General features: G+C 40.0%; 3 protein-coding genes across 3 annotated transcripts; all 3 read right to left on the bottom strand.

Annotated features, from left to right (window-relative positions):
* Nucleotides 1-26,541: 26,541 nt before the first annotated feature.
* Nucleotides 26,542-47,287, bottom strand: RBM46 (RNA binding motif protein 46). The gene is made up of 4 exons (XM_044430836.1): nucleotides 47,137-47,287; nucleotides 46,098-46,565; nucleotides 40,746-41,528; nucleotides 26,542-26,741 (listed from the first exon to the last, which is right to left on the bottom strand). Exons 1-4 carry the CDS (start codon nucleotides 47,285-47,287, stop codon nucleotides 26,542-26,544), a joined length of 1,602 nt encoding a protein of 533 aa, XP_044286771.1.
* A 14,432-nt stretch (nucleotides 47,288-61,719) lies between these two features.
* LRAT (lecithin retinol acyltransferase) lies at nucleotides 61,720-66,424 on the bottom strand. Its single transcript, XM_044430831.1, has 2 exons — nucleotides 65,684-66,424; nucleotides 61,720-62,467 (listed from the first exon to the last, which is right to left on the bottom strand). The coding sequence occupies exons 1-2, from the start codon at nucleotides 66,230-66,232 to the stop codon at nucleotides 62,315-62,317; spliced, it is 702 nt and encodes a 233-aa protein (XP_044286766.1). The 5' UTR covers nucleotides 66,233-66,424; the 3' UTR covers nucleotides 61,720-62,314.
* Nucleotides 66,425-75,960: 9,536 nt separating this feature from the next.
* LOC123023753 lies at nucleotides 75,961-137,172 on the bottom strand. The gene is made up of 20 exons (XM_044430748.1): nucleotides 137,132-137,172; nucleotides 132,641-132,741; nucleotides 131,491-131,560; nucleotides 130,632-130,762; nucleotides 128,816-128,901; nucleotides 127,389-127,488; nucleotides 125,092-125,135; nucleotides 123,169-123,246; nucleotides 118,440-118,636; nucleotides 115,201-115,265; nucleotides 112,661-112,767; nucleotides 111,343-111,454; nucleotides 109,710-109,809; nucleotides 103,386-103,425; nucleotides 100,483-100,534; nucleotides 98,011-98,122; nucleotides 94,702-94,785; nucleotides 90,983-91,106; nucleotides 77,696-77,786; nucleotides 75,961-76,815 (listed from the first exon to the last, which is right to left on the bottom strand). Exons 2-20 carry the CDS (start codon nucleotides 132,674-132,676, stop codon nucleotides 76,741-76,743), a joined length of 1,704 nt encoding a protein of 567 aa, XP_044286683.1. The 5' UTR covers nucleotides 132,677-132,741; nucleotides 137,132-137,172; the 3' UTR covers nucleotides 75,961-76,740.
* Between the last annotated feature and the right edge of the window lie 7,007 nt (nucleotides 137,173-144,179).

The raw sequence follows: 144,179 nt of genomic DNA, 5'->3' as shown, positions 1-144,179 counted from the left end.
AACCTATGCCCACTGACTTGAAAGTGCTCCCCACTGAACTCTGTGGGTCTTACTTCTGAGTATGCGATTACACTGGAGGTCTTTTGTGGTCTAGGGATGAAAGGAGAGGCCATTTTATTCAGCTGTTACGTTAGTCCCCCAAGAGTGCAGATGGAGATGCGTCCTTGCATTTGCAGTGCAGAGGCAGGATTAGAGGATGCCCACTGGGGCTGGAGCCCCAAATCTCTGGGAGGCCATGTGCTCTACCACCCTTGCTGAAATCCAGGGACAAGATGCAATATTATCACTGTTGCTTTCGATCCCACTGGTCTAGCTGGCTTATTGCCCACCTTTGCTATATCTCTTGTTCCCCCTACCATGAATCTTTCTAAGGGGGATCTTCATCCTGTCCATGCATCCCTTTTTACAAATGGAATGTCCTTAGAACACAGGGTTTCTTAAAGGCAGGCAGGCAGGCAGGCAAAGAAAGAGAGAGAGAGTGAGAGAATAAGAGAGAGAGAGAGTTTAAAACATACATAATTTAGCATATGCCATTCAGTCCTGTTGGCCCAATCTCTGGATCTTTTCGGTTTTCAGTTGTACCCCTTGTTGTACTATAAGGCACGTGGGAAAATTAGTATCCTGTGGAAATAGGGATAGCTGTGAATGTTTTGCATCTGTGTACACCAGAGTGCTTATGTCTGCATGTCCAAACACGCAAAAACCCTTTCTGATCAGAAAGGTCCTTTCCTACATGAGGTGTGTGGGGGGGGGGGGGGTGACTATATGCATAGGCTTTACAACATTACCATCCAATCATGTCATTGCCTCTGTGTTAAAAACTTTTAGAATCATGAAGACTTTGCCACCCTCATTTTAGTGTAATTTATTTCTTTCTCCCCTATCTTGCTTTTTTTCTCCCTTAAAATCTGACACATTTTAGAGTGTATTTTTAGGGCAGAAAAATGCCACCTTAATTTTAGCTGCCCATTTTAATGTACATAAAAATAAACAAAATGAAAAGAGATCAAAGTGAACTGATAAAGTCCCCGTGTCAATCAACCTTTACTGTATAACCAAAATATTCCCTTGCAGTGCGCATCTCTTTACACAGTACGCATGCCAATCATGCCGGTGTTCCTTCAGCATAGCTGTCAACTGCACTGACATACACTCCTTTCATTTATAATTCAAAAAGCTTGAGTATATAAAGTTGCTCATCACTTTATCCATGACAACTGATTCTTAGACAAGGTAATTGCATGAGCCAGAACTGGATGAAACAAATCAGAACCATTTAAAAACCTTAATGAAAATGGTTTGTTTTTTTTTTAATCGATATTGTCATTGGGAATCAAAGCACAGAATACAGCAATGAGAGGAAACTGTCATTACAGGTTTTTTCCTATTCCTTATAGGCTTCATTTCTGCAATTTCAAATATTTGGACATGTCATTTCTAGTTCTGATATTGTCACCTAGAAGATGAATACAGTTAAATTACATAGTTAGCCTGTCTATGCTTTAAAAAAGAGGAAAAACTGGTGGGTTGGGGAATGCAAGTATAAGAACAGTGCCAGTTATCCTGACCATACAACTTTCTAATCCATATCAATTAGTTTTTCTGTTTGCAGTCAACCAGGAAAATTTTACCTCTATGACCTCTATGTTTTACCTCTAACATTTAATACATGCCACATCTATTCTCACTTATATGTCCATTGTACCCAACAGAGTTTGGTGAATGATCAGTATTTTCAAACATCATTTAAACTATTTCCGTGGTTTTGTTGAGCAGTGCAATAGAGAAGGACCAGAAAATCTAGGTGCACCTAGAAGGTACAGGAGGAACATCTGCTTTCAGCAATATCTGCAGATACACCCCTGTGATTTAAGCAACTCACACTACTTCCTTGCCCACCCCTCACCAACCGTGCATTTGATCTATCATCTGCATAGGAGCCCATGCATACATACTTCCCTCAGATAGTAAGCTTAGCTGGAGCACCCCAACCCACATGGACCAGGAAGTAAGGTCACTTCGCTAACACTCACTGCATCATCGTCAGTGCCACCCAGGCTGACAAGGAGACTTTGCTGAATCTCCTTCAAACAAAACTCACAAAACTTCCACAGAACTACTGAACGCTGTGGAAGACTCCTGAAAAAATCACGAAGCCCAGCAAGCTACAGTTGCCTTTGCTCTGAGCAACTCCTTATATACTAAAGTTAAAAGAATTTGTTGGGAAGAATTATACATGCGTTTATGTTAAATATTATTGTGCCGTTGAGCTTGATACACTGAAGAAGGTGTGTAAATGCATACTGTGTTTTGACGAGGAGGGTGTATGAGCAACCAGCATGGGCTACAAAGAGCCAATGTTCCTTCTCCATCGCACTGTGTTACTTGAGCTGTTTCTGTGCATTTGATTTCTTCATGACAAAATGCCATAATAGAATACTTGCCACTCTGTAAAATGGAAATGCAGCTGAAGATGGGGTGCCAGGGGCTGCATTATAGACATGAAAAAGGAAAGTCTGTTCAAGACAGAACTAGGGAATATGCGACTGTGTGGAAATTGCTGTACTACAGTCCCCATTATCCCTGATCTTGGCTCATGGCAGTGGAAGCTGATGAAAGATGTAATCTAACAACATTTGGAGAACCACATCTTCCTCAACCTTGGTTTCACTAGAGGAAGAACATCTCCCATCTGGTCAATGTATGTTTCATGACTGAGTTAACCACTGGTCTTGAAACATATATTAAAAATTATTTTCCTTCCTGGCTCTTTGAATTCCTCTTTGATGGAACAGAAATTGATGGTAGATCTGGAAATGTATGTCAAAAATACTTTCCTTCCTGTCTCTTTGAATTTGAGGGAACAGAAATAACATCCCCAAAAGAGGCAAGACAAAAATGGTCCAAAGATATGGACCAAGTTCAAATTCAACTTTCACTTCTGTGTGTCTCCCCTCCAACACAGACTCAGCCAGCTAAACGATTCTTATATGTAGGACATCCCCTGGCCCTGCAGTATCATCACAACAAAGACAACACAGATACAGGCCAAAGTTAAGAGGAGCTCAGATTACATTTTCGGCTGTCCACACCCCACACAAAATTCACCAAGTCACTTATGGAGCAGTTAACTTTAGCTGTGACTCAAGGATCTCTGCAGTGAAAAGGTTAGCTGTGAAACCGAGCAGGACCGAACACTGCACTCTGCCTGGTTGGCACAATTCCCCTATTATTTTAGATGCCAATTGAAAATGTTCCTCTTCTGCATCCATTTTGGTGGGCGGATTGATTGGTTTTAATGGTTTATATGGTTTTTGTGTGTTAGCCTGCTGCTGCCACACTATGATCTTAGCACTAGGCAATTTTATCTTATTTATTTATGTATGATTCTATCCCTTTTTACTTTTGAAGGTTTTAAATGGTTTAATATAATGAGTGTTTATGTTTGATGCCCCCTTTTTATCCTATCATTTCTTTTTCATCATTTGTTCTCTTTTATTTATTAATCCTACTGTTTATTGTTTGTTTTTATATTTTATCATGTGCTACTCTATCATGTCTTTTATCATGTGCATTGCATTATTTTAACTGTTGCATAACATATTGCAAGCCACCTGGATAGCCTAAAAGCTAAGTGGGTGGCATACAAGTCAAATAAATAAATAATAAATAAATGTCTGAAGAGCTCCAAAGAAGAATGAAGGCTTTCAAAAACCTCTGGAGAACACCAAACAGCTCCAGGGACCAACAAAGAGCTAAAGGAACTTTGGAAATGTAAAGGGATCACAAAAAGGAAAGCAAGATGCCAGAACACTTCTGCTGACTGCAGATCATATTCAGGATTATGACAAGATTAGAAAGAAGGAGTAGGACACTTTGCAAAATTGAGGCAAAAGTGCATGGACTGGATGGTGGAAGTCTGGTGACCCAATCCAACTCAGAGCACTGAGGTTCTCCTTCCATGGCCGTTTCCTATGTCTAAACTTCAGAAATTATCTCAGGCTATTCATGTTTGAACATCTGCCAGCTAACTGCTGTAGCCCTTAGCTTAGCTAATAGCCAAGCTAGGGTCTAGATGATGGCCTCAGGAAATATCTGTTTTTCCTTACAATATCTTTGTTTGTTTGTTTGTTTGTTTGTTTGTTATATGATCCAGTGTGGTAGAGTTGGTTCTTTCCTTCCATCCATACTCCTTGATTGAAGGAAGGGTAGAAATGTTACATGACAGCATGACCTCAGAATGATTTGATGTATACCTTTGGAATGGGTTAGGCTGATTCTGCTAAACCTGTTCCTTAGCTGCCTCATTAACCTGAAGGTAGATATCCACTGGTAGGTCTCAAGATCAGAACTGATAAAGGATTTTATAACCAAAGAATTGCAATAGCAGACAATTCTGTATGAAGAAGGAGGAGGAGGTAGAAGAGGAGGAGAATAAGGAGAAGGAGAAGGAGAGGAAGAGGAACTGATCTTGGAGGCACTTCAGGTCATTGTCTCAACCATTAAAATATTTTTCAGTCAATGTGAAAATGTTATACAGAGCTCCTCAAGAAAACTAAAGTGTTGTTTCTTCAGCTCATTATATTTTAACATCTTTGACATATCAGTACCGCATGACTTCTTAAAGATTTTGTGTCAGCCGTTTCTTCTTAATCTCAGTCCACTTTGAGAATTGCAGCAATGTCAGTAACTTTTGCTTTGCCTTTGGGAAAACATTGCTGTTTAGAAACCCATGGTAAATAATCAGAAAATAAGGAGTCATTCCTCAAGGGAAATAGTTGGAGATACTGAACTTTTATCACTTGCCTTCAATATTTTTGCTTCAGTAGCAAAACAAGTTAGCAGCTCACATCCTCTTTTAACTAATATGCTAGAAAAGTTGCATTTTTAAGTCTGCAAAAGTTAACTAGAAAAAAGTATTTGTTTCTTCAATAAAGGAGTATGTGCTTCAGATGAAAAGGGTTATTATTTCCAAAGCAGATTTAATATATTGAAATAATAAAAATAATTTGAAACTAATACATCATCATCATCATTATTAAAACAAGATAAGTTTATTTTCAAGCATGTATCTATTAAATGAGCTAGGATTGTTCATACCTAAGGTGTGTTCCTATGCATGTTTAGAGAGAGAAATGTCCTGCAACTCCCAGCATGCCCCCGGCTGTCTAAACATGCATAGAACTGCACTCTTAAAACATTATGGGTATGGAAGAACCCAACTAAGGTTCTGAAGGATCTTAAAGAACACTGTATTAGACCGATAGAAGTTCTACTGTTATCAGTGGGTGATGTCTTAAAAGAACTTTGTTTCTGTTATCTGTTTTTCAAACATCTATTTGTAATTCAGTGGAGCTTTAAAGCTGATTGCACCACAGTTATTTATCTGCACCATTTAAATTTAAGAAGTGTTGGAACATATAATTTTTATTTGCACAGGCCCAAATTCAGTCATCACCATTCAGATCTCAGCTAGCAAGGCAAAGAAAGACCTCAGCTTGAGGCCTTAGAGAGACCTCAAAGCTAAACTAAATTTTATCAGTCTACCCTAATCGACAACAGTCTAGTTCAGCTGGGGTTATATGCACGTGTTATTCTACTTCGAATCCTTACACTGAATATATGAAAGGGGGACAGCAGTTGTACACATATATAGGTTCCCTTTCACATGAATGTAAGGTGCAGATGGTATACATACAGAGGAGAGAGCCCACATACGGCTCTAGTGTATGGTGCTTTTGCATGATTCCCTAAGGCCACGCTCTGAGTGCCCCTCGCTCTGAGTATGTGTCTTTGTTTTAATTTCCCCAGGTCTTTTAAAACAATTTTAACTGCTATTTGTTTTATTTTAGTGCTGTGTTGAAAATTCTAGTTTAAAAATACCATTTTGTTCTAGCTATTTGGATATGTGTCTCTTTCAATATAAATATTTCAAATTATTGTTACTGCTTTTTAAAAAATGAAACATTCCTTTAGCACTGCTTTTGTTGTATTTGTTTTTATCAAGGACAACTCCTAGAATGAATAAATTAATGCACCCACCACAATCAAATCAGATGCCCAAGAAGGAGAGCTATGAGAACTATCTTGGGTGTTAAAGAAAAGCACAGAAATTTGGAAGAGTTTCCAGTGGTTTAAGAACATAAGAAGCCTGCTGGATTAATCCAAGGTCTGGTTCAGCACTTTGTTCGCAGAAAGAGCAATCAGCTGCCCATGACAGGGCATAAGTACAACAGCACCTCCTGCCCAAATTTTCCAGCTACCAGTGGACATCAGGATATTGCCTTTGATACTGCGGAAGCACAATCCCATCAGAAGTAGTAGCCATTGATAGCCTTCTCCTCCATGATTTTGTCCAGTCCCCTTGGGAAGCCATCCAAATTGGCAACCATAGCAGAAGTCCTACAAATCCTGAGGCTTTGGTATGTACATATGGAGCTCTAATGCAGACCTGGAGCTTCGCACAAACATGGATCTGTGCAGTGCCACTCCATTCAAACAATCAGAAAATGTTCCTTCAGGCCTTCCAGATTTGCAGTAGAAAGACATACCATAAATAAATACAGAGCATACTCTGGGAAAGCAGTGGTGCACTCAGGAAATGCTGGAATACATACTTAATGGTAACTGTACATACTTAATGGTAATTGGTAATTGCTGCTCACTCCCACTCTGCTAAGTTGGTAATGCATATGACTGACTTCTCCCCACCCCACCCTGGAATGTCCCCCTTCTTAGCACTGGCTCCAAGTCAGTCAAGCAACCTCAGAGCTGCAACCACTGTGGAAAGAACTGCACAGGCTCCGGCAGAGAGAATTTCCAAATTTAGACTCTGAATATTCCTATGGCCTGCCAGACAGTGTCCAGAAGCCACAGGATTTTGCTCTAATTCATAACAACCCTGCAGCTATTCAAAAAAATATTGCCAAGGGTTAATGGTTTGACTCACAGCCACCTTGTCAAGCTAATGTTCCAAGTTCAACATTCTCCAAGTTGCACTATGCAATTAGTTTCCAAGAGTTAATAGACATGGTTTGCATCTGACAGCTATATAGCATGAGTGGTATGCACTTTCACCCAATTTTTATTATTTCCTCATCCCACTTCAGTCCATCCCCCACCCCAGAAAAAGCTGTTCTTGGCAGATTTGGGATCCTCTGGAAAAGAGAACTGGAGTAGGTGGAGGAGAAGTAAAATTCAGGTACCCCAATTTAGAACCTTCTGCTAAGGCAGAATCTTAGCCATCAGTTTTTATTGCATACAACCATAAGTTCCAACAATTTTCCTGAAAGTTGCCAATAACTTTTGCAAACTTGTTGTTTGTTTTTGAGTACAGTTGCAAACAAAAATACTGAATAAAGACTGAATAAACCAAACAAATCAATTTCTCCTGTGCATGACTTACAGCAACCTTTTTAAGGACCTTATGGCACCGTTTAGCTCTAATCTTTTTAGCAGCCACTGCACATAAAGCTACTATAAAGTTCTGTCTACAAGTAGTACACACTCAACCAAAGTTCTAGCAGACAGTCTTCCAAATAAAGCTGCATGAACTCATTCCCTGGGACCAGTAGAATATATAATGAAACAGTCCTCAGATTGTAGGGGCCTGCCTATACTAAGGCAGACATTATCTTAAGATCACAGAGTCTCCACCCTTGGAGCTTGGAGGCTGCACCGAAGCTCAGAAGGATGAGTCAGAGATTCAGTGTCCCCACACAGAGCCAGTGTGGTAAGAACTGCCACAGCTGGTCTCCAAGTCAGGGGGAAAGGGGTGTTCTGGGGGCAGGGAGGGAAAGAGACTAGGAGACACATTCTTCTGAGCCTTTTCCAGCCTCGTCCCCTCATCCTCTGAAGCACCCTCTGATAGACAGACAAAAGAGCCCATCTAGCAAGAAATGCAGGGTAGGCAGAGAGGAAGGAAAATCTCCTGATCCTCCCAGAATAACTGGAAGTCTCCAAGTTCAGAGGCTTCCAGTCTTCAAGGATGCAATCAATAGAATTTGCTCTAACATGTTGAAATATGGAAATATTTGCATGCCCCCTATTTAAATATGAAGAAGGCATAGTATGGCAGTATCATTCCATAACCTTCTTCCTTAGCCCAGAGTGAGTAAAGGAATTAAAATCATTAGAGAGAAATTGCTCACCCTTATTTTGTAGAATCTACTACACTCTGGTTATTGGATTGTTTCCACATCTTTCTTAGACTATGGCAGAATTACCATCAGCTACAGCCCTTTGCGTTTACTTGGCATATCAGGTAAGGAAGTGAAGCAAAATAAGCAAGCAACAAAATCTTTTAAAGTCTGTTATTATCCATGAATGGAACTGCATCATTTCCCTTATTGACCAAAATGATGTATTTTTAGCAAAAGCACTTTAGTCTCCACCATCCTACATTCAAGCTGTTCTCATTGTTTCTTATACATCTTATGAAGGAAAGTTGAAAAGAGACAAAAATCAATATTTAACAGATGCAAGAGGTTTCTAAGGAAGGCTTGACAAATAAGTGACAAATATTTTATACAATGTCAGAATGTTGTGGGATAACTGTTTCAGAGAACTTCCAAACAGCACATGGAGCTACGCGATTAGTAAAATCTTTGTATGGCTAACCTAATTCCTGAGCAAAGGATTTCAAATCAGGCAAGATGATTACTGAGCAATCCAGAGCCCAGAGCCCAGATGGGTCAGGCACTTCCCTTTGCCAGCAGGCAGGGCTTCTGCCCAAGAAACTCCCGAGATGCCAAAAGAAAATGGCACAGCCTGAGGTCTGGCACTAGCAGCCAGCCCCAAACTGGGGTGTTCCAGCAGCAGGTTGTAGGTGAGCTGGGATCCTCTGAATCCAACTAATTCATTCCCTGAAGAGCCCTCCAGATTGGTTCTCTCACCTACAGCAGTCTCAAACTGGCCTAGGCATTTTCCCTCCTGCTGTAAACAGAGGGAGAGAGCCATGAATTGTTAAAAGATCTGCCAGAGGAGGCAAAGCAAGATTAGATCACATGCCAGCACGCTGTGAGATGACCAGCCTTCAGACATGGAAGATGATAGACCATTTCACTGCGCCACCCATAGCAAGCTTCTGCCCGCTATGTACAAAACTCACAAGCAGAGCTTTATTTCAAACTAAACCATAGGAAAAACCACTTTGCGAAAGCCATTAACTGATCAGTTAAGACCAGCTTCGGTTGCTCTTAAATTCCTTCAATATACGAACAACAGTTTGTTTTAAATCAATTATTAAATTTATTATATTTATTGTCCAAATGTTTTTTGAAAGGCGTCCATTATCTGTTCCCCTTCCATTTTATCTTCACAGCCTTGTGAGGTAGTTCAGTATGAAAGTCAGTGACCTTCCCAAAGTCACCCAGTCATGGGCACAAGGCCTGGTGCACAGGCACCAAAACTGGAACCAGCTGCCACCACTGAGAGCAAAACAAACCCAGCCTCCCCAGACCCTAAGTGCTCCTGCCCCAGGAATGGCTGGTGAAGGAACCCACAGTGCTCTCTTGTGTTGGCCTGCTTGCAGCCCCCACCCCCCAGATCTGAAAGAGAGAGAGAGAGAGAGAGAGAGAGAGAGAGAGAGAGAGAGAGAGAGAAATGCATAGTATTAATTGATAACAACACTAAAACCCAACAGCTCCAGGGTGGATACACATCAAATTTGCCAGAAATTCTGAAGTTATTGGCACTGATGCCAGAATTTGAATATTTAACCTAAATTCTGTCTCCTCCCCACCCATAACAATTTTGATAGCAAATGGACAAACAGAAGAATGACCCCAAAGTTCTGTGAGGCTGCTATAGTTGCAGATTCCCCATCTTGGCAGTGCTATTTGATTCCAAACTTTTTCATACAACTTTGTTTCTTGACCAGGTGATGCAGTGCCCAAACTGCTGGAACAAATCTTTCTGATAACACCATAAAATTTCAATCAGATTACTAACCCCCAGAATAACGTTTCTGCTGCAGTATCAAATTGAAAGTGGCATGCACTTTCAGAAGAGGCTTTTGCTTTTCAAATCAATCAAAATCATTTCCATTTTATAGCTCCATAACACAACTTTGCTAGATGCTCTCCAAAGGCCTTCCAGTAACCTTGATTATTTACAGTCTTGCATACTGGACAACAGAAGCATAAATTGCAAGACAAGACTATGATATTATTATACAAGAATGATTTCTAAATGTATAGCATGTCTTTTCCATTCCTATGATCATGCAGCTTGAGCCCCTGGCAGCCACGGTATCTGTTAGTCCATGCCAACTCTTAAGAGTCACCAGAATCATGCTCTCGTCTGTGCTTAAGTGACAGTTTGACAATAAAAAGTCTGACCTAGTTTTTAGAGATCACTTAAGGCACAATTCTATACAAGTTGAGACAGAATAAAGGCCTTAGAAATGCCAGCTAGGGGTTATAGGGCTTATTTCTGTCTAAATTTACATAGGATTGTGCTGTTAGTATTAAAATAATACAGTTTCCTCTTTGACCTCATTTGGTTGTCTAACGATGCAGGATGTCAATTTATCATACCTATTTATCAGCAGAGTGGTTTGAAATTTTGCTGTAATTGTTTCATTCACAGACCTTGGGAGGTGGGTCAGGCAGAATCAAGCAGGCATAAATTAAATCAACCTCCTTCTTGGGCTGTGCCAGAAAATACTCTGTGTGAGGTTACATTTAATCATCTCTGTGTTTTCAGAAGATAACCATTTAGCTGAGTGTGGATCATTAGGGTTGATTAGAAGAGAAATCTGGTTTTGTCCATTCCCATTTGTTTCCTGATGGGTACTTGATCCAAGTTGTAGCTTGTCATAAGTGTAATAAAAAAGAGGTGGGAATAAAATTCAAATACACAATGTAGCTGTTCCTAAATTTTAGAAATTCTACTTTCCAAAGATGTAAAAGGGCTCAGCAAGCAGACTGCAGAAGCAAGGCTTTCTGTACAAGTTTTTCAACTAGCATGAGCTAATTCTGAACAAAAATCTTTTGAGGCATTCATTCAAACAAACAAGCTAAAACAAATTTCACTCCCTTGCTGAGTAATTCTTCCCCAGATTTCTTTTTCTTCTATTTAATTCAAAGCAGCCTTAGAGGCTGCAATCAAGAAAGAAAGGGGGCCAAGATAAAAGATATGGGTCCAAAACGCCGTTCACCCTTTTTGCTTCCTCTGTGAATAAGAGAATTGTTGGGGAGGAAATTCTGAACAAATAATGCAGAAGGTGAATGCTCCTCTTCTGACTTTTTGATTGTAGCTTCTGGGATTACCTTGAGTTTTAACAAAACTAGGGCAAAGATTCATGCAATGGCACTTCAAATGACACTAACATCACATTCCAACAGAGTTAACCCAACGTTGGCACAGGCACCATGCTGTCCCCTGTGCCGTTTGCTTCTATGCCTTCCTGAGCTTTGAAGGTTTTGTTGTAACCCATGGCAAAAATCAGCCACAGAGTATCAACACATACATAAATATCACATGCTAGTGAGTGTTTCTTTCAAGAATTTCTCCTCCATGAACCTCTTTCTGTCCTGAACTACCAAGGCCATCTGAAGTACCCTCAAGTTTTTAATGTTGCAGCAGTACCATTCTCCAAATTCAAAGAGCACTAGTCGAGCTATGCCAAAAGTTTAGTTGTGCAAGCCTTTGTGCATGGTGTTAGCAGGGGGCTTTATACTTGTACAACTGGGTGCATAGAATTTGAATAAGTGGCTGGGCAGCTTCTTCTGTAAATCCAACTTTCGTGAGGTGGCACATAGTTCAGAATCTGGTTTCCACTAGCTCCACTTCACTGGGATGGCACAGCTGCCCACTGTCAGTGGCAGTGGGGCGAACCAAGGGCGTGCATGCCACAGCGGGCACGCAGAGCCCTCTCCATCGCCAAGTCGCCCCAGGCTCGCCCCAGCAGCCAAGCATCAGATAACAGTGCCCATAAGTGCAATGCACATGCTCGGCAAGGAGTAGCGGCACCAGGCAATGACATCACGAGCCACAACTCATTCGCTACGACTCAGCTGAGCTTCTGCTGGTCAGGGTGCTGCCAAGGATATAGATATAGATTTGCTTGGATTGGCTGTGAGTTCCTTTTTTAAAAACTAAAACCTCAGTTTTCAGGTTTTATTGCAATGTTGGCACTTTGTGATTAATAAGTGGGTTTTGGGTTGCAGTTTTGGCACTCGGTCACTAAAAGGTTCACCATCATTGGGTTAGGGTTAGAAAAACATGGTGTCCTGGCATGATTTTGATGGCTGGAATGTATTTAGAATGGGCAGAAATGATGAGCTGTGCTGAAAAAGCTACTCAAGGAAAGCTTTTTCAAAATTGCCCTGTTTTCAATGGAACTTTAGCCCTGTATTAGGGTTAGGGGTGTGCACCAGGGCAGGGTTAGGGTTACACAAACGAGGCATCCTGGCTTGACTTTGATGGTTGAAATGTCTTCAGAATGGGCAGAATTGTTGAGCAGTGCAGAAAAAGCTACTCAAGAAGGCTTTTTCAGAATCACATTATTTTCAGTGGTACTTCTGCCTTTTATTAGGGTTAGGGGTGTGCACCAGGGTAGGGTTAGGATTAGAAAAACGAGGTGTCCTGGCATGATTTTGATGGTTGGAATGTGTTTAGAATGGGCAGAAATGATGAGCTGCGCAGAAAAAGCTACTCAAGGAAGGCTTGTTCAAACTCGCCCTCTTTTCAATGTTATTTTAGCCCTATATTAGGGTTAGGGTGTGCCCCAGGGAAGGGTTAGGGTTACAAAAATGAGGTGTCCTGGCATGATTTTGATGGCACGCAGAGCCCTCTCTGTCAGCACATGAACCAAGTCACCCCAGCATCACCCCAGTAGCTGCGCGTCGGATACCAGCGCACACGGGCTAAGTGCATGTTCGGAAATGAGTACCAGTGCCAGGCAATGACGTCACAAGCTGCGACTGATCATACGTGACTCGTCCGAGCTTTCGCATGCTCAGTCAGTGCACTGCCGTGGATAGATATATATTTGCCTGGACCGGCTGTGAGTTGTTTTTTCTAAACTAAAACCCAACACTACAATAAAATTAGGTTTTATTGTAGTGTTGGCACTTTGAGATAAATATGTGGGTTTTGGGTTGCAGTTTGGGCACCTGGTGTCTAAAAGGTTCACCATCACTGGTCCATGGCTTCCTTCTGTAAGTCTACTTGCACCGCATTATGTTCAAGGAAGTCAGAAGCATAAGTGTCATGACATGTGAAGCAGCCTTTATTTATTTGGTTAAATTTATAAACCAACTCTTCAAGAAATGTTCTAGAGGATAGCACATTTTTTCTTTTAAAAATCCTGTTCTGTCCTTGATAAGGCTGCATTTGTAAACATACCCATCCTCTCAAAGGAACAGGGCTGCACTGTTCAAGCAAATGGCTCAGAACGCTGATCTGAATCTGGAACCAGATTAAAAATATGAATGAAACATTGCAACAATTGGAATGTGAAAAGCTTAATCAAAAGATGAATTGGTCAGCACAGCAAACCAAATCTAAATAAAAGCAGTGACATAATTTATCGCAGTTATATGATATTTGTGAAATCAGCTTGTCGACAAAAATAGAAAAAAAATTATTACTGACAGAATGTTATGCTTTCCAAAAATGTTAATATTTTATTTACTGAAGTTTTATGCTGTCCAACAGCTGAAGCTTTCTGGTAGGTTCACAGCAACTTATTTAAAAACAATATAAAATATCAATTAAAATATATTGAAAACATTATAAAAGTTAGCCATGCAAACTTGAAATCCAAATAACAACCATCAGGTCCCAGTAACTAATTAAATGCCCTGCACTAGAGGATGGTCCAGAGGATAACACTAGAGGATAACTTGGCTCCAGACAGGCCTCAGAGGAGAGCTCATTCCATAACTGGGGGCCTCCACTGAAAAGGATCTTCTGCTCATTGCCACCATCTGAGCCTCTCTCAAAGGTGACAATAAGAGAAAGGCCCCATCGAGGGGCCACTGATATCACTAAGGTTCAACCTAGTATGAAGGCTTGACGTCTACTCCATATGTGGTGCCCAAATTGCAGATAGAGCCAATTAATCCTCGCAAATAGTGGGGCCCTTCTGTCACAATGAAGGCATGCCTAGATTAGCTGAGCAAGTTATAGAATTTGCCTTCCTTGTGATTTGTACAAGTAATATTGTCAAATCGTGAGCATGGCAACTTTGGCTGCTATTTCACTGATTTTCTCTGATTTTGTAGCACCTCAAGTTACTTTTAAGAGGAAAAGTCGAGCAATTCAGACCTCAAGAAGTATAACCACTGCTTGCTCCAACAAAGAATAGGCACCCTCAAATTTGGAAATATTTGCTGCACTGTGCCAGATGGATGGAATTATAATGACAGATTTTGTTAGCCAAGCCACCAGTGCTTAGTTTTGAAAATGTGAAGTACTTTGCTTGTCAGGCAGGGGTGCACAACCTCTGCAGGCATATGCAGGCCCTGAGTTGGTGTTGCTTAGTCTCCAAGCCCCCACCATCGCTGTTGTTAATTCCCCCACTGATTGGCACTGTTGCTTCTATGCAAATGATGGCACAAAGCAGCTGCGGTGTTTGTGGATCATGGGGGAAGGCTAAAGCTTCTTTCTCCTAGGAACAGCTGAGGGCTTGGATGCAACAACACCAGCCAGGATCTCTGGTTGGTGGAGGAGGCTAAATTTCACTCTTGCACCAATCCTGACCTTGTCCAGCAGGAGAAGTTCATCTGCAGGACGTACATGCACGAGAGCCTTCCGTTTGTGTTCCCCAGCAACTGGTACATAGAGGCATGCTGTGGGGACCACCATCTGGGTTTATGTCACTGGAGAGAATATAATACAAGAAACAAGTCAACCGGAAATTAGCCTTTTTCCTGGTGAAGATTGTAGTACTTTGTGCTGAGGAGCAGACAACCTGCAAACATCCAGAAACTCCCTTTCGTAAAAATCTTCCCAAGAGGTGCAACACTCCTGCTTTGGGTGCAGAAGTCTCATCAGTTTCAATCTCTGCTGTTTACAGGTAGGACTTGAAAACCCTAGAGAGCTGTCAGCATCGAGCTAGTAATGAGCTAGATGTACCAATAGCTTGATTTATGATGATGCAGCCTCCAAACGATTGTGGCACCAATTAAGCCCTTTGCAGCAATACACATTCTTGCTCTGCCTGGCTTAAACTATGGATGTTGCCTGACATGCAGTGCAATCCTGTACATGTGGATTCAGTAGTAATTTCTCTGAGTCTAGTGGCACTTACCCCCAGGTTCCCTTGCCCCCTGCTTAAACCCATTCGAAATTGTAATGCATCTTGTTCACTGAAAATGATTAATTGTAACTGTAATTTACAGAGGGATTTATGTTTCAGTGCAATTATGCTATGCCAGTCTTTCCATGGATAAACAGCAATTACCCAAACATAAACTCATATTTACAAGCCCTGTAATAGCTTGCAGACTTTGCATCGCTGGCAGATGGCAGATTCAGTCACCTTCTGCTTTTGCTCACACATATCGTGTTTAATAAGCCTGCCATTTAACAGGCTATTTTTCTTGGTCCATTTCACATTAGTGGATAAGCTCCTGCTCATGGGAAGTGACAGTTTGATCCTGGCATTAATCCTTGTTAAGTAGAGACATATGGCTGAGGAGGGAAGGAAATTAGAAGAACAAGGGGATGTTGCCAGCTGAGCTTAATTCTTCACCTAGAATCTCCTGCTGTTCTCTCCCTTAGCAAGGCTCCTGCACTTTTAACCACGGTGCGGCTTGCTCAGCCATTTGGGATGATTACAGGTTATGTTTCTGCCATTATTAAAGATGATGGAACCCTTTCGGAGATGCTAGGAATCTCACTTTCTCCCGATTCCTCTTATAGGATGAAACTTGTCTCAGGGTGAGCTACAGAACTCCTCACCGATAGGTTCTCTCACTTTCCTGAACTCCGAAGTGAAGAAAAGGTGGTGCAATTCTGAACTTCAGCTTGGGTATACCTCAGCTTTTTTATCACTCCAAATGTTGTTGGACTGCAATTCCCATAATCCCTGACCATTTTCTAAGATGGCAGAGGCTGATGGCAGTTGGCATCCAATAACAACAGAAGCAACAGATGCTCCACACCTGAACTAGGGAATTAGGAGAGCAAGGAGTGGACTAGCCTAGAACCTGTCCCACTGGGGTACTATTTTTTCCCTCTTCATTTTAACTCCTGGGGCTGGGCGGGGGGGTTACAAGAACAAGCATTCGGAAAGTGTTTGCATCCCCCGCTCTATACAATCTGGACTGGTGCAATCCACCTTGCAATTCTTTCCTTAGAACTTTATCAGCTGAGGATACTGTATATGAATTTGTTTGATTACATTCATACCCCTTTCCTCCAAGGAACTCAAGGTGTTTCTCTCTGCTCACCCCCACTTCGTTCTAGCAACCCTGCCATTTTGCTACATATGTTGTGTTGCCCTGGCATTCCACCCACTTCCCTCTGATTTGTCTACAGGGACCAGGCAGACTGATCTGTAATCACCGCCCTGTTTTGTCAAATGCCTTTTGCTGTCATCTTTAATGGTGGGTGGTTCTGGTTTTCCCAATTTGAGCTCAAATTTAGATTTGAGCCCAAAATAAATTGAATTCACTGCCCAAATTGCTACATCGTAAGAAAGAGATGTGAAACAATTATATCTGTCTCTTAGAAGTCTAATTTAGCACAGTGCTCAGATGATCTAGTTAGTTAACAAGAAGAGGATACTAACTAAAAGAGGAACTTTCTATAGAACAGCTTTGATTATAAGATTTTGGGATATTTTAATTGCATTTACCATTTTTGCCCACCAGAGTTCATCTAGTCACCATAACTTAATGTAAGCTTAGTACTGGAAGTATACATGTCTACCTCAGAGGTGGGCATGTGGAATCATTCTGAAATCCAAAACTATTACTTTTGGTTTTGATTAAGATTAGCTATGCTGAGTTTCTAGAAGATGGGCTACACTGAGTTTGATCAATGATCTCTCCAGTACCCAGCAATAGCTAACTAAACTAGACAGAGATATTATTAAAGATGATGGATATTGGCCGCCTCTGGCATAGCCAACCTTATGATCCTTCTTGGTGGTGACAACTGGCTTGTGGAACTCCCTTGCAACTTTACTATGCATGGCCCATATGATGCAGGCCATGAAAGAGGGATAAAACTGTCCCAGGCTGTCTTTCTATAATGCTTCTAGAATTTCTGAACTCTATTATACATGTACTAGGAATGTCTCCTCTCCTCCTACAGCCCACTAAAACCTTCTGCACACATTGCAGCCTGACTGCACACACAGTCAGGCTGCAAGGGGAAGAGCAACAGATGCCATTGTGTTGTACTACAAGATACAACACTTGCTTGGCTGTGTGGTGTAACGGTTAGGAGCCAGTGTAGTGTAGTGTAGTGATTAACAGTGCAGGACTGGGACTCAGGAGATCTGGGTTCCAGCCTCCACCACGGAGCTCACTCTTTGACTTCAGGCCAGTCTCAGACTCAGCCCAACCTACTTCACAGGGTTGTTGATATGAAGATAAGATAGAGAGGAGAATTGTGTAAGCCACCTTGGGTTACTTGAAAGGAAAATAATCAATATAATAAAAAAATAAATTCAACCTAGTACATCTAGCATTGGTGTGCCAATGAAATATAGAAACATACCCAACCAAAGTGTCACCTCTACCTGGGTGTAGTTTTCTTGCAGCTCCTCAAAACCACTTTGTGCATCACCAGATCCTTACAGTCACTTCATCACATGATTATCATAAGTAGAGTTATACTTATCATGTGATTAGTGTGCTCCATATAGTCATCATAACATTTCCAGAACAAATCAGAATATTAATTTAAATGAAACTAGCTATCTTGCACCGCCTGATAGCAAGACTGTGAAATAAGCTATTGCAAATTCACATTGTTCCCATGAGGAAAGGGAATTTGAGTGCCAAGGACTTAAGCTAATTGGCAAGTTCATAGCTGAGTAGATATTTGCAACCAGGACTTTCGGCACTTTATCAGTGGGACAACAGCTGCTGAGTCCTAACAAAGAACAACAGAGTATTGGTCATGTTCCAACTGCAGTCAATATACAAAATGGAAAAAGCAGTTGCTGTCTCAGCATGATAAATAAATGTTATTAATGTTAATTCAATTTGTACCCTGCTTTCCCCTATACATGTATACGCTGAGCAGTTTACAAAACTGGGCATCCATGGAAATCAATGTGTCCCACAAACATAGCACTACAATTCTTTCTTCTCTATTTTTTTATTTAAGATTTTAAAAATCATTATTCTATAACATTAAGAAGCTGGCATGTTGCAAAGTGAAGTGCTGCCTTTCAGTGCCATCTTTATTTGGGTTTAAAACCATGGCTCAGACTCCTCTTCTGCTTTATATTTGGGTCCTTCAGCAAGTTTCTTTTCTTTTGGCTTGCCTTCTGGGAAAAGAATGTTTTGCAACCATGAATGGGTTTGCTTGACTGCATGGCAGCAATTTTGTAAGTGCTAACAGCCCTCTCTAAATTCCACATATGCCTACCAAAATGAGCGGGAACCTCTGATCCGCAGCATCAGATTTGCAATCAATGCGGAGAGAAATCACTCGCATGCGTTACCAACAGGCACTGGGGTCAAAAGCCTTGTCATGTTTCTACCCCCACCCCACCCCACCAGCATGATGGTTCCATTATGCTGGTCCTATTTTGATCTCAAAGTCATGCAAGTCCAGAGTTGAAAGCTTCATTGACAGAAAGTGTCTCCATCCAAATTTCAGAGTTCCTCCATTTTCCCTGTCCCACGCCCTCCTCTATTCAGCAGAGGGCCCATCCCCCCAGTTTAGCTTTTCCAGAAGGCTGGGGGGTCTGGGTAAGGAGCTCTGCTTCTCCTATCCTACCTGTGTGTGCCAAAAACTGTTGAATCCAAAGAATCATGAGCAGAAGGAAAATATCAGAGAACACTGTTCTACTAATAATTGAGCTAGAGTTTTATGCAGTGTTGCAACAGTTCCAGAAGACTGCTGGGTTCCAGAAGATTTATGCTCATGCTCATACAAAAAGCTTCAAATATGTCTGTGCACTTGGTTTAACTTTACTTGTGCAGTGCTAGCACATGGCAAAAAACAGCAGTTCTGCAAAAAGAAGTGCTTTGCAGATGTACCGTGGCACTTTAGAGTGCCTGATCCTGCCTAATCTTGCAAACTAAGCAGGATCAGGCCTGGTTAGAATCTGGATGGGAGACTTGTGTCCTGCATGGAACAGGGGGTTGGACCTGATGGCCTTCTAGCCCCCCCCCCCCCCCCCCCCCAAAAAAAAGCATGATTCTATGATTTGGACAAGCAATAAAATTGTATTTTTTCTTGCATCTATTTAGCCAGGTAGATCTTCTATTTCGCCAGGAAGAGATGCAAACTCCTACATAAACTTTTCACAGAAATCAGACTTATTTCAGGAAATGCTAACAGTTCATATCTTTCATCTCCTGTGATTTAAATCAATCTCCTTGCTAAACAAGTGAAAAACATCTAGTATGCCTTTATCTTTTTGCATACAAAATATAAAATATCTCAATTCATGCAGCTATTGGAGTTGCAGTTTATATGTACATTATGTCCTGAATCAAATTCACATAAGTCAGAGAAATAAAATTTAGGAGTAATTTAATTGCAACATATACATACAATGCCTTCCAGAAGTATTCACACACACTCCTCTTCGACTTTCCCCCATTTTATGTTACAAACAGGAACTGAAATGATTTAACTGGCATTTAACTATTACCACTTCAGGTCCACCAGATGCTCAACTCCATGAATGTGAAAAGTATTTCACTGTAGCAGAAATGCAACTAAACAAAAACAAGCTGGCACTTGTTAGGTGCATATGTATTCACTCCCTTTGCTGTTGTTATGCAAATAAACTTTGCTACAACCCAGAGCCTCCAGAAGCTCCATGCTGCATCTCAGGAGCTGAATGTGTGCAGTTCCCCTTCCACTTGATCTCGGATTAAATATTCCTCTTTCTGGAAAGCCCCAGATTTTGTACAAGAGCATACCTAGACAAGCAACATCATGAAGACCAAGAAGCTATAAAAATGGAATAAAGATGTCCAGAAACAGCAATCAGGTTGGGTTATTTTAAAAAATTCCAACAATGAACATTCCCTGAAGCACCATTAAATCCATTATTACAAAATGGAAAGAATATGACTCCACTGCAACTCTGCCTGGAGAAGCAGCACACTAAAACTCAGTGACTGGGAGAGGAGGGTATTAGCTGGAGAAACAACCAAGTGGCTGGGGAGATTTGCAGTTCAGATGGGAGAAACTGTCCAAGGGACAACTATCATCCAGATGCTGCAAGGCTGAAGAATGTTGAAAAGAAAGCCACTACCAAAAGAAACCCAAGACAAAGCCTGTCTGGAGTCCACAAAAAGGCATTTAGGAGATGCAGCAAACGTGGAAGAGTGTTCTCTCATCTGCTGAGACCAGAAAGGCATGTTTTGGCCTTGTGGCAAAATGCTTAGCGGGGTGCAAGATCAACAGTGCTTACTGTTCTGAGAACATCATCCACGCAGTGAAACATGGTGGCGTGGCATGCTGGTGGAGATGCTCCTCCTTGACCAGTACTGGGGAAATGGTTGGTATGGAGGCAAGGTGGAGAGAGCCAAATGGGGGGCAATTCTAAAGGGAAATTTGTTTCTGTTTGCAAGGAACCTGGGACCAGGATGAAGGATCACCCTCCAGCAGGATGAGGATCCAAAATGAACATCTAAACTAACACCTGAGTGGTTTAAAAACAAGAACCTGAATGCCTTCAAATGGCCTAGCAGAAGCCCAGTTTAGATCCAATTGAATATCTGTGCAAAGAGTTGAAGTCTCGGTTTACCAGTGGTCCCCAACAAAGCTGACAGAGCTTTGTCCTCTAAAGCTGTTTTGCCAGGAAGAATGGGCAAACTCAAAGGTGACAGACTTGCCGAAGAATACTTAAAGCTGTAATTGTTGCCAAAAGTGAAGCTGAACATTTCCCTACTCTGGGAGTGAATACTAACTGCCAATTGTGTTGTTTACCTATCATTTGTGCCACAATAAAACATTTTGACCTTCAGTGTTGAGTATCTTATGCAGATTAATGCCAATGTGTAGATTAAATCCATTTCCATTCCTCAAGCAAATGTGGAAAAGTCAAAGGGGGTAAATAATTCTGCAAGGCATTGTAACACTGATCACTTCTCACTATCTCTTGCACAAGCCTGAACAAAAAATGCACACATATCTTAAATATGTGGTTGTTAAATCACAAATAGTAAGCTGTGAAGTTATTCCATTCCGTTTTGCTCCTTCTTAGTTAGTGTCCACACCTTCTAACTACTTGGTGGGTTGTTCGCAGGAGGCTTGCCTTCCCAGTAGGTTTTTTTTATTTGAGGGGTACATCTACACCTTGAGATTCTCCGCAGTCCACTGCTACTTCACTCCTGTGTGTACGTGGTGCTGTTTTGGCTAAATAAGGTCCACACTCAGAAAATGTCTTTGCTATTAGTATATGAGAATTTCTGTTTGAGCAGCCTAGGTTCCACTTTGAACTCACCCATCTGGCCCTGAAAGCTCACAAATAATTTTACCTCTGACTTTCATTTAAATCTACTCAATAACACATAGATCTTCACAATCCACTTCCACTCATAAAGTACAAGAAAGGCAGTCAGGGTGCCCAAAGGTTCACCGTCTGGAATCAAGGCCAATACATGCCAATATACCAAAATGCTGATATGCTAATCTAATCGAATCCTGTGTGGGTGTTTGAGCTGGCTAGACTGGAGGAAGAACAAGGATGCAACCATTCCCCTGCATCCACATAACCCAATCCCACCCCTTTCACTACACTGAAGGGCAAAGCTCATTAGGGCTCTAAATAGCACAGCAGATTCTGCAGTGCATCTTCACCCTCCAGGGCACAGAAGGCGACTGGGATGTGATGGCTATGACTGAACAGGGATTCTATTAGTAGATGATTCCTCCAATTGGAGGCAGTGTCCAGGACAGCGCTGTATTCCTACTGAAGGGGAAGATTCATAGTCTGTGGGTGCCTATGTGAACCCACGCAAGGGCATTGCACCCACAATAGGACTAGGACCTTCTATTTATACACATGGCACAATTATTTGTTCCATTTATAAGAGACATTTTCATGCTGTTTAACGGAATAGAAGTGCCTCAAATATATGCATTTTTGCTATGTGCTGTGAAGTCATCTCTGATGTTACGGCGACCCACTGAGTTAATGCCTTCTAAAATGTCCTGCCTTTTACAGCCCTGCTCAGCTCTTATAAACTTAAAGCTGTGGCTTCCTGTTTGGAGTCAATCCATCTCATATTTGGATGTATATTGACATGTGCTCTAGAAACACAGTAGACTAGATAAATAATTCTCTGGAAAATTAAAGATACTTATCATTTTTTTAAACTATAGAGTGGAAAGACAAAACATCATTTGCATGCATGGAAATAATTTTTACATTACCATTTGCTGTTTGGATTGAGCATAATTGTAGGAGAAATAGCTTTGATACATTCTACAGAAATTCCTTTGTCAACATTTTAGTGTAATCGCTTTTGTAATCATATTATCTTGCATGCCTATATGCAATATTAAGAAAGAGATAAAGGGATTAAGAGATTGGAAGGAATAATGAAAAGCAATAGGCATGAAATTAGGAAAATATTGAGTACTGTGCACAATTATTTAAGAACTTAGAAGCTATGTATAGGCTTTCTTTGAAAATTCTCCCCTACTATTTTCATCATGTTCTTAACACTAAGAAGTTAATGGATTTCACTACTTGTATTATTTTAACTAGATAAAATCTGATTTCACCATCCTGGTATTCTCTCAGATGTGTTGGATTACAACTGGTATGCAGGCTCCAATGTTGTAGTCTAGCACATCTGGAAGGCACCAAGTTGGATTAATTATAAAGATGTTATCATAAAATTATAGCAATTAAGCAGTACTTCTTCCAGATTTCTCTGTACCAATAAATGTTCATGTTTCCAGGGAGCAGGTTTTTTAAAAAGTGCAATTGAGAACTGAACTTTCAGAATGTGCTGGTCTACTTCTTTTCTTCGGAGCAAGTGTTCCACCTGCCTAACGCTAAGCTGAAAGCTTATGGTTGCAACCTGGAATCTCACTGAACTTAATGAGACTTCTGAGAATTCAAATGATTGTATTGTCTATTGTATCAGTGCTTAATCCAGTTTCAAAACTCCATCAGTTAGCTAAAATGGAGTTAACTAATCTTCAATTTGTTTGCTTAGATCCATTTTTATTTCATTCCCCAGACACAATTTTTCTGTTCAAAAAGGTGGGATATAAATATAAAATCTCAGCAAACCATTAAGGAAGCACACTGCTGCCACCTAAAGTTCAAAACAAGTAGTGCTTCCCCTGAGAAGTAACTATTTTTTTAATGTATAGCTAAATTTTATATGAAGATGCTATTTTTACAAAGTGCAGCTTCATGGGGAATAGTGGACTATTTGAAGGAGAAAAGGGGTGGGGGTAACATAATCCTTCTAGTGCCTGCATCTTGAACCCTACAAGGAAAAAGCAAAACAAAAACAGATTGAAAATTGAGACGTTTTAGCAGTGGAAAGACTTAACCCTTTTCTCAACTGTAAATTGCCCTTTTCCAAAAATGCTTTTCTTTCAAAGCATATGCTGAGTTTAGTTATATGCATCTGCACTGACAGTTTAGTCAGATCCTTAGTTTCAGGAAACAATAGTCAAATAAGGAATTAATCTTTTCTGTCTTACTTCTGTCATTTCACATCTTCATCTAAGTAAGTTTCACCTCATCAAAAATTATGATGTACTAAAATTTAGTCTCAAACCTTGCAATGACATTAGTTTTTGCACTACTGACCAAAATGAAGTAAAGATTAGTTCTGTATAATTTCAAATAAAACTGTTTTTTTAACTATTAGATGCTTCAGTTGAATTATTTGTCTTACAGTAACATGAAGCTCATTGGCTTAGTGGAGTTTGGACTACCACTAACTTCTCATAGGATTGCTGTGATGATAAAATGGGGTAGTGCAATGGGGCTACATACACTGCCTTCAGCTCTTTAAAGGAATATACAAATGTAATAAACAAGAGTAAAATGAGGCTCTACTCCAAATTCTGTTGTATAACATGACTAAGATTGTCTCCATTAAGAGGAGCAACATTCTTTGCTGCCCACTGCAGTGCAGCTCCCTTCCAAAGGATATTTTATTGCATGTGTGTGCAACACAGGGCTTTCTGCAGAAACCTGAACACTCATTCCAGTTTGTCTTTGAAAACTGAAGTAAGCCACTATGTCCCAATGGTTTAAAACTTAAATTTGGTCCAATTTTAAGGTATTTTATGGCTGCAATTTTGTAAATGGCTATTTTAACAAACAAAAAATTCTAACCTAACTTGTTCTAAGCATCATGGATACCTGTCCACTTAATTTTCAGACCGTGCCATTTTCCATTAATGTTCATGCCATAATAGTGACTAATACTTTTGTCTTCTTCACAGTACCTTGCGTTAGTGTGCCCACTCTCCCTGGCAGAACTGCTCCAGTTCTTGACTGTGGACAGAAACAAATTTTCCTTTAGAATTGCCCTGCACTTGGCTCCACCCATCTTGCTGTTGGTGTTTCCCAGTAATGGGCAAGGAAAAGCATCCCCACAGCATGCTGCCGCCACCACGCTTCACTTTGGGGATGAGGTTCTCTAGCTCTATTGATTTTGCACCACACCAAGAAGTTTACTACTAGGCCAAAATGTTGCTTTGGTCTCAGAAGACCAGAGAACACTTTTCCACATTTGCTGCATTTCCTAGATGCCTTTTTGTGAACTCTGGACAGGGTTTGAACTGGGTTTCTTTTGGCACTGGCTCTCTTCACTACTCCATAAAGTCTAGCTTTTCAATGTGTAGATGAGTTGCCCTATGTGGACAGTTTCTCCTATCTGAGCTGCAGATCTCCCTGGCTGCTCGAGTTACCACGGGCTTCTTGGTTGCTTCTCAGTAATACACTCCTTGCCCAGTTACTGAGTTTTAATAGGCTGCTTTTCTGGGCAGAGTTGCAGTTAAGCCATATTCTTCAATTTTGTATAATAGATTTAATGAAGATCTAAGGAATGTTCATTGTCTTGTTTTTCAATATGCCAATTTGATGTCTATCCCAAACTAGTCGGAATCATTCCTTGATATTCATGATATGATTGTTAGATAGTTCAGTTAGATAGGCTGACAAACACTGGGGCTTTTCAGGAGGAGGTATTAATCTAAGATCACATGTCACTGGAATTGTACACAGGTGGACTCTACACATGTATTTACAGTAACTGATAAACTGGAAATGGTGGGACACTCCAGAACATATCTGGGCATGTCGTATCAGAAGGGGAGGTGAATGATCATGCAACCAGCAAATACCAGTTTTGTATCGTAAAATCTTGCATCTTCATAATTATGAACTTCTACATCCTGTGTAGTGGTAACAATGCCAATTAATCCATTTCAATTCCACATCATAACACAAACTCTGGAAAAGTCAAGGAGAGCACTTATACTAATAACTTAAGTCCAATTTTGATGTTAACCAGCACTTGCAACTGCTTCTTTGGGTCTGGCACTTCAAGTATTTTATATGTGAGAGGAGGAATCATGCAAATCATTCTAACTGTATGATTTCTTCCATTATGTTGTTCCACTCCCAAGGAATAACATTAAAGAACTTTTAATTAAATGTTATTTTTAACATTAAAGACTTTTTTCTTTCAGGGGTACAGCATGCAACCAACACACAAAAGGAATCAATTTCAATTCATCTTCAGTAACATAAATTGGTACTATTTGCTTTCAGTTTCAGAGTTTATTAATATGCACATTTTAATCAGCTAATTATTTAACTTGTTCAATGCCCCAGAAAAAGTACTGAAAATGCATATTCATTTAGTAACTCCTAAGCATTAAAAATGAATCACACCAATATTTTATACAGCAAGAATTTAATGTCAAAATGTCTGCATCCAGGTATTGAATTAAACACATGATATGAACATTAAAAACATGACAACAAGTAACAACAACAGTAAATTTAACAAATAGAGCATAACATAAACAGTGGATAAATTAACACAAAATATGTGTTAATAAAGCAAATATTTATCATGCAACTAAAATATGCAAAGAGATTTACAAGGATCACAATAGTATATAAGTTATTTATTTGGAGTTGAATTTGGAGTGAGCTTGGGTTTCTTTAAAAAAAATACCAGACAAGCATTCATAAAATACTATGCCAGATTCTTGCCAAGTGGAAATACGTTAGGAGCTTTATCTCTGCACAAAGTCAGTAAACATATGAGCAATCTGTAAAATATATATATTCAGCTCACCAAAACCAATTGTGTGGACCCGATTAAGACTAAAACGACATTATAATTTTAAAATAAATGTATACTATTTTCATTCAACTTTTTCTTTTGCTCAAAAAAATGAAGCCTGATTGGGGATATACAGACGCTGTCCAACATGGTTGCTGTTAGCAAGTGGAATCGATGGCGACAAGGGGTAGCTTGGGTAAGAATAGGGTCTTGATGTGTAAGATAGCACACTGGTAGTTCCAGAAGAAAGAGTAGCACTAATGGGGGAAATATTATTTACTGAACTTCGGCGGAAATTGTAGTCTGTTAAAAAAAAAATTACATGATAATTAGTTTGCACATGTGTGTAAAGAATGCACTTAATTTAGCAACAAAAATTGGTCAGCACACTATCTTCTGCGAATGGAAACTAGGTAATGAGGAATTTATGCTGCATATATCTAGCCTACTCATTCTTTGGTCCAAACACTTGCTACTGTAGATACTGGATATCAACACAATATTCCATGCAGTATCCAATAGCTTTTTTCCTTTTTAATGAAAAGTTGCTTCAGAAGTGGATATAAAATGGAAAAGATGAACACTTGCTTCCAAATATCTTGCAACTTTTCCTCTTAAAATGCATACAATAAAGATTAGAATGGAAATGCAAGAAAATACCAAGCACTGCCATCTATACTATTTATCTGCTATAAATTGCCTCCTTTTAATGTAACTTTTTTCTAAAAAGACACAAGTGTTTCATTGGGTATATTTAGTCAGACCCTCCTTAAATAATTTAGTAAAGTGTTTTTTTTTCCTTTACAGTTTTCAGCTACATCTTTAAATTTGCAGAAGCTTATCAAATTTATGTCACTGCCACAAGGAAATAAATGGTTTCTTAAACTTTTAAGCTTTTTTAAATCTTTGCCTTTAAGACTTGATGTACAAGTTAGAGACAAATGAATCTTCAAGAAAAGGAAAGTGGCAGTATTTATTAATTCCATCACTTAGCTAATATTTAGACAACACACTGTGTGTAAACCTGTCACTCTTAGAAAGCTATAGATTATCGCTACTGAGTAAATACTTGAATAACTACTTTAGCTTTAAAAAGGAGAGTTCAAAATACATTTATATTTTAATCTTTAACCTTTATCTTTACTGTTTAGTACAAAATTAAAGCTTATAATTGAACAATATAAATTCATAATTTCTCCAATGCTCAGGCATGCTTTCCAAGATAATGCAGTCCATATAAAACACATTCTTTTCTTTTTAAAAAACTATAAAAGGAATAGGATAATGCCTCCCTCCTACCTTCAGCCATCAGTGTACATTACAGCTGAGCTGGCATAATTGAATACCGGTGAATAAAATTAAGCACTTAACTGGCATAAAATCACTCTAATGTATACTAATGAATCAAAAGTTTTGCAAGTATAAAAAGTATGATGCATATATAACCATCTACCCAAAAAGGAGATAAAGATAACTCCAGGCAACATCAGAATATTGTGTCCATGAAATTTGGATGTTAGAATAAACATGTTAATTTTTCAAGATGCCATAAAGGTCTCAAGTTTTTGTTACAACAGACTAACAAAGATCTCTCTCCAAAATTAAACACAAAAGTTACTTGAAAAAGCATTTTTAGAAATCATTTAATTTGCATTTCTCTCCACAACCATGGTAAAGCAGATTATATGCATTCAAACTAGCTGAAATTAGTTTTTCAACATATATTTTCAGCTGAATAAATTAGAACACAGGCTTTGTTACTATTCTTGTAATTTTCTACCTATATAAATAGCAATAAGATGCTTGGTTATATGCACTAATATATCAAAGTCTCATTCAAACCTAAAAATAGAACATGAAACAAAAGAGAGGACTTGGAGATAAGTTTAAAATTGCATTCACAGGACATGACAAAAAGCACAATAATAAAATCTACAACAATTAACCTAAACTTAAATAGAAAACCAAAGAAATCAAAATAAAACAAACTCAAGAAAACAGACATAAAAAAGATTACAAATAATTTGGCAGAGCAAAAAGGCTAGCAAGCAGATAATACAAGAATTTTGTTACAAGGTACAGAAAGAATACACACAAATGAGAAATAAATGTCAAGATCAGTGTTTTCATAAGAAAAGCACTTCATCAAATGAGAGACCAAGGAGGAAAAAAAAAACCAAAAATAGGTAAAAGCAAGTCCACGCACGTGTGTAATGTATAAGTTTAAAAACAGTGCGCAGCACAAGGTTTCCCAACCTTTCTGGGTCTGCGGGCACATTCAGAATTTGAGTAATTGCTCTAAGGCACTACCTCAAATCGATAGAACACTGCTTTAGTGTCTACCAGTCCTATCAGTGAATCTTAGACTGCATCTTAATTATCCCTACAAGATACATCTTTTCTTTAATAAGGCACCTTCCAATTCAGCTACTTGCTGATGGTGCAACACAACTAATACTTCTTTTTAACCTTTTTTTTGGCCATGTCCAGGAGTTGCTTCTGTTTAGAAGCAATGTATTTAATATTCATTGATTTACAGACTGTTATATTTGCTTTATATATATTAATAAATGGAAGTAAAAATGGATTCTCAGCAACCATTTGACACCTAAAAGCCTGATATTACAAAACTGGAAACACTCACCTTCTCTGAAGCAATGGATTTAGAACCTTATACTTTCAATATATGAACAACTGGCAGATTGAAGCCTATGTGTAATTCCTGGAAAGCTGTATTCATTTCATACCAGTCCAGGTATATTGAAAAAGCAGAAACTTTTCAGGAGCACACAGTCTCCTTTTGCAGGTGCTGTAGGTGCCATTCTGAGAACTCTTGGTATATATAGCATGATTAATGGAAAACAAAGAGACTGAGCAGAATTGAGAAGAGATAAGCTGGCAGGCAAACAGAGCAAAATTAAGTATACTCATTTGCAAAACAAGAGTTCTTCATGCTTAAATAATACTATCTAAATTTAAATTGAGTATTTTAAAAATCATCATTGTCCTGTATTTATGGCAAACGTATGCATGGCATCTGAAAACAGTTTGGGCGGGGGGCAGAGAAAGGAAACAGCAGGTAGTATCTTACACTGCCACTGCACATTCATTATATCTACTGCACTAGAAAAATGGACCAGTTACACACAGGAACTAGTAGTTCCTGAAATAGTGAAAATGAATGGAAATATCCTTATTCTTACAAGAGAGTGTTAGACTTACTATTCTGTGATCGAACCCTGAAATTACATGCAACATTCATTCATAGTCAAAGTGACACAATCAGAGCACAGGTTACTATTTTTCTGCAAATGTCAATTTCATTCCCAAGGAAATACAAGGTATTTAAACTAATCATGAATTTGACCCATTTTTACTTCAGTTAAATTACTTACCTGTTTACTTTCGCCAAACTTTTCTACACAGGTCCAAGCTGGTAAGGTTATGTACCCTTTCTGCAAGCAGTGAAGACAGAACGTAACAATCTTCAAGGTGAGTTTAACCCCAGTAAAATGTATAGAATTCTGGGACTGACTTTCCTATTCCATATGCATTTCAGCTTCTTATGTGATTGTGTTAAGAGTACATGCACATACCTAAATTATTATTAAAAATACCAAATCATGCTGTGCCGGCATATAGCTTTGGAAAAAGGATATCCTCAGCTTTATTAGCAACTATTACAAAAACTCATTGTATAATATTACCTTGCGCTGGCACTACAAAATATACCTGCACAAATACACAACCTTAGACTGGAAGAATGTAGTGTTATTGCAGTACTAATCTCAGTAATATGTACAAAGTAGAAATGAAAATACAATCACCAGAGATACTGAATACTGCATCTTTAAATAGAATCCCCCACAAACCAGGATCACAGAAGAAAACTGCTCTTGAAATATGAAATATTTACAAAGTAAACAGAAGTCAGTGGCCCAGTTTTTTCCCTTTTTGGAGGGGTTGAAAAACTAATTGAAATTATCAGGGATTTGCAAAATGATTTAAGGGCACAATCTGATGCTCTGCTGCCCATAACCATTCAAACTCTGAGGATTATGAGCATCCTATACATGCAGTAGGAGCATAGAGGAAAAGAGATTGCAGATTTTGACTGAGAAGATAGGAAGGAGTATGAGGACAATTTGTATGCTGGCAGAGCCTGTCTCATCCCCATCCCTCAAAGCCTATCTCCAAGGAAGCACCTGAAGCCACAGCTGCTATGGTTCTTTCTGCTTTGATAGTAGAAATGAGGGCACTCTAACGCTGGGCTGGACCTCTGAAAAAAGTTTTAGAGCAATTTCTGAGGTTGAACCTGGACTTCTGAAAAATCCTATAACCATCTAGACTCTGCCTATTAACCAAAAGATTGCAATGCCCAGGTCTTGGCAAGTCAACACAGTACCCAGAAAGTACTGAAATTTTGATAAAGACAATTTAAACTAAACACCAAGTTATTTATCTGATGTTTCTTCCATCTGCTGGTTTTACAACCAGGACATAAATGTGGAAAGAGAGAGCCATCTAAAAATCAGGTACCAGCAATCCCTATTGTAAGTGAATAAACAAGCAAATGCTTTTTTCCCAGAACAGGTCAGGACAGCTAGGCTCCGTTTTAGCTCTGCTGAGCTGCCCTGCTTCAGAAAGGAGCATTATCATTCATTTCAGGTGTTTCACTCGACTGTTAGTTCCCATTATACTAGGAGTCCTTTCTGTTGCCAGTATCCTACTCGACCCCCCACCCTCATGCTTAGTGTGCACTGAAGCAGACATTATCAACTTAAATTCCAGCATTGTGCAAACAAACTTTGACTTCATGTGACAGGTCTTCACATCTTCTCCGTGTCCCCATACACAACCCCCAAATCTGCTCTGGAGGACCCCCAGTCTTCCAGAGAAAATTTGGGAGTGCATGAGGGATGCAGGGAGGAAGGAAAAAACCCTTTCTGTCAGCAGTGTCCATTCTACTGCTGTAAGGGCATGGTTAGATTCAAGCTGGGGGGGGGGGGGGGAATCAACACTTTAGTGTGAAGCGGAAGAAAAACTTAGTTTTCCAGTATCTCATATTACTCTAACAGGACTTTGTACTTCCATTTAAGTGCTTAAACTATGCAAGAACTATGTGAAACGGGCTCATAATCATAAGAGCAGACCAGTGCATGTGACTTTGTTTCCTAGGAGAAATACTATTGCTACCTATTCCTCAGAATAACATGCCAATCTCTGAATGTATTTTAAACATGCAAAGGTTAAAATGCAAAATAATTATTGTAAATTTGACAGGATTTACTCAACATTCGTCATCTTTGCAAAGCTGATAGTGAATACACAAAAGCAAGAATCAACTACTATAACAAAGGAACCAATTATATTGTTGGAGCACATCGGAATAGTCCAGTTTGTCAGAACAGAATCAACAGTGTCTTCAGGTCAAGAAACAAAATAAGGCATATTTTTATCAAGTGCATAAAAACAATTATTATTAACTGTTGCAACAGAGAGTGACAGCTACTTAGCACAGGTAGCTGTAACAGTAAATTTGCACAAATTCACATGGGATGTGCTCAGTTATTATCTACATACAAACTCCAGGAACAAGTAACAATGAAAGGATATTTGCACAAGAAATTCCTAGGTGCATCTAGTGAGCCATTGTTTGACCAAAATAATCTAACTGGACCTTAGTCAGGTCCAACAAAATATCCTTATATAATCCGTATGAGTTTATCTCCATTTGTATTTTGGTACACAAGTGTCATGTATGTCTTAAGGTATGTCTGAACCTTTTCCTGCTTTTGGGGTGCATTTGTGGAAAAGAAATGCAGTTTTAAATGCACTTCTGTCAGGATTTTATTGGTTACAAGTTCATTTTCAGTTTTCCATTTACTCTGATGATTGTACGTATCTGGGAATGGCTTTTTCATGAATGAAATGCGTGAAAGTGTGGTAAAGATTCACTCAGTGTCCCACTTTTCAGCTCTTCTGTGAAATTAACACAACCTGGGAATATTGGTAGAACACTTCCTGTTTAAACATCCATACAATTTCACTCCAAAACACTCAATTAGCACATGTAGCAAAAACTACAACATGGCTCAATACCTGATAGAACATCTGTCCCAAACTCACAGAATAATAGAGTTGGAAGGGGCCAGAAGCCCATCAGGTCCAATTCCCTGCTACTGCAGGTCACTAAGTTACACCATCCCATTTAGATGACTGTTCACTTTTTTACTATCTCCAGCAAGGGAGAGCCCACAACTCCCACAGGTAATAGATCTCATTATCATACTGCTCTGAAAGTCAGGAAGCTCTTCCTGGTGTCTAGTCTAAATATGGTTTAACTTGAGTCTGTTAGTCCGTATCCAGCACTCTGGAATGAACAAGAGATCTATCCAGCTTCTTCATCTGGAGACTTTATCCAATTGCTACTTTAAAGGTAGACTGAGAAAGAGGTGACAAGGGTCTTTTTGATGGTGTGCCTTCCACTGTGTAGTTGTCTCCCACTGTGGGTTCACTTAGTGCCAACACTGTCATCTTTACAATGTCAGGTTATAACGGCCCTCTGTTCCTCAGGCTTTAATGGTGTGTCTGCTATTTTAGCTGGGCCTTTTTAATGGAAATATTTTACATGTTAAACTTTTATATTTTGGCTATTAGAAGTTGTAGCTTTTTTAAATTTGCAAATTGGAATTTTACATTGTGTTTTATTGTATCATTTACATTTGATTAAATGTTGTGAACTGCCAAGAGTGCTTCAGCTTTAGGTGGTACAGAAATGAATTAAAACACAATACAGAGATATTGAAGTTTGATTGTGAGTATGATCTGCCTGCAATTTGTTTTAAGACAAGACACAATTATCACAAAAGAAAAAATCCATCATATGAGTTGAATACCTAGTTCAGTTTTCAGGGAATTATGCAGATATTAAGTTTGTATTAATTTGATATGTAGCTACAGAGATGATTTATTTCCCCTATTAACATTTTTACACTTATCCTGAAGAAAAAATAAGTCAAGAATTATGCCCACTAACTACAATTATTTTTCATATCCACCAATAACTGTGCGCACAGCCATGACCCCTGGCTTCCTAACTAATATCCCATGCATCCCACAGGACTATCAAAGTTAACAATTCCTGCTTATGCAGAAGGGCCTGTGAAAAGCCAATCAGTAACAAGCAAACCATGAATGAAGCCATTGCTGCCCAACAGCACAATTAGCATTTTAAATTGCAAGGTGGGGCAAAAGTCAGGGTTTAATATAAACAAAGGCATACAACATTTCTTGACAAGGTCTGATAACTGCCTCCATCCCAAGCACATGTTTAATATGCAAGCATTCATATTCATACAGCTTTTCTCACATACCCTGCAGCTGTTTCTTAGGCTATCAGAACCTGATTTTGCTCAGAGCAGAATACCTGGAAAGTCAACTACTAGACTGGGGACCTGGGAGATTCAGGTTCTAGTCTCCATTTGGCCACTTACTGGGCGACTGGGATCAGTTACTAGCTCTCAGCCTAACCTACCTCACAACGTTGTGAGTTGTGATAAAACTGGAGTGGAAAGCTATGTAAACTGCCTTGAGCTCCTTCTAAGAGGAAAAACAGATGGTATATAAATACAATGCAATAACCATGCTCCTCATATATCCTATTTGGTAGCAGTGTTAGTGGGAGTGAACAAGTACAAACTAGGAAGTTAAGGAAACTACAGGGGCCTGTACAGACAGCCTCTGAGGTCCATACACAGCCTGCAGAATATCTGTCAATTTTATTGCTGAACTTAAACTATTGTTACCAGAATAAACAAATGACAAAAAGTCATAATTCCCCTGTAAAAAACTGGAACTTGAATACATATTCATCATTCTCTTTACATAAGGAATTATCCATGATGCTAGGTGAAATGTTTGTGTAGAACTACATGAATTCAAATAACATGTGGCTGATTCCAATTTTACTTTCTTTCCAAAGATTCTTGGAGCTTTGGAACAGGGGGGTAAGCTGTTTGATTTTTTAACTTTGCAAGAAGTGCGGCAAGGCATTCAAGCTAAGGGACCTCACATTTTTCTATTTTTTTCCTGCTTAGGCACTTCTTTTTTTTTCTTTTCATGTTTCAATGCTTTGTAAAATCTGATTTTAGTGTGTGTGTGTGTATATATATATATATATATATATATATGAACACATGCAATACTATGTTATGCTTACATTATTAAGCAAGAGCCTACGTACATCTAAAAGTTTCAATTATACTATCTGATGTTAATATGTTACATGCATTTTATTTAGGCTGTTAATTCAATATATGAAAATTAAGGTACTTTACAGGGGTCTGCTTAAACATAGGTAAAACTTTTCTGAGGTGAGAATCAGCTAGGACAATGGAGGTGGGGCACAGTGGCTTGAGAAATATTGTCCCACCCACCCTCATGTCAATTTTAATACACCTCCTTATAAATTCATTGCAATAAATTACTGGGGGGGTAGAAAAAATATCTCAATTATCATCTATGCACAGAAAATTCAGTTTATGTTAGCTCTGCAGTAAAGGCTGCTTAATCCTTCATTCCTTTTCGAAACTATATGAAATCCAATTTCAAATAATAGCTTTCAATACGGACTGGCAAATAACCAGAATTAAATTCTAAACATTCACAACATCTGATTTGATAAATTACATAGATCTTACTTTAGTGTTACTTTAGAATGTTGTTTGTTATTCTGTTTTTAACCTGATTTTTTAAAAATACTGATGTGATGAGTTATGCAGCCTTGTACAAAGTAGAAAGATAACATATAAAACAGGAGACGGCAACCTTTTTACTGTTGAGAGGGGACCATATTGCCTTGCAGGTAATCAGCTGGGGGATACATATTGATGGTGGATAGCAGACAGGGCCAGAGCCAAAAGTTTGTGTGAAGGGGTTCATCTTTCTCTTTCTGCCATCACCTTTTCTCTATCCTACCATTCTGTCCTTCCAGTTTAGAAGGCTGCCAAAAGGGCAGATTGTTCTTGCTAGAAGTCTGAACTGATTACATGCAGACGTCTTTTGAATTAGACTGAGGAAAGCATGAAATCAGTCTGAGGGCTGCAAGTTGTCCACCCCTACATAAACATTTTTAAATACAAGAAAATTTAAACAGCAGCATTGTTTTTAAGTACTTGTCTAGTCGCCATAGGTGACAAGAAACTGACTACTAGTAAGCACATGGAATTCAATCATTTGAGTAAGTTGGAAAAGGACACAGCATGCAATTTCTGTGCCCAATATAGAAACCCAGTGTGTTGCCAGAAAAAAGATGTTCCCCTCTCTATACTAAGCATAGAAATACAGCAAGTTCTACAAAGGGGGAGAGCTCTCCTCACTACTATTAATCCCAGAAGGTTGGTAACCACTGTTGCAAGCTAGTAAGGCTTGTGGACTTAAGACTGTTCCAAATTTTGCTTTGCAAGCACATCTCTCAAGTACTGTGCATTCATCCTACAAGCCACAGAAAATGAGAAAATTGAGCATCTAGATATGTCCCTTCCGAGGCATCTTACAGTAGCATTCTTTCCTTTAAAAAGTGTTTGTTCCCCAAAACAGTTTTTCAGAGGAAAAAGTTCCCCTAACAGGAAAAGGTGTTACTTAAATGCAAACTGCCACTGCCTTTTCAATAAAATTAGGAGTCTCAATCTTTATTAAAAGACTTAAAGGCAAAGAATACAATGAATCCATGGATGGAAACAGGTAACAACCTTTCCAAAGCACCTTTAAAAATATTATAAATTTCCCAGGTTATACATTCACTGAAGTTTCAATTCTTTCCTCTGCTTTAACATGTTGTGGCTTGATTCCAACAGGGCTATCTTGAGGTGAATGAGACAATGTCTGTACACCTCACTGCAGAGAGAAAATACTGAAAAGTACCTCTGAAGTTAGTGAAGTTGCCTACCTGTAACTGATGTTCAAGTGGTCTTCTGTGCATTCACACATAAGGACTCTGCATCTGTGAAGGGCCTGTTTAACCATTTTGAAGGAGCCTCATGCCTTCCCTGCACAGCATATAAAGGCAGGTTTCCAGTGTTCGCAAGGCCAACTTATTGGCCTTCGAACTGGAGAAGAGGGGCCATTTCAAGCCCTGAACATAGCAACATGGTGGTGGTGATTGTTGTTGCCAGTCGCAAAGTCATGTCCAACCCATTGCGACCCCATGGACAACATTCCTCCAGGCCTTCCTGTCCTCCACCATCTGCCCAAGTTCACTTAAGCTCACACTGACTGCTTCAGTGACTCCATCTAACTACCTCATTCTCTGCCGTCCCCTTCTTCTTTTGCCATCAATTGTTCCCAGTATTAGGCTCTTCCCCAGTGAGCCCTTCCTTCTCATTAGGTGACCAAAATATTTGAGTTTCATCTTCAGGATCTGGCCTTCTAAAGAGCAGCCAGGGTTGATCTCCTCTAGGACTGACCAGTTTGATCAGCTTGCAGTCCAAGGGACTTGCAGGAGTCTTCTCCAACACCAAAATTCAAAGGCCTCAATTCTTTGGCGCTCAGCCTTCCTTATGGTCCAACTTTCACAGCCATACATTGCAACTGGGAAAACCACAGCCTTGCCTATACGCACTTTTGTTGGCAGGGTGATGTCTCTGCTTTTTAGTGTGCTGTCTAGATTTGCCATAGCTTTCCTCCCCAGGAGCAAGCGTCTTTTAATGTCTTGGCTGCAGTCCCTGTCTGCGATGACCTTGGAGCCCAGGAGAATAAAATCTGTCACTACCTCCATTTCTTCCCCGTCTATTTGCCAGGAAGTGAGAGGACTGCATGCCATGATCTTAGTTTTCTTAATGTTGAGTTTCAAGCCAACTTTTGCACTCTTCTCCTTCACCCGCATCAAGAGGCTCTTTAGTTCCTCTTCACTTTCTGCCATTAGAGTGGTATCATCTGCATTATCTGAGGTTGTTGATATTTCTCCCAGCAATCTTAATTCCGATTTGTGATTCATCTAGCCCCCCCTTTCTCATGATGCACTCTGTATATAAGTTAAATAGGCGGGGCAACAGTATACAGCCTGGCCGAACTCCTTTCTCAATTTTGAACAGTTCTCACTGTTGCTTCTTGACCCGCATACAGGTTTCTCAAGAGACAAATAAGATGGTCTGGTACACTCATCTCTTTAAGAACTTGCCACAATTTGTTGTGATCCACACAATCAAAAGCTTTAGCACAGTCATTGAAGCAGAAGTAAATGTTTTTCTGGAACTCCCCAGCTTTCTCCATGATCCAGCGTATGTTGGCAATTTGATCTCTAGTTCCTTTCTTGCATTTCTTTTTCTTTGGGATGGTTTTAGTTGCTACCTCTTGTACAATGTTGCGAAACTCCGTCCATAGTTCTTCAGGCACTCTATCAGATCTAATTCCTTAAATCTATTTGTCACCTCCACTGTATATTTATAAGGGATATGCTCTAGGTCATCCTGAGTGGCCTAATGCTTTTCCCTACTTTCTTCAACTTAAGCCTAAATTTTGCAATGAGAAACTCATGATCTGAGCCAGTCAGCTCCTGGTCTTGTTTTTACTGACTGTATAGAGCTTCTCCATCTCTGGCTGCAAAGCACATAGTCAATCTGATTTTGTGTTGACCATCTGGTGAGGTCCATGTGTAGAGTCATCTCTTGGGTTGTTGGAAAAGAGTGTTTGCCATTACTAGCATGTTCTCTTGATAAAATTCTGCCGGCCTTTGGCCTGCTTCATTTTGTACTCCAAGGCCAAACTTGCCTGTTATTCCAATTATCTTTTGCCTTCCTACTTCAGCATTCCAATCCCCCATGATGATATCATTTTTGGTGTTAATTCTAGGTGTTTTAGAACTTCATAAAACTGGTCAACTTCAGCCTCTTCAGCATCAGTGGTTGGGGCATAGACTGGACAGTACCAAAAGCAACATGGTACAGATGCAAAAAGGTAGAAAGAGCATCAACACCAATGTGAGGTCGATGGGTGGGTTGTGTGAACACACAACTTACTCAAAGAATGCAGTTACAGGTAACCAACTTCACTTTCTTCTTTCTGGTCTGCGCATCACAAATATGGGTGACCAGCAAGTGTACCTTGGATGGAGGAGAGACATCAGTGTAAGCAAAGGACTGCCCAGAGGATTGCTCAGCCAAAAAAGCAGTCTTGTCAGATGCAAGTGAGGTGGTAGTGTCGCATGAAGGCTGATGAAGCGGCCCATGCTGCTGCTCCACATGTGTGTTCTATGATATACCGACATGCAGTGCCATGGATGCCATCGTTGCTCTGATAGTGTGTGCTTTTGGTTTTTCTGGGAGCTCTAGTCCAGTTAGTTCGTAAGCCAGCTTGATGATTTCTACAATGCAAAGGCTAACCTCTGTGGTGTTACGGGTTTGCCTTTTGACCTTTCTCCATGAGAGACAAATAGTCTATGGATTGGCAGCATAGTTTGGTATGAGACCAACAGAAAGCTAGGGCCTTCAGACTGTCAAGCTTATGGAGCGCCCTTATTTGCACGGCTGGATGGCATCAGAAAGAATGGTCATATCTTGGTTTACGTAGAAACATGAAACAACCTCAGGCAGGAAGGACTGGATGGATCAGAGAACATTTTTATCTTTATAGAAAATAAGGAATGGGTGGGGCAATCTGGAGAGCAAACAGTTCACTGGCCCATCTCGCTTAAGTGATCTGTACTAACAATGCAAACTTCCAGGAGAGAAGGTGGACATCAATAGTGGCTAAAGGTTCAAAGGGTGGTCTTGTTAGGACTTGCAAGACCACTGAGAGGTTCCATCCTGGTTCGATCAGTCAGGAACTAGGTTAAAAACCTTTGAATGACCCATGGAATTCCAAGATGGTAGTTAAATATAGCCTAATGGAAGTCAGTTTCAAACCCTGGATGATGGAGGAAGGTAAAGACCGATGGACGGAGACTGTAGTCAGCTTGAATCCTTGGTCTCAGGAGAAGCACTTGAATTTCTCCCATTTAGTTCCGTATGATTGTCTGGTGGTTGGCTTTAAAGCAGCACCAAAGATTAACTGTATCTTGGGTCACAGGGGAGCTTTCCTATCCACTCACTGATTCTCCATGTTGTTAGCTGGAGGGTCTCAACATCTGGGTGTAGGATTACTCCTCAGTCCTGTTAGATTTTGTCTCATTGGGAGTCTGGTGAAAATCTGAATGGAGAGATGCAGAAGGTCTGCAAACCAAGTCTGTTGAGGCTACTATGGTGTCCGCAGAAAGCAGCTGGCCAGGTCTCATCAAATCTTGGCCAGTACTCTCATGATGAGAGGGAATAGAGGGAACAGATTTTTAAAAGTCCTGTTCCAATGCACAACAAATGCATCTTCCATGGAACTCTTGCCAATCCTCACTTAGCAGCTATGTCTGCACTGTGCACTGCTTGGTGTAGCAAAGGGATCTATGGACAGTGCCCTCCAGGTTCAAAGAGGTGCTTTACAATGCCTGGGTATAACTCCCATTTGTGGGTCGTGTTTAACCTTCTGCTTAGTCTGTCGGCTATCTTGTAAATACTGGCTAAGTGGACTGCTATGATAGTGATGTTCCAAGCTCCAGTTCAAAATTTGTCTTGTGAGGAAAGTGGGGAAGACAGAATACACTCCGCCCTGCTTCTTTAGATGTCCGCATCTCATGCTTGAGAAAGCTTGCCCTATTCTTCCCCACCTGTCTGACAAAGACTTGGCAGTATGGCCAAGAATTTACTGTGATCCTCACCCAATCAAAACAGACAGAATGCCTATCAGAAGAGGGCATTTTTGTGCCGCAGTACACACATTTTTGAAACACTGTCCCAAGTGCCATGGGGGCAGGGAAAGAAATTTTAATGGTAACAAAATAGAAATTTCTGAGGGAAACCAATGAGGGTTTTTTCTTTAACAAAATGGATAAGGTTTAGGTAAAAGTACAGAAAATAGATTTTTTTGAGGAAATCTATGAAAATAAGGTAAAGATTCTAGAAGTCATGAGGTAAAGCTAGGAACAGAATGAATCCAAGGGACCCAAAACTGCAGTCAAAAACAAACTGGGGAAAATGGTGGGAGCCCTGCCAAAACACCTAGCAAGGAAATATTTCTGACAACAGGTCCCACACAGGGACAAAGCTCTTATGTGTGATGCACAGAAACCACAAAAAACTATTGTGGAAATACCTACTCGGAAACAGAATTGCCTACTAAACTCTAGGGCCAATAATGTACTTACTTGGTTTTGAAAGATTTTGCTAAATGATAAAGACAAGAAACCAGAGCAACATTAACTACAAAGTTTTGAAAACTTACCCAAATGCAGTAGCGCAAACTGTGCTGCTAATTCTTTTGCATCCTCTACTGTTGTGCAGAGTTTGTCTGGCATAAAATAACTCTGAGATCCATTTGCAACAGAAGGAATAACAATCTTATATACTAGCAATACCTTTCCATCTTGACTTGTAGTTGAATATAAATAATACTCTGGCGGTGCCCAGTTATTTTTGTTGCAGTAATAATCTAACTGCATTGCTGCAGAACTAAAATAACTAGATTTTAATGAGTACATACTAATTGGAGTAAGCTTTGTTCCTGGAAAAAATGGGTAAGTACACCTTTCAATTTCAGGAGGACTTGGACTATGCTGTCCATTAAGGCGACCTGGAAGATTTGCTGGCTTTGCTAGCGATTTTTGATGGCTATCTTCTTTGCTTGTGAAGACTAGAAGACTGTCAGAATTGGGACTAATTTGACCATTAAGATGTTGTCTCCAAGTGCTTTCTTTGTTTACTGGTTTGGCTAGTGTTACCTCAATGCTAGCTCCGTCAATACATTTCCCATTCATAACTGACATAGCAGCAACTGCATCATCTCTGTTGAAAAAATGAACAAAAGCATAATCTCGAAGTTTCTTTACACGCTCAACAGCTCCAGGCTTAAATTTATTAAATTCAGCCTTAATTGTTTCTTCTGTAGTTGAAATCATCAAGTTTCTAACATACAACACTTTGACTCTCTGCATTGTTTCTTCGTCAACTTCTTTTTCTGGATCTGCCCAATCTACTTGAATTGTATGGCCCCATAACTGGAATGTTCCTATAAAAAAAGATGTAACAGTATTCTTCAGTTTCCATTCCTATTTTATTTATAGCAATATCTCTGACTGGCCATTCTATGTTCAAGCACACATCCAAGGTTTACATTAAAAACAATCCAAAGGAAACTCTAAGAATGGGATTTTAAAAAGACTGAATAGTTCTAACTTCCATCCAGGTTAAATACCTGCCAAACTAAAAACAGCTTGTATCCTAAGATAACTTAAGAAATCTGTTGAAGGTAAGTTTACTATCTTTTTCTCTCAACTGGAGTCCCTCAAAAGGCCTTTCCAAAGCTTATGGGAGTTTTTCCTAAGTTCTCCCTTACAGGACACCTATCCCATATTGTTCAGAGACCCATGCTTTCCCTCCAGAGAAGTATTTTGGGGGTACAATTTGCTGCAAGGAGGAGAATGGGATAGGAAATTTCCCTTCCATAAGATTTGGGATCCATGCCAATTTTTCAGAAAGGAACTAAATACCATCAAGGATGAGCCACAGTGGACAAGAATTTGGGAGCAAACATGCTTGTTTCTATAAACTGGCAATGTCATGCAAACCCATGTAGCAGAGGATTGTTTGAAGGTTAGACAACATTCATCCTATGGCATGTTTTAAGATTATCTAAGGCAGTGCCGGTCAGGGGGGAGGGGCTTGCCTGCTTGCCACAGACTGGAGCAAGGGCTGGCTGTGCTCCACCACCTCTTCTTCAGTTGGCATCACATTTTCAGGGGGTGTACCAGTGCCACCAGGGAGGCCAGGGGGTGGGGGTGGGGAGGGATAGCTCAGTGGGAGCCAGCTGGGAGCCACACCGTGCTGATTTCAGTATTTTGTATTTTTGCTGGCATTTTTTGTCACTCAGTTTCTCATTGAAAATTTTCATTTTTTGGTATTTGGAAACTAATACAGAGAATACTGTATGGTGCTTTTTGTTTCTGCCTTAGTGGTCACTGAGGTGGCTTTCCTGGTTTCACTCATCCCCAGCTGTGGAAAGGTTGAAAACAACTGATCTAAGGGTTTCTAGTCCTCAAATAACCTTTTCCACTGGTTTTGCACAACAAAGACTATAACAAGCTGGAAACCGAGGAGCACCCAACACAGAGCAACAGGCCCCACACGTAAATTAAGCCACAGTGGGCTGTTACTTCATATGAACTATTTCAGTATGTTGCCATGGAAACCAAAAAGTTAGCTAACTGCTATTCTTGGAGATTGCTGGGAATCTAAATGTCAGAGTGTAAAGACCTTTTTCCTCCCCAACTAAGGATAATGTAATCTAGATGCCTTCTAGTAAACAGAAAGTGAAAGTTAACAAAAAGCTGAGTTTGGAACTCTTTAAACATTTTAAGATGCTGGTGGTCTCTCTAAGATTTCTACTATCAAAACACAAGATTTTGGCTGTTAAGAGGATTTAAACTGCATGACTAGTTTGTTCTGTGTTCAACTAATATATTTGCAAATGCAGTCAAACCTCAACTTTTGCAGGGTTAACTTTCATGGATAACTTCTCATGAGTTTGCCATCAGTAATTAACTGGGATATTGGGGGGGTGGGGTAGGGGAGGGAGTTTTGTAGCCTCTGGCCTACTTCTCCACAGATAGCTGGAGTGGAACGCTCCTCTTCCTTGCCACCACTATGGCCAGCCCTGAACCACCCTCCCATGGGCTGGGCAGGGCAAACGCTGCCTCGGAACTGGGTGTACAGCCACACACAAGGCTTGCAATGGAGGATGAGCTCCCCTGAAACAGGCTGCACTCCAGAAGGTCAGATCTTGTTCTGAGCTGAAGGTTATTCAAATTATGAAAGATGTAATTGCAATGCAGCTACCAGTACATGTATGGTCAACAGAATTAAGAGTTAAGGTTCAGTGGGGGGCTACATATATTTGCCATTTTTCCACTTTCACAGGTGTCCTGTGCTCCTAACCCCCACAAATATGGAGGGAGGAGCAACTGTAAATTACAAGGCAATTAAAATATGCTTACACACTGATACAATCAACCAAAACCCCAACTTGATTATTACCAAAAACTAACAGTTGAAGATTAAACAATACTGATTTTTGGTCAGGGTTACACTTGTAGGGATGCAATGCCTAAAAGATTTAAGACACTAAGGTACTGAACTAACTTGAAATACTTAACTCATACATATAGATAAAAATAACAAACATCTATCAATTTTTCAGTCTTTCACTTATGTTTACTTAATAAAGGAATGGGGGAAAATGTGTAAACCTAAGTGACATTGCATATATCTATTTTTCAGTGTGAATTTGCATTTATAATCTGCAGCACACATTGGCTTCCAAAAATGTGTACATTCAGCAAAACGATTTGCACATAATACTACAAACAACTTTGCTGCTTTACTAAGAAAAATACCATCCAAAACAGGTTTGATGGTGGGAACCCAAGATTACAGGATCCAGATATACAAACCTAATAGTGCCTTACTCACGAAGACTTGCAGCTGGAAAATGTCACCAATAGTGTTAGGGAACAGGAGAGAACACAGTTATGCAACCAGCAAGGGCCAGTTTGTTTGGAGTTTTTACTAACTTTCATGCCTCAATAAAAGTACTGCACAAATTCAGTGCTAAGTATCTTGTATACATCAACTCATAACACTGCCAATTAAATTCATTTCAGTCCCTGGTTGTAACACCAAATGTGGCAAACTCAAGGAATTTGGGGGTAGCGGGGAGTATCAAGGCACTCTATATAGCAGTGTGTTAACTATTATCAAATTGTCTACTGATTAGATCACACTGCAAGGCAAAGGCTGAAGTACAATGAAATGATGTAAGCAAGGTATTTATTTCTGCTTGTTCAGCAAGTTTGCACCTGTCCATAATAATGAAGGGCAAGGCTATACTACAATGCATATAATCCTTATCATAATTAGAAAAGATGAAGATTACTAGGAAAGATGAAGTCAGGAAGTATGACATAACAAAGGTTAGGGTTAATTGTAACAATGGAAATGGCACCATACAAAACTTCCAGGTCATGCTTTCATTGTCAATCATCCAGCACTTTAATCTATCTTATTATGGTACTGAGCACAGTAAGTGACTGTGCCTGCAACTGCCTTTACATAAATTTGAGATTTATTCTTTGATGTAAAGTTAGTTCATTCAAGAATTAGACCGTCAAAAATTCACCTGCCTGGCCCACCACCCTCAGGGAAATGCAGTTTTAAAGGCCTCTGGAATTATATCTTGTTTCCCAAAACAAGAAGCATCAGAACACAGAGTAGGAAGTTGTGTGCTGTTTTTGAAGTGGTTAATACATTTTATATATCAGCTATTTAGGGAATCACCATGCCACATTTATTTTTAATAGCCTCTGATTTTATTGAACTGATTTTTTTCAGATTGCTTCAGATTTTTGTAGTTCATGCATTGTATTTTTCTTAGTTTTATTTGTACAACACCTTGGGTAAAACAGAGTATCAATAAAAAATACTGAACAAAAACAATGCAAAAGTTTGTCTCTCACTCAGCTTACATAAGCCTCTTTACAAACTGCCATAAATTATAGTGAGTCTATTCACGCATAATGGCAAATCATCGTTTAATTAAATGCACAAGTGAGAGAGCAAGCAAGTGTACTGCCTCCTGCACACTCTTCACTTCCACTTTACATCAACAAGTTATGATAGGTCAGGTTATAGGATGTTACTTTGATGTAACATTAGGTTGTTTCAGAGCAAAACAACCCAGCATTTAACAATAAGCATACGTTAACAGCTGGTTTGTTTAGCCCCTAAGCAACTGGGTACTCCAAATTCACATAACTTAAAATTGGGTGAGGCACAGCTTTATGATTAAAAACAAGAATGAACTAAATGCACACAGGAAGTGATGCACTTGCTCACGCCAGCTCAGGCACAGCAAATTGTGGCTAAATAACCCATGGTTTGCCATTATGTGGAAACCAGGTCAGTATAATTTAGAAGGTTTCCCCAACAAAGAAGTATCTTCTTTGTGTATGTGCTTACTCCATATCCACATTTATAACCTGCATCTATTATCTTAGTTTTGTCTCCCAAGCAACATTTTAACATGCTGAAATCAGTCAGTGCTGGGTTTGCTATATACTGAAATAAACAAGTAGCTCACCACACAATGTGTATCAATTTGTGAATACTTGATCTCATCAGAAGGAACACAAAAATAGATCCCCAGTTACATATGAAACCACGAATCCACTTACCTAGCAGGACTCAAACTTATATTTCTACTTGAGTATGTTGATACTATCAGATATGACAGCAGCCTATCACCATATTTAAACCCAGATCTGATTTAATCTGCTTGAAATTTGGGCAGGGAGATAGATATAAACAGCAAACAGGTGGGGAAAAACGAGAGTGGGACTGCAGATCAACAATTGCCAGGGATGGTCTACCACTTCCTGACCATCTTCCTCTTAATCATACCCACCCACTCTCTGCTTTTTTACACAAGTATCTGCCACATCTATCCTGACCCTTAAAGCACAGATCTAGGAATGAGGTAGTCAACAAGAACATGATTAAACTTTATATGGAAAAAAATATTTACCAGGAATCAATTTTCTCCTTGCCATAGCTGCAGCTCTGTGAGACTCATATTCTACGAAAGCAAAACCACGATTCTTTGTCTTGTCAGTTGCACTTGGATATACAATAACGTCTACTACACCTTCGGTGACTTTTTTCATTTCATCTAAGATCTCCTCTTTCTTCTTTTCCTTTGGAATAGCTCCAATAAAGAGTCTACAGTTATCCAAACTTACACAGACACCAATAAATTTTCCAGGACGAATCTCATAATTATTAAGGATCCTAATAGCAAGTTGAGCTTCTTCTTTGGTTGTATACATTACAAAAGCATATCCGCGATTCTCGCCACTAAATTCCATCATCAGTCTGAATTCATAGATCTTCCCAGCTCTTTCAAAAACAGGAACTAATTCATCCTCATACATATCCCGAGGAATTTTTCCTACAAAAACTTCACAGCCTCGGGGTGGTGGCGGACCTTCCCAACCTTAAAGAAATTGTTCAGTACCACATTGTGGCAAGATACTTGTCAGTAAAAATAGCATATATTATATTACTATTACTAAAATTTTGCTTCTGTATAAATCAGGAACTTTGCAACTTGTCATTTACTACATATTACATAAACTGGTTAAATACCTGTGGCATTTATTAGACAGTCTAATAGCTTTGTCTCTCTGACTAAGCCCTATTCTGTATTTTTCAAATAAAAATGCATTAACATTTAAGAAAAGATCTGCTAAATCCAATTCAACTTATTTCTAAATATGTATGGTCCAGATCACAAAATAAAATTAACGGGCATCAACCAGAATAAATCAGTGTAGATCTTAATCTTAGATGGGATGTAAAGAAGTATAAAGCTTAGTAAAACAAACATACAAACACCTAGCCTCTTACCTTGGAAAATTAACTGGAGTCCCCCATCAGTGTTAGATATATCTACACTGCATGCCTTGCTTTTTCCTGTTTTCTTTAATGTTCTTCCATACAGCCTACCCAAACATTAACAATTCAAGAAACAGATCAGGCTGATATTTTATGGTTTACTTTCTTACCCGGTGGAGGTCCACCAAATTTTCGTTGCCCATTTTCTTGAACCATGTTGTAGCCAGTCTTTTCCATAAGAGCCAGTAAGGCAGCTTCATTCTGAGTACCAGTTCTAACTTTGCTGCAACCATTTATTACATCTGTGTGATCTTCATTCATTGCTGTAGTGTCTTCAGAAAACATATTAATAAAGTTAGAAAGCAACACCTTGCACACTGTAGCTTTTTATATAAAGATCACATATATGAAGACACTTTTAACACTTGTTTTAGTAGTTATTGATATTCACGCCACTTGCTTTGTACACTGTGTGCGCCTGTCTTGTATATTATCCAATTGGATTTCATGTTGCATACTGGATTTAATAGTTTTATTCTACTAATGATTTTATCTATTTATGTTGATTGTTTTTATTCTCATTGTGAGCTTGAGTAGCCCTTGGGCTATGGGAAAGCATACAAATGAAATCATTAAAATTTATAAATAACCTAATTTACTATCCAGGAAAATTCATGATTATATATTAGCAAAAATTTCACAGATCAAGTTTTAAGTTTAAAAAATTATTTATTTGATATACAGTATTGTACATGAAAAGCATGGCTTATTCCCAACTTGAATTCCCAAAAGAAATAGATTACCAGTTTGCACTGTATTCACTCAAACTAATAATTAAAATTCTTTAAGCTGTTTGCATTAAATTTAAAAGGGCACATTCAAAATTACTTTATACAAATGTCCATGTGCAGTGAACTGTATGCTTTAAAAATGCTTAAATAAACTGTTAAATGTGCTCACTAATTGCGATTATTTTAATTATTATCTGGTGGACATTTTCTGCATTCAGAATGTAAGAGAAATGTGGGTTTTCCAGATTCCACTCCAAGCTGTACATCAGTTTAACAAGTTTTATATTTAATGCAACTTAAAAGTGCACCCTGTTAATGGTAAATGCTAAATAATTATCTCTTTAAAATAGTTTAGATTCAGACCTTGATCTCAATGCCAGGGATCCTCTTGAAATAGCAAGAGACACTTTTCAACAACTGCTCCTTCTCCCTGCAGCCCCCTGCCCCCTCTTAAAATCTCCAGTTCAGCGAACAGAGTACTGATGGAGGGAATTTTTAAAAAATAGCCTCATCTCCACTTCCATCCATCAGATCACTCTCTCCACTGTGTTAAGGGACCCACTAAACAGTCAAGGGGGCTGCATGGGGAAGTCAAAGAAATTGTCTCCCCCCCTTATCCATCAGTGGGATCCCCCTCTCTGCTGGATCAAAAAGCTTCCATGGACACAGGGAGCTTCTCCTTTTATGGACTGCTAAATTTGGATTCAATACATTACCTAATATATTTGGGCTTAAATATTTGGCCAAACAGAACAATAAATAAATTCTACTTAATATGGTTTAAGGTGCTATAATAAAACAAATTCAAAGCTTAACTCAAAAATGGTTCTTACTTTTGGTATAAGAATCTGTATGGGATAGCACCTATTCTGCAGCAATTAAAATTGGACTCTGGGCTTCACCTAAGTGTTTAACATACAAAGCCCTAAATGGCTTGGGACCTAATTACTTGAAGGGCCACCATTTCCAAAGTACTCCTATACCCAACCAATTGAGATCTGGGAATGAGGTCCCTGTGAAACAGCCATCCCTAACGGAAGTAAAGGGGATGTAAAAAGGAAGTAAAAGGCATGTAAAAGGCATTTAGAAGAAAGGCCCTCTCTATGATTGCCCCAAAACTTTGGAACAGGCTTCCTAAAGAAGTCCACCTGGTGCCATCTACTTTCATTGTGATACCAGGCAAAAACCATCCTCTTTTGCAGACTTTAGAAAACCTGGATTTAAAACTTGATTATAAGTGCTCACTCTGCTCCAACAGATTTCCTCCCCACTTCCCCATGTACCTGTACGATAAGCTGTATACTGGTATTAGAGAACTTAGAGAGTTCTGTCGGGCTACTGAGCAGCATATAAATTTGAAAATAAATATTTTATAAACTAAATCTTACTTGGATATTTTAAAGCACAGCAACTGAATTGAGGGTACTTTCCAGACACTGAAAAAATTAAGACACTGAAAACTAGTCATTTTCTTAAATCCAAAATGGTGCCTGCCGTTTATCTACACCATTACGCCCAGAAACGGCAAGTTTAAATTCGGCCATTCCTCGATATTGGTTTCTTTGTTCGTCCCCACTCCACCCCAAGCGACAGTCCCCAGAATGTCGTTTTGGTAGCTGCTTTGGAAAGAATTTGGATTTGGTACCCCGCTTTAACCAAGCCCACGCTAAAGAATGTTAAGTCGCCGTCAAGGGCTCGTCCCTCCCTCACGGGCCCCATTTTGAGACTCCCGAGTCACCCTTCCTCCCTTTCCTTGTAGTTTCTACTTTCCAGCGGGACACTGTATTTACATGGAGGGAAGCCCAACTTACCGCCCGCCCACCCGAAAGGGCAAGACTTAGCACTGACGATAGTAAGAGATGTTCCGTTTACCACAACGTGTGCGCGCAGGAAAAACGTGCCTACATACACAAGTGGATATACATTATCTACCCAAAGGTAGCCGAGCCAGCTCCTACCAACTAGAAAGGAGAAGCCTTCTTCTCTACAGAGAAAGCTGGACGAAGCTACCACGACCACCACTCACTGACCGCCGCTTGACCTGGCTGCTCCTGCCGCCGCCTACACCCTCTCCGCGGTGCGGGTGCTGGGCGGGTGGGAACGAGGCTGCGAGCAGGCAGACAAGCTCGCGCCACTTTCCGTCGGACGCTTCCGAGCCTGCGCCGCCTGTTTAGTATTGTGCTTTGATAAGATTGACGGCCTGCCTCGGCCAATGAGAGGCCAACCGATGGCGCAGCACGCGGTGAGGAGGGAAAATTCCTTTGTCCTCCCTCCTCACTCCCCGTAGCTCAGCCTCCTTCCCGCCCCCCACCACGCCGGTTTAAAGTGTGGGCGGGGCAAAGGGTGGGAAATTCGTTGGTGGGAGGGGAGGGGAAAAAAGGCGAGAGAAGAATCTGGTCGACGGAGCAGGCGGTTGTCCCAACGGACGCGAAATCGGCTTAATTATTGCCGTCAGCGACTGAAGGAGCCAATGGGAAAGGCGCTGCTGTGTCGCCTTCTTGGCCGAGGGAGGTTGCTGAACCGCACGATCCTGTGCAGGTGGGCTCCGGCATAAGCCCCGATGGGGCCACTGGGGTTCCTTCCGGGGAGGCGTGCGCAGGAATCCCATGCATTTTAGAAAAGAAGCCCTTCCACTAGCATTCCCTGCGCGGGGGAATGCGATGGGTTGCAGTTTTTTCCCCTGTCTAAATATGGGATTGTGCCTTTATGTACATGTGCCCTGAAGTATATCATATTGAGGTCAGAGCTTACGGCCATATATTTCTGCATTGCGTTGCATACTGAAATTGTTACGGCTTTCTCTGGATGTTTCTCTTATCAATACATTTATAGCTCACCTTTTCTCCTCGAAGGCACACGAAGCAATTTATAGGATTGTCCTCCTAGTTCATGAAGTTGCGAAAAAGAAAAGTTCACCCTGCATGCCAAACTGGGTTTTTATGACCAGCGCTTTTTTCCACAGCCAAAATGGTTTGATAGAAAAATTAACAAAAGATTAACAAAAGAGGTACTGAGGTCCTCCCAAAAATATTTTAAGCCTGTCTTCTGGTGCTGAGTTTTTAAAAATCCTGTTCAAGCAGTACAAATTACAAGCTCCTAAGAAATGTGTCCAGAAAATTCCTCTGCCTTCTTCTCCCACTTCATTCAGCACAGCTGCTCCAGCATACCTTCCAGTGGGCTTGACCTTTCCCAGTGTTGTCGCCAGGCTTCAGAGGCAGAGGCAGGCAGCTTGTTGCCTTCCAGATGAACACCGATTGCAACTCCTGGTTCCCTGATCCTTCATTGATGGCTATACTGCCTGGGGCAGCCAGGCATTGCAGTCAAACAACTGGAGGGCCGCAAGTTGCCCACCTTGTTCTAAATAAGATATGATACCGTACCTTGAAGGCCACTCAACTATAGCAAAAGTCTGGTTGGTGAAGAGGTGCTTTTGTAGCCCATTGGCTTCTCTTCATATTCAACATATTGTAGCAGGTCATTGCAGGGCAGCCTTGGAAAGCTGGCTATACCAGCATTGTTTGTAGACCTTCTTTGAGATTGGTCAGCCACTTCCAGGGTGTAAAGCTACACAGTTATACTAGTAGGCAACCGTGACGTGCACTTAATCGTGATCACCCCATTGGCATAATGCAGACTGTTTGTAGCCATCTAGTCATAACCAAGCCAGTCAATAATATTGTCAAGACATATTGCTTCTTTTCAGAAAACAAAGCACAAATCTGCCATGATGCCTTCAGCCCACTCATGTATACCACTTTAACACTGCTGACCCCATTGGCCTGCACATCCCATGAAGGTACCTCCAAGCTTCACACTTGTTCCTTCAGAGGGAGTGTGACACCATCCAGATGCAGTTACACTTCTATCTCATCAGTAGAAGCATTCATTAGAAGTACGTCAGTCTGCTCTTCACTAAGCCTTGCTTTAATTCCTCTCATTCAGTCTAGTACCAAGGATAGCCATCAAAGACAGACATCAGTGGAACCCTGTCACACGTGGCTGAAATGGAAAGAAGTAGGACAACGCATCCTAGAACTTTGAATCACCTGAAAAACAGCAGTTTCATGTAGATGTTATTCAGCATGAGAGATGGATCCTAGTGGAACCCCACACTAGGGAGTGATGATGATGATGATGACGACTGCCGTAGGTGATGAAGAATTGCATCCTTCTGGTTCCTGACTTCTAGCTAAGAAGATCAGAGGAAGCTGTCCCATCTCTTTGGTTTCCCTGTGGAGTATCTGGTGCCAGCTGGCTGGCCTCCTCTGTCACAACTATTCTCTCCTATCTCCTTCTGCTGCATCCTTTCATGACCTTTCCTAATCAGACTCAGAGTCAGTTCCCAGGTCTTCTGAATGCACACATGCAAAGGTACTTGCACTAATCCCTACAGGAAGAGGTGGAGTCTGAACCCCAACACACAAAACAACTCTTTTGAACCCCTAGTTTTCTGTTCCAACAGAAACTTATTTTACAAAAGGCGATCTTTTCTCCTTGCTTCCTTCTGCCAGTTAATTCATTTGCTTCATTTCTCTGCGTAAATCATAACTTGGAAGTTAATATTTACCAAGCAATGTTCAAAATGCTGTCTATGAACAATATATCCAGATGCACAGAACTACAACATGGTCGTCTTGGTTAGCCAGTAGAGGGCAATATCATCATGTAAAATAATGTGGCTAAGCAAGATTTTACTTGTCTTTGGATGGAACACTGGCAAATTATTTAAAATCGTGCAAAATTCTGTGATCAACATGTGGCCTTAGGACTTTTTTGGGGGGGGGGATGTTGGGGGAATGCCCTAGAGGGAGGGTTGGGAGTAGTGAGGTAGAACCTGTTTTCATAAGATTGGCCATTGGGTTCAACCACCTGCTGGTACAGGATGGCAAGTCTGACTAGTTCAGATTAAAGGGGTTAGTACCTCTCTTGTTCTGGAAGTGAAGCTTCTATGTATGCATCCCCAAAATACTATTTGCCCTTTTGCAGCTGCATCACACTGCCAGCTCATATTTAGCTTGTTGTCCACAACAACAAAAAACAACTTTTTTTCTTTTTCAGTGCTGTTGAGCCAAGTATTTCCCAGCTTGTATCAATGGCATTTGGAGTTTTTTCCTTCCTGTAGGTAGAGAACTAGGCATGTGTCCCTTTTGAGTTCCATTCTGTTGCTCTCTGCCCAGCTTTCTAGCTTGTCTAGGTCACCCTAGATCTTACTTTTGTCTTCCAGTATGTTAGCTATTCCACCCAGTGTTGTGATGTCTGCAAATTTAATTAACATACTTAATTAACAAGTCTAGATGACGTCCTCATCCAAAACATTAATAAAGATGTTGAAGAGCACTGGTCCCGGAACTGAGCCCTGGGACACCCCACTCATTACCTATCTGTAGCTTGAGAAGGTGCTGTTGAGCACTCTCTGTCGCCAATTTTGTAGCCGGCTGTGGATTCATCTAATGGTAGTTCTGTTGAACCCGCATTTGCTAGTTTATCGGTATGTCATGACACAGTTTGTTGAACACTGCTAAATTCTAGGTACATTATGTTCATGGCATTTCCACTGTCCATTTGGGTGGTTACCCAGTCAAAAAATGAGACTAGTTGAAGTAGAAGACAGAAGAATTCCTGTGTCTTTAATACTTACATAGATGAGAAAAAGCTTGCATGAGTAAATCTGCCCTGCTTATTTTATAAAAGGCCTGTGCAAGAACTATGGGAGAGTTATGCCAGGTGGAGTCTACATTTCACTATCCTTATCTTTGGAACTGAGTCCCAGAACACCTCTACAGTGTCACCTCTATCACTTCCTTATCTTTCTAATTAAGCTTTTCAGCTTTTCCCAACCTAGGCCATGCTGCCTTGGGATAATAGGGTTGAAGTTACTGAGAAGACAGAGCTGTCTTCATTTTGCATATGCAGTTCTATAAAGCACCATGAGGGTGGCCTACTAAATAATTTTGCACTTGCTAAATTGAGTAAAATCAGGTACTTGTAAAATAGGCATACTTGTGCAGTATGTATCTTCTATGCAAATTGCATCCTTCATATTGTGTGTGTGTAGAATTTATACAAGCTACCTTGTAAATAAGTCCACAAAAGTTAATAACTATAAAAATATTTTTTCAAACACTGGAGGTGAGTCCTCCACCTCTAGCAAAAGGCATTTTACTAGCTAGTAATTTTCGTGGACTAATTGAGAAGGTTGCTCGTACTAGCAGTCTTCTGTCAGAAAGTCCCCTTCTGCAGCAGCCCACTACAGATCTGTGCTAGACACAGAAGAGACCACTTCCCTCAGCTGACAGCCCACTTGGCTTCTGTTGCAGGAGCAAAAGAACATACACTGAGTGTCCATCCCCCACTCATCCATTCAGCCACCTGCATGGAATTCTATGCTGTCATTTACTGCAGTAATCATCATCATTTCACTGTGGGGTTCCACATCTGTCACCTGGTCACAACCTCCCACCATATGGTAAAATGGACAATGCTTTTATTTAAACAACAATTCAAAATTTGCACCAATGTGTGTATTAACATGTGCAAATGCTATGCAGATCACTGTCTCTCATCTCCTTCCTGTCACCCTCATGTCATCCGCGCAAGGTCTGTGCAAGCAAATGCCATCAAAATTCTCCTGGCCTTGGACTGGGATGGAGCTTTTTCTGATCATCTACCGCTCTACTCAGTCCTGCAAATTCTCCCAGTATGAGTCATGTTGCCATCTCTCTCATCTGTGCATTCAGATTCACTTCCACGTCCAGTACCTGTGCCATGCATCTCTGCAGCTAGCCAGCCGCTTTACACTTTGCCTCTTGGGTTCCTCCCTCCTACAGATAATTAGACAAATCACTCCAGCAAAGTTATAGCTGGGGGGGGGGGGGGGGCTTCTGGCTCACTACCTCCAGAGTTTCCTCAAATAATCCAGATCACACAGCAGCTGACCTGCTACTAAAGGAGACCTCTAGGCAATGCTAGACAACCCCTGCTGAGACTGCAGAGAGGTTTTCTTCCTTTTGTTCAGCTGCGAGGACTTTTGGATTTTTGATCAAGGCAGGCCCTGTGACTTACATAGCTATCAGTTTTACGAATATCTTACTCTGTTCTTTGGAAGGTTTATTCATTAGGTGAAACAAAAGATCAGCTTCTCTGGGTTGTCTGTTACTGTATAACATGCAGAATAGGGTTTTCTTATTTGGCTCCAGAGCTTGGATTATAGGCTTTTCTTTGTAGCCTGCAGTCCAGCTTAAGAAGCACAGTCTTCAAAGAGCTGTAGAAATTTGTCAGAGTTACTGGCATGTATACTTGCTTCTAGGTATATTGCAGGTTTTTCAGTTTCCATAAGGTGATGCTCATGGAGCTTTTGGGAGTTTGATCACCCACTCAGTTCCAAAAGAAGAGCATGAGCAGCTACTGCAAAGATAGATATGGTGAAATTATTGAGAGCTGCCATTGGCTTTCAGGTCTAGCAATGAAGAACACAAGCCTGTGGCTGCCAGGCCAGTGCTTAAATACGAGAAAGAGCTGTACAAGAGTTCAGATAATTGTTGACTAGCCCAGTGTCCCTGTTTCGCTGCTGTCTAAGGGGAGAGCGATGAGGGAATGCAGAGTGGTTTGATTTTCTACAAAAAATTGCAGAAGAAGCTGGAGTGAATACAGTAACTATTCTCAGGTCTCTTCAATTATTTTTGTTGCTTGCTTTTGTGGATAATGGTTGGAGGATCTAGTTCAATGCTGCCTTAGATCTGAGTCGGGTCTTTTCCCCATGCTTATTTTGATGCAGAGAGAAGCAGAGCCATAGGTTTATCAGTGCAAAACACCAGTATGCCTGGACCCTAAAGACTTCATCAGTGGGGGTGCCAGGCATCTGCTCAGGTGTGGTCTATAGGTATTCCTATGCTCAGTAGGGTAATTAAAAATAAGTTCTATTGTGCAGCATGATTTCCTATGTAGACTGAACATAATATTCAGTTCTACAGTTCAGTAAGGTGACAAACCATTACTACCAGGAAGAACACTGTGTATGCTAACATTAAACCAGTGGCCCCAATCCAATTGGGGCTTAAGCCCAATTCCATGGAAAGGAATTTAAGTTAATCTCCTGCAAGTATCACATTGGCTGGAAAAGTCCAGTGCAAAGCAACAAAAAGTAGACTGAGTTTCAGTAGCCTGTGAGAGAATCAGGCAGCACAGCGAAGTGTTAGAGCCCATTGTGAGAGCACCTATAGCTATGCTCAAGAACATTCCTAAAATGTAGGCTGGTACAATGAGCCTTTAGGGTAGGATCATAGCATCATACCCAGTTTCTTACGATCCACTGAAGAAAGTCTCTGCATGCTGGCTGGCAATTACCAGAATTGCTGTTCAACACAGCAGGCTAGACACCAGGCTGTGGAAGGCTGGCATGGAAGTCTACCAGGATAAAATACACAGGATAATGAGCAGAAAATCCTGAGGCTACTAGATCCATATCTGCTTCTGTGTCTAACATACTGTGCTCACAAAATGATGTTTCAAAGACACAAAAGCATATATGATTCTATAAGCCCAAAGCTATCAGATACCCTGTCACTTGAAACAGGTGGATCATTTTACCTTATTAATGAGACAATTGTCAGTGCCCTGGACTGAAACTCCAGACTATTTAAGAAGATGGTGGTTCTTTCATTAGTCTAACAATTGAGAGATTATAATGTTGTACTCTTCAGGATGTTGGAAAAGAATGCTGCTAAGCAACAAGTAAATTGCTTAGCAGGTAGATCTCTGAAATTAGCCTTCTCTTAAACATGACAATTACTGTTTAGAGTAAGGTTCTCATTACACCAACTCTACCTCTAGTCAATAAAAATGGCTCACTGAAATCTTGTATCCCCTGAACAGGAAAAGGTAAAAGAAATTATTTTTCCCTCCCCATTAATCTTGTCTTTTGAAAATATAGATTAGCATTCATTTTTGTGGTAGAAGCTGTGGCTTGCACCTTCAAAACTTCCCCTTCACAGGAAGTAGAGATCCAGAGAACAGCACCTGAAAGTATAGCATTGTTCTTGCTTCCAAAGATGATAAATGACTCAGAAATTTTAATGAAGGGGCCCAAGGGAACGATGATTCATTGCTAAAACTAGGTACAACCTAATCCAGCATTACCAACATAGAACCTTACAAATGTTTTAACAATTCTTAGCATTCCTGACCATTGGCCATATGGGCTGGGGCTGATGGGAGCTGAACTTCCAAATATCTGGAGCACATCAAGTTGGGGAAAGCTGACCTAATCAGTCCTCTGAAGGGAAGACTATTTGGAGCCCTATTTGGTGCTAATTCTTGTTCCTTTTTGCCCTTGCTTGGATCCCCTATTGAAAAGTCACACTGCAGAAGGAAAACATTAGTGCCTTCGGTTGCAATGGGATAGGACTGGGCAACAGACTTAAGTTTTGTTGGTAACTGATCACTGGAAAGAAGCTTTCTGAAGACCTGTGGGTGAGCCATTTAAAATATCATCATAAATATATTGAAGTTGTTAGTATTTGCAGATAGGTAACTGCAAACAAGACTTCCTTTCCTGCTTTGATCGAACTAAAAAACAGTCCTCCAAATGTAAAACCACAAGTATTGAAGAGACAGTCACACACACCACCTGTGTATCTTTTATTTCATTCCATTCAGAATGAAGTCAAGTTTTACCCTCTACATGGTACCCCTAGAAGAAACCATCCAGGGCTTTCAGATGCATCGTCACCTATATCAAGATGTCTTGCAGCTCTATTTTTCATCCACTGCCAAGGTCACTGTTGATGCTCTGGATTTGTCTCTGACAATGGTAACACGCTGAATGCAGGCCAATAAATTGAGACTTAATCCAGCCAAGATAGATGCTCCTGTTCAGGAGACAAATGCATCCTGGAGCAGGAATTTAGGCTAGTTCTCTTCTTGAAAAATAAAGTATACAGCTTGGAATGCTCCCAGAGTCAGTTTGGTATGTTCCCAAGGTGGCCATCCCTGATGAGGTACACAAGCACCAGAAGGACAAAGAAAAGAAAAAAGACAAGAAGAATGAATGAATGTGTAAGTGAATAAATGTATGAAGTAGTGTATGTTGATTCTACCATATGCCTACAGAAAACTGCCTATTACAGGGACTGTAGCCCTATCCTCCTTTCAAGACTTGTTTGGATTTCCATTTGGCTGACAATGGTCTGCTTATGCCTCACTACAGGTCTTAATTCCATCATCTGGGAAAGTGAAGGAAGCAGGGCTGAGTTGTGTGAAGATAATACAGCATTATGCAAATGATTAAATCCTAGCAACTTCTTTCACAAAAGAGCACCTCTGTCAGGTCAACAATGTCCCCCAGTTGGAGGCTAATACGTTTCAGGAGCCAAGCGGATCCCCAGCTTCTCCAAGGGCTGCCAGGAGTGATTGATGGAGGCCATTTATCTTGTTGAGAAGATGACAGGCCCATAGTCTGGAAAAGAAGAGAGGGCCCGTCCCCCTTTCTTCTCAGGATGGCAGTCTTTCTTCCTGCCTGCATCCCTGTATCACTTGCCTATACCTCATGTTACCATCAGCAACATCTTTCATTTTGCAAGCCTGTCTGAATAATAATATGAAAAAATCTCGTCCCACTGGCGAGGAAAGCTTTGTATCCTAACAAGAAAAGGCAGCACCTCCCACGGCTCCTGCTTTGGGCATGTGCAAACTGAAGCTTCTCTCACTGCTCTCATGGTTTGATGCTGTAACGCTAAAGAGAATGGTGGAGGAGGGGGAAGAATACCCTGTATGAGAGGTCCCAACTGGCATAGTGTTTTTGTGCCACAGTCAGCAGTTTCAAGACTGCACCCCAAACCACTGCGGCTGCAATGCTTTGCTTTAAGCAGAGATCAACACAGCTCCTTTGTGGCTTGCAGGCAGCAGGTGGGCAAAATCGTGTCCATTCTCCACCTCCCATCCTGCAAAGAAAAGCTTCCATGCAGAAGGAGCTGAGCACAGCAGGAAATATTCAGAAGCTGCATCTCAAAAAGTGAACAGTAGGATTGAGAAACCACTGCCCCCTTCCCACAACTGACAATGTTTGGACCCCTGTGCAGGCAGGAAAGTTGTGATCACATCAGTAATTCCTGTCCAGATGCTTTAATGCATTTTAATGGACCACCTTGCAGAATAGCAGGCACACCAGATCCTTGCCTGCTCAACTTCTTCACATAGCTGCCTATTTTAAGCACTTTTTAAAGTACTGCAGTCTTGGACACAGAGAGATCACCAGACCATGGCCACCTTTCAGCTAGCTTGGTTCAGTTTACAGTGGAAGAAAAGTTGCATTGGCCAAAATGGGGGGGGGGGGTGCTGAGGAGCAAGCACTCAGATCAACATAATCTAAATGTAAGGTGGATGTACGTATTACACCAGCAGTAGACAATCCAGTATCCTTCAGCTATTTTTGATCATAACTCCCATAGTCCCTGAATATTGACCAGGATGACTGGGGCTGATAGGAGATGTAGTCCAAAGAGATGTCAGGTCGCCTACACATTCATTACACTGATACTGCCATCACAAATTGACATGCAACTGTACGCCAACCTTTTCCAACTTGACTTCCTTCACATGTGTGGGAATACAATTCTTACAATCCTGTTGGCCACCTGGAGGCATCAAGTTAGGAAAGCCTAGTCTCAGCCATCAGCTGTTTGCATGAATAGGTTACATGATGTCCTTGTGTTTTAAACCAATTACAACCATGTCCTGGACATTTCATTTTGGACAAAATTTCCAGGTATGCATATGATCTGCTCCAGTCCTGAGAGTCCCTAAGCAGCTAACCAAACAAGGATCTCCCTGTGCTATTGGTATAAATTGTACATGGGTTTGAGTCAGCCATGGGGGAAGATGAGGTTCACTGTCTCCTAATTTATAAAGGGAATTGTTAGGTAAAGAAATGCTTTATTGTCTAACTTTCTGCCATTATTATTATTATTATTATTATTATTATTACATTTCTATGCCGCCCCTTGCCGAAGCCTCGAAGCCATTCTGTTTCCTTGAATACTAGCAAAGCAGGTGATTTATAGTTGTCTGGACAGCAACTGTGTAAAGTATGCCAGTAGCTTTATATTTTTAAAGGGTTGATTTTTAAAATGTGTGTATGTGTGTGTGTCATTTTATCAGAGCTTGAGAACATTCCACAATACATCATAGACCAAACATGCATGTCAGTCATGTTTTCTCCCCCAAATAAAAGCACACCATGTAATATGCAAAGAATCCATAAGGGGCACATGGAAATGGTGAGAAGACAATCTAGAAATTTACACATGTGTAAGGGTTGGAGATACTGACTTTTAAAGCTTTCTGCTCTCCCACATGGACACACTCAGAAGTGGTCTAGGGCAGGTTGGTATCTGAGGCTGAAATTCCAAATTCCCCCACTGCTTTAGAGATGGAACTATAATAAATATGCAGACATTGTCAAGTTTAATCATCAGTATTAGATCATGAAGAAAATATGCAATCTCTAGTTGTTGGGCAGCAATGGGTGCTATTGCATTTAAGTCCTACTCATGAGTTTCCCAAAAGCATCTGGTTGGCCACTGTGGGAAAAAGGATGCTAGAATAGGTGGACCTTTGGTCCAATCCAGCAGAGCTCATTATGTGTTCTTACCCGACTCTGTTCACTCCAGTATAAGTGTGCATAGGACCACAGCCAAAGCCATTAACAATTAACCACCCTTTGAACAAGACCCTGAAATCTACTGCCTGGGGCAGGCTGTTTTATCTTGCTTGAGGGCAATCTGGACCTGAACACTATGACAACACATGTATCCTACTTTAAAGGCAACTAAGAGAGCCATTAGCTGTCATAAACCAGTTTAAAAAGAAGAAATCTATGCTTATTGGTCTCTTTGTGAAGAAAGATCAAAGAGCTAGGTAGCTTCCTTTCATCTTCCCTCAGACACTTAGGGTGCAATCCTATGCATATTTAGATAGAAAAAGGTCTCACGGCCCAACATGTCTACATGTGGAATGCTGGGAGCTGTAGGGTATTTTTACTTATACCTAAACATGTACCCTAAATGGATGTTATTTGTTAGCCACTTGTGTCAACCTTCAGGAGCCTTTTGGCATAATATGTATTGGATCTGCTAATGTTTAATAGCAAGGACAACTCTGAGGAAATGCAGATTTTTCACTGAGCCCAACCCAGGCAGGATGAGAGGAGCTTCGGTCATTTAAGTAGAAAAGGTGCTCGATGAATTCAACTTCCTACAGAAATCTGAAAAGCAGTCATAAGCCTGGTAAGAATTGTTAGACTCATAAAAATAAGCACACACTTGGACTTTTTTTATCCCTGTTAGAAACAGTATATGGTATTTAGGTTACAAACTGTAGCTTTCACGATAGATCTGGAAAGGATCCTGCATATTAGGAGATTGTTTTCATTTTCTTTACCTGTTTGTTGCTTCTGTTCAAGTACCCTCTTTCCTCAACATCCAAGAAAAATGCCTCTTCTCATAATAGAGCCATGCTTCAAAAGCACACCTAGTCTCAATAATCTCAACAGAATAGACTTCTGATTTTAGGATTTTCATCTATACACAATTGCTTATACCAAAACCCCATGAGTCCATCAGTGAAGTTGCCTTCTGGAAAGATTTTCACAAAATCCAGTGGCTTACACAGTAAGCTATCTCTTGTTTACCATATTACAAAAGAACATAGGAGACCATCATTTCATCAAGTACAGTTTTCTGTTCCTGCAGTGACTAACCAGCTGCCCATGGGAAAACCACAAGCAGACCATATGTACAACAACTAACTTCCAGCTGTGTTCCCCAGCAACTGGTGCACCTATGCATACCGCCTGATACTGGAGGGGGCACACAATCTTCAAGACTAGTAACCAGTGATAGCCTTTTCATCCATGAATTTGTCTAGTGCCCTTCTAAAGGCATTCAAATTGGTGGCCATTAGTACATTTTGTGGAAGTGAATTCCATAGTTGAATTCTGTAATGTGTGAAGAAATACTGCTTTTATCTGTCCTGAATCTTTTGCCAGTTGTCTTCATGAGACAACTCATGGTTCTAATTATGAAGGAGAAAACTGTCTCCCTGCTCATTTTCTCCAACCATGTATCATTTTGTACACCATGATGCCTTTTTTCTAAACTAAACAATCCCAGTTGTTGTGCCCATTCTTCATGGGGAATTATTCCAGTCCCTTCATTAGTTAAGTTGCCCTTTCTTGCACTTTTTCAAACTCCACAATAATCTTTGTTAGATGCAGTGAGCGGAACTGCATACAGTATTCTAAGTGCAGTTGCACCATAGATTTATATAAGGGCAGTATAGTTTTAATTGCAATGCCTGTACTAATTACACCTAACATAGAGTTTGCCTTTTTCACAGCAGCCTCACTCTGGGTTAAACCAAGCATGCCACCAAGGTTGTATTGAAAGCAGTACACATTTGCAAGTCACATTTTTTCTCTCTACACAATATTGGGAAGGTGTTTTAGCTTTCATAAATACATTATACATCCTATTTACAGCTGCCAACAGACTCTGGGGAAACATTAACCGGCCATCCACAAAATGAAAGGAATAATGATGGTAGGGAGAGTGGTAGAAGGTGCCAGACCCAGGCAGAATATAGAAACCAGTCCCAGCAGTGCTGCAGCAAGAACGCTCCTCTGATCCCGAATGATCATCTTCACCGTTTCGCAGAACTGCAAAGATCAGAACAGAACTCTTTAGCATGTAAAGTAAGAGAGGCGTCCAGTTGCATGGAAGGAGGATATATCCATATTGTTTACATCATCATCATCAATCTTCTTCTTGTGAGGAATCTAAGATGGCTTACATGAGCCTCCTCTTCTGCGTATATCCTAACAATGATCCTGTGAGGTAGGTTTGGAGGAGAGTAATCATCCAGTGGCTAAGTAGGGACTAGATCTGGGTGACTACTCTCCTCCAAACCGACCTCAGAGGATCATTGTCAGGATATACGCAGAAGAGATTTGGTGAACTAATAGCTGTGTCCTTTGCAGAAGTCTGTCTGGGCTCTAAGCTGCACCATTTGACTTCAGCGAAAACTCAGGCCTTATGCTGGGTGAGCTCTAGGCTCTGTTGTTTGAAACATATTACCCTCTACACACATTCAGCCTGCACTTGGTAGTTCTCCACATGACTGGGTCTTCCAATCTGCTTTGACCACAAAGCTCTATTACATGAATGCAAGACAAACACATCCCTGCAGAATTTAAACAGGGGCAAAGGATTTTAGAGGCAGCTCCACACTCAGGAGCATTTGGAGTGGGGCTTGTATACATGTCCTCACATGCACTGGCTAAGTACTTGCATAGGATGATCGAGTGTATAAGAAGCAACATCATACACACAATAGATCCATCAAGTTTGGCGTACGCTTGCCTCTAATCCACATCACTGCCAGCGCCAGAGGCCACACTTTCATCTAAACTCCAAATCTCTCAGGTGGTTTATGTGTTTCTAAAACCACTGAGATTGTCAGTGCTGTACTACAACCTTCCACAACCTGGTACCTTCCAGGTGTGTTGAACTCCCAGCCAGTGGAAGGCATCAGACTGGGGAAGACCAGTGTACTGCAATGCACACGACACTCTCATTTTCCTGGGCATTGTGTTATTTCAGAGACCTTGAGTAGGTGTTTTTCAAGTCAGTTTTGATTGCCTAGAAATCTAAAAGGCCTTGACAGTTATACATCCCCCAATCATGTTTGTGGTTTCAGGGCAAAAGATGATGAAAACTGCTATGTGCAACCTATCTTGGTTGCACATCCATCTTGGTTTGGAATGCAATGGTGGGACTAAAATGGACAGAAGATGAAAAATAAATGTGCCAATCTGCAGTGACAACCCAGTCTGGGTCATCAGGTAGTGAATAGTATAGTGGTAGGTTTTTATTTTTATAAAGTGTATTTAAAATGAATGAATGAAAGCTTCAGAACCAACTGCCCTATTTCTCAGAGAAACAAGCACATCAAAAAGAAAGAAAGGAACCAAACCAGGGGGCCTAAAGGGTTTAAAAGTTGTGAGTCCTTTCCAGCTAAGCTATTTATTAGACTATTGAAAGAGTTTACAAAAACTCTGTTATATGAGTGTTGCTAAACAGTAACGCCAATTAAAATCAGTTTTTGTCTCTCTGAAACCTGGCAGTTGTAAATCAGTTCACTGGCAGTTTACGTAGATGCAATATTTTTTAAAAAGATAAATTAAAGCAGAATAGCTCCAACTCTGTTCCCTGCCTACACTGAGCACAGAGAACTAATCTGTGCTCCATTCTAATTAACACTGCCTCCACTACAAGAAATTATTTGCTTGGTACCTAAATAAATCTGACGTATTTCCTTTGGAAGACTTCATCAAGCTCTGCTTGTAAAATATACCTTTGAGCTGACCTGAGGCTGCTGCTTGTGTTACTCTCAGTCCCTGCACAAATGTGCCTTTATTTTACTTGAATGGTAGGAGAAAGTGACCAGTTCTGCTCTTAATACATCTACCCCCAGTTACAAAGTATTCTAAGGAGGAGAACCTAAACAGCACCATCAGATTTAGATGGCTGCTATACCAGATCAAAAATATCATAAGTTGAAAGCCACCTTTTGGAAAGATGGCTTTAAAAAACAAACAAACAAACAAACAGGCCTTTTATCGTACTAAAGCATATCTGTTCAAGAGAATTCACATTGTACAACCTAACTTAATAACTTTTTAAATAAAATTTTAGTCCCTGTTCCCACCTTCCCCGTTTGACAGTAGAGCCCTGTTTCCGTAGCATGGCTAAGCTCTGAAAGCAGGGTTTTTATGTGCCCAACCACAAAGAGATCCCAACCCAAAAGATGGATTTAAACCAAATCAGGCTGGACTCAGGCTGTGTGGCGAGTCGCTGTGCTTCATATGGCTGTTTACAAGTTCTTTTAGTATGCCGCTAATCAGAACAATGAAAGGTTTTTACCTCCTATATTGACACACTGCCTGCTAGGTGGAATGATACTTGGAAAATACCAAATTCAGCATGGCCATTAGCTGCCCTGAGAGCAAAATACCCAGGAGAACTATTGGGCCCCTTGCAAGATGTCAGATCTGGTGGAGTGGAGTGGAGTGGAGGGCTATAGCCATGATTTGCCCACTTTTGAGGGTCTGAAGGAATACTGCACAACATTTAAAGAATGAACTGAAAACACTGCTGCACTCTGAGCAGAGAACAATCTCCTCCTTTGGAAGCACCATTGATTATCACATTTGCTCTTCCAACATAAATGTGAAGGAGGGGGAAGCAAGAATGCTTTGCCAAACTGCATTTGAAACAAGACCGTTCTCTGCCTGGGTTCATGTTCAGACAGGAGAACTGAATGGTTACAGTTACCGCAACATCACTGTGCTTCCTTGGCGCCAACAACTTGCTCTGCCCAGTTTTTAATGATTCTGGCTCCAGCAGCACATTACGTATCTGGATATCAATCCTGTTGTGACAAGCAAAGGAAGCCAGGACTCACATCTTACAGATAACAGGAAAGATGTTATGGTCTCTTATGGTTAACTAGATTTTTTTTAATTAATAGTTAGCTACTAGGGGTTAAAAGCAAAAGAAAAATGACAAAGCCCCACTACCACCCACAGAGAGAGAGTTTTCTTCAGCCGTTGGACTATAATACTAATGCCCAGACTGGTAGGTGGATGATAGGAGTTGCAGTTCAACACACCTGAAGGGTGCCAATTTGGGGAAGACAAGACTGAATACTTGTGCAGCTCACTTTCTGTTCTGGGGAGGAAAGTGTAGGAGGAAAAATGTTTACATAAATATATTAAAACTGAACTATGTTGAGCCCCACACAGACACAGCACTGTGCGCTTGTCCTTCCTTCCCTCTTCCATTCTGATCCTCAAAGTAAGTGGGCAGTTTACCTTGTCAGTCTGGAAGCTGATGGAAGACCCATATCTGCAGAAGGTCACAAAATGTTCGCAATTGTTCCAAAGTAAGCTGTATTCAGTGGTGCCCACCAGCTTCTTTGCTCTACTGACCACCTCCTCGTTACACAGGACATTGTTCTTGAAAAATTTGTCCATGTCATTCACCAAAATAGAGCCTCCATAAGCAAAGTCCTCCACCGTATCCACACGAATCCTGGCCATTTTTGTGATGACACCCAAGATGAGTCTCTTATTGGTCACCACCTTCTGGATATGTTTCTGGTTACTAGTAAGAGCTGGTAGGATGTCTGGCATAAGGTGGGCCACCCGGTTGTCCCCCAGGTAAATGCCAAAGTGAATAAAGAGGGTGCGGGGCACCTCCAGCAAATCCCCTGGCTTGAAATATGTTGTGTCATAATAGCAAGCATGCTTTTTCTTTTCTTCCTCCTCTGCACTGGAGCCCATACCAAGAAGTTTAAAGTTGGCAAGCAGAAGAAACTTGTCCAGCAGCAGGGATGCTATTTCATACATTGGATTTTTCATGGTCTTACTCTTCTGTGGCTGCAGCTGCTCTTCCTACTGATTCATTCTGCTTCAACATCCTGCCTTTTTATCATGGCAAGAGGGGCTATCCCACAAACGCCATCAACTTTGATTGGCAAAAAGGCAAGTGGGTGGGTACTGTGGAGTGAAATAAACCTTTACTCAGAAAGCAGCTGTGTCAGAAAACATTTTGCAGAAGAGTTAATTGTTTATTAATCACAGAAAGCACTACAAAAATTTAACCTAAACTAAATACTGCTTCCAGCATTACATTGTCAGGTTGCAAGTGCTTAGTAAACAAGCATCTTGGCAGTACATGATAATGACAAAGCACTAGCCTTCTGACTCACATTGTTGTATAACGGTGTCTCAGCCCATGATGGAAGGTCACTTGAGAAAACACTTAAGGACATTATGAACTTCAGGGTTATGTCCAAGTAGATACACAGGTGCCTGGTTTACAACACTGCAATCCTCAGTGTGTCCATAACATAATGGCAATTTCAGTGGCATTTACTTCAAGTGGTCTGCAAATTTACAGTCCAATCTTACTCCCTAGGAATACTTGCGGAGGATTGCTGCCGTATTTAAAAGTAATTTCCATCAGCCACATAATACGTTAGGAAAATATTACCACACTATCAAGTGATAAGTGCATTGCTTTATGACCAATCAGCTGGACCTTGTATCTCATTACGACCTGTATTTCAAGACAAAGTAGTGATTGAAAGATACAGATATGGACTTGTTGACTAAAAGTGGATCACCAAAGGCATCAATAACTTGAAAAAGGCATGAATGTAGCTTGGCCCTTAACAGTAAGTGGGCTTTGCATGTGCCAGTTTTGAAAGGAGCACTTGGCCTTTTCACTGCATTTGTAACAGTTTGTCTGCAAGTCCTGCTGGAGGGTTCATAGCTGAAGTTACGGCACACTCCTCAAGTAAGTCAGCAACTTTCCTATGCAACACTGGTATACAAAGTTTTTGTTGAATGCCTTTTCTGTCTGGTTAAAGTCTGGGAAGAGATTCAAGAGATTCAGTTTCCCAGAACTGAAACATATCTCTTACTCACTTTTGAGAGAAGCAGCATATGCATAACGAACTGATTTTTTTTTCTTATGAAGCCTCTTCCCTGTCCCATCCCCCCCAAAAAGTATCATTGTCACAGTCTGTACCCCCCCGAAACTGGCCTGAAGATCCTTGCAGATTCCATAGAATAAACATGCGAACGAATGCAGGGGATCAAGAAGTGTCAGAGAGGAGAGCAAAGAGCTCTGCCCTTCGATGTCTCCAAAAAAACTATCATATCTCTTAAAAAGAGAATTAATATAGGTCGGATCGGTTTAATCTGCTGCTTCATCTAAACAGCAAATCCTTCGAGAAGAGGCAGGAAGGGGAGAATAAAGGAGCCCTGCAGCCCTTCCCGCACCTAGTAACGTGCCCTGAAACCTGCCAGCTAGGAGAGCGAAGGAAACGTGGCAAAGGGAAGCCCGTACATGGCTCAGACTTGGTGTAGCCTGCTTTCGGGCTCTCCACGGTGATGCAAAGGGATCAACCCGCAGCAACAAAGCCGCACAAAGGAGCACCTCCTCCCGTCAGTCAAGCGCCCCCACCCCGACAGAGGCGCCCGTGTTTCGGGAGCCAAACTAAGCACCCGCTCCACCCCCCACCCAGCTTCCCCGGGAACTGCCAAGGTTGATTGATGGCAGGGGAAGTAATCTTACCTGGAAATCGACCGAGCTTTAGAGCCTGGAAGAGAGGGGGCTACTCCGCAGCACCACCCTCGGTTCACAGGCTCGACAGATTACTGCTTTTGTGCCTGCCTTGCCCGCCCGCCCGCCTGCCTGCCTGCCTGCCTGCCTCAGTTTTGGTTAGTTCACCAGCACTGCCGATGCGGCCATTGAGCAGGAGAAAGCGAAAAGGTCCCGCTGCCAACCAACCTGAAAGGAGAAGGGGCGGGGCCAAGGCAAAGGGGCGGGGCCTCCCCGCCCGCTCGGCGCTCAGAGCGGGCTTGCAAGGGGCTCCTTTTTCATCGCCTTCACCAGGGCGCGCGTCCTCTGGGCGGCCCGCGACGCCCGTTTTAAAATACAGCTCAAAGAACCAAACCCGATTCGCACTGTAAGAGGCGCAGTTAATCCTGCATCTTCTGCTTGAATAAGATCATTTGACTGCTGCAGGAGAAAGGAATGTATCGAAGAAAGACTGTTGAATGCACGGTGACTCCGATGCCAGTGAGGCTCCTTGTTTATTTGTTTGTTACAGCTATTTTCCTTTTTTCCTTTCAAGGAACTCAAATCGGCTTACATGATTCTCCTCCTCCTCAATCTTATCCCAGCAACAACAACCCTGTAGGGTAGGTTGGGCTGAGAGTCTGTGACTGGCCCAAAGTCACCCAGTTGGTTCCATGGCCCAGCAGGGACTAGAAGCCAGGCTGCCTGAGTCCCTGTCCCACACTCTTAACCACTCCACCACTCTGGCTCCCAGCTCTTACCCATTACATCTTTGATCATGCTTAAGGCAGTGCTCCATGGTGTTCCATAGTGGTGAACTTGTTTTGGAAATGGAGTTAAGCACCATCTATAGCTCCTCAAGAGCTCAGAATGAAGCTGCAATGAATATGGAGCCCTGCAGATACAGGAGTCACCAGCCATTCCTGGATGGAAAAACTGAATCGCAAGACAACATTTTTACTGCAGCCCCCAAAAGCAGATCATGAAACAAACTGATCTGGATTCCTTTCTATTCCCAGCCAGCCAAAACAGGCCGTAAAACTGCACCTGTGCCTGCCAGATCATACTACAACTCCCATGAAGGCAACACCAGCTGAACATTATCGAAGTTGTAGTCCAACTACAACTGGACTAGAGAGTGCCAGGTTGGGATAGGCAGATATAAGGGCTTGTAGCACGTGTGGGGTGGCAGCAGTGGGGAAAGTGCAATGGCGCCTCAGGATGTCCTGATATGTTGCCAATGTTATCAGGATTCAACTAGCAGAGCATACAGATGCAACTGCTGGCAGTTCTCCTACACAGCATCCTACATAGTGTTGCTGTCAGAAATCCTGGAAGGCATCTCTTGGACCAAACACTTCACTTCTAGCTGGTATTCTCCTCCAGCTGCACAAGTTTGATAGCATCTTTTAGCAAAATTTGGCTAGTATTCATAATCTTTGCAAGGATGAATAATTGATGTGGCTGCAAAAGGGGCAAATGCTATTTTGGCTGCATTCATAGAAGTATTACTTCAAAATCACATGAAGTAATTCTAGTTCCCCTTTATTCAGCACTGGTTATACCTCATCTGGAGTAATGTGACCAGTTCTGGGCACCACCGTTTAAGAAAGATGCAGACAAGCTGGAAAGGGATCAGAAGAGGGCAAGAAGGATGATCCAGGAACTAGAAACAAAGCCCTTTGAGCCAAAATTGAAAGACCTGGGCATGTTTAGCTTCAAGAATGAGTGACTGGAATACCCTGAATATTTGACATTAAAACTCACAAATTATAGTACAAGTACACAGGTTCTGCTTATGAGCTTCTCACTGTGGCAGCTGCCTCTTACAGTGCCTTCCTATGTGTGTCTACCAGAAGTAAGTCCCACTGAGTTTAATGGCACTTACCCTCAGGTAAATGTGTATTATATTGCAACATTAAAAGTTAGCATCCTGAACTCAGAGCAAGGGAATACTTCTGTGCTTATGAGAAGTTCTCATGTTATATTTTGGGGGTACTAATATAAGTGTTTGCTATTTGATTTGCATCTGGAATCTTTAGTGTATACAATTAGAGCAGACAAATTCAAGGAAATCTGCACAAACAGATCAAATATAAAATGGCTTTCTGTGCATGTTGGACTCCTCTTTTCAGCTGCATGGCATTACGACCTAGGTACATTTAAAAGAAATTGTTCTGCCCACAATTTTAGTGGCAGAAAAACATGGCATAAAATGTCTCCTCAGCTGCAGTTTGACCCTTATTCTCTTGCTAATTTCACTTTATGGGGATTTGCAAAAAGTGAAGCAGCCTTTCTGTGGAAGAATTGGGTTGATAGTATAATTTATACTTTAGATCAGCTAACTGGATGAGATGATGAATTCTTCCTATTTTCAGTGTTGGAAATGTAAACAAAAGCATGGTACCTTTTACCATATGTGGTGGACTTGTGATAAAGCAAAAAAATACTGGGTTAAAATACATAGATGGCTTGGAGAAATGTTACAGAGACCTGTAATATTTAAACCAGAAATACTTTTGTTAGGCATTCTCCCTGACAACTTCAATAAAGTATATATTTGACTTCACATGTAATCACAGTGGTGAGGATTGTATTTGCACAATATTGGAGGAATCAAGAGTTACCGACTGAAGATTTTAAAGAAGATATTGGACTGTGCAGAAATGGACAGACTGACTTTATCTCTTAAGGAAAAAGAAGATACATGCTATTATCAGACATGGGACTTTATCATTGGTTAGAGAAATGGAATCTCAATTAGGGCTGAAATATATAGTAACTGTAGAGAGAATAAGATTTTGAACTCAGTATGTGTGAAGTCTTTGAAATAATTATTTGTTTAGAGTGTAGAAAACAATAAAAAATGTTGAAATCAGAGTTCTTCCTATTTTCAATACTACAGAATAAACATCACAACTAGTGCTGGGCAGCAGTATATCCTTCAAAGCACCTTTGGGTATTTGTGTAAGGGCATCAGCGAAGAGTGATTCAGCACCTTCTACATATACCACTGGAGGAATGAATTAGTTCTTTGCAGAAATCTATGTCCGAAGCAGCTGTTGTAAATGTATTTTCAAATATCATAAGGAAAGGAAAAGGAAACTGGAATGCTCTCTATAGTGTAGCTCATGGAAAGTTGCCTTAATTTCCACCTGTTCTGTTTATGCAAATACACCTTATTTTCAAGTCTGTGTTAGTTCAGTCTTATTGAATGCTGGTCTAACAGAGCAAGGGAATGCTTCCATCCTTACAAAGTTATCACATTACATTTGGGGATTGTTAACACAGTGTGTTAAAGATGAGATTGTTTTAACAAATGCTGCAACAAATGCTGCAATGTCCTAAAGAGTAACTTTTCCAGAACAGTCTGGAAGGATTCAGGATACTGGCTCCATGTTCCACTCTATTCCAGAACAGGGGATTCATACATTAAGTAAAATAAATCCATTTGTTTCTTACAGATACAAAACTCTGGAAATACTACAGTTTATTCTGTTTCCCTTTTAAGTTTTATCTGGTCAAAGTGCTTCTAGCCAATTTTTTTGTGTGTCTTTGCCTTGTTTCATTCATGGAATTTCATCAGGGTCCCACTGTTGTAACTTTCACTCATAAACCTCCAGTGGTTCTGCACTTTTCTTTTTTTCCTACTACAGAAAATTTGTTAATGTAAAAAACAAAACAGAATAGTTGTGTACTGCCTTCCAGTTGGTAGTGCTCAGAGCACTTTGGAAAGCACCTCTCCTCAGAAACAGCAAAAACAAAAACATGTAGGACTTACTTTAGCATTCTCAGAGGACTTCCCAGCTAGAGATCACATAGAGAGAAAGCATAGATTCTTAGTAGGTGCAAAAAGACATTTCCAAACTGTCTCTTCTTGTTTAAACAGAGACCTTTGTTTTCTTTTCAAATGGCATTTATGCCTTAATCCCCTCCAAATATCAGGGGTACATTACAAATAAGCCCAGAGAAGTACACCATGAAAGCAGAGAAGAGATTTGAGGTTTTAGCCAGAAGCCAGGATTGCTTTGGTGAATCTCAAAAGGAATGTAAGAAAGGCCAACATTTTTCTTTTTTGCCACTTCTGCTAGCAAGGTGGTGAAACAACTAATAGTTTTACCTCTTTCAACAGTTCATGAGCAAGGCTGGCTGAAACATCTGGGGACTGGGGTGGCAGCAGCATGGAAATAATGCAAGGCAATACCAATTGCCAGGCCAGCTCAAAATGATTAAAATGTATATTCAGCTCTCTCTGCCATTGCCTCTATGCTGTTGATAACAGACATTAAAGATGTATTTCAAACATTGAAGAAAATAGAATGAAAGGAATGAGGAAAAAAAGGTTTGCGCAGGTGCTGTGCCAGATCAGTTTTAACATGCTTTAAGTATGATATAATTCTGCCTATACTTCCTTGAAAAGACAAAACATGCCCTCTCCAGCTCTATTATTCTACGGTTTTATAATAGGTAAGAAGCTAGTCCTCAAAGGAAAGACAAAAGAAAAGCACAATACTCTCAAAATGAGCTGGATAAACTTACCAAAATGAACTATTTCTATTTTCTAAATATTTTCCATTGTTTTGTCTGTTTCCTGTGAATTGATAAAAATTTCATTCTGAACTGGGAAAAATTAAGAAACACTGTACTATACAAAATTCAATACACATAATCACTGTAACAATTAGATCTGTAAACCTGGCAGAAGATAATCCATTCCTAGCAACTGACGTTTGAATTTTGATTGCTAAATCATTGCCTAATCACATGTTGTAACTTATGGACCACTATTCTGTAATTTCTTTTTAAGGTAAACATCTTCCCAAACATGCTATGCACTCAGTGAACCTATAAAAGCAAGTCTGTACTCACCCAGATTTGTGAGGGATACATGTTAGGAGATGCTACATGACTCATTGGCTTAAAGAACAGGCTACTAGGAACTTTTCATTCCACACAGGAAATGAGTTTTCTGGCCTTTGCTAAAGTTAAACTCACAAATAACAAGACCATGTTTATTCTTAATCTGCTTTTTGGTGTGGAGAGTATGATACATGGACAATTTGGTATAGGACTCACAGCCAAATAACACATTATGTGGAATTTGCTGTAGCTTCACCAATTTGAAGAGAACAAGCAACTCCTTTTTTCAATTAGGCTACAATTAGGAGAGGAGGAACTTCAAACGAGATGCATAATACTGTCCATGGCAGTTAGTCCACTTTAAAAGAAAATACTTATTTAAACTTTTGTTTACTTGCCAAGTGACAACACAGTGCAAATGTGTCATTACAATCCTGTTTACACTACATGTAGCTCTGGATGATGTAATCAGAACATGAACTAGTCTTCTGTTTATTACAGAAATACTTACTAAATAAAGCTGACTATTCTGATAATTTCCCATCCATGAATCAAACTTGATCCAGAATGAAAACTGGGTACGGATTTAAATTATGAGTTCTTCCAGATAGGTGTTCAGGTGTTATCAGCGTGCCTTGCCAGCTGGTGTTTTTAGGCTGCCCACGTCTGCAATCATTCCATGTTTCCCCCCATCCTCACCGTTAGCCTCATGTTTTCTTACACTGAAGAAAATCTGTTTATTATTTCCTGGTTTACTGATTATCCTACAAGAAAGTCGCATGATGCCCTTATTTCACGATCTTGTGGTGCTTTATGGAGAGTAGATGTGTAAAGTGATGTTATCAGGGGCATTTTTTCATGGCTTTAGGATGGCTAGACAGATCAATTTTTCTCTTGCCTGGGAAATGGATTCTCTCTGCTGTTCCTACTTTTTCCTTCATCCCACCCACCACACACAGAGACCCTTTTAGCAACAAAAAAGGTAGTGCCTGTGATACTACCAGTAATATTTGCATAGGTCTGTGTTTCTTCAGATCTGAAAGACCTAAGGGCTTTTATTCCTGTGTTAAGTGCACAAAACTCAATTTGTATGAGAACCATGGCATTTTGAGAACAGAAGTTAAACCTCTCTCTACACTGAAATTTCACACCCTGCAAAGGTTTTTTAAAGAAGAAATTACTAGAATAGATACCTTTTGTGACACCATACTTGCAGGTGGTATGGAATGTCAGGGTAAAATCTGATTGTGTGTGTTGTGGGAAAAGTTGTAACCTTTTACAACCCAGAACACACAGATCTGTTCCAAATCACGGTGATGGGCACTTGGGCTAAAGATGAAGCAGCGAACCATCCGACTACCTAAATCAAGAAATTCTGGGAAAGAAATGAACAATTGCCATGACACAAAGAATGCGGGAGAAGGGTTTTGGCAGCATCTCTGCTTACTGGTGCAATAGAAGGCTGGAGTATGTAATAGTGAGTTCCCCAACAGCATGGCAGTACAAGGATTTTCTGCTTGTATTTCACAGTGGAAGTACAATGATTGGTGACAATAGAAGCCATCCAGCTGAAAGTGCCCATAAAAAATGGGTCTGTTTGTAAAAGAAAATTGCCTTCTTTTGGTTCTTTGGCTGTATATGATGAGTTGCAGTCAGGGTAGACTAGATTAGTGCCTCTTGGGACATCATTATATTATGATGAGTCTAGAGAAAATAAGCAGAGGTAATGGAAGGTGAAAAAGGAGAAATGACAAATCCACAAATGTTGTTCAATTTTTATTTAATGGTAAAAGTGCAGAATGGTAGGCAATAATACAACTATACCCCAATGCACTCTATACTGTAGTCCTATAGGAGTCCCATAAAAATGCTTTAGAGCAATTCCAAAGGCTGATCAACATGACAATATTTAATTTTGATAAGGGCCTGAGCTATGTTTCAGGAACGACTACTGTGGAAAATCTGTTTGCAATCTTGGATTCAATCCTGTGCTTTTGAAGTCTTCTTTGCCATTAATTTTCTTTATAAGGATTTAGCAATTGTCAAGTGGAGACAGATCCAGGGTGCAAAGTATTCATACACAACCCTTCATTATAAGTAGCAAATTAGAGCTGGCATGTGCCTGCAAGTTTCTGGTAAAGTTACTATAGTTCAAACATTTCATTTTTACAAGCACTACTAAATGCAATAAAAACACGTTAGGGTATAATTATATATACCCGTTCTTACAAAAAAATCTTTTTAAGTTTAGACTCCTAGCTAATATTTGAACCATCCCTAGTAAAGCTTAAGGCATGGCTTGGACAAGTAGGACAAGCAATCCAAGTCCAAAATCTCTCTCATCCTTCTAGTAGTCATTTGTATGAATCTATGTGTACTCATCCAAGGACAGTAACTTCTTAACTGATTATACTGTCAACATTGATCTTCAAGTTTTGCAGTCAGGATTAGAAAAACAAAGTAAATAGGTCTGTATTCTCAAGAGGATTAAGGGGTTACAGTTTTCAAAATTTCAGGCTTGTCCCTCCCCATGGTGTGATATGGCAAGGTAGTCTGCTAACCAAAGGAAATGAGTAGTGAAAAAGGAGGATGGAAGTCTGATATTTTCCTAGACAGTGCCATTATTCACTACAGAAACCTAGTGTATTTTCTTAATTCTACTCTATGCCACAGCACCACCTTCTGCTGTATAATGGAACATACAGAGAGGCAGAAAGGAATACCCCTGGAAAAATACCTTGGATGAAGGCTGCTCTAATCCCTCTGCAAAGACAATGGAAGCAACAACCTTGGCAGAACAATGGGTTGTATGCCGCTTACAACTCATCTTTGTATGCAAAGAAGCTCTTAGTCATCGTGTATAAAATTTATAATAAATGCATTTGGTAGAAGTACACTACTGTGTTTCTTTCATATGGATACAAATGAGGATACTTTGCAGTAGCAAGTGCAAACCCTTGAACTTCAAATAGCTCTTTTAATCTGCTGTGCCTTCTCTTAGCTGGGCCTTGGCATGTCACCTGATTTCTCAATTTCCTCTTACCTTGTATAATTTTTCAATGCATAGAGAAGGTTCTTGTACTATTCCATTCTGTACCAGAAAACTGACTCAGTAGTAGAAAATACCCCCAACACAATCTGGAGATATCTACAGTGATATTTTATTAGCTACATACAATCATATCATTTATCTTACTATGCATTTACTGAATATATGTATTACATCTGACCCAACTAGCTAGGTACTGCAATCATTTGAGGCCCCTGATGCAATATTCTGAAGTAACCACAGAGTAATAGAGTTTAGTTCGTTCTTCAGAACAATACCAGGAGTTCCTCAATTAAATCAGTGCTAATCCAGTAAGTATATTTCCATAACCATGAAAAACTGAAGACTGAACAAAGAAACCCAAACTTTTCTGTACATTTGACAATGAAACAATACAAAAATAACATTTGTCACGAGTAACTAGTGTTATCAGAGATACTACAGAGACATTAACACCTATTCAATCCTATAAAGTAGAATCAGCTTTGAAACAGTGATGCTTTAACAGTGCAGGTTCTATAGTACCACATTAATCAATGTTGCTAATTTTATTGCAGTACCAGAAAGCAGTAGACAAAGTTTTTATTTGGGAACAGTGGTTATCTCTCACCAAGTACTCTATAATTTATTGCTTAATTATATTAACAGGAAACAAATAGGCTCTTCATCTAATGCACTAGACAGGAAATACCAGTCACTTACAAAGCAACAAATCTGGCATTACTCAGAACATTCCCTTATCTGTGCATTAGGAGTTAAACCTTAGACTGGTAATTGCCGCCACCACATTTAGTGGTTTCTTTATATTTGACTTTACTTCTAGTTGATATTCATTTAGCAAGTTTTCATAGTTGGATGAGACTAATGATATTATTCTATTAAGGATTTTAAATCTGGAACATTTTTAATCTGGAAGTCTAGTAGCATCTGCCCAAATGCCTTGCCCTGTAAAAAAAAAAAAAAAAAAGAGGAGGAAAAGAAATCTGCAAGCACTGCTTTATGCAACAAAGGTAATTTCTTATACATACAAGAGGAAAACAAACAAGTGTTTCAACTAAATAGTCTCTCCCTGCATTTGAAATGCAACTTCCTTCAGTGAATTACAAGTTACTTGTGATGGGGAGACTAGCCTTATTCTCAATCTGCACTTCTCATTTAGTTATCTTATGGCTACAATTTGGGCTGAGGATAGAAGTCTGTATACCAGGGACTGGAAAAATGTGGTCCTCCAGATATTGTGGGACTCCCATCAACCTTAGGAGGCATAGGTAATGCTGAAGGATGATGGATATTGCAGTGCAATATCTGGAGGGCCATGCCACCCACCCCGGCTCTATAAAAAGAGATGCTAAAGAAGAGGTGGTTCATGTGAAAGATAAGATTTACTGGAGTGCATAAAGTTCAGAATGAAATACCATATTGTCCAGTGGTGGTAGAACTTTTTACTCTATATTCCTTTGTCAGAAGCTATGTTTGCAGATGCTGAAGGCAGGGGGAAGCAAGGGGCACCTTAGCAGATATCACAGGATAATAGTAGCTAGACAACTATTTCAAGACTAATAGGTTTCTTGTGACTTAAACTTTAGTGGATTAGAGTTCATTTCCTTACCCTATAGATTTATTTTTGGATGACAACTCCTAGCTGGCTGGAGGATACTGCAATCCAATTCAACCAGAGGATGCAAGTTGTGGATGGCTGCTCTGTACTCATCTGTCATACAACATATACTGGATAAAGTGGTCTCCAGTACATACAAGATTGAAAGTGCCACAAGAATTCATGTTGTGCTGCAACACCGTAACCTTTTCAGAATCAAATACCTACCTGTGGGTCACTTCTCAGAGATGCTGTACCACCACCACCAAGGGAGTTCTTCAGAACAAAGTTTAAACCATGGATTCCTGGCAAGACGTACCTGTAAAGATACATTGTAGATACGTGCTTCATCAACTTAAACTTCAAATGGTTTAAAAAAGATTCCACTGATAACACTGGTCTACAAGGAGAAAGTCTCGGAAATGAAAGTTAACTAAATTTTACCAGAACTGGGTCACTAATACAGGAAAATCAAGTCCTAAGTATTAATTGGATCCAGTTTCCAAGATACAGCTTCAGATCAAAATTGCATCAAAATAATTCAAAATTATGAGGGAGATGTGCAATTATGCTCCATACCTTTTCTGCAAAGTGTGATACAGCAATGAAAATGGTGCCACACCAATAATTATAAATTTATCTTTTTATTGATACCAATAACATAACTTTCCATTCATTTATTGGTTTTTCATGTAACATTTTCAGGTTTGGGTCCGCTGACATCGATGGCCCCAGATCAACTGCATCCCGCTCATTGTTGTTATCATCATCTGAGTCTGGAGAGTAGGATTCTGATGGATCTGGAATTGGCAAATCCTCACCATGGGGTACAGGACGCAGTATAGGTGGAATGTTTAGATATTCCATGGCCCACTTCTCCTTTCTTGAGATCCCTTTTGCAATTAGGGGAACCATGCAAAAGTAGCAGTCGCTGCTATGACTGGTGGGTTCCCTCCACACCATTGGGACTGCAAAAGGCATGGAGCTCTTCTTCTTGTTTAGCCAATGACGCAGATAAGTTGCACATGGAATGCAACAATAATGAGGGGCCCAACTCTTGTCCTGAGCCCATATTTTGCATCCAAAATATGGGTGGTATGTCTTTTTTACCACTGCGGTCATACTGCACTTTTGAGATTCCAATGTAACCTTGGCACAAATGTAGCAGAAGTTATCTGCATTGTTTACACAGTTTCAAGGCATCTTGGCTTCTGAGGGAAAATATCATGCAACTGTTCCTTGGAAATGTTAGGCAATGACACTTTCACAAACCACCAGATGTAACTGTATGATGTGTTAATCTGACCTAGACAAATGCACCTTGCAATAAAAGAACAATAAATGACAGTTAGATAATAATCTTTAGTCTTGAAGGGAAGATAAATTTATACCCTTCCATGTGGTACCACTTTCATTGTTCTACCGTACTTGGTTGAGAAGTTACGAGACATCATGATCATCAGACACCTCCCTACCTTGTCGGCAAATATACTAGCCTATGTATAAATCTTTATTGTGAAATATCTTGAAAACTTTAGCCAACCAGCACCTTTTATCATGTTTTCTAATTCATCTAATCATAATATGTAAGAATTAGCACATTTTATCTCAGAGGTCAATAATTTCCCAAAATTTGTAAACCAGTGTAATTGTAGGAAGTCACACTGGACTATCAGTAAAGGAAAAGATAGAAATTTCTGAAGATGCCTTCAAGGAACTAAGTCATATTTATATAATAAAAGTTAATTTCTTTTAATGACTATGCACATAAAACCAACAAAGTACGAGATGATAGTGACTGAATTTGTAGTTTATTTCCAACTTGCTGGGGGGTAGGGGACTACAGGGAAGAAGAATTCTACGAGTAGTTTCCCTTCTGCTAGCAGAATGACACCATTGGGTCCAACCTCAACTTAGAAAACAACATCTAAGAATTCCTTTTAAGAATCAGCATTAACATCTACAGAATTACAATACTTCAAACTATGGGAACTTCTTTCTGTTTACCTTAGTCATCAGAAGGAAGTCTTAACATGAGACTCTTGCAACATTTTAAGAAACTGCTTAGGTTTGGACCTCTATGTTGAAACAGTTCTATAAACCATGGAGAACTACTAACAATAACTGCCCTGGCTGTTCATCTTGGGTGTGCCCTTGAAGTAAAAATGACAAAATTTCATGCACATCATGAGATGGCAAGACTCATTGGAGAAGACAGTGATGCTAGGGAAAGAAGAAGGCAGAAGAAAAATGGGAAGACCAAATATGAGATGGATTGACCCCATAAAGGTAGCCACAGCCTTCAGTTTACACGAGCTGAGCAGAGCAGAGCTGTCACAACGTATCAGAGAGCACTCATTCACAGTGTTGCCATTAAGTTGAAAATGACTTGACAGTGCATAACCACCACCCCCCTAGAATATTCAAGAAGGAACCCCCAGCAGAGCTCTCATAAATGTCTCTCCAAAAGTAAGCTCTACTGAGTGCAAAGCAGCTTATTCCCAGGCTACTGTAAGGAATCTGCAGCCTCAAGGTCACTACTGAAAGGTCAAGTTTAGCATAACACCTAACCAAGAGGAAGATAATGCAGAACCTGGAAAATTAGTGCAATATGTTCTCTCTAGGGAGTGGGCCCATTTTTCCCAAATGCAGCATTCCAAGGTGGTTACCTCAGATGCTGAATATTAACTGGAAAAAGCAGCAGAGACAGAATTCCTAGCTCAGATTCCAAGGCCAGCAAGCTCTGAGATAAGCCAAGCAGCTAGTGAGAACCAGACCACATTTGGTTCTAGGAGAGACACTGCTGAACATACAGGGACAGAAAGGGAAGAATGTAACATCATCAGATCCATCATCCAACACCAGCTCAAGAGAACAGACCAGCTGAGTAGTGTCCACCTTTCCTGCTGCTTTGTCAACAAGCAGCAGGAACTTCTGTGAGACTGGAACTAACTCAAGTAATGAAGGAAGTAGAGGAATTCAGTTCCAAATCAACTTCCTGATATGAATGGTAATCCCTCTAATTAGCTGGCTTGCTAATTTGATATATTTTGCTAATAGACGTATTACATCTGCAGTATCTTTTTGTATCACAAACATAACTTGGCTTACCCACTTTCACATAATAAAAGACTGTAGCTAGAACCTTTTGTCTTCAACTGCTTGGCTGGAGAAAGGCAGAGACAGGCTCCCCACATTCTCAATTACTTGCTGCTATTAGTTGGAACAGTATTCAAAGAAAAACCTTAATGTTATAAAGCCATGAATGGCATTTGCCCTATTTGAAGACAATGGCTATAATTCTGAGTTTGCTTTCATAGGCACAATCATCCTGAGGCTCCTACCAATGGGAGGAGAAATACAAGAAAATTGACTTCCCTGCTTCTACAAGGTGGATCCTTTGCTGGACCTTGGTTCCACCTGTTAAAGGAATGGCCTCTTTGGTTCACAGACATCTAGTTACAACTGATGTACCAAACTGAGTTTATAAGCCTCAGCATGTTGTAGCACCCACAGGGGCCAGACTGCCAACCAAAGTCCTTCTTTGTCTTCTTGTGTCACCCAAATTTTGCAAGAGTGGTTTGTTTGGGTGGTTAACAAACCTGCCCACAACACTACAACAGGTCATGGGTTCTTGTTAACCACTCCAAGAAGCCAACCCAGGAAGCCATGACAGTGAGCTTAATTATGCAAATCAGCTGGCGCACAACCAACATGTGCACAGTGGTTAACAAGCCATTATACTTTGTTAACCACCTTGTGATTGTGCAGACCCAGTGAGCTGATATTTGTCTTTGAAAGTCCTTTGTTCAAGAATGGTTATCTTATAGTAATATGGCCTTAACATTACTATTCTTGATTTGTGACTATTTTTGGTTTACATAAAGACTGACCCGTTTGTTCAAGGTAGAATTTAGTAAGGCACAGATAGAAAATGATAGTCTATATTACATTGGAAAATGATCAGCTGAATTTTATGGACGGCATTATTAAAAGGCCCTACTGAAGTTTCATCAGCACTTCAGAAAGCTTCAACCCGTAGTGGTCATATAAGTAGCACCCTGTATCAGAAACCTACAGACAGTTACAAGCTGTCTACCATGCTTCCAGCTTCTACTCAGAACACACCACAAAACCTACTGACTACAACCAAGCACTACAATAAAGCAGGTCACTTACCTGTTCTTCGAGTGGCCATCTGTGCAGTCACACATGTGGGTTCTGCACCTGCGCAGTGCCTGTGGCCGGAAGAGTGATAGCTAACGGTCTTGGTGAGAAAACTCCCCTCCCCTCCCCCCGAGCAGTATATATGGAGCAGAGTGTCCACCATTTTCCAGTCTTTGAAAGACCGGACGTTTGAATTCTAGAGAAAAATGGAATCAATAAACAGAACGATGTCAGCAACGCCGACAAGTTCGAGAAATACCGTATAGGTACCGAGGACAAGAATAACATGGTACTGAGAAAGAAACACCACCCAATGACACCGAGCAGGGCCGGCGGGTGGGTTGTGTGACTGCACAGATGGCCACTCAAAGAACATCAGTTACAGGTAAGCAACCTGCTTTTCTTCGTCGTAGCCTCTGTGCATCACACATGTGGGTAGATTAACAAGCTTACCCTGAATGGAGGAGGGCGGTGTCATCAACAAAGAATTGATGAAAGAACGGCTCTGCCGAAGGAACAGTCCTGTCTGGCACGGACATCCAGTCGATAATGCTTTGCGAATGTGCATGGGGCAGCCCATGTAGCAGCTCTGCAGACAGTGTCGATCGGGATGCCAGACGCGAAGGCGGAAGAAGCAGCAACAACTCTAGTAGGATGACCTTTTGGGAACGTAGGTAAGTCCAACTTAGCTAATTGATAAGAGAGAATAATGGTTTGTACTACCCACTTAGAAAGTCTCTGAGGAGTGACTGGAGAACCTTGATTGTATTCAGAATATTTCACAAACAGATTGTTGGAGTGCCGAATAGACTCAGTCCTTGATCTATAGAAGGCAAGGCAATGTCGAACATCAAGGGTGTGTAATGACCACTCAATCGGATTCGACGGAGATGGAAAGAAAGCAGGTAAAACCACTTCCTGGTCCATGTGGAAGGAGGTAGCCACTTTGGGGAGAAAGGCTTGATCCATCCATAGAACTACCTTCTCCTTATGGAAGTTCAAGTATGGAGGGTACACCCTAAGGGCACAGAGCTCACTAGCCCTCCATGCTGATGTAACTGCTACAAGGAATGCAGTTTTCCAAGAGACAAGATGGAGATCACTTGTTGCCAAAGGTTCAAAAGGAGGTCTTGTTAACGCTTGTAACACCACAGAAAGACTCCAAGTGGGCATAAGCGGTCTGACTGCCTGATGAAGGCTATGTAGCCCCTTTAGGCTACACAGCCTGAAGGAATCTCTTTATTAGCGGCTGAGAGAAAATGGAGGAGCCCTGGATAGCACCCTGGTAATAGGAGACAGCAGCCGTATACACCTTTATGGAGGAAGGCTTAAGTCCAGACTGGTGGAGTTTGAACAGGAACTGGAGAATATGATCTATAGATGCCGACTGCGGGGGAAATGATTGTGATTCAGCAAAGACAGAAAATCTACACCACTTAGCCACATAGGACTTCCGGGTGGATGGCCTCAGCGCAGAATCGAGAATTTGCTGGATGCCTGGGTGAAGAACTCTCGAAGCCGAGGAAACGGCCATCGGAATTGAAGACATGGGGAAGGCAGAAGGGTGCAAATCATGGCATGGTACATCGGGTTCAGGGACAGGATTCGCAGAGACAGCGGATGACGTCGATACCGTGTCGAAATGGACTGCTACCGAATTCGCCAGGCTGTCAACCTCAGTGATGTCAGATCTGGGTGGCGAGTTGTGCCTTCTCCCCTGGTAATGAGAGACGGAATGGATGGAAGCTGAAGGTAGTCTCCTCGAGAAATGTGAAGTAGTGTCGAAAACCATGCTTGGCGTGGTCACCATGGGGTTATCAATATTCCCGTGGCCGCATCGTGGATTATCTTCGAAATCACCTTCATAATGAAGATAATCGGGGGAAAGGCGTAAAAGTGAACATTGTTCCATGGGATCATAAAGGCATCTCCGGATGACACCTGCCCGATTCCTGCTCTCGAACAAAAAACTTTGCAAACCCGGTTGCTCCGGGTAGCGAATAGGTCTATGTCTGGAAGACCCCAGCACTGGAAAAGGTGGTCGCATGTCCGGCGATCCAGTTCCCATTCATGGGATGTGGACATGTGTCTGCTGAGGAAATCGGCTTCCACATTGTCCGTACTGGCGAGGTGCACCACAATCAGGGAGATGCATCTCTGAATGCACCACTCCCAGATTTGTATCGCTAGGTGTGCTAACGTTGGCAACTTTGTTCCTCCTTGCTTGTTCAGATAAAAGACTGTAGCAACGTTGTCTGAGGTACTCTGAACGACTCGATGGCGAAGAACGTCCTCGGAGGACTGAAGAGCCTTGTAAACTGCTAGAAGTTCCAGGAAGTTGATATGATTCCTGGACTCTTGTCGATTCCAAGCGCCCTGAGTGCGTAGGCCGGAGCATAGAGCTCCCCAGCCAAGCAGAGATGCATTGGTACCGAGAGTCGCCGTCGGGCGTCATGGTTGGAATGGGACCCCGATATAAAGGTTTTCTGGCACTGTCCACCATATTAGAGATTGAAGAACTGAGGACGGAAGATGGATCAGCTTTGTGGGTAAATCTCTTTGCGGCTGAAAAACCTTGTTGAAGAAAAGCTGGAGGGGCCGAAGCCTGGCATACGGAATGACCACAACGGATGCAGCCATATGCCCTAGTAGCCTTTGGACAGAACATGCAGGGACAGATTCGGCTTCGAATTCAACAGATGTGTCAAGCGAGAGTGCGTTGTCTGTCCCGGGGGAGGAATGCCTTCGTCACCGCAGAATCCAGATGAGCTCTAATGAAATGGATCACCTGTGCAGGAACAAGAGCGGATTTCTCGCGGTTAATACAACATCCAAGATCCCGTAGCAGGGAACAGGTAACGTTTATAGTGAAAGACAGTGCTTCTCTGGTTTGGGAAACCAACAACCAGTCATCAAGGTAGGGGTATATCTAGACCCCTCGAAGTCGTAGGTGCGCGCACACAGGGGTCATACACTTCGTAAAAACCCTCGGGGCAGTGGCCAGTCCAAATGGAAGCACCATGAATTCGTAGATTTCAGATGCAACAGCAAAATGGGGGAAACGCCTATGACACGGATGGATTGAAATATGAAAATAGGCGTCTCTCAAGTCCAGCGAGGCGAACCAATCCCCCCTCCTCAGCATCGGTAAGATATTTTGAAGAGTGGTCATCCGAAATTTCTTTGCGGTTATGAATTTGTTAATATCTCTTAGGTCCAATATCAGTCAGAGACCACCGTCCCGTTTCGGGACTGTAAAATATCTGGAATAGAATCTGCGGAGTCCTTCTGTTAGAGATAAGCAACAAATGGCTCCTTTGGAAAGGAGCTGGCGAACCTCTTCCAGCAACACCGGTGAGCTGGGAGTAAACCGGATGGGACTCGATGGAGGAATAACGTCGAATTCTATTCGATATCCATGCTGAATGATGGATAACACCCAACGATCAGATGTAATGGATTCCCAAATGGGAAGCTGACTTTTCAGCCGGTCCCTGAATAAGAGGGGGAAGGGTGAGGTTAGGAGGAGAGGAAGGGTTCACCCACCCCATCAGCGCTGGCGTTTATCCCCCATCAAGGCGATGACGGCTTTGCTGGAAGCGCTGGGACGGTTGCTGCCTACGACGTTGTTGGCGTTGATGTGGCTGCTGTCGAGGCTGGTATTGTTGGCAGTATTGTGAACGAGTCCATGACCACTTACGTCGAGACTGGGACTGTAGTTCCATACAACGGGCCGTCATCCTCGATTCATGGATCTTCTTTAATTTGCTATCGGTCTTCGCATTGAAGAGACCGGACCCGTCAAAGGGCATCTTTTCAATTCTCCGCTTCATTTCTTCTGGAAAGTTGCAATTACGCAACCAGGCGTGTCTGTGGAGAGAAATGGCACCAACAAGAGACCTCGAGTCTGTATCAACATGGTGCCTGGCTGTGGAAACCTGCTGCACTGCCACTTGCATAGCTTCCTTTACAAAAACCCTCGCCAACTCGCCTTGATTATCTGGGAAGGCGGCAATGATGTCTAGGTGCTGCATGAGGAAGTATTGATAGTGTGCCAAAGTCGCCTCATAGTTTGAGATTTGTAAGCCAAGCCCAGAGGCCGCATAGACCCGACGTTCTAGGGAGTCGACTTTTCTTCCCTCCTTATCACGAGGCGCGGTGTGTCCCCGTACCTTCTGGCCCTGAGAAGACTCCACAACGACCGAGTTCGGCTTGGGCTGACGGAGGTGGAATGGAATGTCCCCTTCCCGAACCTGCTACATGGATTCATATCTGCGTGAAGTCGGTTGTGGATGAGTCGGGAGGTCCCACAGTTGGGTCATCACCTGTCACCGGGTTGTTATAAATGGCAGGGCGATGGAGGTGGATTGTTCGCCCCTGACCACATTGTAAAAGCGGTCGGTACTGGGTCCCGGTTGTTGGTGGGCTTCAATCTCAAGTGACTTCACCAGCCTAGACATCAGTTAGGCGAAAGAGATGTGCGGCTCTTCAGGCGATCCCGGGCCTTGCGAAGTAACCGCCACATCTGATGAAGTCGAGTCAACCTCGGACTTGTCTGAGACCATCCAGTAGGGAGGTGGGACACTGGACGAGGAATCTCCTGGCGACTCCGATCTGCTGCTCTCTCCAGATGGTGCCCTCAGGGCGTCTCTAGGTGTAGAGTGAAAATGATCCCGAGAAGCTGGCGGAGAAGATCAGCCTCTGCGTACTGGGTAGTAGCCGACAGACTGGTATTCTTCCCATCTTGGAATGGAGGAGTACCAGGACTGGTACCAGTCATCGGATCTGGCATCCAAAGAACGACTCCTGCGGCTTCTCAGGGTAGACATGCCCATGTCGGTATCCAGAGGAACAGGCAGCATACGTGTTGGAGACCGAGCTCTCGGTGGTGAATCTCTTATTTCGCCATCCGAAATCAAGCCGCGTTGTGGATCCTGGAGTAGTTCAGATCCAGTCCGGCATGGGGAGCCCGGCTGAGTGACCCTCATAGCCACCAGGATGGCTGGAACCGAGGGGGCCGGTACTGCGATTGGAGTCGGGATCAAAGAAGCCGCTGGGGTTGGAATGCTCAGGATTCCTCGGTTTTTTAATCGGCTTTCCGGCTTTATCCTTTTTTGGTCTTCTTGTGCACAGGCAACTTTCCTGGGTCACTGTGCTTCCTCTTCTCCTTTTGTTTCCTTGGTGGGGAAACAGGCTGATTGCCCATGGTAGGAGCGCCTTCGTCGGAAGGGTGGAGCAGTTGAGGAAGAGGCCGGGCGGTGAGGCGGATCAGCCAAAGTCGGACGGCTCTCAAGTGGAGCCAAAGTTGTGGGAGGCTTATCCACCAGCCAGGCCAATTGGAGGAGAACCTGGTCCCACAGGAGTTTGTGGAGGCGGTTCTCCTGATTCTTCCTCGCCTGTTTGGAGAAGGCCAAACAGTGGCCACATTTATCTGTCCTGTGCCCCTCTCCCAGGCAAAGGAGGCACAGGTCATGCAGGTCCGCAGTGGACATTTTGGAGCCACACTTCCCGCACTTGCGGAACGCCGCCCATTGCACCATCACAGAAGCAGAAAAGAAGAAGATAGTATAGAGGGAGTAGATAATATTTTTGGTTGTTTGTTTTTTGTTTTTATAGGAACAAGGAGAAGTGAAAAAATGAAGAAACTAAGTACTAATGAGTAACACGAACAAGGGAATACTAACTTGGTACGAGAAAAGGAGAAAATCCAACAAGCAAGAGGAGGTAAGTAATGATCTAAGCGACAGCGAAGCGGCACAAGGCACAATGAACGGCAGTCGCAAAGAATGGAAAATGGTGGACACTCCGCTCCATATATACTGCTCGGGGGGAGGGGAGCGGAGTTTTCCCGCCAAGACCGTTAGCTATCAATCTTCCGGCCACAGGCACTGCGCAGGCGCAGAATCCACATGTGTGATGCACAGAGGCCACGACGAAGAACAGTCAGTTCTGCACATACTCAGACAACAACTTACACCTTAAGGATCTGAATCAGGAATTTCTCAGACTAAAATACCCACATAACAAAGTAAAACAAAAACAGGTGGCCACCCAGGTAACATCTATTACAGGATAAACAGAAAGAAAAGCCAACAGAAAATCTCTTATCATTTATAGTCCCAGCTAAAGCCATTCTAACATATCATCATGATATATTACCCATCATGGAGTGACACTTCACTCGCACAGGGCCTGAATAGCAAGCTTGTACTTATTTACAAACTTTTACCAACCTAAAAAGAAAACCCACCAGCAACCAAAGGCACTACAGCAGAGACACAGGTATAACGCTTAGTCCCTGTGAGAGATATTCTGTCCATACGATGCCAACCTTGTCCACATGTCTATTCTGGTAAGGCTGTCATAGGATCACTAACAAAGTATTTTCTTTTGTCTGTCCTAAATTTCCCACTAATCAGCTTCCCCAGGTTCTAGTACATGAGAGAGGGAGAAAATGTGTCTTCTTCTATATTTTTAATATACCAGAGGTGGTTAACCTCTGCAGGACAGGCCAAAGCAGCCCCTGGGAATTCCTATCTAGGTCAAGATTCTTTTATTTATTTATTTAAAACATTTTTATGCCACCCCCATCACAACAAAGCCTCGGGGCGGCTCACAACAGTATTTGCAGTTAAGAGTCCTTTTATGTGATTAAGCTTTAAATACCATGCAAAGAGTTAAACTGTGCATTCTGTAGCCATGTATCTGTAAAGCAGTCATCTCCTAAATTGAAATTCAGCTCTTTGGCAAAACCAAGATGTGTCAACTCTGTACACACCATTTTATTTCTTAAGCTACAAGACCAAAGGTTATACTTTCACAACACAATCTTTCACATGTCTACTCAAAAACAGTCCCACTTACTTCAGTGGGCCTTACTCCCAGTTATTGCTGTTTGAAATCCAGACCAGAACAGGAATGAAAAATATACATTTTATACTTATTTCTACCCCCAAAAAGCATTTATTGGGTCAGTATGGTTACTACTGATTAGCTCATCTTTTGGGGGACATGTGTTGTGTATGAGCTCCTTCCAATAAGAAGTTTTTAGCATATCAACCCAGTGATTAACTAATCTTGCAGGCAGTGCATTAAATAACATGCAAATTTGGTCACTATCTGTATAACTTTCTTTTCCAGTATGAAAGAGCATGTAAAGAATGCAATATTACAGCTCACATTACAAGTAAAAAATACTTGAATGTACTTTTCTGTTTCAACAGGAAGCTTATTCGCTTTTGTTTTTGTTCCCACAGGCATACAATTGTCACAGTCAAATAAGAAGCCTTCAAATCTTAAAACATGTGAGTATAATTCCTTCTAATCCTTAAAGGGTACACAGAAGCATTCTTTCTTCTTTGTGGTTGCTTTTCACTTGGTTCATATAATTATTTTTAATCACATCATTAAAAGGAACACAATATAAATTTTGATTAATTCAAGAAATTTGATTTATCCCAAATTTCCCAACTTTACCTGAACAGACATTTATAAGAACAATAAAGAAATCTGTTCACAAAAAAAGCCAGCATGCTAGCTGTAGCACTCAGCATTTGGCTCAGAGAGACATTTAACTATTCTCTAGCCAAAATGTACTTTCATACATAAATCTATAGAATCTGAAGACCACAAAATCATGAACATTTTCTTAGTTGATACAGACACAATGAAGCAAAACAAACAACTGCAGAAGGACTGCATGCTTTACAAGAAATTCCACAGCAGACTGTAATATTCTCAGAACACGAGTTCAAGGGCTGACAATTAAAAGCCTTCATAAACTTAAAACCTAAGAACATTCCACACTTATTTCTCGGCTTACCTTCACTGCATATAGTATTCTAACAACAACAAAGCTACATAATCCAATGCTAGGAATAACAGATGGCTTGCATTTTTAAGCTAGGTTGTATCAATACAGCAATGCTGTAGATCTGAATTACCACTACTATTGTAATGAAACATTTATTTAGGATGCAATCCTACATATGTTCCAGCATTCCTCAGGGATGCTGAGAGCTGTTAAGACTTTTTGCTATCAAATTAAGCATAAGATTGTGCCCTGAGTTTCACAGTGTGCTAGATGCTGTACAAAATGCTGTACCCTCCCTTCCTGACATGAAGATTTGGAAAGGGAAAGGGAAAGGGAGAAGCCAGGACTTGGGTTAGGATTAGGGTTATCCTGTTCACCAGTTTGATCATGCATGTCCTTCTTGTGACTGGTACATGGGTACACACACACACAAGTGTGAGACCAAATGTTACAGTATATCCCTTCCACTTAAGTTTCTTTTTGTTGCAAGTGTGTGTGTGTGGGGGGGGAGGAGAGTGGGGGGGAGAGATCTATGGGGAAGGGGGAAAGGCTTCTGCCCCCCACTTCTCAACCACTGGCCATCCCTGCTGTGCTAAATGGCACTCAACAGAAAACAGCTAGCCTATGCTAATATTCATTTTTCAGTTGCATAGTGGGGGTGGAACAGAGTATTGGAGATGGAAAGGTAATTTTCCCCTTCCAAGATACTTAGGATAAACTGTCAGGAGCTCAAATAAACTAATTTGTTTTTCCTCTGCCCAACTCCTTGCAGTGGTGCTGTTTGTTTTTAACTGACTCACAAACATTCCATGGGCTTCTTTTTGCATTGCAACAGTCTACCATTCCTTATCTGTGGGGGCTGTTATATTATGCCAAGCACTCTTAGGCATATTTCCATGGCACCCATGGACTTGTCATAATTTGTCATGTTATGTGAACCCTGGCAATAGCAGTTGTTTGAGGGCTCTTTGAGCCCTGTATTTTGTTTATGCCTCTAAAACAATTCATGGGTTATTCTGAGAACCAGCTAACCTGCAAACAATGCTTCTGTCTGGGCAGTTCATGGAAGCCCAACACATTGCAAAGAGCCTCACAGGTAGATAAAGCCATGGTGAGCTGCCATGTCATGCAAAACAGGTTCAAGTCTTAAATGGCTTTTAGCCACACATTTTATAGGTAGACTGACTCACAGAAGCTGTATTCTGGGATTTCCCACCTGGTTAGAAAAAACATGCGAGGAGAGAAAATGTGCTAGTTCCACCTGCTCTGTTGTTGTGTTCACTGTTCTCTATGTGTGGAGGGCAACTTTCTGAAGAGAAGAGCTTCCTTTAACACACTGCATGTCTGCTTGTGAAACTGGATCATCCCCTTTTAAGAAACATTTATATGTAACCAATATTCTGTCTAAGATAGATGCTTGCTTAGTCATAAATTTAAAGCTTATTTCAAATCTGAATATTTCCTTATAATCAAATAATTTCAACCAGTTTCATCAAACCACATTACATGAATGTATTAATATGAAGAGCACATACCTTGTGACCAAGTTCTCTTCAGGCTGTTCTGACTCTAAAAGATGCTGAAAATAATCTTTTATAGCCTGAGCAGTTAATGCTTTCTTGAGATATGGGAAACAGAGGGGATGCCGGGCTATAACACCTATTGTTACAGATAAGCAAAACAAAGCCAGTTATTGTTCTACATGAAGCATCAAAAGCATCTTATTTATATATATTTAAAAATTTTCAAATCTTTATTATTTTAAAATCAACAGCTATCCTAGCTAAAAATAATTAGGTCTCCACTTCCAATAGGAAATATATTTTCATCTGTGGTTTGTACTTATGATTAGTTGTTTTTGCCAATACAAGAAGAATAAGAGTAATCTTAAAACATGGTCTAAAAGATAACAAAAAAGGTTCCAGGCAAACACTAAGTACCAGCACAGAAAAGACACAGTTTCTAGTAGCCAGCTATCTAAAGTTCGAAGGTAGGTGTAGGTAGGTGTACAGGTGGGGCCTGTTTCTTTCAAAACATAGCAGCCCAGTTAAAAACTTAAGACTCAAAATGTGAATTAGGAGCAAAAGGAGAGGCACTGGAATGTGGCACAGAAATAGCAAGGTTAAAAAGCAAGATTTGTGAGACAGCTGCTAAGAACCAAAACACATCCAGTTTTGGTGGAAGCACTGTAGAACAGGCAAAGTCTGAGAAGGAAGGGTGTAACTTCATTAACCTAGTGAGCTAGGCAGACATCAAGCCAAAGAGACAGGCCATTTAACTAACATTCAGCATTCCTACCATCTGGCTCACAAGCAATACAAACTTGAGGGAAGCCTTTTGGGATAGGAAGGGAAGAGAGGGTCTACAGTTTGAAATCGACTTTTCATATGGGCAAGAGCAATCCCCACAAACTAGAGGAAATTTATGCTGATTGATGCTTAAGAACAATTTTTTAATGAAACACACTGCATCACAAAAAACAAAACAAAACCCTGTCCAGCTTAAATAAAGCACTGCACTTTAGATCTGCTGGAAAGGGAAGAGGGGAGAGAAGTGTTTTTTTTATTATTATTACTATTACTATTACTATTACTATTACTATTACTATTATTATTATTACATTTCTATGCCGCCCCTTGTTTACAGAAGTAGATTTATAGGGAGAACTTAATCTCAACTGCCAGGTTCGTGTGGCAACTATGTTGATTGTCAGCCATGATATACAGTAAGATAAAAGTAGGACAAAACACAAACATCATCCCATTCAATCATGATACTAGAACTACATAAAATATGGTAATTTTATAGTTTAACTTTTCTACTGTGACGTATTCTGAAGAGCACCATTATTTCAAGGCAATTAGACTGAATATTGTGGGCCATTGATATTTCTAAACCCTCCAGTATCTCCCTTTCTCAATCTCAGTCTCATTAATTTATATAACCTTTCCTCCATGCAGTTCTGGACAGGACATATGGTACCCTACTCTTTATTATTTTCAAAGAACTTTTGTGAAGTAGGTTTGGCTGAAAAATGGTGGCTATCCCAAGATTACCTAGTGACCAGCATGGCTGAAAAGGAATTCAGACCTGGGTTTTCCCAGTCCTAGTTTGGTACAAGCAGAGAGCACTATTTTTCTGTATCTCTCTTCAGAATGTTGTGATATAAACAAGAAATTGTATAGGCAAGGGTGAAATCCTTAAAGCCTAACAAAAACTCCTTTATTTTATTTGACTTTTACAACAGTTAAGGATCAAAACACACCTTCAATTTACAAGCACCTAGACAATCTCTCTTCTTTCCAGAGAGTAAGAGAATCATTGGAAGCATGTAAAAGGAATATGACACATTACTGAACACACAAGAAAATACTCATCATTTTACTTCAGTGCTAAGAATAAAGATGTTTACACACCAACCTACAGGAATTTGTACATTTTATTTTGATGAAGGGATGGTTCTGCTTCCCATCTTTGTTCCTCTAATGACACACACATTTCATCTGAATCCAGTCTTTAAAGGCATATGTATTCAGTTAAATATTAGGCAAACCCCTTTTCCTTCTTGAAACTTTGTTTAGGAAATGAAAAGGTGGGTATGTCATGGTTACAAGGCCAGCCAATTAGGACTTCAAACAGTTGGCTTCTGCTGGAAAAGAGAACTAGCTCCTCCAGAACAAAATACTTTCAGAAAGGATGCATGTCTGACCAAAATAATGTGAGTGGATCCAAAGCAGTCCTACCATTCAAGTTATGTCTGTACACATCCTAATAGTCTTCAAATTAAAAAAAAATGGAGATTTGCTAAGCACAACATTGTATTATATTATTCTAGACTGGATTGTCTGAAAGAATTTAATACATTTGGGATAAAACATCAGGTAAACCCTAAATGTTAGAAAACACTTAAATTTCCTAATATTACTTCCTCTGTAAATTGGAATTAAGTTCTCCAATAGTCCAATTTCAGTGCTATTTTTCTAGTTTAAATCTTTGCTTTTTCAGCTGCCTCTAAGCCTAGGGATCACCTTTACAGCATAAATAATAATTTGTCTCATCAACTGTTAATTAATAAGTAGACAATTCATGTCTTGCCCCATGAGAAGTAAAATTCTCTGCTTCCATGAAGTTAGTGATACTAAGATGCCCTACCTTTCCTTTCCATGCTGCAGAACTAAAAGATTTACTCTTCAAACCTACATATTCACTGAGCACTGGTCTAGACATAATCCAAAGCATAATCCAGCAGTACAAAACTGAGATTTAAGGATCCTTAGACTCATGTACTCTCTTTCTGGTTTGAGACAAACCATAGTTCGGTATGCAAACTATGCTACGCAAACTAAGATGTCTCAAACCAGGAAAAAGAAGAAGCAACCTTCTCTCAGAAGAAAGAAAGAATGCAGAAGCCTGAAGCTTCATGAAGCTCCAAACCCTCTGAACCAGCTCAATATTGGTTGTCCGGAGCCATACTATAAATAATACAAGCCACTGTCCTAGCAGATCAGCCCCCATGCCAAATTACTAGAAACAGTTCGTAGCCTCTTTTGTTTGTAAAAATAAAATACTTTTCTCATCAAATAGGCATTCATTTAGTTATATTTTTGAAGAATGAGATGTATTTGACAATAATTCAAATGTAAAGAAAAATGTGAAATGATATTCAGTTTAAGTACAAGGGCTAACTACACAGAAATAGCAGGGGCAGCCCCATAGTTTCTTAGGGGAGTGTATGCTCTTTATGTACAAGATTCAGTCCCCATTTTCAGATAAGGCTGGCAAAGACCACTCCCTAAAACAACATTAGGCTCCATGGATCAATGATAAGACTTAGTATAAAGGAAGTTTCAGGTTTTTATATATACATTCCTTTTATACTTCTATTCAATTCTATATAACTGAATTTTAAAAAACACTGAATGGATAAACTCTCCGAATCTACAACAGTGTAACACAGAGTCTGTATGGTTAAACAAACATTTTCACCATGTTAGGAGATATGCAAACATTTCATTTTCCTCTCTTTCTCTTTAATTTTGGTCTAGCTGCTCCAACACTATTTTAATGACTCTTTCAAATTTAGATATCCACAGAGCGATAAAAACTATCAACCTCTTTATTGGGGAAGACTGGTGAGTAAAGCATTTGTTATACACCTTTGAGGACAAATGTGATTGCAAAAGAGCCAAGCACATTCCCAATGTGATGTAACAATCATTTTAAAACAATACAGATGTATTTACAAGGAGCATACCAATGTTTGCTGTGTTGCCTTTGTCCCCACTCCTGGTATAGGCAAGATCTTCCAGACGATATGTATGTGGACCATTTGGCAGATCTACATATACAGAATGGAATAAATTACTGGTTTCTCACCTGTTATAGAAAAGTTGGCTCTTTGAGGATTATAATTAAGTGGGCTGCTGTCTGAAATTTTGAATAATCCTTCAAAGATACATTTTTAGAAGGTTGTCTCTTAGAACTGCTCTGGATATTTCACAGAATGAGCAAGAGAAGAAATGTGAATGACTCAGGCTTCCTGCTTCCTGGGCTAAATCAGGAGATGTACATTCTGTACCTATATTAAAAGAACATCCACAACCTGGTAGGTGTTATACACATCTTGTCTTTTATAAGGAGGCTTTAAAACAGCAACTATAGAGATCTAAAATATTCATGATCTCTAATTTGATGACCTTAGTAGTGCAGTATTCTATTCCTACAGTGACCAACCAGATAAGGAAAGAAATCACAATGCAAGGTATAAACACAATAGGAACCTCCTACTCATGTTCCTCAGGCAATGGTATTCAAAGGCACACTACACTTGATACTGGAAGTACAGATGATGTTAGCACAGCTCTAAAGATCTAAGGCCAAGCTCAGTAGACCTGCACCCAGGTGAGTTTTACTCTTAACACCCCTCTATCAACCAGACAAGGCTTCTGTCAGGTAGACAGAGATAAACATTTGGATGACTCTTAACTATCAACCCAAAAATATTTTTTTTAAATTACAGAAAACACTTGCACATATTTCTGGTGCAAAAACAAAAATAAACAAAAAACAAAAGAAAGGTGGTGAACCAATGTGTCATTCTGGCTTTTGGAGGGGCTATCATTTCCCAGATCATAAAAAGCATTCCCTGAAAAAAAATGCTGTGGCAACTACAGAAGTGGTTGTGATTGCATGCAGGAGAAGAAGCCAATGATGGTCAGTCCAAAGTGCCACTTGGTGGACCAACTATCATTGGCAGCAATCTGGGCATTTGCCACTCCTGTCAAGTTGCTTACTTGCTGCTTTCTGCAACCCAGGATATAGTCATTCCCCCAGGTTTGAGTGACACAACAACCCATTGTTTGTTGAACAACCCCTAAAAACAACCATGAATTGTCAGGGTAATTTGCTTGAGAAAAGCTAGCAGTTTGCTGTGCATGACAAGCTGAAAGTTACCCACAATGTGATGCAATCCCACTCCCTATCACTCCTTCTAATCTACCTCATCAACCTGTTTTAAAAGGAAAAAAGGACAACCACATATGCTGCGGTGAGGCAAGAAGAAATATAGATGTAGTAAATAAATGTGTTCCTCCCATTTCCCGTCTATCTGCAGGAATGTATAAGCAATGCCTATCCAGTCATGTTACATATGCACTGCTGATAAAGTCCTTCAGACAGATGCGAAATGTGAGGGAGAAAAAAGCCTTCTACCATGTATGCCAAAAAAAGAAAAAACGAGAGCCAGTGTGGTGTAGTGGTTAAGAGCATGGGACTGGGGCTCAGAGGATCTGGGTACAAGTCCCCGCTCAGCCATGGAGCCAACTGGGTGACTCTGGGCCAGTCACAGACTCTCAGTCCAACCTACCTCACGGGGTTGTTGTTGTGGGGATAAGATGGGGGAGGAGAGATGATGTAAGCTGCCTTGAGCCCTTTGTAGGAAAAAGGCAGGATATAAATCGAACACTAACAAAACATTAGTGCTTGGCATTTCATAATATTCTTCTTATGGTCAATGGATTAAACATGGCAAATCTTGGCATTTAACAGCATCTCTTAATATTAGGAAAAGCGATTCTGGTATTTACCAGTGATTCTAACAAATGCCTTATTATTATTATTATTATTATTATTATTATTATTATTATTATTACCTTATTCAATTCAAGGTGGCCTATAAGGTTTTCACCAATTCATTTAGCCTCACAATGTTGTGAGGCTTTGGTACCTACCAGCCTCCCTGCCTCTCTTTATTTTATTTCTTAAGATTATTTAATGTTGATTCAGTTGTTCATTGAAAGAGTAGCATCAAAGGGGTGATTTCACATTTTAGAACTGAGAACCCGACTATACCATAGATTTTTAAGACACTTTAAAAAAATCTTACGTGGTTTGCCTTCAGGGAAGTTAATGTTTTATGACCAGTTATAGTCAACATGGTAGCTATTTTATGAATGGACAAACATTTCCGCACTAGTATCCAGTGTGAGCAACCAAATGTGCCCACCAAACTAAATCAGTTGAGATTTGGACCTTGATTTCCCCAGTCTTAGTCTGGCACTCTATTTTTCATCATTTACAGGAAAGAAGTGAGAAATACCCAAGCCAAACCTTGGATGCAATCATCTCTGATACTTCTATAGCCCAGTCACAAAATAAGAAGTTGATTATATATCTTACCTAATCTGTTGTTAGCAATTAACTAATTTGTAACTGTAGAATGAATTGTATTATGCAAAATGTCTAGCATGCAATCTAGTATGCCTCTAAATGATTTCTTATCCTATTAAAAACAGCAATTCCAGCAATCTTCAGCATGTGGGTAAAGAGTTAGATAATTCAACAGATTATGCCTCAGGCCTCATCCCATGTAAAATTTTAATTATCAACAACTTTTAATTTTTTTCAGTGACAGATTAGAGGAGATTTGGTTGTTGCTAATGTGCAGTTTTTGAATTCCCTACTTGATAAATAACAACCACAAAATCCAACAACCTGGTTGCCAGCCTGTATTGCATCACATTAGGAGTACTGCTGAAAAAAATACTGAAGTTTCTTGTGGCATTTTAAAAACTAGCAAAGTTATTCTGGAGTAAGCTTTTATACACACTGGTCACTTCTACATACACATAAAGTGTTAACTTCATATTGGCAGACTTATATACACATACTTGGTGTTTGTGGGTAATGTAAACTGTGCTGTCAGAGGGAACTGAAGTGCTAAAAGTACAGCCAAGAATGATCTTCTTAGTTGTTGTTATTCATATATGTTGACGGATGGTAATGCAAACAACATTCCAACAGCAAGCTAATTAACATATTGATTCTGAATGAAAATACTTTTTAACCAAATCACATAAAATATATCACACGGTATATATCACAGTAAAGGATTATTTTGTCCCCATACCTACTTAGGCCTAATAATGCCATCCACAACATCAAGGGTTTTCTGATGTAATTTATGCCATCATTTACCAGCAGTCTACATAGAACAAATACGAAAAGTATATTCCACACATATAAAAATTATACTACAGGGAAATTTAAGTGGTTAAAAAAGTACCTTTCAAATCTTCTTGATTCTGGGGTTCTTCATAAGAAACAGTTGCATCTGAAGTGAATGAAAGATCATCCTCAAATGTTTCAACATGTTGTCCATTCATAAATATGTCAATCTGAAAAACATAGAAACAGAGCAAGTCAGAAGGGGTCTCCCAGGCCATCTAGTCTGACCCCTGGCTCTAGCCGGCTCCCTGATTTAAATTATTAAACAGGTGAATCATAACCTAATGCAATACATACAAAAATGCCATGTTGAAATCAGAAACCATCACATCACCTTGTCTGAACATAGATATTATGTTCTTATCTGGCACAACCTTATCTGGACATCTGTAAACCCATTATCATTTGAAGACAATGCAGACATCCTGACTACAATATCCCATTTTTTTCCACTCTGTATCCCCAGAGTCACCCCTTGCTCTTTTGTAGCATCTTGCCTGATGAAGATGCTGATGAAGAGTTCTCAAGTTCTTGAAACCTTGGAACAATTTCTGTGATCTTTGAGGTAGTGTAATAACAGTATTATACCATGTGGATCTTGTAATGTTTCTTATGGCTAATACAGCTGCCTTTGTGTCTTATGCAAAACAGTACACCTGGTTGTGCTCAGGTCTCTTATATAATCTCTAGCTTCCATTACAAGTCTATGTTGACACATGTTTGCATAAAGTTAATCATGTCATGGTGGAGTTCCCCTTTTTGCTTTTAGAAACAGCACCACCACCCTGTGATATCTTAGGACTACTTAGGTGCCAGTACAGATGTGAAACATCAGTAGTAAAAGTCTACCTAGAAGACTGAGATACAAGCAACCACTTCTCATATAAACCCAGTAATAAGGTATGGACTAGAAAAAGTCAAGACAATATGTACTACCCTTAGTTTTAACAGACTTTTAAATACTTGGTTTGTGGAAATTACCTGCTGGGAATGTTATCAGCTTCCCAACCCAATAGAGAAGGCATCCATTTATAACTTATTTCAAACGTAAAAAATTTCTAACTTGTGAAGCTATGAAACTGTACAAACCCTGTTTTGAACTTAGTAAAATTACATAAAAGCTAAAGTAAAGCACTGCTGATCCTTACTCAAAACTAGAACAGAACAAGGCTTTACGGTAAACTGAACAATAGAATCTTTGTACCAAATATTCAAGTCTGGTGCTGCGGCATGTGTGAAAACTTATGCAACAGGTACTCTTGAAACTCTTACACTCTTGAAAGAGTAATTCAAAGAACACACATTTTTAGAACTGCTGAAAGTTGTCTCAAACATTAAGCAGAGGAAACCCATGTGAGGAGGATCAAGGTGGGGGAATTCATGCATTGAGTGCGTCTTCAGGTCCTCCTTGCTTCTCTAATGCTTGCATTTCTAACTGAGCATTCCCCTATTTTTTGTTTTTGTTTTGCTTTTTAATAAACATGTGTTTTCAAGCTATCCTCCACATGCTCTTTTGTAGCATCTTGCCTGATTTAGATATCTGATTTAAGTCTTACTTAAATCAAAATAGGCTCTGAATCCTGTAACTGCTACGATTTTTTAAATTAAGAACATGGATGTTCTTCTGGTTCTCTGAAGAAGCCCTTGAAGCACCATGGAAAGGGCTATTTCAAGAAAGAGAGGAATCAGACAGCAGTGCACCCACCACTGGCCTCTTGCTTCCCATTCTTAGGCCCTCAGAGTAGCCCCTGCTCTGAGCAGCCAGCTCCTTGTACTCGCACAAATACCAATATGAAGCAAGGTACAGTGGTACCTTGGCTCACGAAGACCTCAGTTCATGACCAAATTGGGTTGCGAACAGAAATTTCAGAAAAATTTTGACTCAGGTTGCAAACTCCGCATTGGGTGACAATTGCAATCGCGCCCATCTTCCCTGCACGATCGTGCTTGGGGGGGGGGGGGAGATGGCCACGATCATGCTCGGGGGGGGGAGATGGCCGCGATCGCACCTGTCTCCCCCCCAGCACACCTACAATCATGCCCATCTTCCCTGCACGCGCGCACCCGCGATCGCAGCCATCTCCCCCCCCCCCCCCCCATTGCCATCGCACAATTATGGTTTGGACTCTCCCTCCAAACAATAACCTCCCCCCCACCTAGGTTAGTGTTTTCTATTGTACTTTGTTACTTAGCTGTTCTTTGTTACTTTGTTTCAAATTTTTGCAATTAAAAAAATACAGAATGGATTAACCTTATTTACATTGAACCTTATGGGGGAATTTGACTTGGCTCGCGACCAATTTGGATAGTGACCGGAGTCGTGGAATGGATTAAATTTGTGAGCTAAGGTACCACTGTATTTCTCATGAAACATAGGAAAGTACAACAGACTTTCCAGACCAACCACTTGAGTTTTGCACTGGAACTTTTAGTAACTGTTGAGAAGTGATTCCAAATTATCGTTTCGCTGCAAGAGCTAGGAAGTGGGAAAAAGTTCAGGTGCTACAATTGTTTAGATAACAGCTCCTACCTTGACATTCTCTTTTGGATAAAGGAAGAAAAATGGTTTTAGAACTGGAGATCTAGAAAGGAAACCACAGAAAAATAAAAGCACATTAAAGATAAGTAATAAAAATGCCTTTCAGAAAGTATTTTAAAAGTTCCTATATATACCACAAAGGTGGTATTTAGATGCTTAGGGCATCAGTTTAAATACTGACAGTAGAAGGAATTTAAAATATAAAGCATTTCTGAGCAACTTGCTTCTGAGCACTTTATTACAACTGGATAATACAGTACTTCCTATTAAGTTGAGCAAGACCAGCAATAATTCCAACTTTAAATCCATACCTCACCCCACCTCCCCCAGAAGCTATAGGGCAAGGACAGCCCTAGGATAAATAGTATCCTCAGAAAAGCAATAGCTTTGGCACTCACTCCAGTTTTGCACGTTTCCCAGGTTTTGAATGATTGAACTGTCTAGCGATTTAGTAAGTCCTATTTTCCCAGTAATGTCCACAAAAAAGAGCAGAACTATCTCTCACTAATGTACTGCCAACCAGCATTCTTCTTTTGCATTTCTGAGATCCCACTGAAGTCTTACAGGTCTTCCACCCAGTAGTTCAACTGGGTAAATTTTGACTCTGGACTTAATGTTCTTACAGCTACCATTACTATCTTGTGGTCTTTCCATAATACAACATTCTTAGCCCATTTTTCCCTTCACCAACATTCCATAATTTATAACTGAGGCTTCATTCCCAATATGCCAAAGTAACCATCAGCATTTGGTCACCCTGATAATGTAATGTAATGTACGTATGTATGTATGGATGTATGCATGTATGTAAAGGTTTCCCCTTGACATTAAAGTGCAGTCATGTCTGATTCTAGGGAGCAGTGCTCATCTCCGTTTCCTGGCTGAGGGAGCCAGCTTTTGTCCCCAGTCTCCCGTGGTCAAGTGGCTGGCATGACTAAACACCGAGGTGCACGGAACGCTGTTACCTTCCCACCGAAGTGGTACCTTTTTATCTACTTGCATTTGCATGCTTTCAAACTGCAAGGTTGGCAGGAGCTGGGATGGAGCAATGGAACTCACCCCGTTGTGCAGATTCGAACCGGCAACCTTTCGATCAACCAGCCCAGCAGCACAGCAGTTTAAACCACTGCGCCACCTGCATCCCATATATATGAGCCTCTAAAATCACGTACATTTATCTACCCATATGGAGGTTGGCTCATTCAGTGGTGCTGATCATGGCCTTACCATACAGAATTTAATTTCAATTACTGAGAAGTGAAGGAAGGCACTAATCTTGTCACTTCATATACTGTAGGTATTAAATATGATAAAGTATCTTCAGCAGCATCTGGGAGCTGAATTTTATGCACATTTATTTAGGAAGTAAGTTCCAGTGACTCAGTGGAACTTACCTTCTAACTATACATACTTAAGATTTTGCATAATTCTCCCTTATTCTCATATGCACCATAACTCCACAGTGAAATTAACCATCAGGTAACTGAAAGGCTTCCCTCAAGATCTAAGTTGGATGGCAATCTCTGTGGCTCAGCAATTTACTACTAGAGGGTATCCAATGATAGGATGTGGATAATTGTTCAGAGTACTGGAACAATGGGGAGGTTAGGGTATATTCCAGAAGATTTCAGCCTTGCCAGTCTAGTCAATTTGGACGGTACAATCGAAGGAAATGAACGTGAACGGTGGGGGAGAGGCAGAGGTAAGTTACACACAGATATATACATGTCCATGTACAGACATATAGGTGGCATAGTAGAAGTTAATTCTTGCAGAGATGCAACCACTACTCCTTGCATTTTGTGTATGAGAATGAACCTGGTTTTGGCATTTCTTCACACTCCAGAAATGCTTGCAGTGTGTGGGTGCTTTTACATTTGCTTTTACTGTGCAACTGACAACATTGATTTGTAACGCTTCTGTATTTTCCAATTGCTTCTTACATGTTTTTCTTTCCAAGAGAAAAAAAATCTCAATTGAGGAAGAAAAGATGGAAGAGTAGTAAAATGCTTTTTGATTAATAATAACAGAGACCCTTCATTTGGAAGCACTCTTCCTTTCTAATTCCTTCCCTTAAGCAACTATAGCACATGAGTCCTCCCATTCTAGCTGAGAACACTTGCAACAAATGGAAAGCTTCTGACACAATAAGGCTGTAACTTTGCACATGTGCTTACCTTAGAGTAAGTCCCACTGAACTCAGTTGGACATTATGCTGCATAAGCAGACATGCAAAGGATTGTGTGCAGTGATCTTTCCAAGATTTTCCCACAAGATCACAGTGTTTGTTCAGAAATACTTCCTAACACATTTGTTTGAGTTGATTGGGGGATTCAGAGTTTTCTTGCAATTTTTGGATACAATGAACTTTTCCAGTTTTCTCTTTTCCTCCCATTCCATTACCTCAAAAAGTCAAGAACATTTTTTTAATTCTTCCATTTTGTAAGCCTTTCTCTTTTCTTGCCACTATCTTCATTGATTTTGTACCCTTTTAAAACATATGATGTGGAGCAGGCAGACATAATTCTTACATCACTTCTAGCATGCTGCAACTGACACAATAACTACAGAAAGGAACTGGCATGGAGATATGAAGAAGTGGGGAAGGATATTACAAGAGGAAGAGATATTGTTCCTGAGTTTGCTGCAGCCTACTTCCCTAATACAGTTGCTTCACTTGCTGCAGTCAGACAGAACAGAACAGAACCCTGCAAGCCCATAAAAAGATTGAGTAAAAGACTCAGTCACAGACAAGAAGGCACTTGCTCTCCATGCTGACTGCACATACCCTGCCAGAAGGTGGGGTGAGAAATGCCCTGTAAGTGATGTACAAAATCCTCTTAAAATAAAAAGAAGAGCAATAGTTGTAAGAGTTCCCTTCAATTAAAACTTACACTTTGGGGCGGCCTCCAAGAATTCCAGTGAGACCAGGTGCTAAAAATAAAGAGAAAGAATAAAAGCCCCCAGAATATTTGAGTTGAATATTTTTCTATGTTCAGATTTCAGTATACTCCAAATCCACCTCAAGTTTCTTCAATAAACCAAAATTAAATAAAATACTGTCATTTTTTCAAACATAAAACATGTAAAATCATTTTAATTCATAGTAAGTTCCCTTTGTTTTATGAGGAAGAAGTATGATTTCTGGGGCAGAAATAGTAAGAGGAAAACAATATTCATTATCAGTAATACTGGAAAACCTAAGGAAACTGTATGGCTATCTTTCTAATAGAAAGCTGAAGCAGAAGTTTTGTGAAACCAAGGAAATAATACGATTTTGAGAAATTCGATTAACTTGAGGGTCACACTATTACACCACCATTACAAAATACTGATGAAGTCTGCAAAGGCCTTTTTGTATGGGCATGATACTATGAACTAACATAGAACTTTTCCACACATAACATGCAATGTGAGTGCAAAACTTGCAAAGGTTAGATACAGGGATACACGTACTGGTTTTTAAATATCTCTTGTTTGCTTTCTACCCTAACATCCATAAATAGCTCATTAAGAATCATAGGTTCTTAAAAGTGATACTTATAATGAAAGGACACAGTTTTTTCCTGGGAAAATCAGAAAAAGCAGGTATGAAATAGGGAGAAAGTCAAACAATCTATTCTTTTAAAATATGAACCACTGTAGTACCAATAAATAGTTTTAAGTGCAGATAGAAACTTAAAACTATCCAGTCCTTGCATTTTGTCAGCATGATCAACACATTTCCCTTTCTGGTGAGCGAAAATAGCAAGAACTGATGCCTTGAGGTCAGAAGATGGGCAGCTTATGAGCAAGTGGGCAAGGGAATACTCCTGCCTGCCAGCAGCTACCACTTTTTCTTCTCAATGAGTATGGCATATCCTTAGGCACCAGAAATGCACATGGGTAAAAGAGGTGGTGGTGCAAAGCTGGTTAATGAATGGGGAATGATGTTTCTGGGTTTGGAAGTGTGAACGGTGGGAGTTAGATAAGAAGGCAGAGGTTGGTAATTAGGACTGAGGCCATGAGACTAAGGGCACAGAAACCAGAAGACAAGTAGTCATCAAGAATTTGTGGTTCTGACCCACAGGATTATTCTTTGCTTAGGCTTCAGGCACAGCACATTATGAACTTTTCAAAATTCTAAAACCAGGAGTTCTAAAATAATTATAATATTGCAAACTACATACAAATGACTTTGCTTACAGAGGATAATTATCCTATGCATTTCCTCTCAGCTCAAAGAGATAAGATATCTTTTAGGATTAAGTATTCAAATATAAATGGGGACTGGCCAAGTTAATCTGTTAAACCTAGGACATTCCTTGAAGTAACTTCCAACCCACTTGTCATCAGTCATAATATTTACATATACTCAGGCACTTTGAAATCTCAAGCTGCATTAACCAGCTGTCATTGTAGTGTCAACCTCCGGTCAATTAGATGTGAAATAAGGGTCAACACATTGGTTTAACAGTTTAGGGGGAAAATTGTAACTACCAAACTGTGCATTTATGAAGACCATAAAACATTAATGTTCCCAATACCGTTCAAAATATGCCCAGTGGTTTTGTTGCAGCTATTTGAATATGAAAATAAGAAATATCAGAGAATGTCTTTTCCATTAATCATGGGGTCAGGGAAGGGGAAAATATTCTAAGTCATTTTAATACACTGCTACATGGCCATTCTTAACATAGCAATTACGGGGGGGGGGGGGGGGGGGGAAAGGAGTAAAAAATGTACTTAGGATAATCAAATATCTATTCCATAGATACAGTGAAGTTACTTTGAAGTGACCAAGCAGCAGCTTATCACAATATTGTGTTAATTAAGGCTCCTGAAAAGAGCCTTAATTTACAAGTTTAAATAAGGGCACAATTCTATGTATGTTTAAACAGAAAAAAGAGGTTGGCTTGGGAAAGTTGCGAGTTATAGAACTTTTTAAACATCTAAACTTGCATAAGATTAAACCAGAAATTAAATTAATTTAGATTTATCTTCTGTGTTGTGTCCAGAAGTGTCATTCAAGCAGTTTTGTATTAAAACAAAAGAAAGCGATTAAACTTTTTAAAAAAATTTACTATGATGGGCACTCTGCAAGAAAACACAAAGTATTTCCAGCTCATGAAAGCTGATAAACTAAAGCCCATAAAATGGGCTTTCTACTCTTCTTTCTACTCAGATCAAGGCACTGAATGATACTTATATGCCACTGTTTACAGTAGGCTGTTTCATATGTAGTGCCAAGTCACATGTCCAAATCTCAGGTTAATGTACTGTCAAGAAGGAAGAGAGGAAAGGAGTGAATATCCAAGTCCATGTTTTACTCATAAAATGCCAAACTGTGGTTTGGTGTTGGATATGAACAAATTCAACAAATACCTATTCCGAAACACTATTCTTGCTTAATACTAATTTTAAGTTTCTAAAAATCTGATGCATGACAATTTAATCACCTTAATTCTTCCCCCTGCCCCCCCCACTTTTTGCAAACTAAAGTCATGTTCAGATAGGCTTTATCACAGAGGTTTAACCCAGATAGATGGCATAGCATTGTCCCTTGCCTCATCCATAACTTACTAGTTGGTCTTAGTCAAACTACTATCTTGCATGTACCAAAAGAATGTTTTTTAGATTGATACTGCTGCAATGGATAAAGATGAAAGGAATCTGCTGGACCTTGCTTTCAGGCGAAAAAAGCAATCTATGATCTAGCATTAAAATGTTCCAAAAGGCTACTGCACAGACTTTTCCTGATATGTGTGGCTGAAGAGGTAATGGAAAAAAATCATCTACAAATGTGTCAAGATTTATTTAGAGAGTGACTGGCTCAAAGTCACCCAGTTGGCTCCATGGCTGAGTGGGAACTAGAACCCACATTTCCTGAGTTCCACACTCTACACTAACCCTACACTAAACTGGATCTCAAGATTGCCACTTCAGGACCACCACTGCTTGAATGCTGGCAGGGAGTAGAAAACCGAAAGAAAAGGGGGCCGTGCCCTTCCCATAAATGCTCCATCTCATTTTCATTAGCATAGTAGCAACATTGGTTATTGCCCCATGGCTACAATTAGAACAGACAGATGAAGGCAAAAGTATGTGTAACCTACTTACTTGTTCAACTTTTGGTAAAAGCCATGAAAAATCATAACTACTCTTATGCTTGCTTATCCGTGTGTGACTTACTTCCAAAGAGAAATTGTTAGTATTGAAGTGACAACTAGTTAGAGCTATAAGTCCAGACACACTTAACTTTTATGATGTCTTTCACAGCTTAAATGCAGTAGGCTGTATCAACAATCACTCATAACAGAATTTACCATATCTAAAATATACTTCTTTCAACAATGCTTAATACTATTTTTATTTACACCTACAACAGAAATGGTCTTTCAATAATATTTTTGCTGCACAAGAAAATATAATATGAAGGTAAAAAATTGCTTCTGAAACCAAACTCCATCAGTAACAAAAGCAAGATGGTTATAACTGACTTATGTTAGAAATATTTAAAATCATATAGATAAGTATATCTTTACTTTGCTCAGTTCAGTAGAACATAAATTTATAAGTACATCTTTACTTTGCTCAGTTCAGTAGAACATAAATTTATTGTCAATTATAAACTGTGACCATACGCTGACCCTGATTCTGTAAACAGAGGTTTAAATCAACAGTGTATTTATTTTGTCCCTAGGCTATTGCAGAAGCAATAACTGAACAGTTATTCACATGCATGCATGGCTAATGTACTCCTATTACTCTGAGCACTATAATTACTGCAAAGTAAATTCAGTAAATGAAGACTTAAAAGTTGTGCTATATTCATGTTCTAAATATGCTTAGACTTTTTTCTACTGATTATTACAATCTACATAACCACAGAAGTTCAATTGAACTGCTTTATCTGGCAAGATAACAATTCACTTACACTGACAGAACATTTGCATATTTTTCTAAGGACTAATGTACATGCAATAAAATAATTTTAATACAAGTTTATATAACTTGAATTCTAAGTATAGACATTATTGAATGTATACCTTTAAAACAGTACCTTCTATTGAAGCAATGTATTGCCCTATTTAATCAAGGTAAATGTATAATGCAACTTACCATTTTGATTAGGGCTTTCTTTTGTACTAGGGCTTAACCGAAGAATGCTTTAAACCAAATGTGCTCATTCGAGTGTCTTCAGCAATTTAGTGAAACCAAGATGCTACACTAGGGAAATCCAGTTGCCTTGATCAATATTACAGGTACCCTTTCCTTGTAATTTGATCCATAAATATTTCCTTAGTACATTACAATGCTCAGTAACAATTTAGCCTTTATTCACACAGCAGAACTTGCTGTACTATGATGGCTATAACTAGATGGTCAGCATGAGAAGTGAAAGCTCTATTACCAACTCTAACTTCTAGGCAGCAAACAAATGGGCAGAAATCCTGCCAGAATGTTAGGAGTAATAAACTCAAGAAAGGCCAAAGTCTGTTGGCACTAGGAAAGCATGAGATGGCACAGTAACACACAGATGCTGGCAATGTGGGAGAAGGAACATGATTTTATACAATACTGGGTTGGAGAAAGAAACATAATAGATTGCGCTCAACAGCAACTGAGCTAAGCAAATATAATACTCAGACCAGTGAGAATGTACACTGACATGCCTGAGCTTCTACTGCAGTATTTTGCCATTTGTAAAGAAATCTGATCAATGTTGAACCCAACATGTTTTAATAAACTTTACAATCATACTTTTAAAATAAAGACCCAAATGCTACTGTTCCTAGAATTTAATTGCAGCACATGATATATGGGAAAAAATCTTTGGAAAAATTACTTAAAAACAAAGTGCATGACCATTCCCTGCATTAGGTTGCAGCATCCCTATGTGGAGGAATCACCAAATGGCACCTGAGCCTTCCTGCTTCACTCAACATGCACAGCAAGCATATGTGCAGCTACTGCAAGGTATGAGAGGTGGCTGCCTCCCTACTATATCCCCAATACTCATCTCTCTCACTTGGGACATAACCAAGCAAAGGATCTACAGCAGGAATAGGAAATCTCTGGCTTTCCAAATGTTTTGGCCTACAACTAGCATCATCCCGCACTGTTGCCACACAGACAGGAGCTAATGGAAGCAGCATGTCAAAACTTCCAGAGGACCACATTTTGTCCATCTACAAGGATTCTTCTGCATGATTACTGTGCGGGGAAAGATCATAATGGGGGAGGGGGGTTGTAACTAAATAAAGATAGTCTCTTCAAGTGACGCCAACTGGTGGCAGCTCTCCAAGGTTTCAGGCAGGACTCTTAACTAGCCCTGGCTGATGTTCAACCATAATGTTTTGTGCTCAGAAATTTATTTAACATGTATTTTAAATGTAGGAATTGAGTGACACAGGGCTAGCATTAGGAGTTAGTATTGCTGGGCAGCTACCAGGGGCCTCAATGCTGAAGAAAGCCTGTTACAATTCCCACTTGAGGATCCTCCTTCTCTTTCTGTTATTGCCTTTCCATCTATCCTCTCCAAGCATGGAAGCGATGACAAGAGTGAGCAGATGGCACAGCATCGCCCACTAGTTTTGTTCTCCTTCTGGACAGTTGTATAATACTGGGTTCAGAAGGGAGGGCAAACATGTTGGAAGTAGCAACAGTACAGAGGAGAGGGGCCCACTTGCTCAAGAGAGCTCCTAACAACTGGAGCCTCTGAAAGTCAGGATCCCCAATTCAGAGGAAGTAGCATGGATATTCACTCCCAATGTAATAGGGACGCATATGCGTGCAGGAATTCACATTAGAAGAGTCATCTTAAGAGCAGCTTCCTTTTGATTTCACTGGGTTTTGAATGATTGTTTTGCTTCAAAGTTAGCAAAACATAAATAATCACCTCAGGTATTTGTATGAGTTAAACCATGTGCAAGTACCTGTGATAAGGGTCATATTTCATATAGGTAACATAGATGATCATGTGTAAATTCTAAATGAAGGCATTTACATTAACTACAAACCACAAATGCTCAGTTTTAGCCAATGGGAACACCATTTTAACACAGTTTAATAACAGAGCTAATTTATAAAGTACAATTTATTTTATTTGTTCCTTATGGTAAGTCGTCCCAAGATATCTGTGGTGGACAGGGTAGATAAGTTTTAAATAAATAAATAAATAAATTTTTAAAAAGTAGATTTCAGAGACTGAGAGATGGAAGGGAAGAAAAATTTACCCATTCCTGTTCCAGCTGGAGCAATCTCTCGTGAAAAGATTTCCACTGCCTTTTTCTGCTTATGAAGTACAGAAAGCCAAATAACAGCTTCACGGGGACCCTAATTTCAGATATCAGAAGGAGAGGAAGTGAGATACAACAAATATATGCAAAAATTTAATTTATTTAATACACAGCTCTCCTAATGCTTTGAAAAACAGGGGATTCTATCTATCCAATGTTACTCAAGCTTAACACATTTCAACAGATCCATTCTAAGTAGGAATAGCACTGGATACACATCTTCTAAGACAGAAAAACAGAATTTAAAATGCAAATCATGTGAAGTTAAGTATGCAATTGTACTCGTTTGGGGCAGATAATGTATATTTCATATAAGGCCCTTGAACTTTAGTATGCCGAGCAATAAAAAAAAGACTAACACACACATTTTAACTTGTGAGTTTTTTCTGTTAAAAATAGTCTAAAGTTTATAACTTTTCCCCAGTGTAAACATTAATGCCTGGCTTTTCTCAGTAACGGGGTCATTATGTTAATTTTCAAATGGCATAGTTTAGTGTTTGGTAATTTACATTCTGTACAGAAGAAATTTGATCATGAGAACCTTATATTTTGAAACAGCATGCACAACCTCAAGAAATGTATTTCCTTGTAAAACCAGGGTTGTATTTTTGAAAAAAACAAAAATATGATTTCATAAAGAACTTTAAACATTATATAGTATTAAATAAATGTATCTATGTAGATGCCAAAAATAGATTGGCCAAACACAGAAGAATTGACATGTTATGGTTGCATTCAAATGTATACTTATTTAAATGTAGGTGCAACTGATATCTATAGGACTTATCTATGACTATGTTTTGTATAGAGTATCATAACTATCTTATTATTTCATAACGGTTCTATGAGATTGTAATTACTTTGCATTTAGCTCCCATTTGAATCACAGCTAATATTTATATTTTAGTCTTATTATTATTATTATACTAAATTAGATGAACCTAACTCTCATAGTGGGTGAAATAAAGAGGAGTGTGTTAACCAAGAGAAAAAAAGTAAAAAAAGTAAAAAAGAATGCTAACTCATTCTTTCTTCCTTTTTTTGTTTTTTGTTTTTTTTGGTAAAACCCATTATTGAACCTAACCAGATGGATATTTTATTTGAAACATTTATATTACACCTTGTACAACACAAGGCAGTTTACAAACAAGATTAAATATTTCCCTAAAAATATAATATATAAAAACAGGAAAAATAAACAATAGCCATATTATTAGAAATAAAAGAGTAATGAAGCAAATAACTGAATGAATGAAGAATACATCCTCCTTATCCTCTAAAGTCCTGCTCTAGAAAACAGGCATCAAAATACCTCCTTAACCTCATGAGCAAGTGGCATCAATGACCTGCCTAATCTAGAAAAAGAACCTTGATCTTACTGCAGAGAATGTCCAGGAAAGCCAGCCTGGAGAACACAAATGAAATAAGGACTCTTCTTCAAATAAGTACGGTGGTTTTATTCTCCCTTCCCTTCAGGTTGAATAGAGGACAGATAATAGAAATGAAGAGTACATGCAAGCGCATGTTCTCATCAATAAAATGTCTGTGACTCCCTTCATGTCATACATACCCCTTTGGTGTTCAGTTTGGCATGTGGTCCATATGTTTCTTCAGAACCTAAAATCTGTATATTAGTTGCACTGTAATCTTCATATCCTAGCTGATCAAACATAATACGAGTTCTAAAGCAAGTAAAATTTAATTAGTAAAATGTTTCCAAAGAAGCATTTACAATAACTGCAAGTAGTCTTCGATTTTGGATTCTACACTAGATGGGACAACATCAGACCACAGCCTTTAAACGGATCTTCCACTTTTGGGTATGGAGGCTTGTACAAGGGTATAATTTAAAGGAAAAGGGATGCATATATACATGGCATGAACAACTCTCTCCTTCACTTGTGTCTTGTCCCCCTGACACTTTCATCTGATACCAGATGTAAGCACAGTTGGGAAAAAGTGTCTGGGAAGGTTTAGGATTCTTCACTCATATTTCCTATTTCCTTTCTATTCCACCCTTTACTGCTGCAGCCATACTCTTAAATGTGATTAAAAAAATAAAGTGCATGGATCAGTGTGGGATCACATTATCATTTCCCAATCCAACTTCTCTCAAGATCAAATGTTGACAAAGGGACACCTGGGTTCCACTATATCAATATTTGAATGCAGTTAATCATTTTCTGAAGTCACATTTTTTCATTTAACAGCATTTACATCTTGTGAAAGAAAACTGCATGCATATGAAAGGAAAAGAGTTTTCATACTTGGTGGTGTTAAAAATAGGGCACAATCATACAGCTCCTAGACACTGTCTAGGAGACCAACATCCCAGCTCCAACCCAAAACTGTGCTCCAAGGACAGAACTGGGTCTCTGAAGTCAAAGAACCCTAGCTCTCCCCTCACAGATCATGTGAAAAGAATTACACCAGCTGAGACCCTAAGGCTACCAGGGTGAGCTTTTGTGGGTGTTCCTGATGTAGGGCAGGAAGAAGACAGGCTCTGTCAACATATGTAGCAACCTGGTGGTGACCAACCTTCCCTCCTCATGATCTGAGACAAAATTGGCCATCTATATTTTTCACAAGGTGAGGAAAGCATGAAAGCAACTTTTGTTTCCACCTTCCTTCTACCCTCCATAGGATGTCTGTAATCCTCCAAGTTCAGAGGGTTAAAATCAGCCACAATGGACTGCACTGTCCATGTATCATATACTGTCTTTCATTTAAAATAGATTTTAGGAAACTGACTGACTAATATGGCTATTGCCTGGAGGAATGTTGTCCATGGGCTCGCAATGGGTCGGACACAACTTCGCAACTAACAACAACAACAATATGGCTATTGTATTAATTAACACTGTGTGTTGATTTTACTAAATACCAACCTTTCCAAAATACTATCAGCAGTTCGCTTTCCTTTTTCTATTGCTTTTGGTCCTCCCACTGGGCAGCAAGCTGTAGCTCTGAATCCATCAAAGTAAGTGGCATTTACCTGGGAAAACAATTTAAACAATGATCAGAAATAAATCAAAATAACCAACTCTGCATTTATGACAACTGTTCTTTTCAATATTTTACTTTAAAATGGAAGAACTATTACATATGAACAAAGATATATATTATTCCAAGGCTTTAATGAGTTAAGTACATTCAAAGCAGATTAAAAATCCCCATTAACTTAGAAAACTGAATTATATCCATAATGAAGAGCTGTGATCAAAATAATCTGCATTGTTTGAATAATCATTTGCAAGTATTTGTAGGCAACTCTTTAGGTTTATTTCATTATACGATAGTATCTAAACAAGGGCAGAAATTAAGATTTGGCCTTACTTGCGAACTAAATATAAAAAAGAAAATGGCTGTGTTCAGATGTTACGATAAACCCCTCCTCTGGCATGGCTACTGAACTATGACTAATCTTAACTTTTGCTAACTTTTGCTAGCAAAATTTTCTAAATTCATCCTTGTTGCCATGTCAGAGGAAGAGAGAGGTAGGCATAGCCTATGATCCACAGATAGGTTAATCTCATTCTTGCCACACTAAAACATGGTTTGAGATGTTTTACTGAGCTCTAATGAATAAGAGTTCACAATGACACCAAAAACTGGGAGGCACTAATGAGATATCTATACCAGAGTTAAGCAACTTGTGATAGTCCCAGTGTTGCTGGACTCATCATTCCTTACAATTGTGTTTGTTAGGTTCAATGCAGTTCAAAACCAACTGGAGGATAACAAGTTTCCCAACCATCATCTATGTCAAATGAATATAACTTAATATGCATGAATATGGGTAGAATATAAATTAATATTTTTGATTTATTAATATTAATTTTTATACTGAAAAAAGCCATTTTGATATAGTACAAAGAGCATTAAACTACTAGAAAAGCTAACTTCAGCTCTTAGTTTAGTGATGGTTTTATGGTTATGTGAATCGCCAGATCCTCAACTCTAAGCCTCAGCTCCTTTGTATGTACAAGTGGAAAGTGCTGTGAGAATGAGCAAGATTAATAGTAAAAGAGTTTGCTGGCTGAAAGCATTACACGTAAGAGTAAGTATGTGCGTTACTGCTATTGCATTTCTAAAGGAACAGACATTCAAAGAGCTATGGTCTGCTCTACTGGTAAGACAAGCCCATAATAAAGATAACTATGGATACTATCCAATTATGTTGAACAAGCACTGGTTTACAGTACACCACAAGCAAAAGGGGCAATTTGTCATCAAACTTCAGCTGCACCACAATAGAAAAGGGGGATTTTTTCTTCAAAACTAGGCACACACTGAGTGTTGCCCTAGTTACATTCTGGTTTGCCCTACTCTGACATCTGGTTTGCCCTACTCTTACTCATTCAAGCACTGGGATACTGTAGAATACCACATTAGAATGGCTAAAACTAAGCCTGTTATCTATGGTAAGAAGGATTTATGCAATGCGTATCCCTGTATATGGAACTTAATGCAGAACTGATTAAGCTACTCTGTAAATTCACCTCTCCATAACATTCAAATAATTATCTTAGCTTCTGATAGTCGCATATCTTGGCTTCTACAAAAAACAATTCTCTTTGTATGTCATTTGTTTTTCTGAAAACTCAAGATACACCACAACTCCATCTCAAACTAAAGTTGTTGTATATTCTGTGTCGTCTATATTTTACACAAATGTCTTCCTTGACTTTAAGGGGGAAAGTTCAATTGTTTTTAAGCATTAGTAATGTTTAAATTAAAAAATGGATGACTGAAATATTTGCGTGCTTGTAGATTTTAGTTTATTTTCCTTATTCAGATTTGGGTGAACAATGGGCTCTCATTAGAAAGTCTTGCTCTGTATACCAAAAACAAATCTTTCAAAGTAGTCTTAAAACTGACTTTTGGATTAACATCTATTCTTGCATCAAGATAAACCTGTGCATCAGTCTGAATGCACATTTTAAAGCTTAAGTTAATGAATGCAGACAACTACTACATAACTTTGTATCTGTAGAATCCAAAACTTTTAATATAAGCTTCTGCTTATATAGTCCTATGGTACTTGTAATTTTAATTGGATATCAGAATTTATCTCAATAATATGCAAATACCAGAAACCAACATTACTAATCTGTCTTTAATCATTTTTCTTTATTGTTACAGAAACCCAACACACAGTTTCATTTTCAGACTATCACAGACAAATTGACAATATTTGTGTGATATCTTTTAAACTGAATATGAACCACGGAAGTAAATTACCATTGTGCAGAATAGACTTATAGAAAGCATTTCCTGAAAGGCTTACCACTTAAGTTCAATGACTTACACAAAGTTAATTTGCATATTTTTCACTTGACTTGGAAAAACCCAAGTTTTACACCATACCAATATTGCCTTTTCATCAAACTTATACCCTATCATTATTAAAATAATAAGCAAAAACCTTATAAAAGGATGAAGGAGGTGATCCTTTTGCTCCCTGAACTTTCACTGCTCCACCTTCAATGCCTGAAAAGGATGTTTAAAAGATCAGTACTTAGCTCCAACTTCAGTACCTAAAAGCAAGAAAAGAGGTGGGATACACCAAAACAACAAATGCAAAATGGAAAGAGGAGGTCTAAAGATGCTGATGCCCCTGGTTCTGATTTATGAGTTTGGTTCATGTAAAAATGAGGATAATTTCCATCAACTCCTCCCTCCATCTGCAGGCCTTGTCACCATATCACATATCAGTTCCAAAATCCCCCAACCCTGGGATCAGTCTTTGGGGGGAAACGGAAAAGAACCGTTCTGGTTCCATAACTAGAATTCTAGCCAATGCACTGCAGGTGAAGAATAATTTCAAGCCAAACTAGCTCCAAAGTCAAATTGCTCTGGATTTATTCCACCATATCACTGAATGTGCATCTTGTTGTTTTATACCATGACACTATAGAAATAACTACAAAATATCACAAATCCTCAGGCAGAATTGACACATCAACAATACATTTCATAACGGAACATAGGAAATTGTAATATGGGATTGCTTAGTATTATGTAGCACTAGGCTATTTTCCTTTCGGATGGCCTGTTTCATTCTGCACAGGTCCAATTCATATTCCTAATTCCCCTTTTGTAGCGTAGCTATTCCAACTGAACAAGGCAAGATTGTATTTTTATATTACCATATCTTATTCTGAATCCAAATTAGCATGAACATTTTTGCCTACAATATATATAATCATAGCAGAGACGGCCAGAGAATTCAACAAACAGATGTAGAGAGCCAGGATAATCAGTCCTGAGGCAAGCTCTTCATAATGACTCCTCTTTGAACATATGTTGTATTCCCCAATGACTGACAATGAAAATATCTCTGAAAATCATGAGGCCAGGAAGAATGGCTACCAATAGTCCAGGTGATTCCAAAGTAGCGCCTGGGTGCGTCCCTTGGTACCCATGAAATCCCCCTATGATTCTCTACTTTTCATATATATTTTTTAATCTGGCAATCAGAGATAATTCCAGTACTGGCTCTTGACTACTATCTTGATTTCTCAAAATGCCCTCATGTCCCATGTGGGCCTAAAAGGATTCTTAAACGATAAAGACAGCAGCTGGAGGCCCATACTTGACTTACAGTATATCATAATGGCCTGTTAAAGCTAAAGGAAAAAAAATGAAAGTTCTGTTTAAGAAGCATGTTACATAATTTTATTTATTATATATATTATTTCTCCATATTTATCACTTTAATGCTAGTATCTACTTTAAATTTTTCAGTATAGGACAAAACTAAAAAACGCAACTTCCTGGAGTTTGAACATAAAGAGAACTTACTAACTGTACTGTATCACTAAGAGCTTAAAGATATTTTCCATGTAAGAAATATATCCTGAAAATCACAAAAAAATAGTAGAAGGTTGAAAACCTTCATATTCACCACTAAAATCATAAAGAGCATCCCTAAGTTCAACCAACTGGTTTATCTAACCCTTCCATACAAAATATTTAGTAAAGTAAACAATTAAAGTAGATAGGCCTGCAGTCCTTTTTCTGGTGTACGTGTCACAACACTTCTATCTAAAGATATTTGAGAAATCTGCCTATTTCCCATCTGTTATATTTCTAGTAGAATAACTTAAAGTTCATGTGAAAGTTCATTTGGAGTTCAAATGTGTCATATTGGGCCATTTACTAGCTAAAAGTTCATTTGAAGGTTAAAGTATTTTAAATTATTATTTTAAAAACAGTCTCAAAAAAGCAGCTACTGCTTTATCAAACAATTTGAAGCAAAGCAATCCTTGGCATTGTTAAGTATGTATTTAAATGACATGTATCTCATATTCCCAAACACATAATTTTATTCCACTAAAGTGTTTCCTCTTAAATTCTAGTAAATTACATTCATGTCACAAGACCCTTCAGTTCTCACCCACCTCAAATATTTCTGTTTTTGTTAGAAAAGAGGATTAAAATAGACAAGCAAAACAAGTCACCAAACATTTAGCAACCCAGTGACTTGTTAAAACTTCATAATAGTTCAATAATATTAACTTAATTTTTAGGGATATTTCAAGAATTATAATAGCTTTAAGTACTTTGAAGACTTCTAAGCAACATAGAAAAGCATTTATTATTGTCGGATTAGTACAGAAAACCTGTCGTCCCAGCAAATGCTATTGGCATTGCACTAGAGGTTGCTAGCATGGAACCTATGTCAGTGGCATAAGCTGAGCAACTGCACGGGATATTGTCCAAAGACCCCTCTTCTCTCCAGAATGAGTGAAGAGATACTGGGGATAGGAAATGAAATCTTAAAAGAGTGTGCCCACACATGCATACATATGGCTGCAGCACAGAAAGATCTGAGAAATAGGACCAATCAATTAGCTTTGCTGAAAGACCATTTCTATTGGGATCCTGCCTCAACTGTCACTGGGCAATAGCCTTCCATCAGGCTGCAGCTGAAGGAGAAATGGTAAACACAACCACTATATTGGCTCTGCTGAGAAGCCAACTATAATCTAGTTCCTTCTCTTTCTGAACTGTTTCCATTCTAGCCAGTCAGTTAACTTTAAGAATCAGTGCCTAACTTTGCTTTTTACCTCCTTCCCAGCACAGCTCCTTTCCCTTTGGCGTCATGCCATTTAGATATAAGTGTGTTGTCTTGTTTTTATGGACTGTATATAATCTGCCTTGGAACCTTTCCCTGCTGAAGAGAGGAATAAAAAAACTTTGTGCATGCATGCACAGACGCACACACGCACAGGAACAAGTGACAGGAAGATCAGTTGCATATGGTATAAGTTCAGTTTGCTTGTCTTCACCGTAACATTTACTTCGCTTTAAGTTTAAAACAGACTTAAAGGTAAACTCCAGCAGTAAAGATCTAAAACACAGTAACACATTTCATTGAAATTAATGCATCATTATATAACTGAAGGTTTGATGATAATTTAAGCATATCATTTGCCCAATGATAAACTATTCACAAGAAGCATGAAGAATGTACTCTCCCAGAACTTGGAGAAGACTATCAAACTCAGTATCCTTTCCTGAGAAAAGCTGATCCTATTTTTATGTATATCTATACACACCCTCAAAATGTATTTGACAGATCATGCAACAATAGAGTTGTGAAGAAAATACTGCATCAGTTTCCTTATAATAAAAAATAAGCCACCATCAAACACTAACCTGGAATTTCAGTAAGGGAAGCTTGAGAGAAATCACATGTCACATCTGGTAAAAGATATTCCATAGGATTCCCAATTTCATATACCAACTGCTCTGCCACTGTGCCAAATGACAGCAGGCCCCCTGTGTTAGGTGGTTTGGATACAATAAAACTTCCATCAGAAGAACATTCTACTATGGGAAAACCGATGTTATGCCTAAAGGGTTGAAAATATTGAATACTTTAATGATTTACATAGAATGTACATTTATATTTGTTTGATTTATATCCCGCCTTTTTCTTACAAAGAACTCAAAGCAACTTACATCATTCTCCTCCTCCTGCACTCAATCCTACACCCAAAGCAACAACCCTGTGAGGTAGGTTGGGCTGAGAGTCTGTGATTGGTCCAACATCACCCTGTTGATTTCATGGCTGAGTGGGGAATAGAACTCAGATTGCCTGAGTCTACACTTTAACATGTACATAGGTATACAAAATTTAACAGAGAATGCATTATAATGCTTACAGGAAGATAATAAATACATGAGCAACCATTAAAACATTTATTAATGCTTTTAAAAATTGTGCCCAAAAACTTAAAAGAGAAAACAAATGCAATGATATTAAAAGCCACCAAATAAGCACTTGAACTACTTCAAATAAGAAAAATTATAAGGAGAAAAGATTAAAGATGGGGAGGTGACTAAAAACCAGAAAGAATGTATGCTACAAAAAGCAGAAAGAAAGATGATAGTATGGTGAACAGTTAAACTACTTTACATACTTCCCATAGTCAAAAGTAGATGTTATTGTCTTTAGTCGGTGCATTAAAATGTTTTTACAATTCTCCTTGCTTCATATTGAAGAAATGTTGTAGTACCATCCCCTATTTTGCTTAGAAGGTACAAGAGAACTGAATTAGAAAAGGTATTTCTTTGTTCTTCTAACACAAAACAGTATGGGGCTGGACTACCATAAAATTAAAGATGCAGTAACTCTTTCCTTGTCCAAAACACAGGGAAAGAGAAGACTTGGAAAGGAGATCTTGAGGTATATTGCCTGGAACTGCTTTGTGAATAGGCAGGCATTAAAACTGAGAGGATTATTCTTTCAGAATGATGTCTCTGCATTAAAAGGTGAAGTAGGAAGTAGGGAAGAGATAAATAATGGCTGTATCCTATGTCCCACTGCTGCAAATTAACACACAGTGACAAATGTGTCATACTTCAGGAACCAATGTTCACAAGGTATTAATTTTCAGTGTGATCCAACAGAATATCCACTATTGCAATCATTCAGGACTTAGCAGAATTCCTCAGCTTTGAAGGTTCCATACACACACACACACACACACACGTTTCCCTGGAGAGGACATAACTGAACAAACTCTCAATTTCCTTGGGCATCCTGCTGTTGGTCATTGACACTGCATATATACTTTTTTAGAAACATTCAATGGTTCTAGTTTCTTGTACAAATGCATAAATCTTGCCCGACACAAAGTCCACAGACCCAATGTATTTTGCACTACAAAGACCCTGTATTCTAGGTCCATAGCTAAAGAATAGCAATCTAGGGCATGTTAGAGCTAACTAGGTTACTGTGAAACAAAGGATCTGTGGTACAACTAAAATGGTTGAAATTAAGCTAAAACTACTTGGCCTCATAATGTAATTTGACAGGAAAAAACAAAGAGAAATACCAAATTCTAAAAGCAATCCATATAATAACACTGTGAAATAATTTACAATATACATATAATTAAAGAAATGGTTATAGTTGCTCATCCAACCTTTTAACAAAAGCTGATTGAAAAACATATTCAGCTGGCAAAGTCAAGTGAAGAACAAGATGATTACACTGAAGATGATTACTTAATCTGCATATTCTTGGCAATGCCTTCAAAATTCTCTAAATTTAATTACACAGAGATCAGAAATTGAAATTTTCCTCTCCTGAATGTGTTTGTGACCCATCCCTACATCCAATATTTCCTCAAACAAACCTAAATTCTTAATCTATGCATTATGTTTTTAACCCTTTTAACCCTGGTGGCCACTCTTTGTTCCTTCTGTCGCCAAGTGAAAATCTTTTTATTGTTCCAATATTTTAATAGTTAAGATTTTTATTTCCATTTTTTCTGTATTTTACTACTCTATCTCTAGATTGATTTAGCTGCTTTCATGGTGGATAGGTTATTGTTTTATTGTATTTATACTAATTTATTACTAATTGTAATATTATGATCCTATAATGACTGCTATATATTGATTATGGTATTTTTTATTTTGTGAACTGCCCAGCAAGCCTCTGGGCTGATGGGTGGTATAGAAATGAAATATACCATATAACATAACATATAAGAAAGAAAGACTTCATTTTATATTAATCCTGTGAGATGAAGATACATAGTTACTAATTACACTAAATGAGCTAAATCAGAATTAAATAAGCTTACTCAAGTCAAATGATACCAGTAGAATTCACTTCAAATGCTAATATTGGGATTTTTTTCAAGAAAAAAGTTGATTTTCTTGTTCTTTATGGGACCATGCTGTTCCTGAAAGTGCAGATTTGAGACTTAGAGGTGGTCATGGACCTAGCTCTACATTTCTATGATTAGTTACATTTGTGCCCAAGACTACCTTTTATCACTTGGGCTGGTATATCAGCGGTGTCCATTCCTAAGAAAAGATGACCTAGCCTTCATAATTCATGAATTACTAAATTCACATGTGAGCTATTACTATGCCATTGACACCCATCCAAGACCATGATCATACAGTGGAGCTGCTCACACATAACACTAAGCAATGCCATTTTACCTTTCACACATTCATGAAGTAACTACTCATGAGTAGTTCCCACACACCATGATCTTCCCTCCAAATGGTGACATGTATTCCATCAGTCTCTGCAGCTGGGACTCAATCCCAACATGAACCACTTCTGCCTGTCTCTCCACTATTGGCCCACACGCTTCCCAGGCTTGTTCCCTGTCAGCTGCCTTTGTAGGTTTTTTCCCTGCTGCTTTGGGAAGCACCTACCTACTGTAGAATGGCACTGTTGCTCTAAAGGTGCAACTCAAGAATGCTTCCTGATGCTGCTCTATGCCGACATGCAAGCACACCCTCCTACACACCACCCTCTCCCTGTTCCCGTGATGCACATGTGTCCACTTCACACAGACCGTGTGCAGGATTTGCACACACAGCCATGGGTTGCCTCTCCCTACACCTAGGCATGTGGAGGGCACTGCATGGGCATCCATACCAGGGATGGAGGGAGCATGACTTGCAAGAATAGTTTCCCATGGAGGTATATGTGGCAATCTGCCTAGGAAGGTTTTCTGGCTGGCCAGAGAAGAAATGTGTTTGTTGTGCAGCTGTGGGGTGAGGCTGGAACACTAGGGCTTATTGAGAGTCCTTAAGGGATGCCAGGAACAAGAAAGGAGTGGCAGGGAGGGTGGGGGAGAGAATGGGAGACTTGGGTGATTGCCCTGATGGCTATACCAGCACACAGTGAGCATGGTTCTCCTGTGCAAAGCTGCCTTCATAGGAGGACAGCACTGGTTCCCTGAGCAGAACCCCCATACAGCCATTTCAGAGAGCCACTCCAGCAAAATGGAGTGACCAGACAGGAGTGCCAAACATGACTGCAAGGTCCCTGCTGCTAGAGATGGAGCTGTGAAATTCACTGCTGCTGCTATCATTCCAGAGCTGCATCTGGGCACTGAGAAGGGAGCATGTGGACAGAGGGAAAAAACAGCATAAGGCAGCCAATCAGAGTGTGGCTGCAACTGCCTCAGCAGTTGTGAGGCAGAACAGGATAGTGGGGGGGGGGGGGGCTGGAGCAGCTGCTGCAGCCATTCTTGCCACAAAACTCATTGGCAGAACCAAGGAAACTACAGAAAACATTGGAACTGAAATCACCCATAACAACAAGCAATGATGAAATGTGGAAACTTTAGGACAGACCATTGATTTTCCATGGGGACTCAAGGTAACCAAACATGCCACAGTTCACCATGCTTACCGAATTCACATGTAATGACCAAGACATTCCTGTCATGGCTTGTCATTATGTGTGAATATAACCAGTGTGTGTTGGAACACAAAACTGTCTACCTTTCATTCACTTCCAGAAGTAAGTCCAGATAACACCATTGAACCAAATGTCAGACAGTTCAGTGATTGCCACCAACATAAGGCCATGGGAGAGCCTATAAATCAGAAACCTCACAGTCAGGGAAAATATTTCTACAGGCTCACTCCACTAAGCCAAATGGCAGAAGGCTCAGCAATTACCACTGTGATTACCACAAGATACCCTGGCAGAAGGAACAAGTAGCTGATCTGCTGCTGTCACAAAGTCTTTCACAGATACTAGGATGAAACACCCTTATCGCTGCAGAAGCAGTATCTCCTCATACCTCCCTTCTCCACAAAGAAGGAGAGCACTGTATGCTGACACCTAAGCAAGCCAATAGTTCACATCTGCACATTAGGCCTCAGTTGCCAGGAGAATCTAGTGATTTAAGGTACAGCCCACTTTGCTCCAGCAACCTTTATGAAGTCCCAATAAGTTAGGGGTAGAAATAAGACAGACTGTGATAAAGTTAGAGGGAGAAAAAGACTAACCAAAAGAAAGCAAAAAAGAAACGCAATAATCTCTAAACTGTAACTTCTGGAAACTAATTTTCCCAATACATGACTTTAAACAGCAATCTAAACTGAATTAACATACCAGTCCGGAACGATATGCCAGTCAGTGAATATTCCACCTGTACATTGAGCACCACATTCAATCAGATGACCTGCAAGACTGAAAACCAAAAGTAACATCCAAGTTGCAATATACATTTTAGTAGCATTTTAGTTTAATACAAAACACCCTAATGTTTCCATTTTATTTTCTTACAGAAGAAGCAAAAGCACAAATATTGCTGAACTGATTATAAAATACATTTTTATAGGCATCCAACAGTAGCCCTTTTATTCTACAGTCTTAATCTGTAAGATGGAAAAATATATTCTTTTCTAAATAAGATTCCAAAACTTAATGGATACACTGACAGTTTCTATCTTCTTTAACATATGTTGTACAGAGTGCTTATTTGGCCTTTTCCATCCATTTGATGGACAGCTGAAACATTATTATCTAATCTCACTTACTGCTTAAATTGACTATAGTATATCAATGACCATGGTATATCACCTAATTTATAATTTAGACCATTTACTTCAAACTCCTTGGTTAGAAAAACCATTTCCCCTAAGTCCTAGAAGCAACTTGACTGAATCTAGCTGGTAGCAGTGTTCACACCAATCTGCAGAGACAACTGGAACTGTTAGGGGGTTGTTGTGGTGCATTGATGGTCATCAACTTAGATGGCTTTCAAAGAAGACAAGTTCATGGAGGTGAAGGCTATCAATGTCTATCAGTCCTGATAACTATATTTACTCTCCAATGTCAGAAGAAGTGTACGTATGTACAGCAGTTTCTGGGAAGTCTTGCCACAAGGGTGCTGTTGCACTCAGATTCTACTAGTGGGACCCTGGAGGGAGCTGATTCGCCACTGTGTGAACAGTATGCTGGACTAGATAGACCACTGGTCTGATTCAGGAAAGTTCTTGTGTTCTTATATTAGGTTTGGTTGAATCACTTGCCTTTGTGATTGGAGGGGGTCCTCAAAGCCTAATGACACCTTCCTTCCTCAACAGGGAAGTTGAAAAGGAATACTGAACTGAGTCTAACCCACATGCATAGGTGAAACAGGAAAGTGATAATGGCATTGCTGAATTTAACAAATGTGACAATAGCTACATTCCGATGACAACATCCTCGTTCAATAAGTCAAGATATGCAGAAACTTCATGCATGCAAATATAGCCCCTTTGCTTCCACTTTGTTCCTGTATTTGCATAAGCAATTCCCATTCCATCCAAACCAATACCCATGTTTACGTGACACAACAGCCCAGAGTAGCTTAATTTAGTCATGAAGTAGTCATGGGTTATTTGAGGATTGACTACTAGTCAAATAATCCACAACATCAGGTTTGTATGACATGATAAGCTACCAGAATGCTTCCATTGCCACTTGTATATTCAAAATGGCAGCTGACAGACTCTACAAATGCCCATAGGGAAATCAACCCACACTGGCTTATTGTTACAGGTGAACAGGCCCATTGTTTAGAGTTGGTTTCCAACCCCCACAACTTGTTTGGAAGCCATTAACCGCAGCTCCAGTTGTGAACTTACTAAGTCAATTTTCTTCAGGCCAATCTATTCAATGCTGTATACAGCATTCCCACACCAGTGTCAAAAATCCACACTTGCAGCAGATACAGTGCCGAAAGCTATGCACATAACACACTTCATGTACCATGTACATTATTTCCAACCGAGCAGGAGAGCTTTGTTCAGACATATCAATCTCATTGGATCAGGATGAACAATTCCCCAAAACATATTATGCCAAAATTAGTATTTAAGTTTATCTTCTAAGCTCATTATATTTATTGTGTAAACAAGCATTAAATAAGCACTTTCCAAACTAATGTTTCTAGTTGCAATATCTTAAATATAGTTTATGATAGTTCATTACATTTATATGGTTTATTAATAAATGTTAAGTTAAAATATAAACAGTCATATCCCTTACCTTCCAGATGCTAAGAGGTTAAAGTCATTTCTATTCCAGCCAAACTATAAAAATATAACATTTCACGTTTTAAGTGAAGCATCATTAAAGGATGTACTATTAAAATATTAGATAGTACAATCCAGTTCCTCAAGAATACAGTGCTTGAAGCATATTTCAAAAGGCTCAACTGAGTCCAGTCTATCCCTATCCCACCTTATGCACGTACACCTGCAAATAGCACAATAGGGTCATGAGGGAAAATGTCTATGCCCAACTCATACTCCCATCCAGCCTTCTTCTTGCTACAAACTGCTTATGAGATTCAGGAAAAGGGTGGATGAAAGGGTCAGAGAAAAGGCTCTATTAAGTTTACAATACTTTGTGCATGCATACTGTGTCTGCTGTGAACTAAACTTAGCCATGACATCAAATAAACAGATAACTCAAATGCCACTTAACATAGTAACGTTTTAAGTTGTTAGCATATACAAATGCTAAAATCCCCCATTAAAATAAATGTATAATATGATAAACCAGCATACAGTTGCAGCTTATGATAGACAAAAACAGATGAGGTTCACATGCATGTGACATTTTACAGATACAGGATAGTATCCAGTGGTGTTGGTCTGCCAGAAGAAGGGGACTCCTGAAGAAACAGACTTCCCATTCCTCCCTGGAACCTCCAGAGCAAAAGCAAAATGGCAAAAGTCCCATTAGACAACCGGACTTCTGCTCACATGAGGGCTGGATATAACTTATAAAGAGGGGTCTTTCAAGTATCTTGGAAACAAGACACAGTGAGGTCTGATCTCATTAATATCCAGTTTGTATTCCACAAAGATCCCCTAACTACATCCTATTAAGTTATTAAACTGAAAGTACTCAAAAGATGGTTTTCAAGGCAAGGGGCATTACTTGCCAGCACCTTTCATATTACAAATGAGACATTGTAAAGATGCTTTGTTTACTCAATGACAGAATTACTTGCACTGCATTTTTAATGTGATAAAACACTGTCAACAGATTAAAAAAAAACATAGCTTTGAAGGACATTGTCCTTTTGTGCCACCTTGTGGCCAACTAAACTTTTTGCATATTGTAAATGGAGTCAATGTTAAATTTGCATGATTGCCAGAGCTCAGGTTGATTTAAGCCATGGAGGAGTGTGGCTCATGCTGGTGGCCATTGTGAATATTCAAGCCACTGTAGGCAGGTGCCTCTTGTGAGATATTGTGAGCTGTCAAGCTGGTACAGAGTAGATTGTTGCCATGATTAAGAATACATCTACAACTGAGAAACAGCTCACAGTGTGTTCGAACAATTATATGAACCATCCCAGAATGGTTAAATGATATATTTATCCAGAGAAAGCAGCAAATGTTTAAAAATACAGAATGGAAACATAGCCATTAACATGAATAACCAATTCACCTTTAAAAAGAACTAGGTTGCACTGATAAAATGAATATATTTGCCTTGCGCTTCATCCACAATAACAAATATACCAAACTACCCAACCTAAGGGTGGCAAACAATGTTAGTCCTATGTAGACCCCCTGAAATGAATAGGATTTAAGTTTGTTGTGACTACCTGAAGTCTCATTAATTGTAATGTATCTATTGTGCTTAGGACTTACATTATATACTACCCTAAGTGTTCTATATATTTCTGGAAGAAAGATGAAGATTGAATCCATAAGTCTTCAGGTAGTCCTAATAACTTTCTCATTGCCAAAAGTGGGAAAACTTGGAAAATATTGCTAATGTAAATGAACTACTGCTGTTCTCTTGATTACACTGTGTAGCAATTTATACAAAGATTTCACAGTGTTACTTTAATATACCACAGCAAATGTATGTATATATGTAATATTAGGACAAAATTGTTAGGTATAGTTTGCCAAAAGCCAACAACTAATATAAAAGTGTGCATGAAAATATGGAGAAATGCCCATTATTTAATTTCCTTTCCACATAAATAAAGGTAATGCTTAGTTTATATACAGTCAGCAAATAAAAGGAATACACTGTCAACAATTCAGAGACAACACAATTTTCTGAATACAGTTTTCATTTAAAACTTGCTATAACAAATTAAACCAATACATGAGCAGTGACTAGCTTTGGCGACCTATTTTGGTAGCATACGCCAGACATTTTTATCAAGCTCAACATTATTTTTTAAGATTTGAAAATAAGTAAAACTTAAGAAGCACATTTGTATTTCATTTCAAGGAATTACACTAAGAATAAAAAAATGGAAATATGTTACATACATATATAGAAGACCTTAAGCTCGAATTCACACTTACAGAATGAATTAGTGGTCCCAAAACAAGACTACTGTCAACACATCTTCCAGTAATCACAACATCTGCTCCTAGGTCAAGAGCTCTGCTTATTGGTCTTGCACTGAACAAAGAAAGTAAAAATAATAAAAAAAACATGGGATCACCGTTCAAAATAATTGAATATTTGATCTGAAAGAGTCAAAGTTCAATCCAGCATGCTGTGCAGTTGAGTTTGTAGTATACAGTCTGATTCACTTATTATATGCATAACAATAAATGTATAGTTCTTCCTGGGGCAAGGGGAGGAGATAGCACAATTTATTTATTCATTTAAATATTTATATCTGGCCTGTTTCACTAGGCAGCTCACAATATTAAAAGAATGAACAACATCCCTACACAGCTCACTATATTTAAAAATAACAATAAAACTTAAAACATTTATAAACTGATTATTCTATAAATTATTACAAGTCTAAAATTCCAATCAAATTATTTACTCAACAGGTCAGAATAGCATCCATGGGAGGAATTAAAGAGTGAAGTCTTCACCTGGTGCCAAAAAGAATACAAGGATGGCACGAATACCTTTAGGGAGGGCATTCCAAAATGAACTAGGAACCTGGTGTGTAAGTTTTAATCACAGTCCAACCACATAAGCAACAGGCAGGCTTAGGCATGTCACCTTCTATCAAGTTAAGATCTTTGTCTGTTAAATTGAAATGATAAGAAACCACCTCACCTTAAAACAGGTTTTACTGGGTTAGGATTGAGCAGGGCTTTTTTTTTGTCACAGAACGCACCGGAACAGCGTTCCGGCATTCCGGCACCTTTTTTTCAATGGATTTCATGAAGTGATTTTGAGGCATAGCAGATCAGCAGCAAACATCATTAACATAGTCCCTGCAGGCTGCTATTGTGTCTGCTATCTGCTATCTGATAGTGAGAGATAGCTGCTTGGGATGCTGCTTTGCTTGGGATTGGGGTGTGTGCTTACTGCCAGCGGGACGTAAGTTCCGGCACCTTTTTCTTTACAAAAAAAGCACTGGGATTAAGATCATAAAGTGACTATTTTGAAATACCTAGAATAGTCTTCACACACAGATTGCTTAGTACAAAACCTACTACAGCTTTTTTCTGGTACACCCAAATTCATTGCCTTTCCCTAACATTGCATTAGCTACTGTTCCTGACTTTCTTGCAGAGAATTCATCACAGGCTCTAGCACCTTGGCATGTTCACTAGTAAGTGTTTGTGTATCATTAGAGAAGTTACTTGGCACTTTAAGAATCCTTGTATCAAACCAAGAACCAAGATCATTTAACCTGATTCCAAAAAACACATCTCAGTTTCTACACAATGCAGGCAACTAAATGTATGCCGTGTCAATACTCTGAAAAGCATGTCCTTATATTACTTTTCACAAAATAATCTCTTAAAAATCTTACCCCAGATATACGTTCATGCTGTGAATATTTTCTGGAAGCATTTCTCCATTATACCCTTTCAAGATAATGTCTTTTATGTTGTTTAACTGTAACATACATGTGTATTAACATTTAATATGAAATTACTGACATGGCAACTGTAACTTTCAAGATATAAAATATATATTTTGTAATAATTCTAGACAAAATGACTCAATTACAAAGGCAAAGTAACAAAGAGAATACCACACAAGATCACAAAAAAACTACTATGACATGATTCTGACAAACAATGTTAGTCCTATGCTTAGTAGACTGACTGAACTGATTACGTTAGTCATGATGAGCATGCCCTATATGTTTCAGTGTTGGATATTATCCTGATCCAGTCAAAGAATCACTTCATTCATGACATTTGTTTGATGGACTCATCAAGAAACTGGTCAGGTTTCAGCGGCTATAACTATAGACCAGTTGCAAATATCCCCTTCTTGGCCAAAGTGCTCAAGCAGGTGGTGGGTGATCATTTCCAGGCTCTCTTGGATGAAATGGACCATCTTGATCCATTTCATTTGGATTCAGGTCTGGATTTGGAACAGAAATTGCCTGGGTCACTCTAGGATGAGAGGGACAGAAGGAGGAAGAGTGCGATCCTGTTGGTTTTCCTGGTTGTCACAGCTGCTTTTGGTATCATACATCAGGGGTCCTCAAATTTTTTGAATAAGGGGACAGTTGAAAAGTGCCAAGGATGGGCGTGGGCTGCCAAGGCTGTGTGGGCAGGGGGCACGGGCTAGGCTGGAGGGGGCGTGCACGTGCAGGCAGAGAGGCAGGGACATGTGTGCGCAGAGATCCTTTTCTCGGAGTCCAAAACAATCTCCTTGCAAGCAAGCCAGTGTGGCTTGCTCACAAGGAGATCATTTTGGACTCACTGGGAGAAAAGGATGTCCCGGCAAGGCCCCAGCTTGCTTGCAAGGAGTTCCTTTTCTCCAAATGAGTCCAATCCGATCTCCCCCTTGCTCGGAGAAAAGGTTCTCCTGGCAAGGCACCGGCTTGCTCGCAAGGAGATCCTTTTCTCTGAGCGAGTCCAAAACAATCTCCTTGAGAGCAAGCCGGCACCTTGCCATGCATGGGCTGGATCAATGGGCATGGTGAGCCGGATCAGCCCATGGGCTGTAGTTTGAGGACCCATGCCATACATCACGATATCCTTCTGGACAGGTTAGTTGAGTTGGGAGTGGGAGGCACTGCATTGAAGTGGATCCGCTCCTACTTGGCTAACTGGGTACAAAAGGAGGTGCTGGGGGATTGTTGCTCTGCGCCATGGCATTTCTGCCATGGAGTGCTGCAAGGTTCTATTTTCTCTCCCATGCTGTTTAACATCTACCTGAAACCGTAGGAAGGAGTCATCAGAGGGTATGGGCTGAGATGACATCAGTATGCCTTTTTATTTTCCCAATATTTTAACAGTTAATTGGTTTTATCTGTGTTCGCCTGGCACCATCTTTGCATATGTTTCAGTGCCAGGTGAAGACCTTTTTTATTCTGCTGGTATTTTAATTGTTAAACTAGTTTTTAATGCTATTTTAACAGAAGGGGATATGTCTTTTATGAAATCTGGTAGGTGTGCTTTTATTGTTGTTTTATTGTCTTTTTAATGTTTGTGATGTTTTTACTGTTTTGTGTGGTTTTATGGTTGTAACACACGCAGGGAACCATGTAGCTAGTGGAGCAGGTTAGAAAACAAACAAACAAATAAATAAATATACCTTCCTTTTCTATGACCAAATTATCCAACCTACCAAATTCTAAACCAAACACACACACAAATCAGAATTACCTCTCCCATCAAATCATCACCAGTAACAACAGCTATCTTCAAGTCAACACCAGCCTTTTTTGACACTTGCTGGAGAGCAGCAGCACATGCAAGCGGATTCACTCCACCTGCATTACTGACAACACGAATACCTACACAAAACGAAAATTTAAGACCATAAGCAACACTTATTTTAGGCGCATAGAAACTAGTTTCTCCTTTGACTATTTTGTTCAAACTGCTCTATTTTTAATTTTCTATCAAATCACTATAATGCTATAACATGCAGCTCCAAATGAAATTAAACAGACTTAAATAGTAATTTGTGGTGAACAAAAATTGCCTCAAGGAGAGCACACAGGAAGGGTTTTGTTAACTGGAAGAGACTCTGAATCGGACCAGATTATTGACAGAGGTTTCATAAACCATATTTATGAAACCAAGAATAAGTGCCAGAGTCTCCCCTGCCCCTCCTTTTCTCTCACCGCATGCCAACTTCAGTATGAACACTGAGGTCTGTATTAAGTCAAAGTTCCCACATGCATCTGAATCAGAGAACTCTGGCTTAATGCAACTTAAGAAACCAGGAAAGTAAGTTAGGATATGGTACTGGAAGGGAAGAGCTAAGCCAAGCACCCCTACTTCATGCCTGGGATCTAGCACTCACTAAGAATCTCCTAACCAGGAATATTTTGTATTACTGTGAACCACTCTGGCTCATTATTGGAAAATCCAAATAAGCATGCATCCTAAAAATAGGAAAATATTTTCTTTTAAGGTGGTAAAGAAGAAGACATGAATAGCTGTGATTTCTTTGTTCATTATCATCACAATCTAAAATTGCAAAGCAAGCAGAAATATAAAATGTCCTGAAGCATACCTTTCCTGTGTATGTCCTTTATATAAGGAGCCATTGCAGTTAATACAAAATCTGGAGTATATCCTAAGTCCTAAAACAAATAATAAAAATTGCAAACACTTTTATCAAAAGGATTCATGTTTGCTTTATAACATCAAGCAAACAAACAACAAGCAATTTAGGCAACAACAAAGTGTTTTCTTTTCCAAAACAAAATTTATTTGATTTTTATTATTTTACACATGAGATGCAAGATAAATATGTTATTCACTCACTATACTCTGTTACATACACGCTTAACTGGAAAATAACAAATTGAAATAGTCCTTCAAAAATAAAGCTGCAGTCTACAAGGACACAATGCTCTTTTTAAAATACAAGCTAAAATTGAATATTGGTGTGTTCATATACACTGATTTCAGTGGGTTTATCTATATTAATTACCTCACATGAAGTCCAATATCTTGAAGCTGACAGTTCAATCCTCATATCACTGCATTCTCCATTCAAGTACTAATCCTAATACTATTTTAAATTGAGCAGGAAAGCTACCAGAGTATCGGCAAAAAACTTGCTCTTTTAAGATATCCATATTTATTACTTTGCCTGCAAGCACATCTGGTATGTTACATTCCAAACTTAGAGGACTGCTATTTCTAGACTTAACAATATAAGTAGTTTACTAATTATTCATGATCAATAAAAATTACCATGATCGAGCAGCCAACTGATCCCAGCCTATCATTTTTCTTCCCACCAAAGCATTTTGGAATAATTCTGGAATAATTTGGAATATGTCAGAATCTAGGCTCATTTGTTTATGTATATTTTCCATTCTGGCAAAAACATGTGCATTTTAACTTACATAAGAAAGATTCCAAAATGTTCCAGCTGAGAAACAGTTAATTCTAAATACAAGTCCCAAAGCTTACTGGATCTACTTCCTGCACCAACCCTCAAGGAACGTGCCTCTTAAATCCAGATAACTGAGATTTCAAATAATGCAAATTCTAACAGATTTCATTGTTCCTGCAGTTAAAAAATTAAAAGCATAGCCTAATCAAATTGGAAATATATAATACAGACCTTCAAGCTTTGATGAGTTTTTATTTCAATAGACTATATTCTTATTATGTCTTTTTAATTTTTCAAAAAAAATGTGTTTACTTACTGGAGATTTGACTTTGGCAGTAGCTAGCAAAGACATTGTAATTTCAGAAAGATAATCAAAAACCAGGAAATCCAGCTTCCCACCATAGAGTAGCTGTGGAACTAATACAAAGAAATAAACTACATTTAATAACAATTTAAAAATTGCATTGCAACATAAAACAGAAAGTTCAGGAATATATCCTTTATAACAAACAAACATGTATTAATAATAACATTATTGCTTTGAAGACTGGGCCTTATCCTGGGCATGGATTATATAATTAAACACAAGTCCCATCATTCCTGCCCATGCTAGCTGGGGATTATGAGTGCAGTTGTACAACATCTGAAGGATCACACATTCCTCACTCACAGATTAAAGGGAATTATTATCAATATACAGTTCCTTGCAGAAATATTCATCCTTGTCCTTTTCCATATTTCGCTTTGTTACAGCCTGGAATTAAAATAGAATTGGCATTGTTACCACTTGATGTACACAAGAAACTCAACAGTGTGAAAGTGAAAAATATTTTTATTGTGGTTCAAAAGTAAACAAAAACAAACCAGCATTTGTTATTCTCATAAGTGCTCACCCCCAAGTAAGTACCTGGTAGAAGAACCCTAGGCAGCAATTACAGCTGTGAGTGTTCTTGCCAAGTCTCTATCAGCTTTGTGCATCCAGATTCTGAAATGTTTGCCCATTCTTCCTGGGAAACTGCTCTAATCAGCTGTCAATGATGATGCTATGAACAGTTAAATCACAGCAGCAGATTCTTCAGCTCCTTCAAAGTCACTATAGGATTCTCTAATGCCCACCTTACCCAGTAACTGAGTTTTGATTGACTGCCCTCTCTAAGCAGTGCAGCAGTTGAGTTATATTCTTTCCATTTTGTAATACCGGATTTAACAGTGCTCTGGGGGGTGTTCATAGTTTGCAGTATTTTTTATAACCCAACTTGGATTGGTGCTTCTTCACAATTTTATCCCAGAGTTGTTTTGATAGCTACTTGGTATTCATGATGTTGTCTAGGTAAGTTCTCTAAAAAAAATGCTGAAGCCTTCCAAATATAGGATTTAATCTGAGATCATGTGGCAATGGAACTGTACACAGGTACGCTCCATTCAACTACTAAAGGTAAAGTATGTGGCTTCTGCAGGCAATTAGAGCTTATTCAGGCATTTCACAGCCAAGGGAAAGAATGCTTTTTCAACCAGCAAATGCCAATCAGTCAATAAAAAATATGTTGTACCTTCACACAGTTGAGTATCTTGTACAGGACCAGGACATGGGAGGCGCAAAAAGGAAAAGCAAAAGGGTATTTGGAAATGGGAGGTCAGGGAGAAAAAGAGAAGAATCCTCCAAGCCAAGTGGCTCATTTCAGAGGAATTTAGGAGGGGTGGAGATTGTAGGAAGGTTGCATTATTTTAACTTCACTTTTTTTCATCCTTTTTTAAAATTGTAAAATCTGGACCATGACATCACATAGTCCTAACCCTCGTTTTGGTATAATCAGAAGATTTGGTATAACAGGAAAAATTAAAGCAGAGGGAAAGAAAAAATTCTGTGGAGGTTCATTAAAAGCTTTGCTGTGCTGAGGCATCTGAACTTCTGCAGAAGTCAAAAGTTCCAGTCTGGGAAGTAACATCAGATGCTATGTAAATACTAATATCTTTTACCAGGGATAATACTAATATCTCCCTATCCTTTTTTGCTCCCTGTTTAAGGTTTAATTTGAAGAGGGAAGGGGAAAGCTACTAGCAAAGGCATATCATAGTAGAAATGGAGAGAAAGAAAACTAAGAACAGACTTAGGGAAAAAAGATTGCAATCTCCTGGTTTAAAAGGTTTGTGCCCTTCTGCTACACTCCGTATTAGCCTACTAAGGGAGTGACTCCTAAAGTCCCCTGGTAACTGCAGGGATTCTGAGTTTAGGGAGGAGAAGCAGGCTTGTATTAAGGCAGGTGACAGAGTGGAAACTCTACAGATCTGTAGCACAAGCTCAGCTGTGTTATCATCTAGCAATGCACATGATGGCTTATCCCTGTCCAAATATATGTAGACTGTACCCCAGGGGTCTCAAACTCAACTTACCTGGGAGCCGCTGGAAGTAGAGTCTGGGTGAGGCTGGGCCACATCAAATATTACACCACTGCGGTGGTGCTGGGCCGCTCATCCCGCATCGCTCCTGGAGGCCGGCCCGGGCGCCGCCAGCGCTTTGAAGGCCACAGGGCCCCTCCCCTGTGCCCCACCCGTCCTGGCAAATGGTCCGCAGGCCACGAGTTTGAGACCCCTGCTGTACCCTAAGGCTGCGATCTTTTACTTCCCAACTGGAAATACATCCCATTAAACTCAGTGAGCTTACTTCCAAGGAAGCATGTGTAGCACACTGTCCCAGAGGTTATGTCTAATGTTTAGGGTTTTAGTTAAACTCTTTTTGTTAGTGTCACTCTATACATCATCATAGAGCAAAATATGAAAATGCAGTGGCAAACAACAAAAGAGAATTAAATAAGAAAATTAACTGTGTTTGCATCTGTCTTTTCCCTATTATCAAATGTATAAGGACTGAACTTCTGCATCAAAATATTGCAAGTGGTCCTTAGTTGCCAGTTAAACTGAAGAACATGACCAGCAAAGTATTCTAAGAGCACACCATTCAAAAGCTTCCAAATCCTAGTACTGTACTCAAATGACCTTTATGTTGGTGTATGACAGCCAGTGTAATACAGCAGTTAAGAGAGTTGGGCTGCACCACAGGAGACCTAGATTTTGGTCCACATTTGGTTACAAAGCTCACCAGGTGTCTTTGGGATGGCCAATGACTTACATATAGCCAATGTCTACCACAAAGGTCTGGCTGTTGTGAGAATAAAGTGGAAAAGAGGAGGAAAGGCAAGATATAAAGGTGGCTAACAAGACTTTGGGGTTTTATTTTGGATCCACCCATTCACAAGAGCCCAGCTGCTAAAAGTGAAATGTAGCCCAATTCCCAACATGCATTTACAAATCAGATCATATACTCTTTTTTTTTTTCTTATTTTAATCACTCTAACTATTACTACCCTGCTGGGAGACAATGTTGATGTTTGGACTGGTGAAGCAGGCAATGCATGCTTATTTGCAACACCAGCAGAGCACTACCCCTAAGTTTGGGCACATGTATGGCAAGTTAACTGTAGGGGCTGTAAACAAATACATTAGCACCATCTGCTGTCGTGTTTTGGCCGATTTCACCAGAGCGAATTTCAAATGAGTCAGGCCTAGTTTGCTTATATAGTAGATTTTTGCTTTTCTTTTCTTTTTTTGCATATTTCGAGCTGTTTTGCAGTTCCCTTTCCACAAGCACTCCCTTTGAGCCTAAGAATACCGCTGGTGCCTAAAATGATCACTTTTTGAGCAAAACATTACCCATTCTCAGTTGAGAATTATGCAAAGCAAGCCTGTTTCAGTTATGATGGACAAGCTGGCAAATTTGTATCTCATTTCCTTCTGCTCCCACCCGTCCGTTAGCTCGGAGCGACGCACAAAGATGGAATCACCCCCTTTACCCTTGCAAGGTTAGGCTAAGAGGTCTGACCCGAAGTGACTTAGTGAACTTTACGGGAGAAGAGGGATTTGAATGCTTTTCTCTCCAGCCAAAGTCCAACTCTTCCAACGAAAAGCCCAAGTCTTTTGCAGAGCCATAGCTGAATCTCAGGTCAGAAATTGAACGCATTGTCGTTTGTAAAGCATCAGTCTAAGCATAAAGTAGCGCCGTGAAAAAAAATACTAAGCGGGGCAGGAGACATATTTGGGATCTGGCTGGGAAAAAAGTCGAATTAGCAGAACGTATAGTAAATGTACGTAGCAGCATTTAGAGAAACAGAGGCAGCAGACGAGCGGGAGGCAGGATAGGGGGATCTTAGAGCGCACTCTGTGACGTTACTCAGAAGCAAGTCGCCTGGGTTCAACGGCGGTCACTTCCGTGCAAGTACGGGGATGTGGGATGTGTAAGTCTCGGGACACGGTGCGACTATTTCCCGCCTTTCCGCAAAAGCGCCGACCTGCGGGGGGTTCGGCGTGGGGGCGGGCACCAAGAAGAGCTGCCGGCGCCGAGCCTCGGGCCGGCCGGCCAGTCCCTTCTGCGCCTCCCGACGCGGCCGAGCGCCACCCCGCTGGACCCCGCGCAGGCGGCCCCCGCGCCAGTACCTGAGGCCGCCGTGTCGCCCCAGAAGCCTGAGGCGCAGCCGACCCGCACAGGGCGCGGCTGAGGGGCGCACGGCTCAGTGCTCCACCGGCGGCGGCTGCTGCATCCCGCACCCAGGAGCCGGGGCGCAGTAACGGCTGCCCGGCGGGCCAGCAGCGCGGCGCAGCTCATGGTGTCTCCTCGACAGGCCGGGCCTGGGCGGGCTCCTCTACGGGAAGTGGCGCGGAGGAGGAAGAAGCGCCGGCGGGCAGTCCTCGCCCGGCCTCTTTCTGGTCGTGGCCGAGGCAGCCGCCCCCGCTTGCTGCTGGTAGTTCCCCTCACCTTTTTGCGACTGGAAGGCCCTTTTTCCATGCCGGTGCCCAGAAAGGCGTGCGCTTCCCTCGGGACCCAAACTTCTGTGACTTCGTTAGGTGAAAGACGCAGAAAAGCAGCTGGCGAAGCTCCCGACGATAGCCTTAAAAAGAAAAAAAAAGTTCCGCTTAGATAGAGCTTGCTGTATTTGAGACCCCATCTATGCTCCTTTCTTTCAAGATTCGTAAAATAGACTCCCATCTATTTTACGAATCTTGAAGGAAAGGAGAACAAATATAATAATGTTCAAGCCCATTGTGCAAAGCACACACAAGAACATTTTCTTACCTGCATATATAGTTCTTGAGTCTGACTGAAGAGTGGTTCCTCACAAGAAAGAAAAGGCAGGATATAAATGCCATGTAAAAATGATAGTAATAATAATATGGAAAAGAAATGTTGACCTAAAATAAGGCAATTATAAGCATTGGGTAATTGTTTCTGATGGACTTTTGCATTCAAAACAGCAATCAATGCCACCACTCAAATTTTCGTGAGACACTAAACTTCAACATCCTCCAGACTACAATTTGACCAGCAGATGGCGCTATTGCACTGTTGTAGCATCCTGGCTAAATTCTAAAAATAACCACGGTTATAAATACGCAGGTATTGCCCATTTGAACACTACTATCTATAGTTCATTGCATAGTGTAGCAGCTGTCAATCATGGAAGCAGTTTGTTATAAGCAGAGGCTGTGATTTTGCACACCACTGCCGCTGAGATACTTGGGAGGAAATGTGAACTGTATTAATGTCTTTGGGATAAAATGTAGCTTTTTTCGATTTATTACAATTAACAATACTATTTCACACTGTAGTTTTGAATTTTATTTATTTAAACATGTATGCATAGGCCGCCTATAACTGCAGAGGCCTTCCTAGGCGGCTCACAATACAATTTTGTTTTCCATTTTGCCAGTACAGAGGCTCTGGAAGACCTTAGTACTATTGCAAAAGGTCAGCAGATGACAGCCTGTAATTACTACTTTGTCAAAGCCCATTAATTTAATACAAATCATAAAGAATTTAAGAAGTGCTAATTTTGGGGGAATTCTAATGAAATCCCTGGAAGATGTCCCTTTGACTTCAAGGGTGTCAGGTCCAGATCTCTGCTACATTTGTATTGAAGTGATTGTGAGCCACCCATAAGTGCTGTGGCACAATTGGGTGGTATACAAATGTTTTAAATAAATAAATGGGTACAGAAACATTGAATCTACTGAATACTGCAACTCCTGCTGGATCTTGGAAGCTTGTTCTTACGCTGCTGCTTGAGCTCTGCAGTGCACCTATAGCGATTTATCATTTATTTTCCAACATTAATACATATTCAAAATGACTTTCAAGCTTTGTTGAAGAAAGTGTAAACAGTAAAATAGACCATCTATTTGAATGGGCAGAACAGAGCATCTCCATGCTATTAAAGACCCCTGACATTGTTTCACCAGATGCCACAGTTATTCTTACAAACATTTTAAGCATTAGTATATTCTCCAAGAATCATCCAACAGCCTCAGACTTGCCAGTTTTCTATGATGGCTAGTTTTTGTGTAAGTTTATAGCAAGGGGCAGCAGACAGCAGCAGCCATATCAAGCAGGGTAACCAGGACGACCACTCTGCCTAGTTACCAGGGAAACAAAAGGCTTAACTGAGAAATGGACACTACAGCCAATCAGTAGATGTTGCTTTTTTAAAGATTTATTCTATACTTGCGCTAAGAAGAAAATCAGTGGATATTTTTCTTTTATACTTTAAAACCACGGGAATATTTCAGTGTACCTAAGCAACAGCACAATTAGAGAAAAAATGACAATTTTACTGTAGCCTGACTCGTATGTGTGAATTGTATAATACATGGTGAGAGAAGCAGCAGGATCACATGTTTATCCTCACACCCAAACTTATACCACTCCTCCAAATGTCACTGTGCTCAATATAACTTCTGAAGTAAGTAGTCTTTTGTAACTGTAGACATTTCCCATGTGCTTTATAATCCTGATTAGGGTAATAAATGGTTCAGGAGCCTGCCTAGAAGTTATTCTGAACATGGTGGGGATGGAAGGAAGAGCACTGTGTACAACACTGCTGCCCATTTTCCCTTCCTTAGTCTTTTCCAGGGCTACTCCTATCTTAGAAGGAAGCATTTGCCTCATCTCTAGAGAAGGAACCTGAGTGCTGTATGGCCTCCTCTATACCAGAAGTTAGCTTGCTGTGTTCAGATGCAGTGGAAGATACAACTCCATTATTGGAAAGATTCATCCACCATTCCACTTGGCTTTTGCACATGGGATGGGAAGAAGTGCCATCATGTTATTTTCCTCAGGCAGCAAAATATCTTGGGCTGGCCCTGTTCTGTTCACATGAATAACATGCCAATAGTGTGGCTTCTGCAGCATGTTCTAATCCCTGTTGACTTCATGGACCAGAACATATACTGAAGTAGAGAAACACCTAAACACAAATCCATGTACAGATGAAAATCTGCCTCTTGTTCATCTCAGTCAGCTTTGGGGGAGGACCTTACATGCTGCATTGGGACAAATCAGTTTAAGCAATGTCTAATCAGAGTACCTATTCAATGCTGCAGCCAAGATTAGGAATACAAATAAAGAACTTTGAGACCTCAGCCCTCAGTTATGACTGAAAGCACAAACAAGAGCTGACACAAGTGTCCTAAATCCCTGCCACACATTAACTAAACAACTCAAGAAGGGCATATGGTAACAATTTGGCTTGACTGAATGATTGACAAACCACTTTTTGAGCAATTATTTTAATGTACATTTCTATTTTGTAAGAATATTGTTCAACAGGATGTTCTTCAAGCTTATTTGTATCACATCCTGTCAAATGTGTGTTATTTCTGTTTTCAACCTTTTCCTGTTTGATTTCATTGCATCAATAATTATCTGCAAGTAACTGAGTTTGTTGTAGACTCTGTCCTCACCTAATTGCAAAGTATTGAACAAATATTTGAGCTGATTATCTTGCCCTTGCACATTAGTGCATCAGTTTTTTTGTTTGACAAATGGAGTTCACTGCTCTTCTGCTCAAGGTAAAGTATACACTGCAATCTCCGTTACATACAGAACTTAAAAAATAACTTTTATAAATGAACCAAAGTCCCTCAGATATCTGTAAACCAACAAAGTATTATTTCTGCATAGCTGTAATCTAAAAGCTGGGCTGCGAACTAACAATATTAAATAAAAAGTTGAAAATGTTTTCAAAAATGGTTATTTGTATGAGCATAACTCAAAGGAATACAGCCACTCTTAAGAGTGCTCTGGGGCACACAAAAACTATAGCTTGATCAGTTCATAACAATACAAATTGTAAGCAACAATTCACTTGTGCAGGAAAGAAAAAGTTTGATTTCTTTTTGTGTAATGTTATTATTTAATTGACCTCCCTTATAATCAACTTCAGTTAGAGGCAAATGTTCAGTGATACCTGTCAAATAAAATCCATTTGATTATTGTAAAGGGATGAAATCTTCTGAATTTGCATAGAATTTTTGTGTGGCATAATGTTCTGCCCACTATCTATCTTGTCAGAAATAGCATAGACCAAAGAAAAGAGCATTTTCAAAATAAAATTGTTAATGAACGTTTCACTTAGAAATGGTGCCAAACAAACATATACCATGTTGTTGTTTTTTCAGGGACTGTTTCAGTTTACAGTGAGAAATTATATAAGAAGGACAGCTGCCGCAACAGCATTTACTTGTGGAATTCCATAATGGATACAGTTTACTCAGGCCTGACAACTTGTCAGTCAATAGACGCCAAACAGACCTCACCAGCTATGCACTTTCTCCCCCACAATAAGACATGCCACTGCCAAAGTAGCACTCACTTCATCTGAAATGTCAGAGGAACCCACAGGAGAACTCCTGAAGATGATATAAGTATATAGCATTGGTCACTCTCGGGTTGGAGCAGGTCCCCAAGTTCCAAGGCATTCAGGCTAGCTACTGTGTTCTGAACTAGCTGCAGTTCAAAGGCAGTCTTAAACAATCTCCCGACATATAATGTGTTTCCACATTCTAACCCAAAGTTAGCCCAGCAGGAGTAACTGCAGTCTAACCATCCCTCTTTAGGAAAGGTTACAACTAGTACACAAGCCCTGGGTGGTAAAAGTCTCTCCAAGTCATTGAGGCCATATTTTGCCAGATTAAAAAGTAGCAACCCTAATCATTCTTCTTTTCCATCAATATGAAGACAACCAAACTTTGCCATTGTAACATAATGCACTGCTTGGAACCATCATTGTGGTAATATAACATGTAAACACAGTTAATCTATATACTTTATTTAGGTGCTCTACAAGCTTCCTGACCAAAGCTGTCAACCTGTCCTGGATGCGGTTGCACACCCCCTGAAGGACAGGGTTTGTAGCTTTTGGGTGCTCCTGGACCCAAAATTATCACTTGAGTTTCAGGTAGACTCAGTGACCAGGAGCACCTTCTTTTAGCTATACTTAACTGCAGCCCTACCTGGACAAGCAGAGCCGAGCCACAGTCACACTTCTCTGGTAATCTCTTGAGATGACTATTGTAATGCCCCCCACAGGAGGCTGCCCTTGAAGTTGGTCCAGAAACTTCAACTGCTACAAAATAAGGCAGCAAGTCTGCTGGCACAAGCCATGTGCCCATATCAGCCCGATATGGTATCAGTTGCACAGATTACCAGATGAGCTCCAGGCCCTATTTAATAATATATATATAAAGCCCTAAATGGCTTGAATCCAGGATACCTGAAGAACCATCTGCTCCCTTAGGTATCTAAGACTGGATGAGGAGGCCTTTCTGAGAAAGCCATTCTCCAAGGAGATGAAGAAGATGGCAAATAGAAGAGGGGCCTTCGCACTCCATTTATGGAATGGCCTTCCAAGAGGAGTTTGCCACTATCACTACAGTCCTTTTGGCATCAGGCAAAAATGATGTTATTCTCCAGACATTTTAATAGTTGATTTTTAAAATGTTATATTGTGTAATTTTAATAGTATTGTTTTAATCTATTTATACCTAATCCCTCAGTGAAATTTCTTTCAGGAAAAAAATCTAACAAAGATTGAATCAAACCTATATTTACATAGCAAATCCAAGTTTTAGACTCACTGCCAATTCTTTTTTTTTTCTTTGTAAAAAAACAAATAAGTACCAATTTCACCTTTCTTATCAGCTTGAAAAAAAAACACAGTAATCTTGACTTAAGAAATCTTCCTTCCATCTCTATTGTGTATGAATCATTCAGGGTTTCTTCAGTAATCAGTCAATAAACCAGAGGAAGGTAAACGTTGCTCAACTGGACACACAAGGATTTGGTCTCTAAAACTTGAATTGCCCATTCTTTTAAAAATTATTTATTTTCTAGGGGACTTTCTCTGAGGACACAAGACCAAAAAAAAAAAAGCAAACTGAACAGCAAAGGTAAATACTTTTGGGAAAGAGAGTCTTCATTCAAAGTACTGAAGCACTCCTCTTGTCTTTATCATTCTCCAGGTTCAAGATAACGACAAATCCTCAACTATAAAGATTTTTCTTGATTTGTTTCAGTATTGTCTAAATAAGAATTTGTGCTGTTTAATTCTTTGCGTACCTCAAAAGCAAGACACTTTGTACTCATGTTAAGATACTCATCGCTGAGTGAGTGTTGGTAGGCTTGCAACCTTACAAAGCAACGTTACTGCGCAGCTAATTACCCAGATTCAGGTTCATGCAGCAGCACTGACTCTACTGTGAGGCGGGCAGCCTCCCCAGCTGGCAGGTGCTGGGAGAAGGGGGCAGCGGTGAGGCGCGGGAGGACAGAGCTGCACATGCCATGTGGCCACCCCTTCACGCCACCCTTCAAAGCCAGCCTCAGACACAGTGGAGAAAGTGGCCTTGTTCACCTGTCAGTCAGATCAGTTTCTGTAAGTGGCATGGGATCTACCATCTCTTATTTCATCTCAGTCAGCATAATGTTTTGGGCAGGCCCTGAGTACTGCCAAATTTCTTTCCATATCTTTCCATAACTAGTTAAAGCTCCTGCTGAACAACAGGAACCACAGTTTTGAAAAAGGATAGCATGATATTTATTTATTTGATTGTTTTATTTAAAGGTTTTATATACCGTCCCATTACTCTCCTCCCATCTCAGGACAATTTACAACAAGACATTACTTTAAAACAGAACCTCCAACTAAGTTACTTAGACTGAATCAAACCTGCTTTTTCAAGTGTGTACCACACATTTTCATTCATCAGGAAGCCAGGAGTGGTTGCTGAGTAAGAAACCTGGCATACTATGTGAAGTGGTAAAACAGATATCTGAAAAATCTCAGTATGAACTATTTAAAGTGATTAATTACTTTATGGTGAAAAACATCTGCAGCCTTATACTTATTAGACCCTCTCTCTCTGAATGAGCTTGCTATCAACTTAAAAGCTACCTATGATGCTAAAGGACCATGAACACGGATGGAAAGATACCAGCATAATCTACTAATTCTAACACAATACATTTCACAATGATACATCATTGCATGTTGTTAATTAGAGTCCCAGTGATTTCTCTTTCCTCCAAAATGCCTCTTAAGATACAGTCCCATTTAAAAATGTCTAAGTGTCTTCGCAACACCTGCCAGCTGGGGAAGCTGACTGCCTCATGCACTCTCAGCAATGTTGGCTGGAAATGCTGGGAACTGTAGGAAGTTTTCTAGGCCTGCATAGGAATGCACCTTTAATGCTGTATGTCTTTGGGAAGGAAACTACCATAGTCATCTACATGATGCATAAACCTTCTGTGCCACTGTGACTGCCTCAACATACATTGGTGCGTCTTTTTGCTGGATGGCAAAGTTTATGCTGTAGAAACTATGATCCACACTGGTACTTACTTTTGGATAACCTGGCTTAGGGTTGGTTCTGTAGGTGCAATGCAGAAATGAAGCATAAAGTTAAGAAAAAATAAAAGATGCAAAGCAAAAAGATGCCCAAGTCCTCTAAGGCCATGATGCTCTTCTGTAATC

The sequence above is a fragment of the Varanus komodoensis genome, unplaced genomic scaffold (genome assembly GCF_004798865.1).
Source record: "Varanus komodoensis strain SLA01 unplaced genomic scaffold, ASM479886v1 scaffold21, whole genome shotgun sequence".
Classification (NCBI taxonomy): domain Eukaryota; kingdom Metazoa; phylum Chordata; class Lepidosauria; order Squamata; family Varanidae; genus Varanus; species Varanus komodoensis.
This window is presented reverse-complemented; position numbering and strand designations above follow the sequence as displayed.

Bases quoted from the DNA above. Each gene is read 5' to 3' on its own strand.
- RBM46 (XM_044430836.1), bottom strand. From the start codon at position 47,287: ATGAATGAAGATCACACAGATGTAATAAATGGTTGCAGCAAAGTTAGA. The intron at 46,566-47,136 runs GTAAGAAAGTAA...AATTTCTTTAAG, and splicing joins ATTTGGTGGACCTCCACCGG to GTTGGGAAGGTCCGCCACCA. The intron at 26,742-40,745 runs GTAAGTTTTCAA...TTTTTTTAACAG, and splicing joins GTTTGCGCTACTGCATTTGG to ACTACAATTTCCGCCGAAGT.
- LRAT (XM_044430831.1), bottom strand. From the start codon at position 66,232: ATGAAAAATCCAATGTATGAAATAGCATCCCTGCTGCTGGACAAGTTT. The intron at 62,468-65,683 runs GTAAACTGCCCA...TGATCTTTGCAG, and splicing joins TCAGCTTCCAGACTGACAAG to TTCTGCGAAACGGTGAAGAT.
- LOC123023753 (XM_044430748.1), bottom strand. From the start codon at position 132,676: ATGTCTTTGCTAGCTACTGCCAAAGTCAAATCTCCA. The intron at 109,810-111,342 runs GTATGTATGACA...ATCTGAAATTAG, and splicing joins CCAAACTGAACACCAAAGGG to GGTCCCCGTGAAGCTGTTAT. The intron at 91,107-94,701 runs GTATGCTCCTTG...CTGTAACAATAG, and splicing joins AGGCAACACAGCAAACATTG to GTGTTATAGCCCGGCATCCC.